Source organism: Xylocopa sonorina, chromosome 16 (assembly GCF_050948175.1).
Source record: "Xylocopa sonorina isolate GNS202 chromosome 16, iyXylSono1_principal, whole genome shotgun sequence".
NCBI lineage: Eukaryota > Metazoa > Arthropoda > Insecta > Hymenoptera > Apidae > Xylocopa > Xylocopa sonorina.
This window is the reverse complement of record NC_135208.1, coordinates 3,171,905-3,289,485: the sequence shown is the minus strand read 5'-3', so window position 1 is coordinate 3,289,485 and position 117,581 is coordinate 3,171,905. Positions and strand designations below refer to the sequence as shown.

The 117,581-nt window shown below is 39.6% G+C and overlaps 3 protein-coding genes across 3 annotated transcripts; 1 reads left to right on the top strand and 2 right to left on the bottom strand.

Annotated features, from left to right (window-relative positions):
- Positions 1–5,528: 5,528 nt before the first annotated feature.
- Positions 5,529–9,162, top strand: LOC143431025 (alkaline phosphatase, tissue-nonspecific isozyme). The gene is made up of 9 exons (XM_076907510.1): positions 5,529–5,619; positions 5,851–6,053; positions 6,175–6,367; positions 6,864–7,027; positions 7,129–7,476; positions 7,552–7,750; positions 8,431–8,646; positions 8,892–9,038; positions 9,128–9,162. Exons 1-9 carry the CDS (start codon positions 5,544–5,546, stop codon positions 9,160–9,162), a joined length of 1,581 nt encoding a protein of 526 aa, XP_076763625.1. The 5' UTR covers positions 5,529–5,543.
- Positions 9,163–10,229: 1,067 nt separating this feature from the next.
- Positions 10,230–12,282, bottom strand: LOC143430974 (uncharacterized). Its single transcript, XM_076907456.1, has 3 exons — positions 12,106–12,282; positions 11,567–11,674; positions 10,230–11,488 (listed from the first exon to the last, which is right to left on the bottom strand). The coding sequence occupies exons 2-3, from the start codon at positions 11,643–11,645 to the stop codon at positions 10,977–10,979; spliced, it is 591 nt and encodes a 196-aa protein (XP_076763571.1). The 5' UTR covers positions 11,646–11,674; positions 12,106–12,282; the 3' UTR covers positions 10,230–10,976.
- Positions 12,283–32,241: 19,959 nt separating this feature from the next.
- Positions 32,242–115,608, bottom strand: LOC143431069 (zinc finger protein castor homolog 1). The gene is made up of 10 exons (XM_076907575.1): positions 115,578–115,608; positions 114,945–115,366; positions 113,200–113,482; positions 77,224–77,660; positions 67,135–67,198; positions 36,244–36,822; positions 34,479–36,122; positions 33,950–34,048; positions 32,904–33,816; positions 32,242–32,827 (listed from the first exon to the last, which is right to left on the bottom strand). The coding sequence occupies exons 1-10, from the start codon at positions 115,606–115,608 to the stop codon at positions 32,323–32,325; spliced, it is 4,977 nt and encodes a 1,658-aa protein (XP_076763690.1). The 3' UTR covers positions 32,242–32,322.
- Between the last annotated feature and the right edge of the window lie 1,973 nt (positions 115,609–117,581).

Below are 117,581 nucleotides of genomic sequence, written 5' to 3'. Positions count from 1 at the left end.
ACCGGACAATTAGTGTTTTAACGTTTTATACGAGGGATGGAGGCGATCGTTGGTCGCGTGGCGCAGATCGAAACGATTGGCGGTTCCCGAGGGAACGCGAGCACCGTCTAGCGGTCGACGTAGGCGACGTATTATCTCCCCAAGAGGGGGACAAAGTAACTAGAAGCGGCCAAAACTTAGTAAAAACCTGTCATATCGAGTTTTACGCGGACTAATGATAATTAATAATCGACTTAGGAAGACTCGAGAGAAGCGTAGCGCTGACGTTATGCTCTTTAGTTGATCCACGAGTTTCATCCTCGACGCTCCTGCCTGTGGACGTCGAGCTTTTCTAGGGGAATTTAATCAGTGGACGTGTTCTGTTGGTTCTTTTTTTTTTTTTTTTTTTTTGTATAGAGTCATCGAGAGATTCAGAGGACCTCTGCTTTGGAGACAATACTTTTGAGAGGGTGGTTTTCGACTCGTACAGGACCAGTTGGGGTGGTTTTGTTGGTGGTTGCTGGGAAGCTCGCGACGTGGTTGGTTTTGGGCTCATTTCGTGGCGGAGGATTTAATAATTGTTGGTTGAACTTGAGGAGAGGAGAGATGGTGGTTGATTTGGTCCTTTGCGCTTTTGTTGAGAGGTTTCAGCTTCTGAGCTTTGAATTTTAGAGCTCAGAGTTTTGGAGCTCAGAGAATTAAGTCTCAAAGATTCAAGATTGAGAGGTTTTGATCTCAGAGCTTCAGAAGTTAAAGTTCCAAAGCTCAGAGCTTCAGAGCTTAGAATTTTAGATCTCAGAGTTTTGGAGCTCAGAGAATTAAGTCTCAAAGATTCAAGGTTGAGAGTTTTTGATCTCAGAGCTTCAGAAGTTAAAGTTTCAAGGCTCAGAGCTTCAGAACTCAGAATTTTAGATCCCACAGCTCTAATTCTTAGAGATTCAGAGCTCAGAGGTTTAATTCTCTAAGATTTAAGAGGCTGAAAACTTCAGATTTTAGAATTTCAGGTTTCAGAGCTTCAGATGTTAAAGCTTCAAGGCTCAGAGCTCATAATTTCAGATATCAGAGCTTCAATTCTCAAAGTATCAAGGCTCAGAGCTTCAGAGCTCAGAATTTCAGATCTCAGAGCTTCAACTCTCAAAACTTCAAAGTTTAGAGCTCCAATTTTCAAAGTTTCCAAGCTCAGAACTTCATATCTCAAACCTTGCTACCTCTGAGCTTGAACTCTCAAAGTTTCATGTCTCTGAGCTTCAACTTTCAAAGCTTCATATCTCTGAGATTCAACCCTCAAAGCTTCACATCTCAGAGCTTGAAATCTCAAGGCTTCACATCTCTGAGCTTCAACTCTCAACACTTCAAAGTTCACAGCTTCAACTTTCAAAGCTTCCAAGCTCAGAGCTTCAAATCTCGGAGCTTCATATCTCTGAGATTGAAGTCTCAAAGCTTCATATCTCTGAGCTTGAAATCTCGAAGCTTCAACTCTCAAACCTTCAAAGTTTAGAGTGTCATCTTTCAAAGCTTCAACTCTCAAAAGTTAAAATTGAAACTTTAAAAATTCTATTGCTCAAAAATTTCCACATCCAACAGCAATCCACGGCTCCACTATTCCACCTGCAAAAAACCCCACAACCCCAAAACGAACAGCTCTCGTCTCAAAAAGAAGCGCAAAGGATGAAAACCTCGAACGAATAAGAAAAAAGCTCGAACCAAAACAGGTCGCGAGTATACGAATTAAAGTCACGACTGCTAAAACATCCTGAGAACTGTCTCGAAACCGTCGTTACCCTCTGACCCTGCTCTGCACACCTTTCCAACCCCTCGGCTAGCGAGCGACGCTGGCGTGAAACGGCACTCGAGGGTAGAATTAATACCGTTTGATCGATATTTTGTATTATTATTAGAGAAACACGACTGTACCGCTTCGTACTTGCGCCCAGCGATTAATTGCTGGCACCCAGGGCTCGGTTGGGTGCCTCAGAGGAGCCTCAGAGGAGCCAGCGTCGCTCAGTGGCCAGCTCAACGCAGCCAAAAATCAAAAAGCAATTTTTTATCTGCGCGCGACAATGATTTAATTGTGGTCGAGGCGTCGAATTAATGCGAGGGGTGGCGCTCGAAGGGATGACTCGCGGGAATAGCGATGTTTGGGGATGGTTGGTGATCTTGCGAAGAAGCAAAGTGTTTTTGACGACGAGTTTCTTTTTTCTTTTTTTTTTTCTTGTGATATTGAGTTTTTTGAATTTGTTAATTGAGTTTTTTTTAGTTGAGATTTTGTTGGTATTTGTAATTGTTACTTTTGTGGATGATTTAATGAGAGAAAGTGAGGATTTGTATTTTTATTTTGTGTGGATTTGTAAGAGGAATTCATTGGAGTTGGGTGTCTTTAATTGTTAAAGGAATTGATTTTAGGTTTTATTATAATTGAAAGCTTTTAGAAATGGATTTTAATATGTTTCGAAGCTTAGAGCTTCAATTTTCAGAGCTTCAAAGCTCAGAGTTTCAATTTTCAAAGCTTCCAAGATCATTTCTTTAGATTTCAGGGCTTCAGATGTTAAAGCTTTGAAGTTCAGAGCTTCAGAGATCAGAATCTCAGATCTGAGAGCTTCAAATGTTAAAGGTACAAAGCTCAGAGCTTCAAAGATCAGAATTTCAGATCTCAGAGCTTCAACTCTCAAAGCTTCAAAGTTCAGAGCTTCAACTCTCAAAGCTTCTAAGTTCAGAGCTTAAGATCTCAGAGTTTCAGCTCTCAGAGCTGCAGAGCTCAGAATTTCAGATCTGAGAGCTTCAATTCTCAAAGTTTCAGCTCTCAGAATTTCAGATCTTAGAGTTTCCACTCTCAGAGCTTCAGATCTCTAAACTTCAACTCTCAAAACTTAAGAATAAATTAAAATGCATAATTGCACTCATCTAAAATCAAAATTCATTAATTGAGAGTTGAAAGAAACCAATGAATTTCTCTTCTACTCTTTTATAATTTCAATTTTTAATTCTATGTATATTTTTTTAAGTATTTTTAATTCAACAAAGCGTCTCGACAAAGTCTGAAGGCAAACACGCTCGCTGGAATTCCCGCGCGTAGCGAGCGGAAGTGGAGGACTCGTCTCGACGACAGGACGCAGGTCGAGAGCAACATCGCGCACATATCAGTAGTGATTAATGCGAATTTTACTTGGCGCGATTGCTTGAACTTCATCGCGCAACGTGGCTGAGAGCTTTCGAAAGCTCTGGACGTTTGTCCAGCGATGAAGTTGACCCAAACGACGCCGCCAATTAGCGTGTAACGTAGATTGTCAATTATTACCTGTTACATCCGTGGCGAGACGAAAAGGATCTCGCGTGGACGAGCGCATCGTAGCTTCGAGGAACAACCACAGAGGCGCCACTCTCGCGGAACACCAAAAACCACGCCTCGATGGAGAACACCACTTCCGTTTGGCCCTCGAGGCATTCTCGAATCGACGAACAGAAGAGACACGCGCGAAAACCCAGCAGGAAGCTAGAAAATCGCAAAGAAACGAAGGACGAAGCCTCTTCTGCCATCGCAAAGAGTAAATCGAACCACGCGGCTACCAAAATGGACGCTGAACCTTTCTGAGACCTCAGAGTCGCGCAAAATGCCCGCCAGATGGCAGATTCGACCAAGTTTCAACGATACCAAGTGCGATTTCTCTTATTACTGTGATCATAGCGAGCTGAGCCTCGATTGCGAGCGTTTGGAGGCGGAAATCGAGGGGTTTGAAGGCACGATGGCTCGTCACGCGGGTACAAACGATTTCTGCGAGGGTATTCGCGAGCTGGGATACCAAAACACACTCGCACACAAACTGTTGGCAATAATAATCGTCTGAGGAGTGCGGAGGGGCGGTTGAAACGGTTTGCTGCGGCGTCTGCGATCGATACAGCGTGCAGAGGACGACTTTACTCTAGTTTATCGTGTAAGGGAGATTTGTAGAGAGTTTTTAGGCCAATTGTCGCAGCGATAGCGATTTTTCTTTTCTCTCTCGCCTCGACGAGGTCGTGGCCAGCTGTTGGAGCCTTTTCGAGGGCGATCGAGCAAGAAAAATGGCGAAACAGTTGGCCATGGCTGTCGACACGAGATCGTGTCGCGTACTGGCGTAATACTCGCGTAATTGGTTACTTTTTCTGAGAGAGAGAGAGAGAGACGAAGCGAATTTGTGGATTCAGAAGCCAGTTCCGTGTTGGAGAATCAAAATTTGTTCAGCTTGCGAGACGGGACTTTGCTTCTTCGTGGATCCCACGATGGATTGTTTTTTCGATCGTTCTGCGTAGAAGTTGTAGTACGCGATGTGTTACGACCTGTACGAGCGGACGAACACGAACAAGAATCAAATAAAACGTTACAATGAATGTTAGCTAATCCTGGTCGAGTCTTTCTGCTTCAACGATCATTTCATGAATGAAAAGGTGGGAGAAGACTTCGAAAAACATACTTATTTAATAGACGAACCTTAGTTCTTAATATTTGACAGAGTTCACCTGCAAGAAAGTTAACAGTTTTAACAAAAAAATTACTTAAAACTTCAATTACCTGGTATTAAAGTTGGAGGAACTTTGAAGAGGCATATCTCCGAAGATAAACACTATAATTCAACGAAACTCAGCTCAATAGAAGCTACAAACCTTCCCCTTTAAAATGATCCCTGAATCATTCGAATCCCACTTCCGGTTCCCGAGATATCATCGTCTAAAGAAACACTGAATTTTTAATGTTTACTATCTCTGTCCTTCTCTAATCGACTCGGATCTCTCACTCGCACTCACGCGCGCCCTATTCAATCTCGCATCGAGCCCCTATTAAAATTAGAAAAACTTTGGAGCGCTGTATCTTTTTCAAAAAAAATCGCAGCTCGACGGATGTGGGCTCGTTGGAAGCTGCGAACCCTCCTCTAAAATATGAGTCGCGAATCGTTTAGATTGCACTTCCGGTCCCGGAGGTATCGTCGTGCGAAGAGCAAGGTAATTTTTTAAACAGCTACTATCGCTGTCCCTCTCGAAGGGCTCGGACCTCTCACTCGCTCTCGCGCAGCTGAGCGATCAGCTGATCGCCAGACAGTCGCCAGACGTTTTACTATTTTACTATCGCGCGTACGCACTTCCTGGAAAAAATGTGGGTCAAGTTCATTCATAAACGCGGCGGCCATCTTGGCTGGGGCGCGTGAATGGCGAAACTTTGATCGCTCGTATCTCAGCAACCGATTAAGCTATCGAAGTGAAACAAAAACAGATATTTTTCTAATATTTTTCTCTATTTTCTGAGTAAGTTTCTGTGGGTGATTTATTGGAATTCCGTTGAAATTGTACTCCAAAAATGTGAAGTAACTAGTGTTGTATTTATTAGTCTTGATGAACTACTGTCTCTACGCTTTGTTATCATCGAAGTGCTGCAGATATCTTCTTTATCAGCTTGATAAGTCTCGTCAATAGAGGGCGTTGTTGATGGAAAGCAAACGTGAGTCTCGTGATAGCAGCTCAGTCTTATCCAAGACGAGCAACTATCTGCGTCCACTACGTGGCATGACACGCGTGAATCGTCGACGCGTTCTGTCAATATGTTAGAAATGAAGCTAGCCACGTTGCAAATTTTTCTTCTGCTCTCTGGGACTGCTCGCACTGCTGTCAAGGAAGGTACAAAATCAAATTTCATCGTGCCTGGCACGTCTATTTTCTTATCATCGTCAACGAAACCGTCGATAACGTGCTCAACGATCATTCCAATCGATTATTTCGATCACATCGTACATCTCGTCATAGAAATCGTTATCATTGTACGCTGTTATCAGCGTTTAAAAGTAAACACGTGCTCACAAGTAAACACACACGAATTAACAGACTCAAAGTCGTGTTGTGATTGCACAGACCGCGAGTACTGGCGGGAATTAGCTAACGACGAGCTGAAGGAGGCCTTGTCTTACAAATGGAACACAGGAGCAGCCAAGAACGTGATCGTTTTCGTGGGCGATGGTATGAGCCCAGACACCATAACTGCGAGCAGAATATTCCGCGATGGCGAGGCCAGTCGCCTCGCATGGGAACGTTTTCCTCATCTGGGCATCCTCAAGGTTTCCATTCCTCTAATTCCACTGTTCAAACTCTTCGTGCTCGTATTTTACACTTAAAACCAAGAAATATACTCAGTATTAGTGTAAAATGAGGATTAATGATTGGTATCGTGAAAACCAGACGTACAACACCAACAAGCAAGTGCCAGACTCTGCCTCGACAGCGACTGCCCTCTTTGGAGGGGTGAAAACGAATTACGAGGTCGTTGGGGTGGACGCGAACGTGCCATTGGGTAACTGCACCGCCAGTTTGGACACCAACCATCACGTGGACTCGATTATCTCCTGGGCGCAGGCTGTTGGTAAAGACACAGGTCTGTAATTCATTTTTACCAAAAATCTATAACACACAATCGTCATTTCTCTTCTTTTCTCTGACACAAACAGCAGACACGTGTCGCTTGATTAATTTAAGCAGTATTGCATCAAAGCTTGGTCTTCTGATCAAGGAGGTTAATTGCAAAGTGAACCAAAATGGCGCTGACTTAGCGTACACCACTCAAGAGTGACGTAATCGACCAATCAGAAGCCTTGTTCAAGCAATGAACTCGAAAATTCAATTTGTGGAGGCAAAACTTGGCTCTCAACGCGTCACTGATGCAAATTTTGATTAAATGATGTGGTTTTAGTAATCGTAATTAATTTTTAGCGTGCACCACTTCAAAATAACCTAATCGACCAATCAGAAGCCTTGTTCGAGCAATAAACTCGAAAATTAAATTTGTCAAGGCAAAACTTGGCTCTCAACGCGTCACTGATGCAAATTTTGATGAAATGACGTGGTTTTAATTAATGGTAATTAATTTTTAGGGTTCGTCACGACTACCAGAGTGACTCACGCCACTCCAGCACCTTTGTACGCGCACACAGCTGACAGACGATGGGAATGCGAGTCGAAAATGCCCAAAACAGCTGATCGATGCAAGGACATCGCCAGACAGCTCGTCGAGGACCTGCCAGGAAGAAATATCAAGGCAAAATGATATAATATCGTTTCTAACGAACTCTGGAGAACACTTCCGGTTCAGAGCAAGCATTTTAGCGACTGATGGTAACACAAATGCGTCTTTTGCAGGTGATCATGGGTGGAGGCAGACAAATGATGAAATCCAACGCGACAGCCACGGAATTCGACCCAATCGACACTTGGGCTGGCCACAGAGAAGATGGCAGGGACTTGATAGAGCAATGGAGACAAGACAAACGCTCTAGAAAATTGTCATTCGATGTGGTTCAGAATAACGAGCAGTTGTCTAAAGTGGATGTCGATAAAACAGATTTCTTGCTAGGGATTTTCGCGAATGGTCACATCAGCATGGATTGGAACAGAGAAAAGGGACCCAAAGGGCAACCCAGTTTGGAAGAAATGACTGTCACTGCTTTGAGGATCTTGCAGAAGTGCAAAAATGGATTTCTTCTTGTGGTACCATTTTTTTTATGAATCAATGCTTCTTAGCTTTCTTTTTTATAAATTAATGCTCTGAATTAATTAATTTAGGTCGAAGGAGGGCTGATCGACTTTGCTCATCATCGTGGCCACGCTGCTCAAGCGTTGTTGGAGACTGTCAGATTTTCTGATGCCATTAATGCTACTTTGAAAATGATTGATGTTAAAGACACCCTTGTGATTGTGACTAGCGATCATACTCATTCGATGAGCTTTAATGGGTATAGTGAACGAGGCTCGAATATTTTAGGTATACTGTTTCTTTTTTATTAGTTGTAATTAGTTGAAAGTTTGTTGTATGTGAATGAAAATAATTTTAAAAATAGTAAGCTTCTGCTTTGGATGTGAGAAATCAGTTTTCTTTAACAAGTTTATTAAAATAATTATTTAGTAATTATTTGAGTGCTGGAAGTCTTTAAAAATTGAGAGTTGCAATAACACTAATTTTGGAGCTTTGAGAATTAGAAATTAAGCAATTTCTTTGCTTTAATTTTGGAGTTTTGAGACTTAGAAAATTAAGAAATTCCTTCACGTTAATTTTGGAGCTTTGAAACTTAAAAATTTGGAAGAACCTTTGCATTACTTTTGGAGCTTTGAAACGTAGAAAATTAAGAAATTCCTTCACGTTAATTTTGGAGCTTTGAAACTTAGAAATTTGAAAGAACCTTTGCATTACTTTTGGAGCTTTGAAACTTAGAAATTTGAAAGAACCTTTGCATTACTTTTAGAGCTTTGAAACTTGGAAAATTAAGAGAACTTTCGCACTAATTTTGAGCTTTGAGACTTAAAAAATTAACAACTACCTTCACACTAATTCTGAACCCTGAAAACTTAAAAATTGACAGAACCTTGGCAATACTTTTAAAGCTTCGAAATCCAAAAATAAAAAAACTCCATCTCACTCAAATCTCCTCAAATTATTCTTCACAGGCATAGCCCAAAAATCGAAAGATGGAATCCCCTACACGACACTGACTTACAGCACAGGTGGACCAAACAATAAGGCGTACACAGTCGAAAACAACGAACCAATCAGAAAAGATCCCTCAAAGGAAAATACGACATCATTCACGTATAGTCAGCAGGCTAATATCATAACTGATGAAGCTTATCATGGTGGTGGTGACGTAGCAATCTATGCGATAGGTAAATAAAAATACCAATCAATTAACCAGGCCTATAAATCTGAATTTAATTAATTTAGAAGCGACTGAAGATGTTTAAAAAATTCTCCATAAATTTATTTAAATTTCTTGCCTCTTTGCATATTTTTTTTATCACATAAGAGCTCTTGAAATTCTCAAAGAATTTATTAATTAGAAAATGGAGCACATAGTTGTGAGAAAATTTGTTTTTATCATATTTTTGTGAGAAAAATATTCATTTTTCAGGCCCATTCGCTCATCTCTTCCACACAGTTCACGAGCAGAGTTACGTGGCTCGTGTGATAGCCCACGTAATGAACATGGAACCGAAATCGCACAAAAATAACGCTGACACCCAGTACAGCAATTTAATAAGTATTTTTTTATACTTGTGTTTGTCGTTTCTAGCTTTTTTTCTATGATAGTCCAAGTAGATTTAATATTCCTGTACAGTATTAATATATTTTGAGCTGCAAATACAGCTGAGTGGGCTGTTCTGAAGAATTTAGGGATTTAAAAATGGAAAATTGAATGTGGTTTATTTTTTGTTATCGAGAGAAAATTTTTTTTTTTTCGTTGCTGGTGAAGATGTGAAGGTTTGAGAATTGAGAAATGTTTTTGAGCTATTTTTATGGGGTTTGAGATATGAAAATTGAGAAGGAATATTGTGTAGATTGGAATTTTGAGGCGTGGAAATTGAGAAATGATTTTGGGCTATTTTTAAGAGTTTGAGATGGAAAATTGAGGAAAGTCTTCGCGCTATTTTTAAGAGTTTGAGATGGAAAAATTGAGAAATTTCTTTGCGCTATTTTTAAGAGTTTGAGATAGAAAAATTGAGAAATGCCTCCACACTATTTCTGAAGCTTTCAGATATAAAAAAAATTGAGAAATTCCATCGCAAAGCTTACAACTTTGACGCGTAAAAATTGAGAAGCACCAACGCACGAATTTTGGAGCTTTCTGAAGAAGATTCTTCGCCTTAATTTTGCAGCTTTGAGATTTGGAAATTGAGAAGCTCCTTCGCGTTAATTTTGGAGCTTTGAGATTTGGAAATTTAGAGGTAGCTTCGCGTTAATTTTGGAGCTCTCAAACTTGGAAATTGGGAGAACCTTAGCATTACTTTTGGAGCTTTGAAACTTAGAAAATTAAGAGGTACCTTCGCCTCAATTTTAAAGCTTTCAAACTTAGAAATTTTAGAATTACTTTCGCGTTAATTTTGGAGCTTTGAGATTTGGAAATTGGGAGAACCTTAGCATTACTTTTGGAGCTTTGAAACTTAGAAAATTAAGAGATACCTTCGCGTTAATTTTGGAGTTTTCCAACTTAGAAATTGAGTAGTACCTTCGCCTCAATTTTAAAGCTTCCAAACTTAGAAATTTTAGAATTACTTTCGCGTTCATTTCAGAGCATCGAGACTTAAAAATCGAGAACTTCCATGGCACATCTCAGAACTTCGACACATAAACCTTAAAAAACCCCCATCACCCAATTCTTAACCCTCTCAACGACACACCTCCTCGATAAAATCCCACCACCCTCAAAAGCACCAAAAAAAAAAGAAAAAAAATCACATCACATCGTTTATGTAAGCAACGTGTATTTAAAAAAAAAAGAAGATCAAAGTTACATGTTTCCTTATCGTACTTAAGTAAGTGGGACGGCAAACGGCCGTGAGGAAAAATACACTTGGCTCCACTTCATCACAGATTAGCCTAAAACTCATTTTTTTTCAGTGGCCGTGGCAAGTCCATTCGAATAGAGCGACGATTAAACAGTATAATCTACGATATAGAATAAATAATTTCCTTCTCACACGTACATATATATATATCTATATATCTATATACGTATATACTCTTTTTTCTTATCATAACTCTCGTTCAACCATTTTACTTTGTTTTCTCTCTATAATATATACAAGTTAAAAAGATTCTCAGTCTTCTGCTGTAGAGGATAAAGTGATTCGCAACGCACGCTGTCCAGGTAACTCGTAAATCGCATTCGATGCACTTCGTTTTACAAGAAAAAGGGTGGGGCAGATAAAGAGATAAATTGGAAGAGTTAATTAATCGACGTTAATATTGACACGTCTTAAAAAAAGAATTCTGCGAAACTCTCGTCTATATGTACAGGTTCTATCCTCTAAGGTTGCGACAATCAACGCGACACAGATCCAAGAAGATGCCAATCTTTCAACGGCAGACCCTCTTCTTGTTCGTGCATTAATTAATCCACGAAGAAGAAGCAGCTGGAGTTGCGTCGAAGGATCGACAGGCTCTCAGAAAGAAAACAGAAAAGAGTACGCGATTATCTGAGGCAACAGTGGGACTGTCAGTGCGACTTGGTCCTCTCACATCTGCTCGTCTCGCTTTCGTGAAACAGGATCTTCAGAGAGATGCATCCGAGGAACAGAAGGACCGAGATGAGAAAGATGAACCCTGGCGTGTACTTGCCGAGCACCACCACACTGAACAGTCCGATTAACTGCAGCATCAGCAGCAACGGTGCGAAGTAGACAGCCATGATCAAGAACAGCGACCTGTTCTGTCTGCGTTTCGGTGAACTGGTCCTGAACGGCGATTTGACAGTCACCGTTGGCCTCGGTTGCAGGGTTTCACGTGTCAGGGAGAGGCGCAGGCTCTTGCAGATGAAGAACAGCCTCGCAGCGATCCCCTGCAGGAACTGGTCGACGTAGAGGTGCATCTTGCGAGCTATCAGATGCGACTTGGAGTTGTCGAACGAGTAGAGCAGATATGGGAAGAGATTCAGGTTCTGGCAGCAGTGGCGGATCTTCTGCATGGACGCGTGGCGGAATAACGTTGGTGGTCTGTTGTTAAGCCCATCTGTGGAGGATTTAACGAATCGTTAATTGTCTGATTGGTTAGAATGTGAGATTAAATTTATTCAGAGGGTTTTGTTACCTTTCAGAGTTAAAGTTGTCTTTGCAGCGACTTCTTCTGGTTCCGTCGACAGGTTCTCCGTGACCACAGTGGAGACCATCGTGTAAAATAGCAGTGTACCGTCTGTAGCTGAAAGATAATGAAAGTTTCGTCAGAAGTGGTCGCGAGATGGTGTGTATCGACTGGAGAGACTAAAAAAAACAGAAGAGCAGCGTGCTCGATAGCCTTGGCGACCCCAGATTAACGCGAGAATCGAATTCGAACGCGTACGTCGGACCAATCAGCAGCCTCGATTAGCATTTACGCGACTCTGTCGTCATTTCCTCCTGATCTACCTCAACTAGCCTCATCGAATCATCTTTTTAAGTCCCTGGAGCGCATTTTAACGAGCTGGAATTGACTGAACAGCGTTCCATTTCGAAGTTTCTCGACGCTGAAGGTAAACAGAGGGTACCAGCGACGCGAGAGCCTCTCTGAACGGCAAACGGAAGTGGCTTCGAGGTCGACAGACCTTCCTCGAGGGAGGCCACTGAAAAGAGACGTTGTTGCAGTTTACTTACTCGATTCTCGTGGCTTCTTCTTCGTTGCGCAGCCTCGTTTCTCGTCTCTCTCGTTCGATCAGAAGTGCTCTGAGACCGGAAGTGGACCGTTGGCGCCCATGTCCCTCGTCGAGGATGCTCGAAAACGATCGATTCGACACTCGAGTCAGTCTGAGACTATCGCGAACGCGTAACCAGATCCATGCTCGTGTCGCAGGCGAGTGGAAACGAGGACTGATCTGGCTGCGCTGCGCGAGACGCGCCAGGAACTCGATCGAGAGTGGCGACCTCAAGTTTGATGCTCTGGCGACCACTCTCATTGGTTGATCATGCGTAAGCGAAGGGCCAGCCGACCAATTGCGTGGGTTTCTGCGCGCGGACGAGAAAAGGGACGACTGACGGAAACGCGAGAGCAGTCACGTACGTTCGTCGAGGCTTCGAAATACCTGCCAGCCCTTTCGAAGACCTTCACGATTAGTTTTGGCTGGGTAGAGATCGAGAGACCAGGTTTCTTCACGCGTTTTTGAGATTTTTTGGTTGAAATTCGGTTGAGAATTGTAGAGGAACTCGTGGAGGGTTTAAAGTTGGTTTGAAAAAGGGTATTTTGTGATTAAGTAATTTCTAAGGCTGAAGAAGTAGAGATTAATTAGGTTTTAAAGCTCTGCGCAAACCTTTCTGTCGAGTTTCTGCGATTTTTTTGTTAATGGGTGCTTTAAATTTGGTTGAGAACTGTGGAGGAACTCGTGGAGGGTTTTAAATTGGATCGAGGAAGGGTATTTTGTGATTAAGTCATTTTTAAGGCTGAAGAAGTAGAGATTCATTGGTTTTTAAAGCTCTGCGCAAACCTTTCTGTCGAGTTTCTGCGATTTTTTGTTAACGGGTGCTTTAAATTTGGTTGAGAACTGTGGAGGAACTCGTGGAGGGTTTATATTTGGTTCTAATTAGGGTATTTCGTGCTGAAGTAATTTCTGAGGCTGAAGAAGTAAAGATTAGCGTTTCTGCGATTTTTTTTTATTAATGGTTTTGTTTGTAATTCGTTTGAGAACTGTGGAGGAACTCGTGGAGGGTTTATATTTGGTTGTAATTAGGGTATTTCGTGCTGAAATAATTTCTGAGGCTGAAGAAGTAGATGTATTGGTTTTTAAACCTTTGTGCAAACCTTTTAGTCGAGTTTCTGCTATTTTTCTATTAATAGTTGCTTGAAATTTTTTCGAGAACTGTGGAGGAACTCGTAGAGGGTTTGTTTGTGGCTTCAGTTAGGGTAATTTGTGATGGAATAATTTCTGAGGCTGAAGAAGTAGAGATTAATTGGGTTTTAAACCTTTCTGTCGAGTTTCTGCGATTTTCAATCGTCTCGTTCGATCGTAATTTTTTCTAATCCTTCTGAGACCATTGGAGGACCACGTGGAAGGTTTATATTTGGTTTTAGTTAGAATATTTCGTGCTGAAATAATTTCTGAGGCTGAAGAAAAATAAAGATCAGCATTTCTGCGATTTTTAGTCAATAGTTTTTTGAAATTTTTTATTAGACCAATGGAGGACCACGTGGAAGGTTTATAATTGGAATGTTTCGTGCTAAAATAATTTCTGAGGCTGAAGAAGTGAACATTAATTGGTCTATACAAGAAAGAAGATTTATTTTCCTAATTGAGATGTTTGAAGTAAAATATTTGCACTGCCTTCTTGTTTTGCCTAAGAAAAAGAGTCTCTATTAGCAGAACTTATTAAGAACCGCCTAGAAAATGGTTGCTGGAGGGGGGATGCAGCGTAGAACTGCGATATAATGGCGTCAATCAATCATTTCTTGCTGGATAGAAAGAAATATTGAATAATTAGTGTTTTATTACCAAAATGGGCCAATTAACTACAATCAGTGATGATACACTGTTTAAATAAATGAACCTTCTCTAAGCAAAATTGAATAATAAAAGTTGAACATAAATGTTACAAAATAACAATATTTCAAGTTCCAAAGTGGTCAAAGAGAGGCAAAAAGTGGCCAAAATATTGAAAATTAGACTTGAAAATGGAGTTACTAATAAAAAAAAATGATTCCTTTTCAAGATAACAATATTTTAAGTCCCAAAATGATGAAAAAGTGAGCAAAATACTAAAGTTTAGACTTGAAATTGGAATTGCTGATTAAAAAAAAATGATTTCTTTTCAAAATAACAATATTTTAAGTTCCAAAGTGACCAAAAAGGTACCAAAACACTAAAGTTTAGGCTTGAAACTGGAATTGGGCACAGAATAGAAGTAGAATACCGGCTGAAACGCAGGCAGAAGGAAAAATCCAGCGGCCAGAGGCGAGCACGTAAACAGAAACACGACTTCTGTCGTCGACACGTGATCGTGACGAGTGGTTAGCTGAAACGAGGTGGCCTAGCACGTGTCCTCGTGGGTGAAAGTGACGGCCAAACCCGCTGCTATTGGAATCCCTAATTATAATAGCGTATCAGTCTGGTCTCTGGGCGAGTGCGAAGTCCACGGGGGACTCTGTTTATGGAAATACCGAATTTCATGCGCTCGCGTCATTTCTGTTCCCAATTAAATCACTTCTGAGAAGACCACGTGGGTCGTCAGACTTCAGAAGACCTTTTAATTGATTTTCAAAATTAATTCTGGGCAAACTATGTGGGTTATTAACTTCAAAAGGCTTTTAAATTGACTCTGGAAATATCTAGTTAATTTTAAAAATTAATTATATGAAAATTATGTGGGTTGCCAGACTTTAAAAGACCTTTTAATTAATTTTCAAAATTAATTCTAGGCAAACTATGTGGGTTATTAACTTCAAGAGGCTTTTAAATCGACTCTGAAACAATCTAATTAATTTTAAAAATTAGTTCTGTGCAAACCACGTGGGTTGTCAGCTTCAAAAGACTTTTAAATCGATTCTGAAGAAGTTTAATTAATTTTAAAAATAAATTCTGTGCAAACCACGTGGATCGTCAGCTTCAAAAGGCTTTTAATTCAATTCTGAAGCAATTTAATTAATTCTATGCAAACCATTTGGGTTATCAGCTTCAGAAGACTTTTAAATCGACACAGAACATGTCTAATTAATTTTAAAATTTGATTCTAAGAAAACCACGTGGGTCATCAGCTTCAAAAGGCTTTTAAATCGATCCTGAAAAATGCCACTGAGTAATTTAATAAATATAAAAGTCCAGTACTTGATCTTACTTTTTTAATTAAATATTTAAGTTTAGAAAATTAGTATCTTGCAGCAATTTCTGTTCTTAATTAATAAAATATCGCTTCTAAAGAAACCACGTGGCTTCAGAAGGCTTTTAAATCAATTTTGAAAAATCGTCACTGAAAAATTTGACGAATAAGAATTAGTTTCATTAGTTAAATTACAAATTTATGAAAAGTTAGAAGGAAAATTACTATGTTTCGCTTCACTACTGAGAACACAGTTAATTATAACTGAAAAAATACTGACGTTGATACTCATAGCTGTATATACCCGATAATCGACTGTTTTGATAATAAATCCAACAGATATACTCTTTTTGCACGCCAAAAGAACGATATAAAGTAGCGAGATGGCGAATCTGTCTGACAAAAACCCACGATTAGTAAACAGTATTTAATATCGCGTCGCAATTACCATTTTAATGCACCACTTTAATGCGATGAGTCGCGAGCTGCGTTTAATTGAATCGTTTAAAGGGACGCTGAGTATTTGCACTTTAAATATCGACCCAAATTCAAACATTTAAAAATCAGAGACACTTTCTGCCTCTTCAAAGCCACTTTCTATTTTTTTTCAAAGCAGAGAAAAACAGCAGAGCCTACGAATTTTCCCAAATTCATTCGTTTAAAAATAATAATCAAAATCAGAGAGACTTACTGCCTCCTCAGAGCCACTTTTTATTTTTTTTCAAAGCAGAGAAAAACAGCAGAGCCTACGAATTTTCCCAAATTCATTCGTTTAAAAATAATAATCAAAATCAGAGAGACTTTCTGCCTCCTCGGAGCCACTTTCTATTTTTTTTCAAAGCAAAGGAAAATAGCAGAGCCTACGAATTTTTTTTAGAACGTCTGGTGAGACGAAAAAAATTTGTTTCAAAGCAAAGAAAAATAGCAGAGCCTACGAATTTTCTTCAGAACGTCTCGTGAGACGAAAAAGACGGTTCTCAGGTCATCAAGGTCGCGTATCAGCGCGAGTTATCGGCTCGCAAAAATTCGAGCGACGCGACGACCCAAAAAAGAGACTTATCTTCATTCTAGACGCGATTATTCGTCGAGCTTACGCAACGATTCGTTGATCCCAAAGGCTGACGTAACGCAAGCACGAAAGCTGGCTTGGGACGCGAAAAATCGCCAGGATCGTGGCTGGCGTCGGTTCGCACGCGGTTATCACGTGATTCGAGGCTCGAGAGACATCTCGCGGAGGTCCTCTCGAGAAATGGCGTCTGGACTTTGGTCCAGACGGTGATTAGAGGTTCCTGTGGGCTGTTGCAGGCGATTTATCTGCGACTGCTTCCCTCGTGAACCGCTATCGAGGGATGTGGGCGAGGAAACGCGATGTGGACTCACCCTGTCGAGCTCGTTCACCTCAAACTGTCGATAAAATGCCAGAATGCACTGCTTTTGACTGCCATGAGACACTGTATTGCAATATTTCTTTATTGAGGGCAGTTGCAAGCTTTTAGAAATTATTAGATAATTTTTAGCATTGAAATATTCGTTTAAAGGGTCTGAGAATATTTTAAAATACTGAAACTTTAATTATTGGCATAATATACTATTTTAGACAGCCATGAGACACTGTATTGTATATATTTGTTAACTGAGGGCAATTGCAAGATTTTAAAAATTATTAGAAATTTTTCTTTCCATTCAGATATTAGTTTAAGGCTCTAAGGATATTTTAAAATATAGAAACTGTAATTATTGGTATAACACATTGTATTGATGGATATTTATTGATTGAGGGTAGTTGCAAGATTTTAGAAATTATTAGATCATTTTTTTGCCAGTGAAATATTAGTTTAAAGTGTCTAAGAATATTTTAAAATACTGAAACTCTAATTATTGGCATAATATATTATAATTAGACAGCCATAAGGCACTGTACTGTAGGATATTTATTACACAATTCATTATACAAGATTCTAGAAATTATTAGATGATTTTTTAGCATTGAAATATTAGTTTAAAGGCTCTAAGAATATTTTACACACATAACATTTGAAACTTTAATTATTGGTTAACTTTGGATGAAAATTATTTAATTATTCTTCAGTATTCTAGTGTGATTGGCTCTGTAGAGTTAGTTAAAGGCTAGAAATGGAATTGTTGGTATTTATATTTATTTTTTGGTAGAGGAATATTATTAAAAGAGCACTGTATTGAAACTAGTGCATCAAAGACTAATTGTTAGTCGAGAAATAATTTTTTTTTTGGACTTAGCAAAGTATCCTTTGGCTTCACTTATATTTTCAAAGGATACTAGGTATTTCTATTTAAATACTGACAATTCTGATGGAATTAATTTTCTATTTAATCTGAAGCTTCTACAATATTTTATTGGTCACTATAATTTTAATAAAAATGAAAATAAATTAATTGTAGCCTCTCCAGTAACTTCCTTTGGCTTTGAGTATATTTTCAAAGGATACTGGGTCCTTCTATTTAAATACTGACCATCTAAATTCAATTCAAAGCTTCTACAATATTTTTCTGGCCACTATAATTGTTTTAAAAATAAGAATAAATTATTTGTAGCTTTTCCAGTAGCTTCCTTTGGCTTTGAATATATTTTCAAAGGATACTGGGTCCTTCTATTTAAATACTGACGATCTAAATTCAATTCAAAGCTTCTACAATATTTTTCTGGCCACTATAATTGTTTTAAAAATAAGAATAAATTATTTGTAGCTTTTCCAGTAGCTTCCTTTGGCTTTGAATATATTTTCAAAGGATACTGGGCCCTTCCATTTAAATACTGACGATCCAAATTTATAATAAAATAATATAATAATAAAATTTACAATTCAAAGCTTCCACAATACTTTACTAGTCACACTAACCTTATTAAAAATAAAAGAATATTAGTTATAGCTTCTCTAATATCAATTTGCGATAGATTGTCTCATTGTTAAATAGCTTTTCAACAATACCAAGCGATTTTACAAAGAAATTTCGCGAGTATGCAATATTTAAGAGTGCTCAGCTACTTTTTCTGTCTCAAAAGAGGAACATTGGGACCAAAATGGAGGAGATGAAGACTATTAGGGTTGAATATTCGTCCACAAGTGGACATTGCGGTCGAAATTCTTTTTCTACGTGCATTTAAGGTGCTTGAATATTAATATAAATTAAATATAAATAAATATTAATGAAAAATATTAATAAAGGGTTCACGTGTGCATTGGACATCCATGGCTGAACAGAACAGCTGTAAAATCGCATGCACTTTCGTCTGCGGTTAGCTGATAAAGCGACACTGATTGCCAGCGCCAAATTTAACCAAATTCTTAACAGTTTCTTACACATTAAACTAATTATAACTCTGATTAATATTGCATATTGTACCTGCACCATTGTATCAAACGCGAAAACCATTTTATAACCATATTTTGTAAGTAAAACACTTGTCGATCATCGTAGAATGTAGTTTAATTATAATTTATTGCATTCTTTATTAGTTCATAGCGTTTAGTTCATGGTTAATTGTACAGTGAACGTGAAAACGATTGTATTATACCTTTTAATCACTGAAAAAAATATATTTTAATTGTAATTAATATTTAAGTGTAACACAATCGTTCTCACGTTCACTATATAAGTGCATCGCGTTCATAAAATTGTAAAACACACTTCAATTGTATTTTTCACTGGTTTATAGCGTTCAGAATGTAATTAGTTGTACAACGAATGCAAATACCACATAAAATGTAACTTATTGTAACATTATATTAATTACAATGAATAAATGAATTATTTAAACGTAATCCAATGGTGTTATCACTGTATCCTAAGTCTAACAGTCCTAGAACAGTCAGTTCCAATCCTTAGGCGAGATAAAACTCGCAAAAAACAGCCCTGAACCAAATTAAACTAGTTCTAAGTTCTAAGTTTTCGCTTCTGAAATCGAGGAATCTTGAAAAAATGACGTCACTGGGGGTAACGCGGGAATTCCAGGAATCCTCGATGACGTCACTTCCTGGAAGTGGCACTTGGGATACCTCCTGTGACGTCATGTTCTCCTGATACTTCGCCAATTTCGCGACCAACAATCTGAGAATTCGACTCTGATGACGTCACTGGAGACATCGACGATTCCAGGAATTCTCGATGACGTCATTTCCTGGAAATGGCACGTTCGGATACCTCCTGTGACGTCATGTTCTCCTGATACTTTGTCGATTTTTCGACCAAGAATCTGAAAAATCGACAAAGTATCAGGAGAACATGACGTCACAGGAGGTATGCGAGCCACTTCCAGGAAAATGACGTCACTTCCAGGAATCGACGAAATTCCAGGAATTCTCGATGACGTCATTTCCAAGAAATGGCACTATTCGGATACCTCCTGTGACGTCATGTTCTCCTGATACAAAGTCGAATTTTCAAGATTTTGGTCGAAAAATCGGCAATGTATCAGGAGAACATGACGTCATAGGAGGTATCCGAATAGTGCCACTTCTTGGAAATGACGTCATCGAGAATTCCTGGAATTTCGTCGATTCCTGGAAGTGACGTCATTTTCCTGGAAGTGGCACGCATACCTCCTCGCCACTTATGTTCTCCTGTTACAAAGTCGATTTTTCGGATTCTTGGTCGAAAAATCGCCAATGTATCAGGAGAACATGACGTCACAGGAGGTATCCTAAAGTGCCACTTCTTGGAAATGACGTCATCAAGAATTCCTGGAATTGTCGTCATCTTCTGTGACGTCATCAAAGTCGAATTTTCAGATTCTTGGTCGAAAAATTGGCAAAGTATCAGGAGAACATGACGTCACAGGAGGTATTCGAAACGTGCCATTTCGTGGAAATGACGTCATCGAGGATTCCAGGAATTCTGTCGATTCTTGGAAGTGACGTCACTTTCCAGGAACTCGCGAGGAAATTCGAATTTAGAGACAGTTTCGAGCTTGGAATTGATTTAGTTTGGTTCAGGACTTTTTTTTGCGAGGTTTTTCTCGATCAAGGATCGGGATTGGTCGTTCTAGGAGCTCTGAATAGGTTCTTAAATGATTAAACACTTGTTCAATAACAATTAAACTATTTATTGTAACTTTCTTTAATAATTTACAGATGTACAATTGTTATTACAAGCTAATTATTAGTTTTAAGTAATATAAAAGGTAGAAGTTATTACTTTGCAGCCTTAAAACTATTCTTATAAACTAATTTCTTAGTGTATTTTATAAACTAAGACTTATTGTCTAATTGTTACAATATACAATATATTTTTTACAGCCTTAAAACTATTCTTACAAGCTAATTTTTAAGTAATTTATAAGCTAGAACTTATTATCTAATTGTTACAATATAGAATACAATTTTTACAGCCTTAAAACTATTCTTATAAGCTAATTTTTTAGTAATTTATAAGGTTTGACTTATTATCTAATTGTTAGAATATATAATATATTTTTAATTACTAAAATATGTACAAATTTATAAGTAGCAGATTTGTCTTCTAAGTTCTTGTTTATTCTTGATGGAAGGGATGATGCAGCGGCCATTTTGGGCGGGATTACTCCACCATTTCATCGTGCCAAGAAGAGGAACCCTGGAAACAAGATTAATTAGCTTTAAGTAATGAAAATGAGGGAGATGCATAGCTTTAAATAATAAAAATGAAGATTGCAGGACTTTAAATAATAAAAATTAAAGGTACATAGCTTTAAATAATAAAAATGAAGGAAATACATCACTTTAAGTAATGGAAATGAAGTGTGGATGACTTTAAATAATAAGAATGAGGGGTACGTGGCTTTAAATAATAAAAATTAATGTTTGCATGGCTTTAAATAATAAAAATGAAGGAGATACATCACTTTAGATAATAAAAATGAAAATTGCAGGACTTTAAATAATAAAAATTAAGGACAAAGTGCTTTAAATAATAAATATTAATGTTTGCATGGCTTTAAACAATACGAATCGAAGACACATTGCTTTAAATAATAAAAATTAATATTTTCATCCTTTTAAATAATAAAAATAAAGGCTGCATCGCTTCTAATAATCCACCAACACTTTAGAAAATTAAACTTACTACAAACTTAGTCCTCAGGATCAAGTATAATTTCTAACGCATCATTCGACTCAAAAATGACATAACTCAAGCTCTTCGAAGCTCCAGAATCGCACATCCAAGCGAAACGAGCGACTCCAGATAATTCGCAGCATTGAATAAGCCTTATCGCACCTTCGACCCAATTTTATATCTCCTCGTATCAATTTATCACTCGAAAAATTACGTCTACGATTATTTCAATCGCTCTGCTATTTTTAGAATCGATGCTGGATGCAGTGAAACTTAAAAATTACTCTTAATTAAAATCACAATGGCCACAGAAAATTAGTGCCATTAAATGACACAAAATTTCACAGAAAAGAATGAAACAAACTTCAGAAGTTGGATGCAATAAAACTTGCAAATTTTTCGAAATTAAAGCCAGAATGGCCACAGAAAATTAGTGGCATTAAACGACACGATATTTAATAGAAAAAAATATGCCAAGCTTTAAAATGTTGATCACCAAAGTCGTATTTTGATTGCGAGGAAATAAAATTCTCGATGACTCAATTAAATCCACTATCTTATTAGTTACGTAACACGTCTGAGCCCTGCTTCGAAGCTGATCGTAATTAACGTAACGTCTGCCAAAGAGATTACCATAATTAGTTCTACTAAATTTTTCTTTAGTTCAGTTTATTTAATTTCTATTTAATTTTAATAAGTTCAGTTTATTTAAAGTTTACTTAATTTCTATTTAATTTAATAAGTTCAACTTAATTATGAACGCAGTGCTCTTCAAATAAAATATTTTATTGCGGAATTTCCATTCAAATTTTAGCAATAAAAATAGAGAATACATGCAATAAACTATTTAAATATTTACATAATAAATAGAGCACATTGTATTGAATAAAAAGGTCTGAGTAAACGTAAGCGAAAAGGTCAGTCGTTTGAGAGTTACAAACGTTTTTACTTGTCCAACGAAAATAGAAATATATACAGAGTGTTCGATATTTATGTGCTGTACAGAGCAGACTGTGCTGAGTGAGAAAGCCTCAGTAAACACAGGTCGTAGGAGCAACTGTCTCTCTGATAAAAAAACATTTTGTTTGCTGGCATTATGATTAAGCTAATTGCTTTCGTCGTACGCGATGTATACTTTCGGTTTTTATGTTTGTTAAATTAGAATTTTGTATTGACTGCGATTCTTGCGCAGTAATTAATTAGAAATGCTCCTCAAAATATTCTGAAAGTACCTTAATTAAAATTAAATTGATATGTTTCAAAATAGCCCTTCAAATCCTGAGAAATAATTTTTCAAATTACTCTGGAAAGTAGCTCAATTAAAATTGAGAAAAGTGTCTGTGAAAATTGCTCTTTAAATATTGTAAAATAATTTTTTTAAATACTCTGAAAGTACCTTAATTAAAATTAACAAGATAGCTTTGAAAATAGCCCTTCAAATTCTGAGAAATAATTTTTTAAAATACTCTGAAAGTACCTTAATTAAAATTAGAAAGATTTCTCTGAAAATTGCTCTTTAAATACTGTAAAATAATTTTTAAAATACTGTAAAAGTAGCTTAATTAATATTGAAAGGAAACCTCCAAGAATAACTTAAATAAAATTACCAAAAAAGCTATTTAAATGTCTTTGAAAATTAAGCAGACCAGAAACTAAAAAAAGAAATACTGAAACTTCCTTAATTTTCAATTTATAAATTTGTACAAAATTATTCTTTTATTATCACAAGTTCCAACTTAAAATTTAATTAATTTAGGACCAAATGGCTTCAGAAAAAATTGGGAAAGCAATTGTAAATTGATTCTAAATTTGAAATAAAAATTCTAAAGCCAAATTAGAGAATTTTGATCGAAAATGTTGCTTAATTTCTGCAACAGAAGTGATTCAAGCTTTTCTATGAGAGAAATTCGTTAGCAGGCAATTTCTCCAAGCAAATTCACGATAAACTATCGCGTCAATCGTTCTATTTTCGTAATTCACGAGCAGACGTGCGCGCAGATCGCAACTGACCAAAGTGAGCCGCTTCGATAACGCTGTTATCAGCTTTGTACGCAGTATTTTCAGTTGGTCATTCAGCAACGAGATTCCACGAATTTTCCACGGCCTCGACGCGGTTTTAAATCATCCTCGACAGCCGTTTCGATCGCATTCGTTCCGTTTCGCGCGCGATTCCGCGCGCAGCCGCCTCGAAGGACGCGGAAATCGTGCAAATGGCGGGCGGTTAGCCGCGGTTGGTCCCGCGCGACGCTCGAAATCGAACTCGAGCTGGGCTCCCTTTTTTAAATAGGAAAATTCGCGAATGTTGCGTCACTGCTTTTTCTTTTTCTGGCACGCGTTTCAAGGAGAGACGTTTCTGCTCGCTGCTCTCGTTATCGACTCGATTAATTAATCGCGACGGATATTTCTGTGAGATTTGTTGCTCTGCGACAATTATAAATGGTGCAAAAGGGAGAATGTTCAATGGAATGCGATTTTTCAGAGAATTTTTGGGCTACTATTTGGATGAATTCGTTTCAGAAGATTGTTTTTAATTGTTGGTTTGTAGAGTTGAATAGAGAGTGTAGAAATAATTTTAGTTTAAGCTTATTTTTATATTTCAGGGTTGCTTAATTGTCTCTGTATAGTAATTAATTTATATAAGAAGCAATTGTTGTATCTGTACTCTTCTGAATGAAACTTTTGATTTAGAATAGAATAAAGATGGATTTAAAATACACCAATTTAAAAAAAAAATGGTGACCATAAAATAAATTTAAGAAAGCTGAAGGCATCTGAGAAAGAGTTACAAAGACCCTCCAAGTAATTAATTAACAAGACGATCAAGTAGCTACAAAAATCACATAAAATATTTAAACTTAATTTTGCAAACGATGAGTCCAATCTAAAGAAAAATGGTGACCATAAAATAAATTTAAGAAAGCTGAAGGCATCTGAGAAAGAGTCACAAAGACCCAGCAAGTGATTAATTAACAAGATGATCAAGTAGCTATTAAAGGAGATTGATTTCAAAGATCAAATAAAATATATTATATATAAAAAAAGAAAATGGGTGGACTTAAAATAAATTTAAGAACGATTGAAAAATTTTAAAAAGTGCTACGAAGATCCAGCAAGCGATTAATTAACAAGTCGATCAAGTTGTCACCCTTTTAGAAATCGAATAAAATACATTTAAGCTTGATTTGCGAAACGATGACTTCACTTTGAAGAAAAGAAAATGGGTGACCAGAAAATAAATGTAAGAAAGCTCGAGACGCATCAAAAAGAGTTACAAAGACCCATCAACTGATTAATTAACAAGTCGATCAAGTTGTCACCCTTTTAGAAATCGAATAAAATACATTTAAGCTTGATTTGCGAAACGATGACTTCACTTTGAAGAAAAGAAAATGGGTGACCATAAAATAAATATAAGAAAGCTCGAGACACATCAAAAAGAGTTACAAAGGCCCATCAACTGATTAATTAACGAGTCGACCAAGCATCTACAGAAGAAGAAGGTAAAACGAGCTGGTTCTCCAGGAACCAGCTCGATTTGCTCGTTCTCGAACGGTGTCGCGTCGCGAGAGAGCAATGGCGAGGCGGATTCCTGTGACCGCTCGCGGTAAACCGAGTCCTCTGGTGAAAAACCATCGTCTGCGGGTCGCCTCGTCTCGATCTGCCGTTCGTCGACCCAGCAGGGGACGAAAAAGCGCAGCTGAACAGTGGAAAATCCTGGCAACGAGAATAGACGAGTTTCTGCGGCCGCGAGCGGGCACGACCGCATCGAGCGGACAATTTCAAGCGACGTGGTATTCTTAGTACGCGTCCTTTCTTTGGCGAACGCGGTACCCAGAGCTCTTTTCGGTTCTACTCGCGCGATTTTAAGTCATCCTCTTGCTAGAGGGACGTTCTTTAGCTTTGAGAGGAGGTTTCGCGACTTTCACGCTTCTGCTGGGTCCAAGGAATTTTTTTCAAAATGCCTTACGTTAAAAAAGAGAGAAACAGTTGGAGAGATTTTCATTTCACACTTTTGCTGGGTCCAAGGAATTTTTTTTAAAATGTTTCGTTGAGAAAGAAAGAAGAAATAGAAGAGATTTTAATTTCACTCTTCTGCTGGGTCTAAGTAATTAAAAAAATATATTTTACTAAGAAAGAGAGATGAAAGTAGAGGAGATTTTAATTTCAGCCTTTTGCTGGGTCCAAGGAATTTTTTAAAAAATGTTTCGTTGAGAAAGAAAGAAGAAATAGAAGAGACTTTAATTTCACTCTTCTGCTGGGTCTAAGTAATTAAAACAATATATTTTACTAAGAAAGAGAGAAGAAAGTAGAGGAGATTTTAATTTCAGCCTTCAGTCAAGTGCTGAGTTCAAATAATTTTTTAAAAAATATTTAATATTAAGAAAGAGAGAAACAGCTGAAGAGATTTTAATTTCACCCCTTTGCTGAGTCCAAATAATTTTTTTTAAAGTATTTAATATTAAGAAAGAGAGAAACAGTTGGAGAGATCTTCATTTTACACTTTTGCTAGGTCTAAGTAATTCCTATCTAAATATTTTCTTAAGAAAGAAAGAAGATTATAATTTCACCCTTTGGTTAAACAAATTCTTCTTTAAGCAAAGATAATTTATTCTTATTTATTATATAGCTTCTACTTCAATATTTAATTAAAGAAGAACAGCAAATGGAAATTGGAAATGTAAAGTTTCATTCAGAAAAGTAAAGATACAAAATTGTTCACTGTCTAAATTAAATACCCTCAAGCAACCCTCAAATTCAAAGACAAAACTCTTTTCGATCCTGCTTTTGCTGGTCCAATTAATTTCTGTTTAAATATTTTATTCAGAAAGACAGAAAAATTAGAAATATTTTTAATTTCACCCTATCTACTTGAAGATTTTATCTGATTTTTAAAAGGGTGAATTTGACTTGCGAAAGGAAGAATTTGCTTGACAAAATAATTTTCTTTTTCTAAATATAAGTTTGCAATTTCTATTTTTTTTTTTTTTATTTCTGTTATCGAGAATGAGTTTACTTGCGTTTAAAAATAATAATGCAAAACTCGACGCATTTTACTGGAAAATACAGCACGTTGAATAGATTCGCACTTATGCTTCTGCGCTACTCGCGTTGCTATCGCGGATGAATAATTAAGCTCGCTTAAAGATAGCGCAGGTCTTCTACGTCGATCGATTCGTTGCCACTGCACTTTCGCATTGCGCTTTTCACAAATTTCTATCGCTAATTCATTCAATTTCTCGCCCAAAAATAAAGAAAATAATTTCAAAATGCAATTTTGCTCACAGTTTAAACAATTTTCTATTTTCAACAACCACAGAATTTATTCAGAATGCAGAGAAATGAATTTTAAAGTTTCAAGAAGCAATTTTGTTCACAATTTAAACAATTTTCTATTTCCAATAATTGTAGAATTTATTTTTAATGCAGAGAAATGAATTTTAAGTTTCAAAAAGCAATTTTGTTCACAATTTAAACAATTTTATATTTTTAAATCATTGAATTTATTTGTAATGCAGAGAAATGAATTTGAAGTACATTAATTAGTAAATTCTTTCTTATAGCTCTTTAATAAATATGTGACGCCCATCAGAAGCTGTTACGCGAGAACTAATTAATGGCCAAGCACTGCAATAGCGAGTGCAATAACCTATTCTTTTTTATTCCAGGTCGTCGACTCATGCATATGAGAAATAACGTAATGCAATTACTCAATTATTTCACAATTTATATTGCAATAATATTTCTTTAAATCCACTATTTTCTTAAATCAAATTCACTCTTTCAAAAAATAAAATAAGAATTCTCTTGGAAAAAGGGTGAAATTAAAATTTTATTAAATTCCAAAAGTATCCAATTTTCTATCAAAAATAAAGTCTATGTTTCTGAACAAATTTTTAAGTTCAAAAATCGAGCCAAAATCCGTTCTTTTACAGTTGAATATAATAAATAAATACGTAAAAGAATTATCATTGAAAGCTACGTTTCTTTAAGGTTATCAATCATCGACTGACAAGCGTTGGTCATCACATTTTGCAGCTCTTTTGTTGGTACCAATGAAAACCACTGAATGGAGAACCATAGAACGACCCAATACCTTGAACCAGTGCCAATTACGCGTTTCTTCCTTTAAACATTATCACAAAAACCTCAAACGCTATTAAAAATATGTTAACAACCATCTAAGAATAATCTAAGACGAGAAAAACTGTGTTCAATATTCTTTAGAAATTTATTCTGCTTTGAAATTGCCTTTAAAAAAACTGTCGATGATTGAATATGCAATTAATATTATTTTTGTTTGAGAAAAATGTCGCATAATTTATCATAATAATTTTAATATTTATATAAACGTAAATTGAGGTAAAGAGAATTTAATTTGTCATTAAAAGACATTTTAATAATTATTAATTGTAAGATTTTAGTAATAATTTTATATATTCTTCTGTGTTTAGTTTGCAATTATTATTGTTGAACAATTTCGCAATCTGTGAAAAATGGCGAGGCTAGAAGGACGCAGTCATAATATTTTGCATCGACTCTTCGCAGAATTGTTGGCGGGTCAAACTAATTTTTACCAGCGTTATCTTCAGGCGAAGAAATTTAATTCGTATCTCACTCAGCTTCGTTCTCTTTTTTTAAATATTACGCGATTAACAGAGTCGTAGAATATTCCGTTCGATTCAGTCGCAAAAGAATTTTTTTTACACTGCAAAATATACTTAAAATCAATTTAAATCGTGATTGAAGATCACTTTGTATCGCAGAAATTTTCTATCCATGAATTTAGTCGAGAATTTCAACATCGATCGCGACGTTACCTACATTATCGACAGTCCTTTATTAAGTCCAAATACTTGCTTATTAAATGCTTAAGAAAATATTTCTCGTCTTTTTTCGTTGATAAACTGCTTAATTAAAAATTAATAATGCAGAAAAGAAGCCTTTGCTTCGCGAAACTTTGCAATAATGTGCTGCACTAATTGAGAAGCATTTACAGAAATTAGTAACACTATTATTAACTGTGAATATGTAATAATAATAAATAGAATTGTAAGAGAAGATAACGCAATTTTAACTTACTTTTCTCTAAATTTTGGAATATTTAAAATTATCAAAAATTTATGCAAAGTATTCTCTTTAATTCTGACTCAAAAATTAATTTTCTACGACCTCAATTTGAAGTATAGAAAATTCTATAAATTATAGTAAACGATGGCGATTGATTTGTGCAAGAATTGCAGGCTAATTAATCGCTAACTGCAAACCAGCCAACGTCATCACTTTCTGCTAATCGCAGCTACTTTTAAGTCCCACGACTTCGCATCTTTTCGACAACCGTCGAAGCAGAATCGAAAAAAGACGCTTTCACGGTCGCGACGAGACAAAACAAGACACCCTGTATCGTGTCTACGTGAAAACGGTTACGTGCCACGTTTTTTTTTCTGTTTTACGCGCACCAGATCGTGTTTTGTTTCCTTCTGGTTGCGGTGCGACAACCGCAAAAGGCGAGACATGCTGTCCTTTAAAGGTGTTGGCAAAAAGTGCGGAAAATGGCGTCAGTCGCGTCAAACAGCGAATATGTCGCTTCGTCTCGATTATTCAAGCAACAACTACTGATAAATAAATAAAATTGTGTCATTTGACAGTGGACTTACGCAGTGGCCTCGAGCAGTGCAGCAACAAGTTGCCTCTTCGTGTCAGCGTCGCCACAACTCAGCAATTACTTCGTTCTAATCGCTGTCCGGCACTGCAATCCTCAAATTTCCACAGAATTCGATGACTTTCGCGAATCGAGGCAGCGAGAAAGCTCGCGTGCACTTGTCGCACTGATTGAAACGACTGAACTGCGGTTAATTTGCATTTCCAACGAGACGCGTCGCTAGTGACCAGCCTGTCGACGACAGTCGATAAATGCGTGGCCTGTTTATCGACACTCGTGGTAATAAGAACCGATACGAACGATTTTACCATGAAAATCGACGAGAGAACGCGTACGCGTGGCTCTCTCGACGAGTGCTCCTCGCAGACTGCTCGAACGAGAGTAAACAAACGCTCGATCACGACAGAGACACGCAGTAATTCTCTAATTAAAATGGTACACCCGTCGTTGCTATAAATATTTTTAATCTTTACTTGTTCGAAAGCAAAATCACAGCTACATAAGATGTGTGGTGTTTCCGATACTCGTTTATAATATAATAATAATAATAATATAATAATAATAATAATAATAATAGAGAATATTAATTAATAATAATAGATAAAATTATATAATACCTTTCTTCTCTCTTTTTTACGTCCATACAGCAGGTATTTTAATACTAATGACCGTACAATAGAATTAATTTCTCTCTCTCTTTCTCTCTCTCTCTCTCTCTCTCTCTCTAACTTCTCTCAAATAATAGTACGTTTCTCTTTCGACTGGTATACATAGTTTTTTATCCTCCTCTTCTTCGTCATTCGTCCATCTCTCTCTCTCTCTCTCTTGCTCTCTGAAACATGCACACTCGCACACGTACTCTTCAGTTAATTAATATTCTTTTTTTGATCGTTGTCGACGATCTTCACGATAATATATATATATATGTATACTCGATAGTTATAAGGCAACCTCAGTTCATCGTCTCTGCTCTGAACGCTCTTTCTCTCTCTCTCTCTCTTCGACACCCTCGCGATGATCCATCGAGGTCGTTCGAACCCTCTCGCGAGTTTATCCCTCTCGTCCAGCTCGAATAAATATTTTACAGCTCTCTCTCTCTCGATCTCGTCGCGAATGGAGGGTGTGTGGCTCGAGAGAGACTCTCTTCAGCATCGTTTATGGCACTCGTTTTTTAAATGGCTCGCCTCTCGAGCTCGCTCTGTCCACCATTTACTCGCGACCTTTCGACAAAAGGTTCAGAGATCGACTCTATGGATACCCAGGATCGAAGGATCTAACAAATTCGAGGGCACTGCTGCCCCGCTGACGCGTCCTCACGCGTGTAACTCATTAATCCTCTAATTACTCGCTTAAAACCAACTCTAAAATCCCAATTGTAAGCACAATTGAAAAATACACTATTACAGGACATTTAAACAGTTCCACAAAGATTAATTTTGATAATTAGTGAGAAATTTCGAGTTCTACAGAAGCTTCTTCGAGATACGCGACTGAGGATGACAAGAGCGTTTCTAGAGGCTCTCATGGCGACCATAAAAGGCCTCAATTATGCCGTTACACTCGTCTGGACGCGTCTGGACTAATGTCTCGTCAGTTTGTGCCCAAAACTGGGCGATTCGACTCGAAAAAGGATACTCATTCACCGCCTACGATATAAATACAATAAAATCTCGTCACGTCTGAGGTATTTCCGGGTAGAACCGAAGCAACGCACGAATACGCTTGTTATCCAGTGATCTACGAGCCTGCGAACTGTTCAGGCCACTTTGGGCACCCAAAATGGGGCCCAATCTGGGTTCGTTCGCTTGCTCTTAGCCACGAGAGGACGGGGATCAGTGGTTGGACTAATCGACTTCGTTGACACGCGTAACCTTGCTAATGGAATGATACACTAACAGTGATGGGTCAAGGTTGAGTTTCGCTGCTGCCTCGTCCGCCATTCGCGGCCCAATTCCGTCCAATTTTCGAACTTTTGCTGTGAAATCGAGTCGAGAGACTTTCGTCCACGCAATGGCGGACCAGGCAACGTCCACTTCGCTTCAGTGGTCTGAAAAGAGACGAAGGACTCCGCGTGAGTCGTGTGCGGTTCTAGTTAGTAACTATTCTTCCTGATACTGTCGCGAAACTACTCGCGCTTCTCGTCAATAAGGCACTAATTCTCCCTACAATCGTACGCTCTGTCTTTTCTCTTACCATTTCTGCTCGCATCAAGCGAATACGTGTGTAAACGATCGAGTCGTCGTTGCTAAGGCACGGTCCTACAAGTCCTGGGGAAACTCTAAAGGCACCCTAAGCGCGTCACACGCGCGCATGCTCTCTAAAAAACAGCTTCGAACAGAGGTTGTGTGTCTTTTTTTTTTTTTTAAGTTCGTCGATCGTCTGGGCTCGTCTGCGGTTGGTCAGCGTCAGGACACCCTCGTGTCGTCTTCGAGCACCCGGTTGGAGCGGTAACTCCGCTATTGGGTTCGCGACGCAGCCTCGCCTCGCCTCGACAGGCAGTCTTTTCTCTTCCTGCTCGCTCTCAGTTGCTCTTTGTCCGCGTTTCCATCAATACTGTTCGTAAAATACGGCCAACGAGTCGCGTGTACCCTCCCAGTAGCGTTGCTGCTCGTTTGCAGCGGCTGGAGTAGACTAGACGCAGTGTAAACGCGACTCTTTGCCCCCTGGACCTTGACTCTCGTGGTGAAACAGGTTCGATCTTCCTTCTCCGCTATATATTAAACTATCTACATGCTAAGAGTCTGTCCTCGTCCGTTCTGCGCCACTCGAGTGACTCCAGGAACGAGGGGAACGAGCGTGAAACCCGTGTTTGTGGAGGAGAAACGAAAAGAAAAATGGGGGAACGATAAATGTACAGGGCGGTTGGTTCTTAAATATTACAGTTTTGTCTTTTATCCTCGCGATCTAAAGCTACACGATAGACCCGTGGTCGGTGTTATTGTCGAGCCTTCGACGCGAAAGCTGCGATTCTGGGCCCACGCGAGAGTCCTCCAACAGTTCTCGTAAGTACGAGTCGATCGAGCTGATCTGCGCCAGCTTCTAATTGTACATCGAGATCCGCACTCTGCGAGAGGCTGCGTCGAGAGGCACGGCTGATGGTCAATGACTAGGCCGCGGATTGAGATTGTGCCTCTGATCGGTCGCGAAAAAGGCGAGACGCGTCTCTCGCGAGCGAACTCTGCAAGGGAATGTCTACAAGGTAGGCTTGGGATTGTCTTTCGATCCGCCTGGACCCGCTGTCGACCAGGTCTGGCCCCGATTTCGTCAAGGAATGTCTACTGGGACCTGTGGACTGTCTTTCTCGAGTCCCCTGCGACGAGTGACCGCTGCAGCTCGCATCGTTATGTGTCTATGTGGCGGTACTTGTGAGCAGACATCTGTGCCAGGCCCAGAACAGCGTACTGGCACTGCAGACAGTGGTAGTGCGTCTGTTTCCCTGAGTACTGGCACTGGACACCGCCACAGGGCTGGCTGGGAGTGAATTTCTGGAAGCCTGCTGCAGCTATGCTGTCCAGCTTCGCGTGTTGTCGCCTGTGAGCCACGACTTTGTTCGTATCCGTGCAGACGAAGTCGCATTTTAGACAGTGGAAGTGCGAGGCCTTGTTCTGCATCGAGCCCAAAGACGAAGTGTACGCGCACTGGGCTCTTCCACAGGGCACGTTCGCCCTGTACTGCTGGAAATCGCCGCCCATGAGAGTGTCCAGTCGCTCGTGTCTCGCTGTGTGCTGCACGAATCTTGTTTTGTCGCAGAACGAGTAGCCACAGTCCTGACGCATGCAGTGGAAGTGGGTCTGATGCTCTCTGTAGCCGCAGTGTGGGTACCTGCAGTCCTCGTTGAATCTGAACCTGCAATACCAAATGTAAATTGTCAAACAGGGTCTGTAAAGCAGGTTAAAGGACTGATTAAGGTCGCAGAAGGTACCTGACGTATCCTTCCGGCACTGGTTCGTCCTTAAGCATCCGCATGGAGTGATGCAGCCTCTGTTTCTTGGCTTCAGGGGAGTTGCTGTCTGGCGGCGACAGCGAGCGTTTGTTCAGGTTTAAATTAGCCGCCAAGGAGGCCAGAGGGTTCTCGTCCCTGGCTGGAGGTAGAAAGTTAGTTGGTGGCAGGCCAGGCGCGAACATCAGCCCTGGCCCGCCTGTGTACATGCCGCCATGTTGGAGGAAAGGTGGCAGGGCCTGGTTCATCAGCGCTATCTGTTGGTTCATCGCAGCCATCACTGCTGGACTGGGAAAATGGAATCCATGGCTGAGATCTAATTCGAAACTAGTTGGAACTGGCGACTGTTGCACGCTTGGAGCCATGCTCTGCGACAGTTGACCATTCTCGTTGTTGTCCATCACTGAATTGTTCCCCTCGTCCCTGGAGACCTCACTGGGCTCCCTTTTCACGTTCGCCACGCTCTGCACGCCCACGTCAGCGCCACATCTCCCTGGTTCCAGCTTCATCTCCTTCACTTGAGTCTGCTGACCCATCTGACCCAGCGTCTGCTGCATCTGACGCTGCATCTGGTTCTGGAAGTTCTGAATGTTCTGTGCCATCTGAGCATTCTGCGCCATGAAGTCGTGCTTCTGCGACAATTGAGCCAGATAGTCGTGTTGCAGCTGACTGGGTTGGTTCGCAAGATCATGCTGCTGTTGACTGAGAATGGCGCCAGTCGAGTGCTTGGCTATGTGCGCCACAAGTCTGTCCAGCTCAGAGAACGCCTGGTTGCAAGCGTTGCAGTGGTAGTGGTTCTTCCTCTTCAGCTTGCAGAACGGCCTGCTGCAGCTCTGCTCGGGTCCGTACAGGGTGTGTGGCGATGCTGAGCTGGTCGAGGGAAGTGCTGGCGACTCTGCAATCGAAAATTGCCGTTTTAATGCGGGCACAAGTTGAGCAAGGCCAGCGTGGCAAATGGCGACGACTCGCAACTAAGAAGAACACAGTTCAAGGCAAAGAAAAATCTGGTCGTCGATAGAGACACGAACCTTGGTGCACGGAAGTTCGCATGGATAGCACGACGCCCGGAAGTGCGGGTTCACTCGGCGGTCCACTGACCGGATAATAGGTGCCTGCCGCCCTCACCACTAGCAACAATCAACCAAACAACCAACACTTCAAATATACCTCCCACTATGATTACAACCACCTTTTACAATAGTTACATCGACGCAAAAAGAAAAAAAAAACAGAGACATATTAGGTTGTGCCACGAGCAATGTCGTTCCTTGCTTGAAAAAACACCTCAATTGGGGTCGATAATATGGAGAAACAGTGGGCAACGACATTACTGATGAGAGAATCTAATATCTGAACCGGAAGTCGAGTAAAATCCGCAGGATCAAAGGGTGCCAATGTGATCGCGTTGTACAATCGAGGTGCGTGTACGTGCAGAAGGGCATGCATCGACCGTTTAACTCGTCTCGCGAGACAATTCAAGTAGCTACCAAACAGAAACACTCTGCTAAAATAAAACTATGCTGGTGCACTGGTTCGTGTCCACAAGATCGCACTTACCAGTGGTCTTATTGGCGTCAGGGCTGTGAATCTCAGCGTCCTTCTCGTCCATCATCCCTCTGTTCTCCAACTCTGCAGTGAGACTCTCCTCAGGCTTCTCGATCAGCTCTGCGGGGTTCTTCACCTGGATCCTAGGCTTTGTCTCCTGCACCAACTGCTGTGCCTGCGTCTGGCACTCCTGGCTGGTCGTGAACTCCTGTCTGTCCTCGCAATGACCAGTGTGCTGCTTCTCGTGCATGGCCATAGTCGAGTATCTGACGAAGGAGTAACCGCAGTTGGGTCTGGTGCAGTGAAAATGACGATTGACGCGGTTACTGTGGCAACCAGCCAGCCTGCAGTCCACCATTTTGTCGAAGAACGCGAAGCCAGGCGGTATGTCCACGTTGTCGTGGAAGTCCTTGCTGTGCATCAGCAGTTGGTCAGGTCTGTCAGTGGAGAAATGACACCTTGGTTGCGAGCAATGATGGTGTCTCGTCGATCTCAGCACGCAAGCAGGATCAGGACAGCCGTCTGGGTTGTAAGTGGAGAACCCTTCAGGTTCTCCAAGGCTGTTCGAAGGCGAAACACTTCCTTCGCGATCCTCTGCCATTGGATTGGGCATCAGGCTAGGCGTCTGAGGTTTAGGAAGCTTGAAACTAGTGAAGATCGCTTGAGGGGAGTCGTGGGTGTGCGTGGCAGGGTCTCCACCAGACCAGATCTCGATGACCCTGTTCTTAGGCGGTCTGCCTCGTTTCCGCCTGAACATGGCGTCGATGTTGGTCAGGTGGGTCAGCGTTACGTCAGAGGACAGCGCGTGCGAGCTGCAGGAGAGGTTCAACTGTCGACTGTACTCGTGGATCTTGTAATGCTGAAGCCTGCGAAAGGGTTTGTCGGTCGAGAGTATCACTTCGCGACAGTTCTCCCAGTTGCAGTGGTAGTGCTTCTCCTTGTCAGCGTATGGACAGCCATCGTCGCATCCACCCTCTTCGAAGAACGCGTCAGTGATGCGTTCTTGGGTCTCGTGTTCCCTGAGATGCTCCCTGACTTCTCTGGGATCCTTCAAAGCAGCTCCACAGCGATCCAATCCGCAGTGATGATGCTCTCTGCCAATGTGACAAGGGCAGTCAGCGGTGCCAGGCACCAAATACGCCAGTTCAGTGGCAGTCAGCTGTTGACTCTGTTGCTGCTGCTGCTGTTGCTGGTCCACAGTGACAGTGGAGCTGCCACTGGCAGTGACAGTGGTCGTTGGAGCAGTGAGATCCATGGCTAAGTCACTGGCACTCTGAAAGGAGTCGTCCAGAGAGTAATAAGATGGCGAGCCTCTGTCCTCGTTCGAGCTCTCTCCATTCAAGCTAAGAGACAGACTCTGGGTACTGAGATCGTCAGGTGGCCAAGAGCCAGGAGGTCGAATGCCACCGATACTGCTGATCTGCTTGTACTTCCTGTAAGCCAGTTCAGTCTCGTGGCGCTCGTGCTTCCGTTTGTGCGAGAACAGCTGACTGGACGAGTGCAGGACGTAGCTGCAGTGGGGCCTGATGCAGTGTATATGATTGCAGACTCGTGAAAACCGACACTGCTCGAAGGGACAGGCCTCGGACTTCATGAATTTCTTGAAACCGTCACGCGACAGCTGCTCGTCCTTGATGTGGTACGACTTGTGCTTGTCTGCAAGGAGAAAAGGAGGACGCGTATGGTCAGTTGGTCTCCTATTGGGTTCAGATTATTGGCAAGTAATCAGAGGGAACTGTGGAATTATGGCAGAAGTTGATTGCAAATGGTTTGTTACCCATGTCAGCCTTGTTTTTGAAGGTGAAGCGGCAGTCAGCGCGGCGGCAATGGAAATGAGTGGTCCTCTGGCCAACGAAGGGGCAGTGCTCAGTGGCGCAGCTCTCGGTAGCTCGAAATCGCTGGAAGCCCTCCTGAATGATCGCAGAGTCCTTGCGATGGTAGTTCGCGTGCATCTGCACGTCCGACGTCGATATGTAAACCTTATCGCAATTCTCGTGGATACAGTGGTAGTGGGTCTGTTTTCTATTGTGAGGGCAGACACGGCCCGGATGCCTCTCCGAGCAGTCATCCGTCGGCGAGTACCGCATGAAGCCGTGCTGCAAAGATTCGTCCCTCTTTTTGTGCCATTTGAAATGCCTGATCATCTCCTCCTTCTTCACAAACACCCTACCACTGCAGTCGAGACAGTGAAAATGCTCACGGCAGCCGAGCTCCTTGCAATACGAGCTGCCGCACTCCTGCCCTGACGTGTATCGCCTCACGTAGCGGGAGTAATCGATTATCGGCTGCGAGACGGCGCCTTTCGAGCTACCGATCAGGGTGTCCGCCACTGGAGACATGCTCTGTCTCAACAATGCTGAAATCAGAAAGCAAACGCAAGGTTGTGAGCAACAATCGCCCAAAAACAGCATTTACAGTAGCAGAATACTCTGCTTTGCTTTGCATACAACGATTTGCAACTGTGTCAGCAGTGGTTACGTGGAATTAAGGTAGATATGATGGAATTCTGTGGTTTGCGAGAAGGTTTTGAGTATTTGCAGACCTTGCAGAGCAACTGCTGCATCGAATCTGCCAAGAAAGAGCATTTACAATAGCAGAATCCTCTGCTTTGATTTGCATTAAGCGATTTGCAACTGTGTCAGCAGTGGTTACATGGATACTGACTGTGGATTATGCAGAATTAAGGTCGATACGATAGAATTCTGTGGTTTGCGAGAAGGTTTTGGGTATTTGCAGAGCTTGCAGAGCAATTGCTGCATCGATTCCGCCAAAAAGCAGCATTGCAATAGCAGAATCCTCTGCTTTGCTTTGCATAAAACGATTTGCAACTGTGCCAGCAGTGGTTACATGGATACTGACTGTGGATTATGCAGAATTAAGGTCGATAAGATAGAATTCTGTGGTTTCTCGTTATCCGCAGAGGTCGCAACGCGGTTCAACGACACAAGAAGCATTATCGATGCGGCAAATAGAGAAGAACGGGATTCCACGGAAGAGCAAGCGGATGTTGGAGGGAAAGGGATGATCGAAACCGCAGATACGATCGAGCTCTCAGCCCAGAGATCCTCTGATTTGTCGAGCAATCTTTATCGCGGCTGTTTCTGGCCCGCTTTTTTACTCAGCACTCGACACACACGGTCGTGTTTATCGCGTCGCAGGCACTCGCGAGGCGACAATAACACGGCCCATTCAGGAATTTCGCGGATAGCCGCGAAATATATAAGCGGCTGGATAATATATGACGGTGGGCCCCACCTCCGACAACCGGAAACCACGTTCCACCGCGTGCCCCGGCCGTGGGCCTCGGTTGATTCCAAGAAATTCCTACTTGTCGACTGTGCGCGTTTGAATGCGTTCAGAAACGAGTTTAAAAATTGTCGAATATTTCTCTGAGAGGGGTCCACCTCCCCTCCAAGCCTTCTGCAGGGGCCACACGAGTTTTATGCGCATGTGTGCACCGCGAACGAGAAGAAGGGTCGCCCCCTCAGGCTGTGGGACTCGACAAAAACGAGCAATGCGGCGAAAGACGAAACGGTAAAGGTTGCGAGTGAGGATGTTACGTTTTCTGAACGCGAAATCAACATCTGAGCGTAGAAATTGGGCACTGGTTCGACGATCCACGCGAGTGTCGATAAATTATCGATGCGCCAACGCGTCGTCTGCTCCAGTTACGAAACCCAACAGCGTCCTGCCTGCTTCTCGCGCTTGTTCAAATTAATTATCCAGTTCTGCTTAGACAGAAACACTGTTGAGCAACGTTTGGTTACGGCTATCAATCTGTCCGCTGTTGCAGTAATTATGTAACGCAGCTGCGCTGTTTCGTGGCTCGTTAGAGCACCTCCAGCAGTTGCTGCTGCGAATTTAGCAGGTCTGATTGGAGTCCAAACGTGGGTCAAGGCTGCTGCTGCTGCCATCGAGCGCGTTAATTAAGAACCAACGCGTCGATACTCTCGATCGATGCTTCTTTTTTCGTATCCGGGAATGTCAGACATTTTGTTGACGACTAATTACGCGGGCGTGCGTCGCAGGAAGCGTGCCAAGACGGACTCTGCTGGCCTTGGGACGCGTTTGATGATGCGTTTCGCGTATTCTGCCCTCTGCTGCTCTTTAATTGTCGATTATTCCACTAATAATTGAATTTGCAGCTTCAAAGCCTTCAGTTTGCGCTAGTCCTTGGTATTACATTTGTGAACCCCTTTTTTTAGAGCCCCTGCGAGGCTCGTTCTTTGAAACGCGCAACCCTTTCAGTCGAGGCTCCCGCGTTGGGCTCGATTTTTTCGAAACGCTCGAAAGGATTTTTATCATTTAATCCAGGTTCGAATGAAATCTTCTTTTGTGCATCTGAGACGACTTTTTGGAGAGCGTAGGGTTTTTTTCGCACGGATAATTAATCGCGCACGAGGGTTCGAAGCACGAAATTACGTGTTTGGATAATGCTTCGAGTGCCTGCTGCGTCGCAAGGGTCCATTCAACCTCATTCTTCGCTTTCTTCTTTCGAGAGGGCCTAAACGATCCCTGTCAACTGCCAACCCTCTCTCTTTCTCTCTTTTTCACTCTCTTTATTTCTCTTTTTCGCTCTCTCGCTTACCCCGTTCCTCGACTGCCCTCGTCACAACATTGTTTCCGGAAAAACGGCTCCGTTTAAAGGAGTTACAGGCCAGATGCGATTTAACGAGCTGGAATAGAAACCCTGCCACACATTTCAGGGCTCTCTGCGGATCTTACGCGCCATTGGTGGGAATGTTTTGACGGTCGAGAAAGATCGCTTCTTGGATACGAGAAAATCGCATTATCGTCGGATGACGGTCCATTGGGATTGAAAATGATGGGTAATTTTGTTTCGCGTGTTTGAGATGAGGAACTGAGCCATCGAGATTGGTTTTGGATACGAAAAAATTGGATTTATGTCAACTTTTCATTCATGTTTTGTTGTTTGATTGTTGCTGATTTTTAGATGAGATGGTGGACAATTTTTTAAGAAAGATTATGGTAGAATAAATGTGAGGTTTTCAAGAGTTTATCGTGAACTTTTCATTCATGTTTTACTCTTTGATTGTTGCTGATTTTTGAATGAAGTGGTGGATAATTTTTGAAGAGAGATTGCAGTATAATAAACGTAATTTTTCAAGGGTTTATGGCGTAAAAGGTAGAGTTTGAGGGCTTGGGAATTTTAAGTGCAGAATTTCTTAAGTGAAAGGTTTCTTAGTGCCTTTAAATAATCAAAGTGACAATAATGCAAGTCTTCTAAGTGTTTACAGTACTCTAAGTGCAAGGTTTTCCAAGCACAAGCTTCAAAAATGCAAACTTTCTAAGTGCAAACTTTGAAACACCTAAAGCATTAACAAGTGGAATTTTTTTCAAATATTTTCTGGCACTAAGAACACTAGCTTGAAAGAGGGAAACAGTGCAAGCAATTTCTGATGGTACTGAAGAAAATTTCAGTTGGAGAATTCACATAAACCAAAATGGTTCCATGGTTATGCAAAGTAGAATAATTAATCCAGTCGCAATCATAAAGATTAGAAACTTAACTTTCGTGTAGCCACTATTGTCTAAGACTATGCAGAATTAATTTTGAAACCTTTAATGGCGTCACTAATTTCTAGGACCACGCAACTATAATCCAAAAAATTAAGTTCTGAAGATTTCAATAGAATTAAGTTTTGAAGATTCTCCTAAAAATCCACAGAAAATAAAACAGCAGAGTCAATAAACAACCTTTCACGAATATTTCTAAAAAACAGAAATACCCAAATACGGTGGAACAACGAGCCAAGAGACGCATGGCTCAATTTCACAGTCCAAAGAACTTATTAAGTTCTAAAGATTCTACTAAAAATCCAAGCGAAATAAAATAGCAGAGTCCATCAATAACCTTTCATGAAGATTCTAATGGAAATCCACGCCAATTAATACATGAAAATCCACAATAAAACCTTTTGTAGCGTCACTACTTTCTAAGACCACGCGATCATGATCCAAAGAACTTATTAAGTTCCAAAGATTCTACTGGAAATCCACGCGAAATAAAACAGCAAAATCAACCAATAACCTTCCAGAACGTCTCTATTTTCCAATTTACCACAATTAAAACCCTGAAATCACCCAAACAACAGGCAATAATTCCACAAAACAAGCAAATACGGTGGAACAACGAGCCAAAGCATGGACGCATGGCGCCAAGAAGGCGCTCGCGAGCGCGTGGCATCGAAACTCCGCTCGCGAGGACCAAGAAGAAGAGAAATAAGGTACGCGACTATTCTAAGAGCGACCGCGAGAGAGCGTCGCGGACTTATTGTCCCTGGCCATCGCTGGGCGGCGTTATTTCTGTCAAAATTACGTTATGGTCGCCATTCTCCTGTCCCGTTTCTCTCTGTGCCACCCGTTTAGCACCTTCTTTCGGCCCTCCGCGTCGTCTTCCGTCCCCTCGCACCCGACACGCTCAGAATAAACGTCCGGTTACGCGCTCTGCAATATAATTAACGCGATTCCCGCTTTTCGGAACCGTCCACGACGTTCTCCAGTCGAGTGGCGAGCCTCGACCATCGTCGATTTACGAGCAACCCCGCTCGAGCACTGTCGATGGAATTACCCAACCCTTCGTCCACTCGTTCTCTGATAATTACTAGCCCTCTGACACCTAAGCTCTGATTTATTAGTCCAGTCGTATTTATAGAGACACTGCGTAGATCTAATGTTTGCGAATTTTCTGTGAAATGAGTTTAATTGGGGTCTTATCTCTGAGTTTGGGGAATTTCTGGTGATTTTTGGGATTTATTGAGGCGATGGTTCGTCTGTTTGGCGACAAAATGTCCAGGATTTTGTGTGAAATGAGTTTAATTGGAGGTTTTTGGTGAGTTTGAGGGAATTTTTGGTGATTTTTGGGATTTTTAGAGGCGATGGTTGATCTTTGGCGACTCAATGTCGAGGATTTTGTGTGAAATGAGTTTAATTGGGGATGTTTTGTGAGTGGCTCTGAGATTTGGGAATTTTTGGTGCTTTCAACGCCCTTCAACGCCACCAAATTCTCAACAACAGCAATTTATATGAAACCTATTATATACATTTGATTAAATCTGACAAATAGTGCAAAATAATTGTTATTAGTTATTGAAAATTCATATGAATATTCTTGAGGGATTATTTGAACCATCTTTCGACAATTTCACCCCCTATCGTTACCAATGGAAGCTCAGATCCTCAACAACACCAATCTATTAGATACATTTTATTAAATTTGATGAACTGTGCAGAATAATTGTTATTAACTATTGAAAATGCCTATGAATATTCTTCAGGGATTATTTGAACCATCTTTCGACAATTTCACCCTCTAACCCTACCAATGGAAGCTCAGATCCTCAGCAATAGCAACTTATACGAAACCCATTACATGTATTTGATTAAGTCTAGCATATTGTGCAGACTAATTTTTATTAATTATTGAAAATTCATATGAATATACTTCAGACATTATTTGAACCATCTTTCAACAATTCCACCCCCTAACCCTACCAATGGAAGCTCAAATCCTCCACAACAACAATCTATACAAAACCCATTACAGTATTTGATTAAACCTGACAAACCACGCAAACAAATCATTATTAATTAATGAAAATTCACATGAATATTCTTCAGACATTATTTGAACCATCCTTCAACAATTCCACCCTCCAACGCCATCAAATTCTCAACAATAGCAATTTATAGAAAACCTATTGTATACATTTGATTAAATCTGACATATCGTCCGAACTAATAATTATTAATTATTAAAAATGCACATGAACATTCTTCAGAAATTATTCGAACCATCCTCCACCGATTCCACCCTGCAACCCCATCAAAAGAACCACAAAATTCCAACTAACAACAAGACCCATTAAACAGGCCAACGAATTTCTCTCAACAGTCTCCACTGTTGAAAATAAAAAAGGAAATCAAGATTACGAAGGGACTGGCTGCGCCTGCGTACAAACGATCGTTAAACCAATCGAGCCACGTGCACTCTCCTCTCTCTCTCTCTCTCTCTCTGCACGTTTGCATGCCGGTTTCTAAAGGCACATTCATTAATGTCGCGCGTAGCTGGTATCGTTTCACCCCTACAGCGAGATCCTCTCTCTCTCTCTCTCTCTCTCTCTCTCTCTCTCTCTCTCTCTCTCTCTCTGAAGAGAGAATTCAGCTGGCCATTGGACGAATGGATTTTTGGGGCCACTGTTACGAACGTACTACTTAGTGTCAACCAAAAGCGACCCTCTGATTCTTTCCATCGCGCACCCCCTTCTTTCTTTCAACCCCTTCTCTCTCTCTCTCTCTCTCTCTTTTGCTCCATTCTTCCTGCTTTATTTCTTTCTGCCATAGCAGTTACTTACCCTGGCGAGGCTGGTAAATTTAACGAGGGGAAACCTCAGCGTGGAACAATCATTTCGATAAAATTATCGACCGCCTCACGAACCGGTTTCTTCTTTCTTTCTTTTTTTTTTGGGGGGGCGATTCGCGTGCAGTGGACTGTGTCTCGAATTGTGAGACGTTATTGAGATTTATTTGGTTCATCTGTTTGGTTCTGAATGGTCGAGAATTGTGATATTGAGAATTGTTTGGCGGGCAGTTGGAAAGGTGGAAATTGAAGGGGTTCAGAGGCTTTTTTGGGGGTGGATGATTGAAAATTGGGATTTTTGGAATTGTGAGGCGTTATTTAAGTTTCCTTGGTTCATAAGTTCGATTTTAGACAGCTGAGAACGTAAAACTGTCGAAAAATTGAGAATTATTTGTTTTAAAGTCGAAAGGGTTGGAAATGAAAGGGGTTGATCGCTTATTTCGATGATGGACGTTTAGAAATTGTAATTTTCTTCAATTATAAACTGCCCAGATTATTACAAAGCCATTTTACATATCTCTATAAATAATTTCACAATTTTTAATACACTTTTCTCTTAGAAACGCAACTCACCCCCTTCTGGCTTTATAAAAATTAATTATTGCAGAAGATTTGACAAAAAGAAGAGGAACTAAACTGTCAAGATTGTTATAAAGCCTTTTCACTAATCTCCACAAATAATTTCGCAATTTTTAATACACTTTTCACTTAGAAACTCAACTCACCCCTTTCTAGCTTCGTAAAAAAATGAAATTAATTTGTTTTATCTATAAAATGAATAATTTCAGAATACTAGACAGAAAGAGGACAGACTGTTCGAGCTTCTATTAACTTATCAAGCTTATCCCATCGCGCAGAATTTTCCAAAGGGGTGGTCTCGCGTGTGGCCCCCAGCGATTAAAAATCCCCAGCTGGGGCCAAAGATTTTGCAGTTTCAAAGGAAAAAAAAGTCCACCCCTACACGGTAAGCCGGGGTTGAATCGAGTCGGAGCGAAAACACGCGTTCTACTTATATCGAATTCACCCCAGCTCGAAACCACCCCAATTCGAGCGCCTCCTCCGCGTAAACTTTTACGAGGAGGGTCGAAACGAGGTTGCTGGGCCCTTGTTCCAGAAAATAAACAGGATCGAACCCTTTTCTCGCGCACGAGGAGACAGAGAACCCTCTCGCACCCTTTAAAATCGTTCGAAACCTGCAGGATCGAAGAGAAACGGCCACGGATCGACGATCCGCTGTCAAAACATCGAAATTCGATGCTGCGATTTTTTATTCGACGAATTTCTCGCGATATGGGGCAGAGAATAAAATGGGGGATGGAAATGCGATATTATTTTTGATGAGATCATTTTTCTGAAGGGTTGTTTGACGTTTATGTTGGTTTAATGTGTCAATGATGAGTGTTGTTGGTTTTTTAATTATTGTTGCTTGTTTGTTTATTGTTCTTTAAGTCCTCTGTAGTGAGAATGGACCAGAAAGAATATTCACCCCTTGATGAATGCAATCTCAGTGGCCTTAGAGAGAGTAAATTAATTTTTAAGGGGTTGTTGGTACCAATGTTGGTTTAAATGAGTGTTATAATTTTTTAAATTATTGTTAATCACTTGTTTATTATTTTTTAGGTCCTCAGTAGTGAGAATGGACAAGAATGAATATTCATCCCTTGATAAATGCAATCTCTGCGGCTCCAGGGAGAATAAAATTAATTTTTGAGGGGTTGTTTGTCTTCAATATTGATTTAACACGTCAATAACAAGCGTTATTGTTTTTTTAATTATTGTAATATCTTTTTTAAGTCCTCTGTTGCAAAAATGAACAAGAACACAGCCCCACCCCTTGATAAATACAATCTTAGTGGTCTCAAAGGTAATAAAATTAATTTTTGAGGGGTTACTGCTACCAATATTAGTTCAACACGTCAATAATAAGTATTACTATTTTTTAAATTATTGTAATTTGTTTTTCAAGTCCTCAGTAGCGAGAATATACATCCTACCCTTAATAAATGCAATCTCAGTGGCCCCAGAGGTATTAAAATTAATTTCTGAAGCGTTGTTTGACATCAATATCGATTTAACCCGTCACTAACGAGCGTTATTATTTTCTAAATTACTGTAATTTCTTTTTTAAGTCATCTGTAGCGAGAATATACAAAAACACGCAGCCACCCCTGGATAAATGCAATCTCAGTGGCCCCAGAGGTAATAAAATTAACTTCTGAAGCGTTGTTTGACGTTAATATCGATTTAACACGTCGCTAACGAGCGTTACTATTTTTCTGATTATTGTTATTCATTTGTTTATCGTTTTCCAAGTCTTCTTTGGTAAGAAAGCACCCCCGCGCGTTGATAAAAGCAATCTGAGAGTCGCCAAAGAGAATCAGTGGCGCGGGAACGGTCGCGTTAATGGAATTACTCGAGATAATTGGCAGAACGAGCGGAAAGCAGTGCAGAAGAGGCCTCAGACCGAGTCGAGAACGGTTCGAGACCGATCAGAATGGCCGCTGTCTGTCGTTCCTCTCGCCCGTGGAGTTCCGCAAAACCGCCTTCTAACGCTCGCTGATTTACGAGATCGCGTGTCGCCGATAACTTTCGAATATTCCCTTCTGAGCGAGCCGTGCTGTTAGCCTTTAACAAGGCTGTTCGACGAGTGCGTAACGAGCGAGGACTATTATTAAGCGGCCCGCCACGGTTCTATCGATGCCCAGTGGCGGTTTCTGACGGTCGACCGGATCCATCCCTGGGCGCACGGGCTGTCGTCTTCCGGAAGGGACGAGAGACGCGTATTTTTAACCCCTCGAACCAGAATGGATCGCTTGAAATGCTCCTTTTTCTTTTTTTTTATATCTTTTTCATCGATTTCAGATTGTATTGTCCATGGCAATTATTAATTTCATTATTTGGGGTTGGATGAGGGGGTTGAATGATGTTTTTTTGGATTTAATATTGTTGGTATCTTCAAGATGTATTTTTAACCCTTCGAACCAGAATGGATCTCTTGAAATGCTCCTTTTTCTTTTTTTTTTTAGTTTTTTCATCGATTTGAGATTGTATTGTGGACGCAGTTTAATTATTTGGGGTTGGATGAGGGGGTTGAATAATGTTTTTTTGGAGTTAAAATTGTTGTTAATATCAAGATGAATTTTTAACCCTTCGAACAAGAGTGCTACATTTTTTTCTTATTTTTATATCCATTTGAGATTGTATTGTGCACACAGATTTAATTATTTGGGGTTGTATAAGGGTTGAATGATGTTTTTTTGGATTTGAAATTGTTGTTGAGATCAAGATGTATTTTTTATGCTTTGAGAATGGATCTCTCTATTTTTTTCTTATTTTTATATTGGTTTGAGAAAGTTGTAAGATGCAAATTTAATTATTTGGGGTTGCATGACTTTCTTTTGGATTTAAAATTATTGTATGAGTAACAGTCGAGGAATATTATTATAGAAATTGATAATTGTTCTATTTGAAGACCAAGACTGCCTTTTTCTACATGAATCCTCGAAATTTTCAATTGAAAACAATTTTATTTTGCAAATAAACTTGAATGTACTGAACTATTGACTTTTATTTTTTTTCAAGAACCATTTCATCACAAATTCTAATTAAATATTCCTAAACAGTCATTTATCAGTTCTATTAGACCAGAAAAATATAAAATTCCTTATAATTCCACAACTAATTCAAACAATGACTCTCATTTCCAACAGTAAAATAAACTTTGCTCCTCTCAAATTTTTAAAATAAATTATAAATAAAATATGCAACCAACCACTATAAATAATTAAAATCTGATGTTTCATCTATGATATAAAAAAATCTTGAGACTCTATCGCAATAAATAAACCAGCAATAATTTTTTAAAATTGCTTCCACATTCCTCTGGCCACTGCACTCGAGGTCGTATTTAAATGAGCACAGTTCAAAGTGTCAATGCTTCCTAATTACGCTTGCAACGGACTACTTAAATCGCGGTGCAACAGTCGATAATGACTTTCAAAAGCAACACTCGTTTACAATTCTCTGAGTGAATAAATAAATATTTGATAAACGAATTCAGCGAATTTGTTCAAAGCGCTCGCCACTCGACAAATGGCCACTTTGTGCACTGCGTTTCTACACCACGTCTAACACGATCTTGCCAATTGTCTAAACGACTGTGGTAACTTTCCGTTGTCTTCGACGGACGCGCTGAACGGTGTTGCAACAATTTATTTTCGCGCGTCTAAGTCATGCGAAAGTTTTTCTTTACTGCAGACGTTGTTCTGCGATGCACTCAGACATGGCTGTCGATTTTTGAATAGCAGAGAATTTTAAGTGCCTCGAGAAATAGTCACAGATTGCTCTGAACATTTTAGAAAAAATTTAACTAGCGAACAGAATTAATTAAAAATTATTTTTATGTGCCAGATGATGAATATATGGTTGCTGACTTCTGTAACAAGATTTTGAAGTTGAATGTTGTGTCTAACTGGTAAAAAAAAAAATGAAAAACGATGTGAAATGGGTAGAAGGTAATTTGTCTTAGGATTAAGTAGTTTCGAAGCAAATTCTGCGATTTTTCATAAAATTGAACAGCTTAGAACTTAATTTTCTTATTCTTCTTAAGATCAAGCAGCTTCGAAGCTAGTTCCTCCATTTTTCCTAAAATCGAGTAGCTGGCAGACGAATAAAGTTCAGGACGAGAGCAGATTGAGAGACGTGAGTCCCTTAATTCGATTTCATTGTATCTACAATGTTTATTGGGAACGAAAGAGAAAGAGGAGCGGGTCGAGCAATCAAGGGGTCAACGAGAGGCCCAATTTCAATTCCACGTTCCCACGGTCCACCGACTGGCGAGTTCTGTCGTCGAATTGGACGCCTCGTCAAACCCAACGACGCGTCCTCCTCGTTGCCTCGTGAGAAAGCACAAATTTTCCATTTTAAAATTCATTTCTTCGCGATTAACACTTCGAAACAAATTATTTTGCTCTTTGAACATCTTCTGGTCGTTTGTACCTTCGAATTCAGAGGCTAATTAATTTTTTCACGCTTTCAAAGCTCACTCTTGAGGACTCTCATCAACCCTCTCCATTTATTTATCCTTGGAGCGTCGTTGTTGGGTTTCTCCACTTCTCTATTAATTCTCTCATCACTTTTGTAGATGAAAATGATAAGTGGGGGATTATTAGCTTCGCAGCTGATTAATTTCAAGGAAAACGAGAGAGTTAGGTTCTAAGGTGCTATTTAATTTTGGGAAAAATGGAGAAGTTGACTTCGAAGCTGATTAATCTTAAGAAAAATAAGAGAAGTGGGTTCTAAGCTGGTTGATTTTAGTGAGAACTCGGAAAATTAGATTCTGAGTTATTTAATTTCATCAAGGATAAGAGGTTTAACTCTGAAGCTATTCAATTTTAGAAAAAAAAGAAGTAATTAACTTCAAAGTCTCTTAAATCCATGACAAATAAGAAAATTAAGTTCTAAGCTACTTAATCTTAGGAAAATTGAGAGAATTAACTTTGAAGCTATTGAAATAAATGGAAAATAAGAAGATCAGTTTCAAAGCTACTTCATTTCAGAAAATGGCTAAACCAATTAGCTCCAAACCCTCTGAAATCTCCAAAAACTAAAAAAATCACATCCCAACTTACTAAATCCCACCAAAAACCTCCAAAATAATCCTCAAAAATCCCTCGAAACCCACGAAAACCCAAACCCAACAACGAATCACTCGCCAGCGACGGAAGGGGTTGAAAATGCTCCTCCTCGCATTAGTTCCTTCGCAGTACGCGACAAACGAAGGTGTCAAGCTACTCGATTTCAGAAAACGGCTAAACCAATTAGCTCCAAACCCTCTGAAATCTGGAAAAACTAAAAAAATCACATCTCAACCTTCTCAATCCTTCTCAAACCCAACAACGAACCGCTACGAAGGGGTTGAAAATGCTCCTCCTCGCATTAGTTCCTTCGCAGTGCGCGACGAACGAAGAGCAAGCTACTCAAGCTACTCAATTTCAGAAAACGGCTAAACCAATTAGCTCCAAACCCTCTGAAATCTGGAAAAACTAAAAAAATCATATCTCAACCTTCTCAATCCTTCTCAAACCCAACAACGAACCGCTACGAAGGGGTTGAAAATGCTCCTCCTCGCATTAGTTCCTTCGCAGTACGCGACAAACGAAGGTGTCGAGCTACTCGATTTCAGAAAACGGCTAAACCAATTAGCTCCAAACCCTCTGAAATCTCGAAAAACTAAAAAAATCACATCTCAACCTTCTCAATCCTTGTCAAACCCAACAATGAACCGCTACGAAGGGGTTGAAAACTGCTCAATCTCGCATTGGTCCTCGACAATCCGCGAGAGTACGCGACGAACGAAGGGGTCAAGAGCTGGTCTGCTCGTCACCTCCTCTTCGTCTTCGTCCTCCTCTTCTTCCTCCTCGCTCGAGATGCCACCACACCCCGCCCAAGCCGAACCGATCGGCTATTTTTCAACCGGCCATTGGCAGCCCGCGCGATTTCGAAAGACCGCGGCAACGGCCGGGGGCTAATTAAATTTAGAATATTTTTTAAATTTCTCCGATTCCACTCGCGTGATTTGGCACGCGGATCGGCTCCGTCGAAGGGGCGAGCCGCTTGCAAAACCGAAGAAGACACGCAGCGCGGCAGCGGCCAGGAATTTTCCTTAAAAGAAACAGCGCGGCCGATTTGCGCAATATACACGATCGATGGTTAATTATAAAGCCTGGGGAAGCTGTCGATTCTTCGTGGACACCTACGCGAGATGTTCTGCGTTTTTAGAGACGATTGAAGGCGATCTTCTTTGGTTTTTTGCGGAAATTTTTGGCTTTTAAGGGCTATTGGAGAAGCTGTGGATTTTTCGTGGTAATTTTTTGATTGAGAATGAAGGCGAAGACATCTTTTTGAGAACCAACCCTCTTGTTATCTATTGGAAGAGTATTTTCTAATTTTTTGACTGAATAAATGATTTATAAAGTCTCTAGTGTTGATTGAAGACGATCTTCTTTGGATTTTTTAGAAATCTAGGCTTTTAATGGCAATTGGAGAAGCTATGGGATTTTTGTTGGTAATTTGTTGATTGAGAATGAAGGTGAAGATATCTCTTTACGAACCAACCCCCTTGTCGTCGACTGGAAGAGTATTTAATAATTTTTTGACTGAATAATTGATTTGTGAGCCTTCGAGCCTCTTCAACTTCTTTGGAAGCCAACCATTCAATAATAATCTCTGACAATTTTACCAACACAGAAACGCACCCCAAAGAATATTAAAACATCCAATAATCTCTAACAATGTTTACTAATTAGCCTAATAATTTTTGACAGTTTTACAAAGACAGAAACACACCCTAAAGAATTTTAAAATCTTCTCAAATCCCTCAAAAAAAAAAAAAAAAAAATATCCAATATCCTAGAATACCCAAATCTAATCTAAAACATCAAAACAACTCATAATAATCCAAAAATCCAAATTCCTTTAAACAGAATATGCTTTAATTCTATTCGACACAATTCAAAACTGCAAATATCTCTAATAAACCCTAAAAAAAAAAAAATAAGAAAAATTCCCAATATCCCAGAATATATCCAAATCTCATCTAAAATATCAAAACAATTCGTCACAATCCCTTTAGACAGAATATGCTTTAATTCCATTCGACGTGAAACAAAAATTCGAATCTCTAATAAACTCTTTCCCTCTCTCTCTCTCTCTCAAAAAAAAAAGAAAATCGAGTAGATGGACGGAGAGAAAAGCAAGGTGTACGAGCTCCCCACCGCGACGGCCCTGACCCTCTCGAGTTCTCCGTTTTAATTTGGCCTAGGGCTAAAACAATCGGCGCTTCTTGGTCTCGGTCCTCTCTCGCGCGCGCCTCGTCCTTTTTCTCGCTTTTCGCCAAGCGCGAAATAACAGAGGAGCACCGTGGCCAGCACAAGAGAGAGAAAGAAAGACAGAAAAAGGGAAAAAGACAGAGAGAGAGAGAGAGAGAAAGGGAGTCTCGAACGGCTAACTCGAATTACCAAAGCGGCGAAGAGCAACGGCTTTAAGCGACTTATGGCGAACCGGTGAACGGACGCTTGGATAAAGCTCGATTTATTAGCGACAAGTCGCTGCCTGTGATTTCCTCTGCCCGCGAGGGAAATTGATTTACGCGGTTGGTTCGTCGAAAACGACGCTGCTGCACTCGCGGACCGGAAACTAGGGGAGGCGTCGCGACTGCGGCGCGAGATTCTCTTTGAGCCATTTTTTCGAGCAGAAATTCGAGGCTGCTGAGCGATGCGATCGTTCAGAAATGTTTTTTAATGCTCGTCAGTCGCGAAACATCCAATCAGAAATTTTTTTCGCTGTCACGAAACGTCCAATAATTATTTCTGATTTTAAGAAGACAGAAACACACCCCAAGGAAGATTAAAATATTTAATAATCTCTGACAATGCTCATTAATCAGTCCAATAGTTTCTGGAAATTTTATTAAGACAGAAACACACCCCAAAGTATATGAAAATAATCTCTGAGAATTTTCACTACTCAGTCCTATAATCTCTGACAATTTTGCAAAGACAGAAACACACCCCAAAGAATATTAAAATATTCAATAATCTCTGAGAATTTTAATTAATCAGTCCAATAACTTCTGACAATTTTACCAAGACAGAAACACACCCCAAAGAATTTTAAAACACCTAATAATAATGTCTGACAATTTTACAAAGACAGAAACGCACCCCAAAGAATATTAAAATATTCAATAATCTCTGAGAATTTTAATTAATCAGTTTAATAATTTCTGACAATTTTGCAAAGACAGAAACACACTCTAGAAAAATTAAAACATCATTTTCAAGTCCCATATGTCTCAAAATATCTGAAAAGAAAAATATTGAAATAGGAATTGAACGATTGAAAATAATTTTCGAGTCACGAGACGTTCAGAGTCGAAGTGGCGAATGATTATTGTAAATTTTAATGGGTTGTTACCCGAGAAATTTGCGAAATGGACGCCAGTTAGCTCCTTCGCGGACAATCGCAGGAATCGAGGCTAAGCACGCGGCGCGGATCGAAGCGGATCCGCTCGCAGGGGGCGATTTGTCAAACGCTTTAACAGCTGCCCCACGCGGACAGCATTATGGAGAGGAGTGTATTATCGATTTTCACGAAAGTAATTCAGACGCCAGCCACGCGGAAACCGCTTAATCCGAAACCCTTCGAACTGCTCTGCGCCACGTTAAACCGCATAAAACACGAGTACGCCTACGGGTTCTTCGATCTCAATTTCCAATTCCGCGCGAGAACAACCCGCACGCGTTTCAAACTTCGAACTTTGAATATTAGAATTGATTGGCTGTGAGAAATTTTTTTTTTTCTATTCTTCGTTTGCTTAATTTTATCAGAGACATTTTAGCCGATCTCGAAGAAGAATTAAATTCATTTCAACCCCTTCTTTCAATTTCGAACTTCAAACTTCTTACTTTGAATTTTAAACGAATTTTTTTTTAATATCTTCGTCTGTTCTATTTTATCAGAGATATTGGTGATTTTTCAAGCAGAGATTTTGGTCGATTTTTAAGAAGAATCGAATCCGTTTCAACCCCTTCTTTCAACTTCGAACTTCAAACTTCTTACTTCGAATTTTAAACGAGTTTTCTTTTTAATACCTTTGTTTATTTAATTTTATCAGAGACACTAATAATTTTTTAAGAAGCAATTTTAGTTGATTTTGAAGAAGAATTAAATCTGTCAAGAGGTTTCTTTTTTCTCTGATTTTTTTTCTAATATCTTCGCCTATTTAATTTTATCAGAGAGACTAATAATTTTTCAAGAAGCAATTTTAGTTGATTTCGAAGAAGAGTAATCATTCTTTTTTTCTAATTTAGAAGGAGCGTTGAGGTTGTTAAAGAAAATGAAATTCCAGCTGGGTTTTCATCTCGCGGATGCGAGACTGTTCTCTGAGATCGACCTGCGCCGCTTTCTTCGTTTTCGTCGGAAAAAGGGTCGCCAGAAATATACGGAATATCCGCGAGCACACAGCCCGGCATCCGGTTGACTATTTCGAGAATATAATCGCGAAAGGAGAGGAAAAGAGGCTCGCGAATGCTAAGGGTTAAAGGCGAGCATTTTAAGAAAACGCGCGACTGTTCTTCTCGTCTGCTTCGTCCCTCTCAAAGGGCCGCCAATTTCGTTTGCGGCGCTCGATGGACTTCTTCGTCACTCGAAAATAATTTTTAATCGTTCGATTCGTATTGAAATATTTTTTTAAAGATATTTTCAGTTTCATGGGACTTGAAAATGATTTTTAAAATATTTTTAAGGTGCGTTTCTGTCTTTGTAAAATTGCCAGAAATACTTTCTGTACTTTGTGTAATTTATAAAATAATTTAACTTGAGTTTTGGTTTGCGATTAAGGAAGTGGAGAATCACTGAAATTAATTTTGTGTGTGCTTTCTGCAAGGGTCGATACGTCAATTTTAGGGGTGGTATATATTCTGTGAGGGTTCATACATTTTTCAGAGGATATTTGGCAATCTCAGAGTAATTTTGAATAACATATTTTAATTTTAGGGGTGATATGTAAATACTCTCTCACTTTCTACACTTTTAGTAATTTATAAAATAATGCTAGCTGTGGCAAATAATTTTTAAAACTATTTGAAATTAATAAAAGAAGGTGTCAGTCCACAGAAAGGGTTAGAACACATTAAATTAACCCTGGTATCTCTCTAAAATACCAAAAGTGACTCCAGAATCTCCAAAACAATTCTACTACCTCGTCACCCATCAGTGGCACCCTAGAGTGCACCCTCGACTCCCAAGTCTCATTGGTTACGAATCAAAAGAAGACATTAGTTCACAGAAAAAGAAGAAAGAGTTAGAACGCATCGAACTAACCCTCATATCCCTTTAAAATATCAGAACTGACTTTACAATCTTCAAACTCACCTCTAAAAACAATACTACTACTGTGTCACCCATCAATGGCACCCTAGAGTGCACCCTCGACTCCCAAGTCTCACTGATTACTAATCAAAAGAAGACGTTAGTCTATAGAAAGAGTTAGAACACCTCACATTTCTCTAAAATCCCAAAACTGACTCTAGAATCCCCAAAACAATTCTACTACCTCGTCACCCATCAGTGGCACCCTAGAGTGCACCCTCGACTCCCAACTCTCTCTGTTTACGAACCAAAAGAATACATTAGTCCCCAGAAAGAATTAGAACACATCAAACTAACCCTCATATCTCTCTAAAATCCCAAAAACTGACTCTAGAATTTTCAAACCCACCCTGAAAACAATTCTACTACCACGTCACCCATCAGTGGCACCCAAGAGCGCACCCTCGACACCCAACTGTCTCACAGGTTACGAAATCGCGAGCACAACGACCTATTCCACGTCTCTCAAGCGAAATCCCAGCAGAAAACGGTGCCACATACACAAAACGAGATAATTCGAGGGGCCCACGGTTTAGCAACGCCATCCAAAGGACATCTCCTCTCCCTTTCCGGTGATTCTGGAATCCGAGGAGGACGCGCTTTTTCGCAACGGGGCTCGCTCGACCGCGTCCGCGGGACCAACGTGGCTAAAAAAGGGCCCTGGCTAATTAATAGAGCCGGATTGAGACGGGGCCCCCCCTCGAAAAGTAACGAAAAATAAAATAAAATGCGCCCGCTCGAGAGAGCGAATTAACAGAGTGGAGGAGAGCGCAGCTCTGCTAATTAATAGAGCAGCCAAATGCGAGTTAGAAAGGGAGGGAGAGAGGGTGGATCGAAGAATGGGCCCGCGTCTGAGTCCCACTCCTCCCGCTCTGCGCTGTTTTTTGCGAGGCGCGCTCCTTCGAACGACCGTCCTGTTTCCCTGAACTGACTCTCGCCTTTTATGAATCGATCTCAGCTTGAATTCCATCGCGAGCGAATGCTTGCTGCGCATAATTAACTGGTTTCGACATTTCGTTGTCGATTATTACTGAACCAGGGGATGATGTTTAATTAGCGAAGTGTTTAACAGTGAAATTTTGGCATCTACTTTTTAATTTTGCTGACTGAAGCAAGGTTTATTGGAATATTTATGGTAGAAAGAGGGTAGTAATGGAAAAAGAATTAGTAGCGCATAATTAACCCTGTTAAAAATTTGTTTGTCGATTATTACTGAACCAGAAGATGTTATTTAATTAAAGAAGTGTTTAACAGTGAAATTATGTCATCCACTTTTTAAGTTTTCTAACTGGGATGAGATTTATTGGAATAAATATAGTAGGAAGAAGTTAGAAATAGAAAAATAAAATTTCTGAGTGTGTATTTGTGTTTATAGAGAGCCAAGGGGTTGCAAAATGGCTGCTGAGGACGCTGCAAGAGGAAAGACTTTGATATTTTCTCTAATTGTAATTATTTTTCAAGAATAATAGAATTTAAATTCCACAGAGGTGAATTTTTATTAGTTTGAAGTCTAAAATGGCGGATGAGGGTTTTTATATGGGCTCTTGGGCACCAAAGGGTTGCAAGATGGCTGTTGAGAAGGTTGCAAAAGGAAGAACTTTGATATTCTCTCCACTTACAACTATTTTTCAAGAATAATGGCATTTAATTTAAATAGAGGCGAATTTTTATTAATTAAGAGTCTAATATGGCGGAAAATGCGTTCATAGACACTAAGGGGTTGCAAGATGGTTGCTGAGGACGCTGCAACAGCAATGAATCTTAATATTCCCTCTACTTACAATTATTCTTCAAGAATAATAGCATTTAATTTAAATAGAAGCAAATTTTTACTAATTTGAAGCTTGAAGATTGCGAGAAATGTGTTCATAGACAGCCAAGGGGTTGCAAAATGGCTGCTGAGGACTCTGCAACAGGAAGAACCTCGATATTCCCTCTACTCCCAATTATTTCTCGAAACCAACAGCATTTAACTTCAACAAAGTCAAATTTTTATTAATTCGAAGCTCCAAAATGGCGTATAAAGCTTTTTACATGTGCTCACGAACACCAAAGGGTTACAAAATGTCCACTGAAGGAACCACGACAGAAAGAACCCTAACAAACCTGAATCTTCCCTCTACTCTCAATTATTTCTCACCAGACTGAAATCTCCCTAAACTCGAACACCCAAAATGGCGCATAAGGGTCCAAAAAAGTCTCAAGCACCAAAACACTCATAAGAGACTCGACAGCAGACGCAAACAACCCGCGGACCAGCGAGAAGCATCGTTTTTACCCCGTCACGAGCTTTTTCCCGGTCACTGTCCCCCTTCGACGGCTATAATTAAACGCGAATTAGCAGGCCAGAGGAGGGGGGAGGGGCGCGCGAGACGGAATATCTGGCAATAAAAGCTCGCGACGATTCGAAAAAGGTAATTGCGAAACAACCCAACGTCTGTTGGCCCCGATCGGCTTTGTATCGGGAAACAGGCGATTGGCAATCCGCGTGCCGTCCTCGAAACCGTCGGAATCCGTCGTTCTCCCACCGAGCCAACCCCCGTCGTCCCCGATTTCGCGGTGCCATTTTTTTTCTCGCCGTCAGGTCGCCAAGAATATACGCGCGGAGGACTTTTATTTGAGGCGCCGCTGTCGATTAACTAATCCTTCTAATTTCGAGCCGGCTGTGAACCTTGAAAACAGGCCTAGAAAGAGAGAGAGAGAGAGAGAGAGGGAGAGGTGAGGTTCGACCTGATTGAACGACTGCTTGCGAAGGCGTGATTGACTGTTGGGTTTGGTTTTATTGGGGTTGAGAGGTTTGGTGCGAGAGAGTGGAGGGTGAGAGGACGGTGGTTGCATCTTTGGGTGCTGGTGTACACCCTATATATCGGTGAGAATGTGATTTTTATTTTCGAGAGTTGAAAAATTATGTGAGAAGTGTATAATTGCATTTTGGGTTCGATTTTATTGGGGTTGAGAGGTTTGCTGTGAGAGAGTGGAGGGTGAGAAGGTGAAACGTGCACCCAGGGTGCTGCTGTGGATTCTGTATATTGTTGAGAATGTGATTTTTATTTCTCAGAGTTGAAAAACTACGTGAGAAGCGTAAAATTGCATTTTACGTTGACAGTATTGGGGTTGAGAGGGTGATAGTTGCGTCTATGGGTGCTGGTAATATATTATTAAGTACACTTTTGATATTTGAAACTTATAAAAAGAAATGAAGCATGAACTCCCTAAATGAAACATAAGAAGCGAAAAATTGCACTTCTTGCAATCTTAAAAAATTGCTGACTAAAATTTCACTCAAGACCTTAATCACTAGCACCCATGGGTGCTACTATGGACCCTACATATTCTCAACAACACATTCTTCATACTTAAGGCTCCCAAAGCTCTCTAAACAAAATAAGAAATGCAATCTTAAAAGATACCTCCCTTAAACCCTCAAATTCACATCCCACCCCCAAAAACCCCACCTAGAAAACCTAGAAAACCCAAACAAACCACAAGTCTTTCAATCTCAAAGGTCTCTAAATGAAACAAGAAATGCAATCTCAAAAAATATCTTCCTAAAACCTCCCTCAATCCCTGAAACCCACATATCCACCCCTAAACTCCCAGCTAGAAACCCTAGAAAACCAAATCAACCCTGCACGATGCAATCACCACGAATCCTTCAATTGCAAAGCTCTCTAAATGAACCAAGAAATACAATCTTAAAAAATCCCTCCCTTAAACCCTCAAATTCACATCCCACCCCCAAAACCCCACCTAGAAAACCTAGAAAACCAAACAAACCACAAGTCTTTCAATCTCAAAGGTCTCTAAATGAAGCAAGAAATGCAATCTTAAAAAATATCTTGCTAAAACCTCGCTCAAACCCAAAACACCCCATCTAGGAAACCTAGAAAACCAAATCAACCCTGCACGATGCAATCACCACGAATCCTTCAATTGCAAAGCTCTCTAAATGAACCAAGAAATACAATCTTAAAAAATCCCTCCCTTAAACCCTCAAATTCACATCCCACCCCCAAAACCCCACCTAGAAAACCTAGAAAACCAAACCAACCACAAGTCTTTCAATCTCAAAGCTCTCTGAATGAAACAAGAAATGCAATCTTAAAAAATATCTTGCTAAAACCTCGCTCAAACCCAAAACACCCTATCTAGAAAACCAAATCAACCCTGCGCGATGCAATCACCACGAATCCTTCAATTGCTCGAAGAGGATCACGTCGAAAGCCATCCCAATTACTCGAGGTATCCTCTCTCTCTCTCTCTCGAAGGTATCCTTTGTGATCCATGATCCGGAATTCGCAGCCAGTTCCTTTTTTACCCCGCTGTGGACGAAGGGGGTGGGTCTCGAGAGCGCCACCAGCGCGGCGGTTTGCGGAAAAATGCGTTTCTTCTGGCCTGTGTGTGCCGATAGCATCGATGGGGCCCGCGGTGGGGCGCCGCGCGTTAAAAGAACGGGGCCCGCTCGCGGCGACCGCTCGAGGGGCGAGCGAAAAATTAGGGACGGCATTCCGTTTGTGCATCGACGGTGCATTTCGCGGTGGCCATTCGCCCGTCCGTCGACCGTTCCTTTTAATGCGATCGCGATTCCGCGAGCGGTAAGAAATTAATAAAAAGTTGAGGAACGATAAATTAGGCCCGGCGACGAGATGGCGCGAGAAGCGGATGGGCGAGGAGCGGAGGGCCGCGAGAGAGCCGCGGACGAGGTGCTCTGGGACCGACGGGCCCTTTGCAAACATCGTTTCACATTCGAAATACAAATATCTGAGTAGTGTCTATTTCGAATGTCAAACGATCTTTCCTCTGATTTTGATTACCTTTAACTGAATTCTTGCACCGAGGTTGTAAAAGATACTCTTGCGAACGAGTGAGGCCCAGAAAATTTCAATTGAAGTGCTACCATTTTGGAGAAAATGGGTTGAAATTGCTAGTAGAGTAAAGCTTGTTAATGTTAAGATATAAAATGATCTAATTTCTGATCTACATGAATTTTGACTGAATTCTTGCACTGAGGTTGTGAATGACACTCTTGTAGACAGGTGAGGCCCAAAAAATTTCAATTGAAGTGCTAGCATTTTGAAGAAAATGGGCTGAGATTGCTGGTAGGGTACAGTTTACTAATGTTAAGATATAAGATGATCTAATTTCTGATCTACATGAATTTTGACTGAATTCTCGCGCTGAGGTTGTGAATGACACTCTTGTAGATAGGTGAGGCCCAAAAAATTTCAATCGAAGTGCTACCATTTTGGAGAAAATGGGTTGAAATTGCTAGTGGAGTAAAGCTTGCTAATGTTAAGATATAAAATGATCTAATTTCTGATCTACATGAATTTTGACTGAATTCTTGCGCTGAGGTTGTGAATGACACTCTTGTAGACAGGTGAGGCCCAAAAAATTTCAATCGAAGTGCTAGCATTTTGGAGAAAATGGGTTGAAATTGCTAGTACAGTAAAGCTTGCTAATGTTAAGATATAGAGTGATTTAATTTCTGATCTAGATGAATTTTGACTGAATTCTTGCGCTGAGGTTGTGAATGACACTCTTGTAGATAGGTGAGGCCCAGAAAATTTCAATTGAAGTGCTATCATTTTGGAGAAAATGGGTTGAAATTGCTAGTAGAGTAAAGCTTGCTAATATTAAGATATAAAATGATCTAATTTCTGATCTAGATGAATTTTGACTGAATTCTTGCACTGAGGTTGTGAATGACACTCTTGTAGATAGGTGAGGCCCAAAAAATTTCAATCGAATTGCTACCATTTTGAAGAAAATTGAAAAGCAAAGTTGAAGAGTAATTCAGATTGCAAAGGGTTCAACATTGATTCTGTGAAAGACACCCTTGCAAAGGACGAATCCAAGAAAAATTAGAATTACAGTAAAAGTTAAGAGCTACCATCTTGAAAGAAAATTTTAAACACAAAGCTTCAAATTGCTGACCAGAAAATTAAAGAATAATTCGTATAGCAAATAGTTGAAATTGAGCTTGTGAAAGACACTCCTGCAGTTGATTACTCCTGCAGAATTACAGTAAAATTTGAGAGCTACTGTCTCGAAAGAAAATTTAAACCCAACGCTTCAAACTATTGGCAAAAAAATTGTGAAACAATTAAGCTTGCGAAGGGCTGACATATCTGATAAAACAAATCTCAATTGCAACCAACATCTCGTTTCACAGAAAGCAGTAAAAAAAAAAAAAACCCTTATCAACGAGTTCTGAGGCTTTCATCGAGTTTCCCTGGACAAATGGCGGTCGTAGTCGGCATCGAACCCAGGCGAACGCGAGACGCATTCAAATTTATGATCGCCGGACGGGATCAGAGGGGCCTTTAATTATTTTTTACCGCGCTGGCGTCGAAGCTCGAGGGCACGTACTCGGAAATCTCGACCACGGTCCTGCTCAAACAATCGCAGGAATTTCAATCAGTCCCGGACGGTTCACGAGTGTTAGCGAAATTAGAAACACAATCGTTCCGTGGGCCCCTGGCGGCTGGAAGGGGGGGGGGGCCCGCTCGAGAGGCCCCCAGGAAAAGAAACGAGAGACGCGACTCGCAAGAGGGGAGGCAACGACGCCCATGTCGTAAGGATTTAATGTTTATGCATGGGCTGCGAAACGAGCCGGGTAATAATGCATCTGTAACCAATTACGAGAGGCGAGAAGGGAATGGTGACAGCGAATCGACGCTCTCTATCTGTCAAATATTTATTTAGCCGCTCAGTCGAGGAATTCCAATCGTTCGCGTTGATTAACCGCGAAACGTCTGATTAAAAGGAATTGGAAAAGTCTTCATTCTTCTCTGGAAATTTAATTATACATTAAGGCACACCTCCTTCACCAACTGACAATTCTACAGTATTTTTCTAAGTCTAAGTTCGAAATGGCACAATTGCAAAAATATGTCACCAGCTTTTAATCAATCGTGAAACATTTAATAGAAAAAATTAGAAATGTCTCCTTTCTTCTCTGCAAATTTAATTTAATTATTACTAAGGCAAATCATCTCACAAATTCTCCAATATTTTTCTAAGTTCGAATGGCACAGAAAATTCATCTTCTTTCTCTGCAAATTTAATTATCACTAAGACCAACATTCTTCACTCACTAACTCATAAATTCTCCAACATTTTTTAAAGATAAGGTACAATTGCAAAAATATATCCTCAGCTTCCAATCAACCACGAAATATCCAATAAAAATAATCAGAAAACTCTTCATTCTCTTCTGCAAATTTAATTACTACCTTCACTGACCATCTCACAATTCTCTAATATTTTTCTAAGCCCACAGAGTACAATTATGATTAAACACAGCAAAAATATATCTTCTTTAGCTTTAAGATTGCTTAAAAAAAAAAACAAAGCTTCAAACTGTTGACAAGAAAATTAAAGAATAATTCAGATTGCAGAGACTTCAACATTGAGTCTGTGAAAGACACTCTTGCAAAGGGTGAGTCCCAAAAAATCAGAATTGAAGTAAAACTTCAGAGCTACCATCTTGAAAGAAAATTGAAAAGCAAAGCTTCAAATTATTGGCAAGAAAATTGAGAAGTATGGTACCAATATTTTTCTAAGCTCACAGAGTACAATTGCAACCAACCACACCAAAAATAAATCTTCTTTACCTTCAAGATTCCTCAAAAAAAAAAAAAAATAATAATAAATTCGTACCATCTAAAGAAAGCGTGGTACCAATATTTTTCTACGCCCCCAAATTACAATTACTATCGACCACATCCAAAATAAATCTCCAACAGCTTTAAGATTCCAAAAAAAAAAAAAAAAAAATCATTGGTACAATGCAAAGAAAGCATAGAATAAGAATAATCGCCATAAACGTTCCTGTGCCGTGTACACTCGCGTACGCTTCGCGAACAGCTCTTGGTGGGGGCGTAGGAACGCGGTGCGGCCCTCGAGTCCGCTGTGCAGGGGCAGAGGAGGGCCTGAAGGGTCCCCAGGCAGGAGTATATGGAGAGACCTGGCGGTGCACCAGTTATTTATTGTAGCTCCCGTTTATGCTTTATTTGTTATTTGGCTGGTAGGCTGGCTGCGGCTGCCCACGTACCATCGAGGATACCTTATCTACCTTCGAGAGACATGGCTCTTACACTGGCTCCAGATCAGTCGAGATTCGCATAATTGGCCGCTTAATACGCGGCACTCGCGTCCCTCGACTAGAATCCCATCCACCATTGCGATTAACCTCGCCTGCTGATTTGTTAATCACCGTCACGGCTGGTTAATGAGAGTTTCTCGGAACTAGAAGAGATTTACTGGATCGATCGAGCAGTGATCGTGATTCGAGCCTGTTCGGACGCCATTTTTGTACCAACTCGAGGAGAACAGTCGAGTTTTGAGTTTCTTTCACGGGATATTCGAAATTCAGCAGTGTGACAGGTTTAATTGAAGAAGCAGAGTAGAAAAAAAACGTGTCGTTTGGCAATTCCGCGAGTTGGAACGCGCTTGTCGCCCGCCATTTTGGTCCAAACTCGAGAAGAACAGTCGAGATTTCAGTTTCTTTCGTGAGATATTCGACATTGAGCACTGCGTGGAATTTAATTGAAGAAAGAGAGTAGAAAAAAGCGTGTCGTTTGGCAATTCTGCGAGTTTGAACTGCGAGCCAGTTGGGACGCGCTAATCGCCCGCCATTTTGGTCCAACTCGAGCAGAACAGTCGAGTTTTAGGTTTCTTCGATGAGATATTCGAAATTGAGCAATGTGACGGGTTTAATTGAAGAAGCAAAGTGGAAAAAAGCGTGTCGTTTGGCGATTCTGCGTAAGGAATGGAACGAGCTCGTAAAGGGTTCAGAAAGTCGCTCAATTAACGCTTATCGCGGGTTAATCGAACGCGTGCGGTTACATTTTCGGCGCGCGAGGCGCACAGATGCGAGTCGCTGTTAATTAAATTGTATTTACGGGGAATTAATGGCCAGACGCGGTATCAGCCTGCTTGTTCTCTGTGTGCGAGTCGTTTAAATGAACAGGTGCGAGCGTAAGCGCGATTGTCGGCTCGTAAATCGCTTCGAATTGTTCGTGGCTTGTACCTTTGCAAGTTTTCTGCTCAGCTGTGTGTGTGTGTTTGGGCGCGATCGAGGATCGAAAGGCGAAGGCCAAGGGCTGGGGTGGGTCGATAATCGATTTTGCTGAGTTTGCGCGACTGTGGAATGGTTGAAAGTGTTTCGTCTTTGTGGTGAGCGATGTTATTCGAGTATTGGGTATTTGACGCCATTTTGGTGCTGATTTGAATGTTTTGGAAGAGCAATAAGTTCGATTTGTAAGCTTAGAAACGCAGAGAAAGGAAAAATGGTAAAAATAGGAGCTGGTTATTTCAATATTGAGAGTGCAAAGTGGTCCACTGCAATTTTTTAGTATTTGACGCCATTTTGGTACTGATTTGAATGTTGTAGAAGAGCAATAAGTTCAATTTGTGAGCTTAGAAACATAGAAAAAGGAAAAATGGCAAAAACAGAAGCTGTTTATTTCAATATTGAAGGTGCAACCAGGGTGCAAGGGGGTTCATTGCAATTTTTTAGTATTTGACGCCATTTTGGTACTGATTTTAATGTTTTGGAAGAGCAATAAGTTCGATTTGTGAGCTCAGAAACATAGAAAAATATAAAATAGCAAAACTACCCCTTGGCTGGAAGCTTAAGTTGCAAGAGGGCACCCAGGGTGCAATATTGTCCACAGTAATTCGTATTTCATGGAATTTTCGAGGAAAATGTTTGGAAAATAGTTGAAGCCTTCAATTAGTGAGCTCAGAAATACAGAAAAATAAAAGATGGCGTAGCAATGCTTGAATTAGAGAAGATTAAATCCCAAGAGGGCACCCAAGAGAGCACCCAAGGTGCAAAATGGTCCACAGCAACTCTATTCCTTGAATCTTTCAAAGCAGATGCTTGAAATATAATCAAAGCATACAATTAGCAATTTCAGAAGCGTAGAAAAATAAAAGATGGCGTAGCAATGCTTAAATTACGGAAGCTTAAATCCCAAGAGAGCACCTAAGGTGCAAAATGGTCCGCAGCAACTCTATTCCTTGAATCTTTCAAAGCAGATGCTTGAAATATAATCAAAGCATACAATTACCAATCTTAAAAGCATAAAAAGACAAAAGATGGCGCAGTCACAGTCCAATCAAAGAGCCTCAAACCACAAGAATGCAAGTTGCTCCAATCAGCATCGAATTCAACGCGATTCGACTTCGAAAACGGAGGATTTCGATGGACCAAAGAAGACCAAGCGTACATTTGGGGCGTGAGAAGAAGAAGAGGGGGGTGAGAGAGAAGGGTGGGGTGCGGGGGTTGGGACGGTCGGGCGAAGACACCGCGAGAAAGAGCGAATAATGCGTTAAAGCAGCAAGCAGCAACTACTCTAATTGGCCACTTTGTCCATTTATTCGATTTATTTAAATTATGGGACAATTGACAGTAGGCATTCTATTTTTTAAATCTCCCCGGCCAACCGGCTGATTGGGCGAGATTGGCGTGAGACACTGGCCCCACAGATTCCCCAGTTGTGGGCTTAATCAGCTTTGATTGCTGCCCTCTCCCCCTCTGCCCCGTCGTCCTCAGTTTAACACTGACGAGAGCAAGCAAACACACACACACACACGAAAACACGCACACGCGAGCACTGCGAGCATCGTCTCTTCAGCTCCCTTTTTTTTTTTTTTTTCTTTTAATTTCATTCGATTTGGGCAGCCAGAGTTTCGAGACGCGACTCGAGTTCGTCGAATATCGACTGAGCAGTGGCGAACGATCTGCTTCTTTTGTCCAACGATCGCCCCAATTTCCGGTCCCCAACCCCCCACCCCCTCGACTGCGAGGCGCGAGCGTTCGTTTGCTCGTTTTTCGCGAGAGCCAGGGCGAAACGCTGCGAGGCTGCGACGAGAAATCGACAACTCGATCGTCGTGAGATACCTCTGGCTTATTTATAAGACGAGTATTGCGCAACCATCCGATCGAAACGATGTACTATAATTAATGGAATTCTGCGCGAGTCAGTGACTTGTCTATTCTGCGGCCGATCGATCGGCTAAAATTAAGCCTGCACGTCGGTTTGAGAGCGAGGGGCCGCTCGGGGACTTTTTTGCCTCGTTGCGGGCTTTTGGAATCCCTTTGCGAGGAAATGTAACCTTTGCGAGCGTCAGAACTTCGACGAGCCTATCACAACGCCTCGTGCAACGTGGATGCAGTCGATTGTCGCTATTGTGTTTCGATAAGTTGCAATTTTAAAGCGAAAAATGCTGTTTTTAGGTACGAAATTGGTGGGATATGAGATTGAGAATCCCTTTGCTAGCAAACGTAATCTTTACGAGCGTCAGAACTTCGACGAGCCAATCACAACGCCTTATACAACGTAATGCAATCAATTCTTGCTATTGTGCTTCGAAAAATCGCAATTGTAGAGCGAAAAATGCTGTTTTTAGTTACGAAATTGATGTAATACGAGCAGTGGAGTGATTGGGAATCCCTTTGCGAGCAAACGTAACCTTTACACTCATTAAAACATCGACGAACCAATTACAACGCCTCATACAACGCACTGCAACCAATTCTTGCTATTGTGCTTCGAAAAATCGCAATTTTAGAGCGAAAAATGCTGTTTTTAGTTACGAAATTGACGTAATACGAATAGTGAAGCGTGATTGGCGGTTACTAAACATGGCGCACGATCTCACTCGCGCCACCAACGGAAGCAGCGATCCCTTATCGACCGCTGGGGTGGTCGCATTGGGGTACCAGCATTCTCTGTTTCCACCTCGCGTTCTTCCTCTTTTTCTGACCCGCTCCGCTTCTGCTCGTCCCATTTCCTTGATAATTCCCATAATGCTGTGGGCGGATATTCCAATAAAGGGGGAAGGTGGCCCCTCTGGCCACGAAACGCTGAAAGCCATGGGACACACGGACTCGTTTCGTCAGGTTCCGATGATTTACGAGGCCTGGCCCGATTCCAGTCAGCCGGATCGGATGAAGAACTGATTCACGGATGCCGCACGTGGCCGTGGGAACTCGTAATCGACGCGATTAATGCGGGACCATTGTGCACAGCGGCTTTACGAACTGTTCAGAAAAGGTACGCGACGTTCTGAAGCGTCTCGCGGCCATTTTGGTCCCACTTGATGCAACACTCTCGCCAGGGGACTTAAAAATCATTCAGTAGTCAATAAACTTTTTAATTCGCGAGGTACAATCATTGTTTAGTCGATAAATTTTTTAATTCGCCAGGTTCTGAAGCTTTCAGAGGCCATTTTGGTCCTACAATCATTCATTAGTCAATAAATTTTTTAATTCGCCAGATTCTGAAGCTTTCAGAGGCCATTTTGGTCCTACAATCATTCATTAGTCAATAAATTTTTTAATTCGCCAGATTCTGAAGCTTTCAGAGGCCATTTTGGTCCTACAATCATTCATTAGTCAATAGATTTTTTAATTCGCGAGGTTCTGAAGATTTCAGAGGCCATTTTGCTCCTACAATCATTCATTAGTCAATAGATTTTTTAATTCGCGAGGTTCTTGAGGTTTCTGGGGCCATTTTGGTCCCACTTGATGCAACACTCTCGTGAGAGGACTTACAAATCGTTCATTAGTCAATACATTTTTTAATTCGCGAGGTATAATCATTCATTAGTCAATAGGTTTTTTTAATTCGCGAGGTACAATCATTCTTTACTCGATAAATTTTTAATTCGCGAGGTTCTGAAGCTTTCAGAGGCCATTTTGGTCCACCTTGATGGAACACTCTCTCGAAGAGGAGACTTGTAAAATATTTATGTGGCAATAAGTTTTTTAATTTGAGAGGTTTTGGTGTTGTGTGGCGATAATTGATTCATTTTGGGAATGATGAAGTTATTTGTGGGTTTATTCAGCCCTTTTGAGTTTAGTGAAACTTAAAGTAGCACGTTGACTAGTCTTTTGCTTCGTCTCACTACTTCTATCTTAATTTAAAAACAGTTAATTATGTATCAACTCCATACAAATCACGTCAATGGATCTCTACGTCCATTATAACGAAGCAATTGACCAAATAAACGAAGAATTACAGAGTAAATTTGGTTTTTGTGCAACCCAATAAGACCGAACAGAGGCATCTTCGTCTCAAAGTATGCGCGCGAGTATCGATTAATCGAAGCCCAGATCGTCGATTTCGACGAGCGCAGTAAGCCTCGCGACCCTCGCCCCCATCGTGTCATCTGCTCTCTCTTTCTGTATTTTTATTTTCCATTCGTTAACCCCTCCCCCCCTCCCCCTCTTCCTGTCTGCGCGGCGGTCGAGCGCAGGGTCGTCGAACGGCGGAAGACTCGATTTGAATCTAATTACGATCCCGATAATTCCGTAAGGAGGCGGAAATAGTAACTCACCGGAAACCTTCGGGTCAGCTGTCTCCACCTTCATCGCCGCCAGGCTCGCTATTGTCGGCGATACCTGAAAAGAAAATACATTCACGATGTACAATGCACCAGCAGCGCGCGACAAACAGAGAAAAAGAGGGTACGAGAGTACGAGAGTGAGTGAGTGAGAGAGTGAGAAAGAGAGTACAAGAGTACGAGAGTGAGTGAGTGAGAGAGTGAGAAAGAGAGTACAAGAGTACGAGAGTGAGTGAGTGAGAGAGTGAGTGAGTGAGTGAGTGAGTGAGTGAGTGAGTGAGAGAGTGAGAGAGAGAGAAAGAGAGTACGAGAGTGAGTGAGTGAGAGAGTGAGAGAGTGAGTGAGTAAGAGAGTGAGAGAGTGAGAGAGAGAGAAAGAGAGTACGAGAGTGAGTGAGTGAGAGAGTGAGAGAGAGAGAAAGAGAGTACAAGAGTACGAGAGTGTGTGAGAGAGAGAAAGAGAGTGTGTAAGAGAGAGAAAGAGAGTGTGAGAGAGTGTGAGAGAGAGGAAAAGAGAGAGAAAGAGAAAGAAAAGGGGCGACGAGGCGCACGCAGGGGGCGCCCACGCGAAACTGAGCGCGGGACGACGACACGAGAAGCGAGCTGCGCGCGCAACCTGCGCGCCAATACGCGCGCGACGCACTGTTTGTTTTGAAAAATTCGAACACTCGACCGGCTACGAATCGCCCCGCGGCTACGCGAAATTGCTTCGTGGAAACGTCGCCGCGATTTTATTTATGCTGCGAGACGGTTTTTCGGCTCGATTGCTTTCATTTTACGTTTAGGCAGAGTTCGCGATGATTTTATTTATTGTTGAGAGACTGATTTTTGGTTCGATTGCTTGGACTGCTTTGATTTTATCTTTTGAGAGAGTTTGCGGCGATTTTATTTTTGTTGAGAGACTGAAAGGGATTTCTCTTAGATTACTTCAATAATATTACAGATTAAGGGTGGTTTAATAAGTTTTGAGAATTGAATGACAAATTAAGATACTTTCACTGGTTTTCTCTTTTAATTTAACCAATAATGCTTCTTAGACTAGTTTCTTTGAGTTAGATAAGGATTTTTCTTTAATTACTTCTTATATTTCTAATTTAATATCGCAAGTCGACTGTGATTTCACAATTTTCAGAATCAAATTACAAATTGCAATAACAATGCTTCTCAATCTCGTTTCTTTTGAATTTCTCAAAGGAAATTGACTCTTATTTTGTAATAACCAACCCAATTTTACAGAAATTCTAAGCCTCTAAAATCTTTAATTTCTAAAATCTAATCTAAAATGCTTTAATTTTTTCACAAAATTAATTCTAACAGCAGAGTATCAGCAGTTTTTAATTTTAAGAAAGATAAACTGAAGTTTTCAGTAAGAAAACTCATCAAAACGAATGTTCATTGCATTCACAACAGCTCTGCAAACACAATTCCATACTTGGCAGCCATTTCGAGAGCTGCATCGTCACACCTGCTAAGCACATTGCAAAATCCATTTACGAGAGACACAGAAGAACTTACAGTAATAAATACAACCACAAGATTTAAAAAAAGACCTCTTCGTTTTCTTTCAAAAAATTCTTAAAGAAAAACCTCTTCATCTACCTTAAAAAAAATTCTCTGAACCAAATGAGCCAATAAAATCTCTAAATTAAATGAACCAATTAAAAATCTATTTAGTAGAGACACAAAAGAGAACTTACAGCAATAAATACAACTATAAAATTTAAGAAAAACCTCTTCGTTTTCTTTTGAAAAATTCTTAAAGGAGAAACCTCTTCATCTTTCTTAGAAAAAAAAATTCTCTGAACCAAATGAACCAATTAGAAATCTATTTATTAGAAACACAGAAGAGAACTTGCAGCAATAAAATAACCACAGAATTTTTAGAAAAACCTGTTCGTTTTCTTTAGAAAAATTCTTAAAGGAAAACCTGTTCAACTTCCATAAAAAAAATTCTTTAAACTGAACGAGAGAAGTTTCAGCAATGCAACGATTAAGAATCGCGAATATTAAATTGTAAGAACAGCTGTTTAAATATCCGCATCATTTGTTCTCCATTAATTGGCTCGATTCTTAGTCGTGCATTGTCCTTCGATGGAAAGGCGACAAAAGCTTCGCGTAATCACCGCGTTTGTTGCGAGCCCCTCCTTCGAAGCGCGTCGATGCCTCGTGAAACACGAAATATCGAACAATCGAGATGCAGAAACATTTTTCAACGGCTCGCGGGGTTAAGTGACGCTGCAAACTCGCTCGACGTTCGAACAGAAGGATTTCGTAATTAACAGACGCGAGTTCGAAGTCTGTAATCGAGAAATTTGCACGTCGACCAGGTCGACGACCCGCGAGAAGGATAATTCTTCGACGTTTTCGGAGAACCGGAAGCGGTTTCCGGCTTCGAGCGACGCGATGGTAGCAGAAGTATGTCGTAACGATAAATGCTTGACAAGTCTTAATTAAAAGTCCAATTTTCGAGGCAATAATCTTCATTAAAGATGGAAAAGTTCTAATTAAAAATTGGAGTTTGGTTCTGAAGTATTTTGTAATAATAAACGCTTGAAAAATTGTAATTAAAAGTCCAATTTTCGAGGCAATAATCTTCATTAAAGATGGAAAAGTTTTAATTAAAAATTGGATTTTTGTTCTGAAGTATTTTGTAATAATAAACGCTTGAAAAGTTTTAATTAAAAATGGAATAATAGAACATAAGAGACTCACAATAAATTTGCAATAAATACTCAAAAAATTCCTAATTAAAAGTCGAATCTTGGCTCCAATAATCGAACAGGAGAGACTTGCAATAAACTTGCAGTAAGTTCTCGAAAAGTTCTAATTAAAAGTGGAATTTTTGCTCCAACAATCAAACACAAGAAACTTGTGCTGAAAATGCTTGAAAAGTGCTGATTAAAAATCGAATAATCAAACCCAAGGGACTCACAATAAACCTTCGAAGAATCCAAATTAAAAGTCGAATCTTGTGTTCAACAATAAAAAAAAAAGAGACTTCAAACAAAGTTGAATTTGAAAAGTGCCAATTTTCAAGCTGAACGAGGATCCTCGAGGAGATAGAAAAGCAGAAGAAGATCGACGTCAGAGCGGAAGCCACACATGGCTGGAAATAATTCGAATCCTGTACGATTTCCGAAGCCATATCCGTGGTCTTGCGATTGCCACAGCGTGTTAATTCCTGCTGAATCGACGCACATATTCTCTCTTTTGCTTGCAACGAAACGGCTGGTCCCATCTATATTCCTCGTTCATAATTATTGGCGACCTTCGATGCCCAATATTAACAGGTCGCCTCGCGACTCGCATGTCGATGGCGTCGCTGCGGTCGTTTCCGCGGGAAATCGATTGCCAATTCCTCGCACAGCCCGCCGACAACTCGATTTTACGAACATACAACCATTTTCAGACTCAATCGATTAAATACCAACGACTTCGCAGCCTTGACTGACTCATCATTCGAAAATTACTAATAAAATTCTGTTCCACGAATTTATAAAAATCGCAGAAGAACTTCTGTCGCGTACAATGGCGTCTACGAACGACTTTGCAGCTTTGACTGACTCAGCATTTTAAAATCAATGGTAAAATTCGATTTTGTAGGATTGTAGGAATAGCAGAAGAATTTCTGTCGTGACAAATAGCGTCTACGATCATATAAAAATGTAAAAATTAAATATGGACGATTCTGCACCCTCAACTGACTTGCCATTCATCAATTGCTAATAAAATTCGATTTTACAAAATTTTAAGAATAGCAGAAGAATTTCTGTCGCGCCCATAACAGTGTCTACGACCATAAAAAAATTAAATATGAACGATTCTGCATTCTCAACTGTCTCAGCACTCAGAAATCCCTAATAAAATTCTACTCTACAAATTTATAAAAATCCCAGAAGAATTTCTGTCGCACCCAAAAGTGTCTACAATCATATAAAAATGAAATGCGAACAACTTTGCATCCTCGACAATCTGACTATCGAAAAGTCCCTAACAAAATTCGATGTTAAAAAATGAAAAAGATAATAAATATCAGTCTCGCGCAGCGAAACAGCGTCGCCCAGCATCCCACGGCAGCAAGATTGGCAAGTCAATGCGGTGTCCTCAGAGTTTCGAGGCGGTCCACGCGGAGAGTGCGCGACTCGATGGAAGTCGAGGACGCTCGAGAGCAAGAAAAAGGAGTACATCCGCGATACGCGAGGTCCTAGAAGCGAATAGAGGACACGTGGCGGATGCTCGAGGGGGCGAAGAAGATCGAGCACGAATAGGAAGAGCGTTTCAAAGCCGGAGAGAACAGTAACGCAGAAGAGAAAGAATATCAGCTACGAACGAACGAACGAGGGAGGGGAAGGCCAGCTCTGCGAGAGAGGAGGAGAGAGAGAAGAGAGAAGAACGAGGGGCCACTCGTACACATGAGAGTATAGAGGCATATGAGAAAACAATAGAGCTGATTTGCAAACAATAGAATAACGTTAAGAGCCGAGTATTATACGCCGTTGTTACTTCTTGTGCCATAACGCCGGAGAGCATATGCCCATTAATATTCAAAGGCGAAAATAATGTAAACGACACGACAAAAATCGGGGGAATAATTTCAATTCTCCCCGTATGGGATTCCAGCATGGCGGTGCGGAGCCGCTTTCGTGCCGCGCTCCTCTCTTTGGGTATGCGATGCACAGCCAAGCGTTATGGGCTCTCATGGCTGGGTTTGGGGCGATGGGGTCGAGACCATTCCGTTTTCTGTACCTGAGTTCGCTTATTTTTGCTTTAGCTGGAGCAAAGCATTTTTTTAATGGCTCATGGACGCGTTTGAGTCGATGGAGTTGAGGTACCATTCCGTTTTCTGTACCTGAGTTCGCTTATTTTTGCTTTAGCTGGAGCAAAGCATTTTTTTAATGGCTCATGGATACGTTTGAGTCGATGGAGTTGAGGTACCATTCCGTTTTCTGTGCCTGAGTTCGCTTATTTTTGCTTTAGTTGGAGCAAAGCATTTTTTTAATGGCTCATGGATGCGTTTGAGTCGATGGAGTTGAGGTACCATTCCGTTTTCTGTACCTGAGTTCGCTTATTTTTGCTTTAGTTGGAGCAAAGCATTTTTTTAATGGCTCATGGATGCGTTTGAGTCGATGGAGTCGAGACCATTCCGTTTTCTGTACCTGAGTTCGCTTATTTTTGCTTTAGCTGGAGCAAAGCATTTTTTTAATGGCTCATGGATGCGTTTGAGTCGATGGAGTTGAGGTACCATTCCGTTTTCTGTACTTGAGTTCGCTTATTTTTGCTTTAGCTGGAGCAAAGCATTTTTTTAATGGCTCATGGACGCGTTTGAGTCGATGGAGTTGAGACCATTCCGTTTTCTGTAGCTGAGTTCGCTTATTTTTGGTTTAGTTAGAAGAAAGGGTTTTTTTAGTTATTATTTAGAGACTGAGTGAGAGGTGGAAAGTTTGAGATGTTGAGGACATTTGGGAATTGGTGAAGGATTGGTTGAGAGAGGTGGCGAGTGGAGAAGTTGAGGATGATTGGAGAGTATGGTTCTGTGGAGAAATCTGGGAATTTGAGATTTGAAATGTTGAGATTTGGGAATTTGAGGTTTGAACAGTTGTGATTGGGAAAGTTGGGCTTTGAACACTTTGTGATAGGAAAATTTGGGCTTAGAACACTTTGTGGTAGGACAATTTGGAGTTACAACACTTTGTGGTAAGAAAATTTGGGTCTAGAACACTCTGTGATAGGAAAATTTGAACTTAGATAAGTTTGCACTAAGAAAATTTGGACTTAAAGAACTTTGCACTAAGAAAACTTTGCGCTAAGGAAATTAGGGCTTAGGAAACTTACGCTAAGAGAACTTTACATTAGAAAAATTTGAGCTTAGAAAACTTTGCGCTAGGGAAACTTTACGCTAGGGAAATTGAGGCTTAGAAAACTTACGCTAAGAAAATTTGGGCTTAGATAACTTTGCGCTAAGAAAACTTATGCTAAGAAAACTTTGCGCTAAGAAAATTTGGGCTTAGATAACTTGGCACTGAAGAAACTTTGCGCTAGGGAAATTGGAGCTTGGAAAACTTACGCTATGAAAATTTGGGTTTTGGTAACTTTGCGCTAAAAAAACCTTGCACTAAAGAAATTGGGACTTAGAAAACTTACGTTAAGTTTGCGTTTAGAAATCTTGCGTTAGGAAAACTTGGACTTAGAAAACTTAGCAGTAAGAAAATTTGGGCCTGCAAAACTTTGAGCTAAGAAAACTTAAGCTTAGAAAATTTTGCATTAAGAAAATTTGAGCTTAGAAAACTTTGCACTAACAAAATTAAGCTTCAAAAATCTTCAAGCTCAGAAAACCTTGCCCTAATTTAACACCACTAACATCTGATACCACAAACTTGTAGAACTTCTCGTCTTGCAAAATGATGCATAAAGGCGAGGCGCGACTTGCTACGATCTTCATTCACTCATGGGCGAGAAGATTCCTCAAGTTACTGGAATAACCTGAGTTCGAGGCGTTTATCGGATGCAGGGTGTGTCGAACGATGGCGTAGAATGTTAATTGTTCCTTTAGAAAGTTAATATCCCCTCGTATTCTCTGATATTCTGCACCTCTTACGTCTCAGAAGCATTTCTGTGTCACTTTCAAAATGACCAAATTTATCACTGGCAATGAAAATAGAAAATTGAAAAAAATATGCGAGTATAGACAGCATATTGTTCCTTAAATATCCAAGGCTAGCTTCAAAATAATTTAGAGCTGAATTGGAGGAAAAATAAAATAGTTTAATATAAGAAAACAATTTTAGATTATTGGATCATTAATGCTCCATTCTTGAATTAAAATTTTGCTTTCGTGCATAAAATATGTTTTCTATATTTTAATTAATATATTCTTTATAATTGCAAACAGAAATCTGGTTAAATTTCTGGCAATTTTCAGCAGAAGAAAAGGAAGCAGCCACCCTCTTCCATTTATGAAATCAATTTTAAATTAAAGGATCATTAATGCTTGATTCTTGAATGAAAATTTTGCTTTCATGTATAAAATATCTTTTCTATATTTTAATTAATGTATTCTCTATAATTGCAAACAGAAATCTCGTCAAGTTTGTGTCAATTTTCAGCAGAAAAAAAAGAAACAAGCCACCCTCCTCCATTTGCGAAAACAATTTTAAGTTAGTCGATCATTAATGCTCCATTCTTAAATTAAAATGTTGCTTTTATATATAAAATATCTTTTCTAGATTTTAATTAATATATTCTTTACAATTGCAAGCAGAAATCTGGTTAAATTTCTGGCAAATTTTCAGCAGAAAAAGAAGAAACGATCCACCCTCCTCGATTGAAGTCCCTTTTTCCTGGTGCCATTCAGCTCGCGCGTGCTCTCGAGGGGAAAGGGATCATTGTTCTCGATTATTTTATGGGAACACGTCTGAACGAATTAAGGTCAAGAATCAGGGACTCCAGAGATCGCGACAAATCATCGCTGGTGGGTTCCAGGAACCCTTCTCAAATATTCCAACTTCCGTGAGGACCTCTGCGAGCCATCAACCAGTTCCACGATGATTCTATAGCCCCAAATAATTCCCAGAGTGACTTATCGCGTCAGAAATCGACGAAGAACGAGAGCAGAACTTAACGTTTGGTTGTTGGACGGCAGAAATTGGAATTGGGTAACGACAGAGACGATCTAGCGAGGCGTCAACGCCTGTGCATCATCGAGCCATCAATGCGAGCAGACGGTGCTCTTGGATCCGGTCCAATCTCGCGGAACAACGAACCACGGTGTTCTCCATTTATATTCTCAAGTAGACACGATGAGATATTCAGAAACCAGAGGGACATTCGTTATTTCAAGTCGAGGGCTACTCGAAATAGATAAATATACCAGCTTTCTTCATTTTATTCTGTTTCTTAGTAAATTGGAACCAATTAGTTTTTCAAAATATTTTTTAAACCTTCCATATATGTCCCTCGATAAATTAAAAATAAGAAAATTTCAATCAAAGTAAAAACTTTGATATAAATAAAAAAAGATTGAAAGCAATAACTTTCCTCTGCCACTGTAGAATAATTTTTTTTTTTTTTTAATGAACAGAAATTTGTGAAACCAAATATTTTTCTAAGCTTCCATATATGTCTCTCAATAAATCAGAAATAAGAAAATTTTAATTTAAGAAGACACTGTGGCATAAATAAAAAAGAGATTGAAACCAATAACTTTTCTCTGCCACTGCAAATTCTTTTTTTTTTCTTTTGAGAATGAACAGAAATTTGCGAACTAAAATATTTTTCAAAGCTTCAATATATGTCCCTCAATAAATTAAAAACAATAAATCTTCTATTCAAGAAGAATCTACAACATAAATAAAAAAAAGATTGAAACCAATAACTTCTCTCTTCCACTGCACACTCTTTTTTTTTTCTTTTCAAAATGAACAGAAATTTGCAAACCCAAATATTTTTAAAATCTTCCACATATATCTGTCAACAAATAAAAACCAACAAACCACCAATTTCAGAAGACACAACCGTGCAATAAATAAAAAATCAACTTTCCTCTGCGACCACAAAATCTTCTTTTCTTTCAGTTTAAATGGACATGAATTTGTGAAATCTCGAAGGAGAGTTAATTAACGTGGTTCAACTAGAAGCGAGGATCAAAGTGTCCGGGTATAATTAAAGGAAAGCTTTTAAAGAGCCGAGGGAGAGATTTCACGGCGAATTAGTGGCTGCTCGGTGGTTGGTGTGTCATGTCGCCGATAAATTGAGATAATTATTTTCATATAATTGGCAGCGGTGATCCTCTGCTGGCGTTGATCGTTAAAGTGGAAACAAGTTGAGCGAAATCCAAACGGCTGTAGCAGATGATCGCGGCATGTTGACAATCCGGTGTCACGTCATCATCAACTGGCCCCAGCGCGTGTCCCACTCGGATAATCGATCTACGTCCTCGTGGCCGTCGCTTAAGCCCAGTTCACACTTAAGATTGCTTTATTATCCAACGAACAGCTAAACTTTCGAGTGAAATGAAAGATAGTGCAGGTTTCGAGGTTTAAAAATAATGAGAAAAAGCACTGCTTTCGAGCTTTAAATTATCTTAAAATATAGAAGAAAGGGTCCATTTCATGAGATATTTTTCTCTTCGAAGAGAAGTGAAAGAAAGTAATTTTTAAAAAATTGCAAAGACTGTTCTGAGATCCTGAACCTTGAGTTCTTGAAAGAAACGAGATTTCTGCTAGCATTAAAATGAAGAATATACTAATGAAACTGAAGAATAAAGTATTTTAAGTTTACTTCTCAGGACAAAATTGCACCCCCCATAATTAAAATTCTTTGCAGCCAATTAAAGAACCCTTCGACCACAACCACCACTCACAATTTACCATTTTATATTTTTCTCTACAATTTTATATTTCATATATTTTAAATTGCAATTTAATCGACTACTATTTTATATTTTCTATTTTTCTTTACTATTTTATATTCGACATTTCAAACACGTTGACGCACATTTTCGACTTTAACATCGCCCTCGGGAACACTTTCCTTTTCTCTCAAACATTCACGACTGCCAGATGAAATCTGCAGTATAATAAGTAGTACGTTGCTCTCTGGCATGTTATCAATTTTTCTCTGGACGCGTCTCTCAACAATTAACAAGTACACATAGTAGCACACTTCGTACTAACACAGTATATATTTTTGTATTAATTAAAATATGCAATCGCGACGTCTATAGCCGTCATTTGCCTACAAATATCTAAGGACGTCTATAGCCGTCATTTGCCTACACATAGCTCAGGACGTTTATAGCCGTCATTTGCTCTACAAATCGCCAAATATCGGACGGCTATAACCGTCATTTGTCTACACATAGCCAAGGACGTCTATAGTCGTCATTTGTCTCACAGATCGCCAAATATCGGACGTCTATAGCAGTCATTTGCTTTACAAATCGCCAAATATCGAACGTCTATAGCCGTCATTTGTCTACGCATAGCTATATGACGTCTATAGCCGTCATTTGCTTCTAAACATCGCCAACAATCGGACGGCTATAGACGTCAATCGCGTAAAAAATCGCGATTCTCAATCGACTCACCCACGGCTCCTCAGGCTCGTCCCTCCTCACGTTCTGGAACAGCACGCTGCCCATCTGCACCTGAAGATTCTGCTGCAACAGTTGCGCCAACTGCGGGTTCTGCGTGAGTATCGCCGGATTTTGCTGCAACAGCTGAGCGAGCGCCGGGTTCTGCACGAGGATCTGACTCAGCGGCGAGTTTGGCATCGCGTGCAGGGGTTGCTGCTGTTGCTGCTGGCCCTGCTGATGCTGCTGACCCGCGTCCTGCTGCTGCTGCTGTTGCTGCTGCTGTTGCTGTTGCAGGCTCGGAGAATTCGCGTTCGACGTCTGACACGACTGAGACAGATTGCTGGGCGGTGGATTGTGCCGTGGAGGGCTCTGAGGGGTGTGCGGCGGCGTTGGTGGGCTACCAGGCGCCATCGACGACGCATCCTTCTCCTCTTTCACTTTCACTTTGCCTGAAACACACCATTTCCCCATTTTATCAGCACAATTTCGAGAAAACCACTTTGCAACGCTTGTCAATTATTTTAGCGAATTTCGAGCGAGAATTGGAGAATTTTTTGAGGGGGTTTGGGGGTGAGAAAGGGTCCTCGAGATCGTCCAAAGGGTCTTCTGTCACCACAATTTCGATAAAACCACCTTGCAACGCTTGTCAATTATTTTAGCGAATTTCGAGCGAGAATTGGAGAATTTTGAGGGGGTTTGGGGGTGAGAAAGGGTCCTCCAGATCGTCCAAAGGGTCTTCTGTCACCTATCAGAGCCACAGCCTCGACTCGTCGCCACTGACACCCTCCAAGAGACTGACAAGGGGTGCTCTGGAGTTTTTCGCGATTTTGGAAACTGTGGTGGGGTGAGCGGAAGTCGATTGGTCGTGGATTGGCGAATGGGAACCAGTCGACTTCGAGGTGCTGAAAAAGTGACCGAGGGGATGGTTTTTTGTGAAATTGAGACGTCTTCAGCGCGATCGAGCAGGTACATCTGCTCTGTGCCAAGCATTGATCCTTAATCCCTCGATTTCAACCCCTCGAAGCTGCTTCTAAATTACGTTTAAACGATAGTCAACCTTCTTCCACAAAAATAATTAAAAAAAATTACTTTTCTAAGCTTCTATCGCTGAATATTCAACCCTTAAGTGAAATAATAACTAAAAATAAATTTTGAGAGGATATATTGTTTTAATTATTAGACTCTAACTGACGAAAAATCATCCCTTAAGAATAAAAATAATTAAAAAGAGACTCTGACAGCTGTTTAATCGCAAATCTCTTCAATAAAATCCCCAAAAGGGTTTTTAACTCGTGGAAATTCATCCCTTAACAGTCAAAGCATCCCAAAAAGGGTTTTAAACCCGCGTAAGACATTGAAGGGTGCAAGTTTCGATCCCAGGTAGATCCAGCGTGTTTTATTCGCATGGATCTCTCGCCATGAGAACGTCGAGCGTTTCTACCTGCGTCCTTCGACCTGGCCAGCGAATTTGCCACCCTTCGAGTCGCGTCTGAGGAATCACGTAACCCCTTGGACCCGCTCTCCTCCTTTTTTCTGGCCACAAGTCTACCTTTTTCCTCTCGCAGACGAGTCTAACGAGACGGCACCGTCGCGCGTCGTCGACGTCGATGAAAAATGACTGTCCTGCCGTGGTAATTTTGGAGGAGAACGACAGAGCTTGTGGGAAAATGCTTTGGGATTATTTTTAGGGTCTCGAGATGGGATTTCGTTTAAAAACGAGCGAATTCTGTGGTATTCTTTCATGAGAAGATTGTTTTAGATGGCTTAATTGGGTAATCGGTGATTATTTGTGGCTTCAATTGTTGCTTTGATGACTTAGGGGGTGGTAGTTACGCTGTTCTTCTTTGTAATGTGGGTTTTTGTGTTTTAAGGCAGTTTTTTGGCATTGAAATCTGATAATTGGTGAGTTGAAATGGAAATTGAAGATTGAGGGATGGAGAATTATGGTTCTGGGAATTTTTGGGGCTTCAACCCTTGAATTATTGCTTCAGAGGAGAGAAATGGAGTTATTCTTCTCTCAAAGTGAATATTTATATTTTAAAATACTTTTTTAGAATTAAAATTAGATAATTAGCGATTTAAAATGAAAGACAGAGATCTATGAGTGAAAAATCAATATTTTGAGAATATTAACATCTTAAACCCTTGATTTATTGCTTCAGAGAAGAAGAAATTAAATTAATCTTCTTTCTAAGTGGATTTTTGTATTTTAACAGACTAAAATTAAATAATTGCCAATTTGAAATGGAAAATAGAGATCGATGAATGAAAAATTAAGATTTTAAGAATTCTAGGGCCTTCAACCCTTGATTTAATGCTTCGCAGAAGAAGAAATAAAATTATTTCTCTTTCAAACTAAATTCTTATATTTTAGAACACTTTTCTTGGTCCAAAATCAAATAATTGGCAATTTGAAATGGAAAACGAATAAATAATCGATATTTTGAGAATATTAACACCTTCAACCTTTAATGTACTGCTTCAAAGCAGAACAAATTAATTAATTCCTCTCTCCAAGTAAATTATTACAATTACAAAAATTACTTTCAGAAAAAATCAACGAGAACATTAATAAATATTATAAACTCTTCTAAAACAATCCTACTTCAAATTTTCAAGCGTGAGTACAGAACAACAGCTTCTAGAAAGTAATAGCAAATCAGCAATGGTTCCTCAGCATTCCAATATCGATTCACGATACGCCTATTCAGGTTTCTATGTCATGTATCGCAGGAATTCGCGTTGGACATTGTCCAGTTACAGTATCTGCCAAACTCTGATGCCATGCACTGTCAAATACCATCGCACAACCATCGACAATAATAAAAAAACGACAACTGATACAGTTTTTGCCTTTTGCAATCATTCAATACTGAATAGTGCCATTTTTTCTTGTGATATAAATTGTTTATCGAAAGCTGTCGTCATTTTAAGTGATTCTGCCTGCAATTTGTATCGATAGTGCCATTTCTTCTTGTCGTATAAATTCTCTGGACGATTGGCCGTCGATTTTACCGTTTTATGATTCTCTCAAAGAATCAGAAAGTCATCGTCGTGGGCCAAGTAGGACAGTTCTTGCAAAAGAAGACGCACAGGCATTCCAGTGTCAATTGTGGTGTCAATCTAATGCTGAAGATTAATTCTAAAAATGGTAACAATGTTTTTATATCCAACTCTTACCATTTCACGAATTATTTTAATTATTTATCATCAATTTAGAATTTTTATTTCGAGCAGAAATGACTTAAAACTGCCACTAAATTGTTCTACCCCTTCAAAACAATTTTTATTTCAATCACAAATGGGATAAAAATGTTCTCACGCCTTTTCAAGAGTCTTCAAAGTTATTTCATCAATTTAGAATTTTTATTTGCAGCAGAAATGGATTAGAAATGTCCTCACGTCTTTCTAAGAGTTTTCAAAGTTACTTCATCAATTTACAATTTTTATTTGAAGCAAAAATGGCTTAAAACTCTCACTAAATCGTTCTACCTCTTCCAAATAATTTTTATTTCGCTCACAAATGTTTTCACTCCTTTTCGAGAACCTTCAAAGCCACTTCCTCAGCTTGCAATTTTTATTTACCACAGAAATGGCTGAAAAAAAACTGTCTAAGCACTCGAATGGGAATCTCGAGAGAAACAGTTAACTCATAAAGCCCTGTGGCGTTCGGTTAACAGCGTCGATTACTTTCTCCGACGTTTTGGGCACCGCCGCCACCCCCAACGTCCGCGTGGCCATTTTTTCGCCGCGTCCACCTCCTCGCACGGTTGATTTTTATCAATCGAGCCGATGTGGAGCAAAAGATGAAAGGCAGGAACACGGGATCCCCGCGGAGAACGAAAGGCTCGCCACGAGCTGGCTCTGGCCTTAAAAATCGAGGCAATTTAAGGATCCCAACTCGGTATACGATCTCTCGCACGCTTATCCGCACCGTGGAATCCATTTACCGCTCGAAACGTGTACGAAATCATTTTCAAGACCGTTTCTTCTTTTCTCTACGTCGCTCTGCTCTCTTTTCGAACACCAGCGTCGGTGTTTCTCGTTCGTACGGCTCTCAGACAATTTTTTTTTGTCACAATTGCTTCAGTTTCGAGACAGAGAAACACTGATAGTTCGTTGAGAGCGAGTGAATAATTGTTTTGCCAGAAAAAATGGCACTATTCAGTATTAAATTCCTTTAAAAATCTGAAAACAATATAAATTGCATTCAGAATTGAATTAAAATCGCCAGAAATGGCAACGACGTGAAAAAATGGCAGCACTCAATATTAAATGCCTTAAAAATCTAAAAGCAATATAAATTGCATTCAGAATTGAATTAAAATCGCCAGAAATGGCAACGACGTGAAAAAATGGCAGCACTCAATATTAAATGCCTTAAAAATCTGAAAACAATATAAATTGCATTCAGAATTGAATTAAAATCGCCAGAAATGGCAACGACGTGAAAAAATGGCAGCACTCAATATTAAATGCCTTAAAAATCTGAAAACAATATAAATTGCATTCAGAATTGAATTAAAATCGCCAGAAATGGCAACGACGTGAAAAAATGGCAGCACTCAATATTAAATGCCTTAAATATCTAAAAGCAATATAAATTGCATTCACAATTGAATTAAAAGCATCTAAAATGGCAACGACGTTAAAAAAAACGTTTTTTGTGGCAGTTGCTTGAGTTTTAAAAGAGAGAAACACTGAAAGTTCGACGAGAGTGAGTGAATAATTATTTTGCCAGGAAAAATGACGAGGACGTTCGAAGAACAATTTGCAGCCCAAGAAAAAATGGCACCATTCAATATAAAATTATTTCAAAGCTAAAACCAATATAAATTGCATTCAGAATTAAACTAAGAATAATCTAAAACGTCAACTACGTGAAAAAAATCGTTTCTCTAATTTCCACGAGGCCACTTAAGCCTTTAAACGGTCCCAGGATCCAGGCAGGGTCTCGAGTTTCATCGAAATCGGTTAACGCGCGATCTTCCGCTGTTTCTCAGGGGTTAAATCGACCGTGGCCACCCTTGGAGCCAGGCGTTCCATTTTTTCTGCCCTTTTTTCACCCCATTTCTCGCAGGTAGCCGTGGCTACCTGCACGCGCGCTGCCAACCCGGAAAAGCAGTCCCCACCGTTGGAAAAAAATAAAAAAACAGTGGAAAAGAGTGCGAGGGACTCGTGAAAGGGGCGAGAGTCGAGAGAAAGGAAAGATTACGCAAGAAACCTCTGAACAGGGCGGTGGTTCGCCTGTCGAAGGTCCCAGGGGACCCTCGACTGGGCCCTCGCCAGTGCTGAGGGCGCGGAAACAGGGTAAAAGTGAGTTAATAGTCGGTAAAACGGTATTCAAACCGTGACCCGTCGGGGTTGCCAGCTTCTTTAAGCGTCGAGACCTTTTTTTCTTTCTCGTCTTCCTCGTTTCTCACTGCCGCGATCCTCTTCCGGAAGGGGTCGAGGGACACTCTGAGGGGTGGAAACGGATCATCGTGCACCCTGTGCGAGGAGATGGCGATGGAAAACCGAGACACGAGGCACTCCTTTCGCTGAGAAATCCGAGTAATCGTTCTTTGCCTGCCTCGAGCAGATTTCGTGGTGAATTTTTTTTAGGGGTTGCGGGTTGAATTTGGTCTCAGATAGCAGCGTGAGAGAAATACATCGGTTATATCGAGTTAGGATTGTTATTTTAATTGAAAAGTTATTTGAAAGTGAAATTAACCGAGAAATTTGTGTAATTGTTCTTTGGGTGCTTTGAGTAGCTTTCGTGATGGATTTTTTTAAGGGTTGGGGGTTAAATTTGGTCTCAGACAGCAGCGTGAGAGAAATACATTGGATATTTGGAGTTGCGATTGTTATTTTATTTTTAATATTATTTGAAAGTGAAATTAGCTGAGAAATCTTTCAGTCAGTGTATCAACCCTCATTTTTTCAAGTTTCAAGCTTCAAATTTTTGTGAAATTAAATTTAAAAAATCAAGATTGATGGTGAACTTTGAAACGTTGAGTTTCTTTGAAACTTTTGTTGCTTTATTTTATTATTTTATTTTTAGAACGATTTGAAAGTGAAATTAGCTGAGAAATCTTCCAGTTAGTGTATCAACCCTTGATTTATTGCTTCACAGAAGAAGAAATTAAATTATTCCCCTCTCAAAGTGAACTATTATATTTCTAAACACTCTTCGTGGTCCAAAATCAGATAATTGGCAATTTCAAATGGAAAACGAAGATCGACCAATGAAAAATCAAGATCTTGAGGATGATAACACGTCTTCAACCCTTAATTTATTGCTTCAGAGAAGAAGAAACAAAATTATTTCTCTCTCAAATAGCATTATTATATTTCAAAACACATTTCTTGGTCCAAGATCAAATAAATCACAATTTGAAATGAAAAACGAAGATCAATAAATGAAGAATCAAGATTTCATGAATTTTAGTGCCCTCAACCCTTATTTTACTGCTCCACAGAAGAAGAAACAAACTTATATCTCTCTCAACTTAAATTTCAATATTTTAAAACACTTTTCTCAACTTTTTTTTTATTTATAGTATCTCCAAAAATTTCTCTTCTCTGTTTCTCTGAACTAAGTGCAAACACACCCTCGAAAGGCAGTTTAAGAAGTCTCTTTCCTCTGTCTTTCTGAATTTCAATTGAGAAACCCTTGAAAGACAGTTTAAAAACTCTCTTTCCTCTGTTTTTTCGAATTTCAATCGAGAAACCTTCGAAAGACAGTTTAAATAGTTTCATTTCTCTATTTTTGCGAATTTCAATTGAGAAACCTTCGAAACGCAATTTAAGAAGTCTCTTGCCTCCATTTTTCCGAATTTCAATCGAGAAACCTTCGAAAGACAGTTTAAATAGTTTCATTTCTCTATTTTTGCGAATTTCAATTGAGAAACCTTCGAAAAGCAATTTAAGAAGTTTCTTGCCTCCATTTTTCCGAATTTCAATCGAGAAACCTTCGAAAAGCAATTTAAGAAGTCTCTTTTCTCTGTTTTCCTAAATTTCAATCGAGAAACCTTCGAAAAGCAATTTAAGAAGTCTCTTTTCTCTGTTTTCCTGAATTTCAATCGAGAAACCTTCGAAAAGCAATTTAAGAAGTCTCTTGCCTCCATTCTTCCGAATTTCAATCGAGAAACCTTCGAAACGCAATTCAAAAACCCTCTTTCCTCCATTTTTCCAAATTCTTTCTTTCCCCAATTCTCGATTCCTTCAAATTTAAATCGAGAAACCTTCGAAACGCAATTTAAGAAGTCTCTTCTCTGTTCTTCCAAATTTCAATCGAAAAACCTTCGAAACGCAATTTAAGAAGTCTCTTGCCTCCATTCTTCCGAATTTCAATCGTGAAACCTTCGAAACGCAATTAAAAAACCCTCTTTCCTCCATTTTTCCAAATTCTTTCTTTCCCCAATTCTCGATTCCTTCAAATTTCAATCGAGAAACCTTCGAAAAGCAGTTGATTCGCCTCCGAAAAAACGTCTCAATCGCCCGCGCGACATTGGGACTTATTAGATGGCCAAGATACGCGCGTCGGTTCGACTGGTCCCTCGCGAGGGCCCAGGCGCATGCGTGCGTGCGTGCGTGCTGTTACGCTCGAGCAGAAACAGGGCCGTGGAATTTTATACGTCGCATTCCGGGAACGCGTGAAATCCTTCCGCGAGATTTCGATGGCTCGCGCGAAAAACGACCCGCTGTAATATCGCAATTAGCGATAAGTCCCAGAGTCAGGCTGGCTGGCTGGCTGGGCCCACAGAGTCGTCTCGTTCGAACCGTTTCACGCTGGTGGCGTCGCGATTTAGGTATTCGAAACACGCTCGATGGGAGACGTCGGATTACGAGGCGGCCAGGGCGGTCTCCGCTTTCTTGTTTCCCATTAGAATCGAATTTCGCGCGCGTATCGCACGCCTGGTAATGAAACACGCGGCCCGTTTACACCACTTGGCTCTCTGTGTGTTCCTCGCGTTACGCATGCCTGACCCGCGTACGTGGAAACTGTGGCCTGGGTTTCGCGTATTCGAACAGCTCGATTCGATACGCCACGCTTTTGTTTCTTATTCTTGAGAATTTCCACTGTTTTCTGGGGTAATTACAATTTTTATGGGGATTTGAAGGTATTGGAGAACACTGTGGAGGCCATTTTTCGAGGCTCTGTTGGACTTAATTGGTTTCCAGAGGAATTTGGTAGCTCATTTTTCTTATTTTCTGTGGTAATTTTAGGTTTTATGGAGCTTTGGAGCTCTATTGGAGAACCGTGGAGGCCATTTTTGGAGGTTCAGTTGGACTTAATTGGTTTGCAGAGGAATTTGGTAGCTCATTTTCCTTGTTTTCTGTGGTAATTTTAAGTTTTATTGTGAGACAGAGTAGCTTATTATGTGTGTCGTGGTTTTGTTTGTTATTTTTAAGAATTCTGTCGTTTTCTGTGGTAATCTCAAGTTTTATGGGGGTTTATGGAGCTTTGGAGCTATTGGAGAACCGTGGAGGCCATCTTTGGAGGCTCAGTTGGACTTAATTCCTTTGCAGAGGAACTTGGAAATTCTAACTTTAGTATGCAATTTCTTTTCACCCCATATTCACTCTTAAGTTTCTTTCTGGCTTTAAAGTAAGAGGTTTCTATGATTTGGAGTCATTGGAGAACTATAGAAGCCATCTTTGGAGGCTCAGTTTTATTTAATTGCTTTGCAAAGGAATTTGGTAGCTCATTTTCCTTGTTTTCTGTGGTAATTTTAAGTTTTATGGGGCTTTGAAGCTATTGGAGAACTATGGAAGCCATCTTTGGAGGTTCAGTTGGACTTAATTGCTTTGCAGAGGAATTTTACAGCAGAAACTTTAATATGCAACGTCTTTCCACCCCATATTCACCCTTAAATTATTCCACCTTTAAAGTAAAGGGGTTCTATGCTTCGAAAGTTGTTATAAATTAAATTTTTCTTTTGGAAAAATTATCTAATTTAGTGGATGCAACGTGGAAAGTAAAAAGGAAGTATTGAAGACCAATGGAAGCCATCTTTGAACCTTTAATTAAATTTCCACCCTCAAACTTTCAATACTCCCTCAAATCAGCTGTTTCTCTCAAACAAAAATTAAAATTCTGTGCATCAAGCATAGAAACTTAAAAAAGACACTCCACTAAGAACCAAGAGAGCTTTGAAGACCAATGGAAGCCCTCTTTAAACCTTCAATTAAATTTCCACCCTCAAACCTTCAATACTCCCTCAAATCAGCTGTTTCTACCAGAAAAAAAATCCAAATCCAATGCACCAAGCATAAAAATAAAAGAAGAGACTCTACCAAGACCCAAGAAAGTCTCTAAAGACCAATAGAATCCATTTCTTAACCTTCAATCAAATTTCCACCCTTAAACCCTCAAACTACTGATCACAAACCAGCTGTTTCCTCTAGAAAAAATCCAAATCCAGTGCAGCAAGCATAAAACTTAAAAAAAGCTCCACTAAGACCAAAGAGAGTCTCTCTAATAGCTCTAAAGACCAATGGAATCCATTTTTTCACCTTCAATTAAATTTCCACCCCCAAACCCTCAAACTACTGATCACAAACCAGCTGTTTCCTCCAGAAAAAATCCAAATCCAGTGCAGCAAGCATAAAACTCAAAAGAAAGGCACTCCACCAAGACTCAAGAGAGTCTCTCTAATAGCTCGATATCTCACAACGACGTGTTACAATCGCCTAATTCCTCAAGCTGAGAAAAATGCAAACCTATACTCCCTCAAATCAGCTGTTTCTCCCAAAAACAAAAAATTCAAATCCAGTGCAGCAAGCATGAAAAGTAAAAAAAAGGCACTCCACTAAGATCCAAGAGAGTCTCTCTAATAGCTCTAAGGACCAATGAAAGTCCTCTTTGAACCTTCAATTAAATTTCCACCCTCAAACCTTCAATACTCCCTCAAATCAGCTGTTTTTCCCAAACAAAAATTAAAATCCATAGTGCACCAAGCATAGAAACTTAAAAAAGAGACTCTACTAAGACCCGATAGAGTCTCTGAAGACCAATGGAAGCAATGTTTAAACCTTAAATTAAATTTCCACCCCCAAACCCTCAAACTACTGATCACAAACCAGCTGTTTCCTCGAGAAAAAATCCAAATTCAGTGCAGCAAGCATAAAACTTAAAAAAAGCTCCACTAAGACCAAAGAGAGTCTCTCTAATAGCTCTAAAGACCAATGCAATCCATTTTTTCACCTTCAATTAAATTTCCACCCCCAAACCTTCAATACTCCCTCAAATCAGCTGTTTCTCCCATTAAAAAATACAAAATCCAGTGCACTAAGCATAAAACTTAAATAAAAAAAGCTTCCACCAAGACCAAAGAGAGTCTCTCTAATAGCTCTAAAGACCAATGGAATCCATTTTTTCACCTTCAATCAAATTTCCACCCTTAAACCCTCAAACTACTGATCACAAACCAGCTGTTTCCTCCAGAAAAAATCCAAATCCAGTGCACCAAGCATAAAACTCAAAAGAAAGGCACTCCACCAAGACCAAAGAGAGTCTCTCTAATAGCTCGATATCTCACAACGACGTGTTAAAATCGCCTAATTCCTCAGGCTGAGAAAAATGCGAGCCCCCTCGCAACGGCAGACACCTGTCGAGCGAGGTTCAAGGTCGCGGCGATAAAAGAGCAGATCCATCAAAGAGCAGCGTAGGTACGCGAAGAGGAGGATCACGATAGACGGATCTCGACCATAAATCCTCGATTCTCCATCGGCTCGTCATCGCGTACAACGATATATCGACCGAGACGAATCGACTCGCGTCATTAGAGCCTCTTCTCGCTGCTGGGTCTCCTCCGCTGCAAGACGAACCGACCCACCTGGGGGAGGAGGGCGCAGCCACGAAAAAACCAGCCACCATTCGGAAAAATTGCTCCAGCTATCACGAGAACGTTTATCCGAGCCAAGAACCAGAGCTCTTCGACGATGACACTCGTTTTTCAACGCAAAGTTCAGAAATATAAATGTTGGAAGTCGTGTTTCGCATTGCGTTTGACGATGACACTCATTTCTCAGCACAAAGTTGGAGAAATGAAAATGTTGGACGCGATGCTTCGCAATTTTGTAAGTGCGAAATGGAGAATTCTCTGCAGAAGGATCTCGAGGACTTAGAAATTATTATTAGTCAACGATGACACTCATTTCTCAGCACAAAGTTAAGAAAGAAAAGGGTTGGAAGTCATGTTTTGCATTGTTCGACGATGACACTCATTTTTCAGCAGAAAATTGAGAAAAGAAAGGGTTGAAAGTGAAGATTTGCTATTTTGTTAGTCAGAAATGGAGAATTCTTTTTGCACAACTATTTTGAGGACTTAGAAACTATAATTGATATTATTGGTCAATTATAATACTTATTTCTCATCGTAGAATTAAAATAAAAATTTTAAAAGTCACGTTTTTTAATTTTCTAAGTACCAAATGGAGAATTCTTTGTAGAACAATTTTCTGGACTTAGAAACTATTATTGGTCAACTATGACACTCATTTTTCTTCACAAAATTGAGACATAGAAATGTTAGAAGTGAGGATTTGCTATTTTGTTAGTCAGAAATGGAAAATTGTTTTTATGAAAGGATCTTGAGGACTTAGAAACTATTATTGATCGACTATGACACTCATTTTTCATTCTAAAACTCAAATAAAAATTTCAGAAGCAATATTTGTCAATTCTCTAAGTTCCAAATGGAAAATTCTCTGTAGAACGATTTTGAGAAGCATATGAGAGGTATAAGGCTTGTTCTCATGGCTGGATTAAAAAATGGCACTCATTTTTCACCACAAAATTAAAAAAAAAAAATTTCAAGGGTCACATTTCTCAATTTTCTAAGTATAAAATGGAAAATTCTCTGCAGAACAATTTTAACGACCTACAACTCATAATTGTCCACCAACGTCGCTAATTACTGATTACAAAATGCCTAGAAAAATTTTCTAAAAGCCGCAACTCCCAAATTTTCAACGTCCAAATGGAAAATCCTCTGCAAACCAACATCGACGAGCGCACGAGTACCAAAGCTGGTTCTCATCGCCGTTAAAGAACAGAGCGAAAGAGAGAGAGAAAGAGAGAAACAGAAAGAGAGAGCCGCCTGCCTTTGTCCGTAGCCGTTCCATTTTTCGAGTACGCCGGATAATTAATCTCTGGGTGGGCATAAAAGGGTTTTCGGGTTCGCTCGCGAGAAAAAATGAGCGCGGCTTGGGCTTCGACCGCGGCCAGTTGTTCGCTGGCCCTTTTTATAACCCTCTTTCCGTCTTTATACCCCTCCACAGACCCTGTTCCCCCTCCCAGAGCCCCTGAGAACCTTCTCTCTCGCTCCAGGGACCCTCAACCCCCTCCAAACCCCTCTGAGAAGCTTCTTTCTCGCTCTATGGAGTCTCAACCCCCTCCAAACCCCTCTGAGAAGCTTCTCTGTCGCTCTGTGGGGCCTTAACCCCCTCCAAACCCCTCTGAGAATCGTCTTCCTCGGTTTATGGACCGTCAAACCCCTCTGAGAATCTTCTTTCTCGCTTCAGGGACTCTCAACCCCCTCCAAATCTCTTTGAGAACCTTCTCTCTCGCTCTATGGGGCCTTAACTCCCTCCAAACCCCTCCAAACCCTTCTTAGGACCCTCTTTCTTGCTCTAAGGAGTCTCAACCCCCTCCAAATCCATCTAACGACCCTCTCTCTCACTCTGAAGGGCCTCAACCCCCTCCAAATCACTCGCAGGACCCTCTCACTCGATCCAAAGGACTTTAACCCCCTCCAGATCACTCGCAGGGGCCTCTCGCTCGCTCTATCCTCGCAGTCGATCCTCGGAAACGTCGCCTCCCACACCGTGGCGGTCCTCGCCGCGGGATTCGAGGCCCACTGGGCCCAAGCGCGGCGGTTTTTTTCAGAATTTGAGTCAATAAAAAATCGCCTGGAACAAAGGGACGAACGGCCGCCAATTTCTCAGCGGATAACGTCCCTGGCCCTCGCCTAATCACGCGCGAGCATCTTGACTTCTGTTAGGTGTTAAAAATGGGCCCCGCGGGGACCTGCGCCGCTTTATCTGCCCCGCTCGACCACTCTTTTTCAACGTGTCGCGGTTTTCATAGTCTTTTTACAGAGTTTTCTATGTTTTTCTTTTTTTGGGCTGCGAGGGAATATTAAAATTTGGAAACGTTATACGAGAGGGTATTTTAGAAGGTTTCTTATAGCCAGCTACGAGAAATTACGCGGATGGGTCGTTAATAAGGCCCAGCGTGCTCCCTGTGGTGAGCTTTCGAGCAGTATCGCCGGATCGAGATCACGCGAATACGAGAACCATCGTTTCTCTTCATTTCTGGGACTTCGAGCGTGGTTTCTGGCGGTTTCGAGGAGGATAGTTGGTGGATTGATCTGAATATGGGGTGATTTAGGAGTGAACAAGTTTTTCAGTTGTGAGATGTGGGTTTTGGGGTCGAGAAATTGGTATTTTGATGGGTTTTGTGGTGAATTGTAGGTTTCGAAGATTTTCAGGTGGAGTATTGGGATTTTGAAGGGTTTTGTGTTGGAAAATTGGTATTTAGAAGGGTTTGGTGTTGAAAGGTAGATTTTGAAGAGTTTAAGGTGATAAATTGTATTTTGGAAGGTTTGAGTTTGGAAAATTTATGGTTTGGGGATTTGCAGTTGGAAAATACTTAATTCAAAGCTTTGAAGTTAGAAAATTCTTATTTTTAAGGTTTGTAATCAGAAAATTGCTAATTCAAAGCATTGCATTTAGAAAATTCCTATTTCAAAGCTTTGAAGTTAAAAAATTTCAATCTCAAGGCTTTGAGTTAAGAAAATTTCTATTTCTAAGCTTTGCATTTAGAAAACTTCCAACTTCAAAGCTTTAAAACTAGAAAATGTCCAACCTCAAAGCTTTGTATTTGGAAAATTCCAACTTCAAGGCTTAGAATTTAGAAAACTTCAAACTCCATAGCTTTGCAGCTGAAAAATTCCTATTTCAAAGCTTTGAAATTAAAAAATTCCTATTTTTATGTATTGCATTTAGAAAATTCCAACTCTAAAGCTTTGAATTTAAGAAATTCCAACTTCAAAGCTTTGTAATAGGAATTTTCTAAATACAAAGCTTTGAAGTTGGAATTTCTTAAATTCAAAGCTTTGGAATTGGAAATTTTCTGAATGCAAAGGTTCAAGGTAGAAATTTTCTTATTGCAAAGGTTAAAAATAGAAATGTTCTAAATACAAAGCTTTGAAATTGGAATTTCTGAAATCCAAAGCTTTGAAACTGGCAATTTTCTAAGTGCAAAGTTTTAGAGTTGAAATTTCTTAAATTCAAAGCTTTGAAATTGAAATTTTCTAACTGCAAATGTTTGAACAGGAACGAGAGAAAAAGAGAGAGAGAACGAGTCTGTCCATAATTTATGAAAACGTTTCGCGATGGAATTTCCGTGGCGAACATATCGTGGCGGGCATTAAAAGCTGGTCTAATCTTAATATTCAAATTCAGCGGCGAAACCGCGCCGGCTCGACGACGGGGGTGGGACGCGGCTGCAGTTCCCTCGAGTCGAGGGGTTGCCACAAGTGGGACGAAGGGGACGCGCGCATAACCGATTCTCGAACTCATAAATTTTAAATTATGTCAAGCAAAAAGAAAGGACGCGGATGGGATCCGACCTCGGATGAAATAAGACGAGAACGAGCGCGCTGGGCCCAACGACGGGCCCCACCCCGTTGCTCCAGAAAAAGGACTGGCCCCCTCGACTGGAATCGCTCGATATTTCCCTGCGGTTTCGTTCGAATCCGCCAAAATCACTTTAATTGATCGACCATTAAGAGTTTCAATCGCAGCAAATTTTCTCAATTATTTCAATAATTTTTCTGTTCGCCATTAAACAATTTTCTAAGCCTCTTAAAAACGTTCTGACGATTTTGAAAAAAAAAAGTTCGCACTCGTTCGTAGAAAAAATTCGCTAAAATCGCAGCAAATTTCATAAACTATTTGAATAATTTCTCAGTTCGCCATTAAACGATTTCTAAGCTTTCTAAAAGTGCTCTGACACTTTGTAAATGTACTCCTTACAATTTCAAAAAATTCTCCTTCGTTCATAGAAAAATTTGCTGAAATCACAGAAAATTTCACAGATCATTAGAATAATTTTTAATTCGTCGCTAAATAATTTTCAAGCTTTCTAAAAATGCTCTGACGCTTTGTAAATGTACTCTCTTCAATTTTAAGTGCTCTCGCTCGTTCACACTTTAGTTCAACCACTAAGAATATGTTTAAAATCCCAGTAAATTTCACAAATTATTAAAATAATTGTTCAACTCGCGATTAAATAATTTTTAAACATCCTGAAAATACTCTGACACTATTTAAGTGTATACCTTTCAGTTTTAAAGGCTCTCACTGGTTCGTGTTTCTTTATTACGCCGTTCAGAGCCAGTCAGAGTTCTGCGAAAGGTGACAAGCGATGGAGTAAAAAGGATAAGAAAAAAAAAAAAAGAAGGGGAAGAGGAGAGCTGGAGGGACGCACACGTTTTCCATACGCGAAACGGTTTTACGGTTTTACCAGGCGAAATTTGGGGGCCTCCCATTACCGCGAAGGGCCCAAGCGAGTCGAATTTCCGGCATTAATTCGACATTATGCGATATTCAAATCGGGCCCCGTCCTGGGTCTAACGAGCTCCTACCCTCTTTTCCTCGCCAGCCCCTTCTACTATGCACGCCCTCGAGGCTGTCGGCGTTTTTGTCCTCGAACGCTGAGGATCTCCCTTCAGGATCGTTGCTGGGCTGAGAGCTCGCTTTGTTTCGGGGATGCAACCCCCTTTGTCATCTTTTCCTTTCTTTATTTCGTTCTTTCTCTATTTTTTTATTTCTTTCTCTCTCTCTCTATCGCTTTCGAGTGAGAATTTTTTAAGCAGAAGGCTTTGGATTTCGAATTTTATGGATACTAAGCTTTGCAGTTGGAATTTTGTAAATACAAAGCTTACAAATGGAAATTTCCTAAATGCAAAGCTTTGAGATAGAAATTTTCTTAATACAAATCTTCAAAGTTGGAATTTTCTAATTCCAAAGCTTTGAAGTAGGAATTTTCCTAAATTCAAAGCCTTGGAATAGAAATCTTCTAAATAAAAAGCTTTGGATTTGGAATTTTCTGGATACTAAGCTTTGCAATTGGAATTTTGTAAATACAAAGCTTAGAAATGGAAATTTCCTAAATGCAAAGCTTTGAAATAGAAATGTTACAAATACAAAGCTTCGAAATAGAAATTTTCTTAACACAAATCTTCAAAGTTGGAATTTTCTAATTCCAAAGCTTTGAAGTAGGAATTTTCCTAAATTCAAAGCCTTGGAATAGAAATCTTCTAAATAAAAAGCTTTGGATTTGGAATTTTATGGATACTAAGCTTTGCAGTTGGAATTTTGTAAATACAAAGCTTAGAAATGGAAATTTCCTAAATGCAAAGCTTTGAAATAGAAATTTTCTTAATACAAATCTTCAAAGTTGGAATTTTCTAATTCCAAAGCTTTGAAGTAGGAATTTTCCTAAATTCAAAGCCTTGGAATAGAAATCTTCTAAATAAAAAGCTTTGGATTTGGAATTTTATGGATACTAAGCTTTGCAGTTGGAATTTTGTAAATACAAAGCTTAGAAATGGAAATTTCCTAAATGCAAAGCTTTGAAATAGAAATTTTCTTAATACAAATCTTCAAAGTTGGAATTTTCTAATTCCAAAGCTTTGAAGTAGGAATTTTCCTAAATTCAAAGCCTTGGAATAGAAATCTTCTAAATAAAAAGCTTTGGATTTGGAATTTTCTGGATACTAAGCTTTGCAATTGAAATTTTGTAAATACAAAGCTTAGAAATGGAAATTTCCTAAATGCAAAGCTTTGAAATAGAAACTTTCTTAATGCAAATCTTCAAAGTTGGAATTTTCTAATTCCAAAGCTTTGAAGTAGGAATTTTCCTAAATTCAAAGCCTTCGAATAGAAATCTTCTAAATAAAAAGCTTTGGATCTGGAATTTTATGGATACTAAGCTTTGCAATTGGAATTTTGTAAATACAAAGCTTAGAAATGGAAATTTCCTAAATGCAAAGCTTTGAAATAGAAATTTTCTTAATACAAATCTTCAAAGTTGGAATTTTCTAATTCCAAAGCTTTGAAGTAGGAATTTTCCTAAATTCAAAGCCTTGGAATAGAAATCTTCTAAATAAAAAGCTTTGGATTTGGAATTTTCTGGATACTAAGCTTTGCAATTGGAATTTTGTAAATACAAAGCTTAGAAATGGAAATTTCCTAAATGCAATGCTTTGAAATAGAAATGTGACAAATACAAAGCTTCGAAATAGAAATTTTCTTAACACAAATCTTCAAAGTTGGAATTTTCTAATTCCAAAGCTTTGAAGTAGGAATTTTCCTAAATGCAAAGCTTTGGAATAGAAAGTTTCTGAATATAAAGCTTTGAAGTCTAACTGCAAAGCTTAGAAACAGGAAATTTCCTAAATGCAAAGCTTTAAAATAGAAATTTTCCAAATACAAAGCGTTGGAATAGAAATTTTCTAAATACAAAGCTTTGAAGTTCGAATTTTCTAATTCCAAAGCCTAGAAGTAGGAATTTTCTAACTGCAATGCTTTGAAGTAGATGCTAAGCTTAGAATTGGAAATTTTCTTACTGCAAACCTTAGAAATGGAAATTTTCTAAATACAAAGCTTTGAAATAGGAATTTTCTAAATGCGAACCTTAGAAATGGAAATTTTCTAAACAGAAAGTCTTGAATTTGTAATTTTCCAAACCCAAACCTCCAAGTTGCAAATTTTCCAAATAAAAAACTTCAACATAGAAATATTCTTTCTCAAGACCCTCCAACAACCCCTTTTCTCTCGCGATTTCATCTGCCAATTACTTCATATTCGCATAAAAACAAATCCTCAAGATATTAAAGTCAAAATGGTGGTTCACATCTTCACAACCTTTACAACTTTACAAATCACAAACACACACACACACAGCATTAAAACCCTCTCAATCTAAAATTGAGAAATTCTTACTCAAATTTCCAACAAGCTATCCAACAGAATTCTACAAAAGTGAACTAAATCTAAATTAACCCTTTACTCTCGATGAGACGACATTTTCGATTTGGTGGCGCTGCAACTCGACACAATCTCGCGTCTAAACGAGTTCATATTAATTATTCAATTAACATACTTAATAACATATTACATATCGATATATCATCTGTATTTACACTTCGAAAAAAATATAATAATCGAAATTGAAGTTTTGCAGCGATATTTCTCGTGAAATTACACAAAACACTTACCAAGACATTCTGAATTGCCAGCATCTCGTTGGTTATGGCTGCCACTTCCGGTTTCACTGTCTGCCACACAAATTTTTCCATTTCTCACACACAACACGTCATATTTCCGTTTACACTTGCTCTCGCACTTGCCACAAATTGTCATCGCTGCTACTATTCACACTTGCTCTACCACAAATTCAATTACGATCAATTGAAAATGAAACTCGCGTTAAAATTTCGCGACGAATGTGCTCGCTACGACCGTCGAGGCTGCACTGACGCTCCAAACACGTCGCATTAAATTTCAGGACCAAAGTCGTCGAGGAATTTTACGTCACAAAGTCACTTCGCAACTGAAGAAAACGTAAACAGCCTGAGAGACCTATTCGCGAACCAATACTTCGCATCTGTCGACTGGAGATAACGAAATTTCAAGAAGTTCAGCGTAAATACAGCTGCTCGAGTTGCCAGCGAAATATTGTGCACAGGGTTAAAATTCTGATTCACATTTCTAGCTAAATTATTCTGAAATACTGATTCAAATTTCTAGCAGAATTATTCTGAAATACTGATTCAAATTTGTAGCAAAATTATTGTAAAACTCTGATCCAAATTTCTAGCAAAATTGGTTAAAAATTCTGATTCAAATTTCTAGCAAAATTATTCTAAAATTCTGATTCAAATTTCTACCAAAATTATTGTAAAACTCTGATTCACATTTCTAGCTAAATTATTCTGAAATACTGATCCAAATTTCTAGCAAAATTGGTCTAAAATTCTGATTCAAATTTCTAGCAAAATTAGTCTAAAATTCTGATCCAAATTTCTAGCAAAATTGGTTTAAAATTCTGATTCAAATTTCTAGCAAAATTATTGTAAAACTCTGATTCAAATTTCTAGAAAAATTATTGTAAAACTCTGATTCAAATTTCTAGCAAAATTATTCTAAAATTCTGATTGAAATTTCTAGCAAAATATTCAAGCAAGATCAATCTTTGCAATTTTAAATACCTAATAACAGTAAAATATCATCCAAATCTATATTAAAACCCTACAAATCCAAAATTCTGAAATTCTGATTCAAATTTCCAGCAAAATACCACCCAAATCGACATTAAAACCCTCCAAATCCAAAATTCTGAAATTCTAATTAAAATTCCTAGCAAACTATCCAATAAAATTCCACAGAACTGAACAAAATCGATATTAAAACCCTCCAAATCCAAAATTCAGAAATTCTAATTAAAATTCCTAGCAAAATACCATCCAAATCGATATTACAACCCTCCAAATTCAAAATTCTGAAATTCTGATTAAAATTTCCAACAAAATACCATCCAAATCGATATTAAAACCCTCCAAATCTAAAATTCTGAAATTCTAATTAAAATTCCTAGCAAAATACCATCCAAATCAACATTAAAACCCTCCAAATCCAAAATTCTAAAATTCTAATTAAAATTCCTAGCAAAATACCATCCAAATCGATATTAAAACCCTCCAAATCCAAAATTCTGAGATTCTAATTAAAATTCCTAGCAAAATACCAGGCAAATCGATATTAAAACCCTCCAAATCCAAAATTCTGAGATTCTAATTAAAATTCCTAGCAAAATACCATCCAAATCGACATTAAAACCCTCCAAATCCAAAATTCTGCAATTCTGATTGAAATTTCTAAGAAAATAAGTTGATTCAAACATTCGACATCCACACTGAAGGAAATGAGTAATTAAGAGGAAACCCTGGGATCTGTTCCGTTGTAAACGCGCGAAGCCTCGCTCCAGATCGCTGTAATTGGCCGCAGCCATCGATTCGTAGAAAAGGGTGGACGGTTCTCAAAGAGAGAAGATTAGCGCGAGGAGGACTCGGAAAGAGAGAAGTTCATTAAGATCGTCGAAGAGCACGGTTGCACCGTATTAGGTTTGGACAAACTGGTTTTCGCGGCTATTTTCCCTTCCCATCGTGCCTCGCGACTCTCTACCATCGCCCTTAACCCTTTATTTGGCCAACGTGCCATTCTCAGATCTCATATTTTACCATCCAGAACGGAATTTCCATTGTACGATCGATTATTTTAGCTTTTTCTCGTTTCTTAAGTTCTCGAGTTTCATTCTATTCCTCGAAAAATAAATTTTCATCGAAATTTCCATCGCACGATCGACTATTTTCGCTTTTTTTTAACTTCTTAAGCTCTTAGTTCTCATATTCTATCATCGAGAAAGAAATTTCCATCGTACGATCGAGAATTTTTTTTTTTTTCATTTCTTAATTCCTCGAGTTTGACTCTACTCATCGAAAAAAAAATTCTGATCGAAATTTCCATCGCACGATCGACAATTTTATTTTTTTTTTTGACTTATTAAGTTCTTAGTTCTCAGATTCTACCATTGAGAAAGAAATTTCCATCGCACGATCGAGAATTTTATTTTTTTTTTTTGACTCCACTCATTGAGAAATAAATTCTGAGTGAAATTTGCATCGCACAATCAACAAATTTAATTTTATTTAATTTCTTAATAAAGGTTTGATCCTTCAAATTTTAATTTCTGATCGAAATTTCCATCCTACAATCACCAAATTTAATTTCTTAATAAACTCTTAGTTCTTCAATTTTTTTTTTAATTTTAGGGAGTTTAAGTCTACTACTCATCAAGAAATAAATTGTGATCGAAATTTTCATCGTACAATCACCAAATTTAATTTCTTAAGTTCTTAATAAACTCTTGGTCCTTCAATTTTTTTTAATTTTAGAGAGCTGAACTCTACTCATCGAGAAATAAATTCTGATTGAAATTTCCATCATACAATCACCATATTTAATTTCTTAATAAAGTCTTGGTTCTTCAATTTTCTTTTCTAAATTTCTAATCAGAAATTTCCATCATACAATCACCAAATTTAATTTCTCGATTTCTTAATTTTTTAATAAACGCTTTTTTTTAATTCTAGAGAGCTTGAGACTTCGACTTCCGTTCTGTTTATTAATAAGACGAGCGTGTAACGTGCATCAAGCGAACAATTCGAGGCTCTATAATTGGTGTTCCGCTCAGTTGCCAGAAAGAAGGTGGAGCGGGTAAATTAGAGACGAACGATTGACACGATATAATTAGCTCTCGAGAGCGTGGAATCGATTAAACGCGCCCTCTGCGCGATTCGAGCCCCTTTCGCGTGATTTCGCGAGCATTTTCGAATCTCGCACGCGCGAAAACGCGCGCGTAAAAAAAGAGGGGCACGCGATCACGCGAACCGACTATTCTTGCGCTGCGAACGCGCGGAATACCCGGAAGTGGCGGTCGCGAACGGAAGAATCGAAACGCCGCGACGCGTTCTATTTTTGATCTGGAAAAATCTGCCCAATTAATTGGCTGTCGATGTCAGAATAGATCGGTGAACGCATCAGTCGCGAGCTATTTCGAAAATAAATCGCGAGCCTAAAAAAAGAGGGTCGAGGGTCTTGCGCGATCGAACGCTATTTTTTAAATTAATTCAATCAAGCAATTTTTACGGTAATTAAGAGGAGATTGTCTGATAGAAATACTCTCGAAAACTACCCTGCAATGTTAGAAAAAAAAAATTTTAATAAGAGTTGCAAACTTAGTTGTTAGTTGCACATTTTTAATTGTATTTCTATTTCTTCTGACTGAATTAATTTTTTTACAGACTCAAGAAGGTCTCAATTGTGTTCTAAATTAATTTCTAACACTTACCACTATTTATTCTGACCTAATGAATTTTTTTACATACTCAAGAAGGTCTCAATTGTGTTCTAAATTAATTTCTAACTCTTACCCCTATTTATTCTGACCCAATGAATTTAATTTTAGACTTAAAAAGCTCCCAATTCTGTTCTGATTTAATTTCTAATTTTTAGACTTACTTATTCTGACCCAATTAATTTTTTACAGACTCAAGAAGGTCTCAATTGTGTTCTAAATTAATTTCTAACTCTGAAACTTATTTATTCTGACCCAATAAATTTTTAAAAACCTCGAAAAGGTCCCAATTCTGTTCTGACTTAATTTTCAACCCTTAGACTTATTTACTCTGAGCCAATTAATTTTTTACAAACTCAAGAAAGTCCCTTCTGCGTTCTAAATTAATTTCTAACTCTCAAACTTATTTATTCTGACTCAATAAATTTTTCTACAGCCTCGAAAAGGTCCCAATTGAGTTTCTACGTGAATGAATGAACGCCAGATTAATTTTCGAGCGACAGTGGAAAATGAAAACGAACGAACCCCATCAAGAATTACTTTTCCTGGGAAATCTCACGAACTGACGAGAGGAAAAACAAAAAGTGATCATTCGCGTGGGAGAAGCGTCTTGGTCGAGTCGAAAACACATGGTCGTCGTTTCGTACAGTCCCCGTTGAAAGCTGTGGACCCATCAGACTCGCGATTCTCTAAAGGGTGCCACGCAATCGTCGTGAGATCGTTTTTCTTTCGTTTTTCTTTTACTTGGCGATTGCACAAAATCTCCTCGAGACATTTGCCAACTATTCATCACTGGCAATTGGCAAATTACCGCGTCACGCGTCTCAGAATCGAACGGAAACAATGGGATCACCGATTATATTTAAATCGCCGCGACGAGTGCCATTTTCTGTCTTCTGATTATTCTTTCGTACTTCGTTCGCTGAGTAAATACGAGGGCAGAGGGTTTAGGTTACTCCTTTTCGATATTACAATTTGTTTTCTACCCTTTCTACCCTCTATTAATCATTTTTTACTAATTTTTGTATTATTCAGAATCAAGACAATCATTTTTAACTTCATCAGTGAAGTTTCTATAAAATTCTTCATTAATTTGCTAGTGAATTTCTAAATTACAATTTGTTTTCTATACTTCTACCCTTTATTAGTCTTTTATCTCACATTAATTATTTTCTAGTAATTTTTATATTATTCAAAATTTTAAAAATTGCTTTTAATTTGATCAATAGAAGATTTACAAAATTGTTCACTAGCTTACTAGTGAATTCTTAAATTAAAATTTATTTTCTACCCTCTTAGAACCTTCTATTAGTCTTCTACTTCATATTTATTATTTTCTACTAATTTTTACATTACTCAAAATTTGAAAAATGGCTTTTAATTTGATTAATGAAGTCTCTACAAAATTATCCACTAGTTTACTATGTTCTTTTCACCTCCAGAGTGATTTTCTAAATTAAAATTTGTTTTCTACTCTCTATTTGTCTTCTACCTCACATTTCTAATTTTCTACTAATTTCTATATTACTCAAAATTTAAAAAATTGCTTTTAACTTCATCAATAAAGTCTCTAGAAAATTCTCCACTAATTTACTATATTTAATTCTCCATTAATTTACTATAATTAATTCTCCATTAATTTACTATATTTCTTCCACCCCCAAAGTGAATTTCTAAATTAAAATTCACTTTCTACCCTTTATTGGTCTTTTACCTCAGATTTATAATTTTCTATTAATTTCTATATTACTCAAAATTTACAAAATGACTTTTAAATTGATCAATAAAGCCTCTAAAAAATTCTCCACTAATTTACTCTACATTTTCTACCCCAAAAGTGACTCAATCAGCCCTCAAACAAATTAAATCCCTTCAATTCCCACTGCGTCTCCCCGAATCACGAGCCTTTCACGAAAAATTCCAAATTCCCTCACAGAGGAACCAACTCTGTCCGCGTCCAGGGCATAAGGCCCCATCAGAACGTTAACCATCGCTCATCCAGAAGCATCTCTCAGCCAGCATAAAACATTATCTATCAAAAGGACTCTGTGGAAGGCGAAAACCGGAGAAAAAAGAGCTTCGAAAGTGGGTGGAGGAAGGCTGCGAGGCCCTCGCGAGGGTGAAAGAGGGGGAGGGGGCAGAAGAGAGAGATCCTGGCCGCTGTCGTTGTCCTCCAGGCCCAAGCGAGCGGATCCTCTTCGGCTAGGAATGCCCGCTGATGGATTGGTCATCCGTGATTAATTTGACAAGCTGACTTTCTGGTTTTCGGAGACTGACAAGGGCCAGCAGGGGCCTCCGCGCCGCGGGGCCTAATGGGCCCTCTGCCTCCACCTTTCTCGACTACGCTATCTCTGGCCACGAATCGATGGGCCCCTCTACGCGCTCGGATTGTTTGAAAAATTAATCGACCCTCCGTGGAAACGCTAATGGACGCGGGGCAAAGGCTTCTCTATGACGTTACCAGGGCGCGTTGACCCGAAATATCGCCTCAGGGATAACGAGGACCCCTTCTCGATACTGGCGCACTGGACAGGGAACCGTCGAACGTGCTCGTTTCTTCTTTGGTACTCAGAAATATTACTCAATTCCTTGTATACGTTCTGCAAATTTTTTTATCTGTTTTATACTCAGAAAATTGAAGATCTTTCTTAAGAATGAGAGTAACGAAGCCTCCATTAATTAGAGAGATGATTTTTCCATTAAATATGAAAATAAAATTCCTTCTATGGAACTTGAAAATATTATTCAATCTTCTGTTTCCATTCTACAAATTTTATTTTTAATTTTGTGCTCAGAAAATTGAGGATTATTCTTTTTAGAATGAGAGTACTGAAGCCTCCATTAATTAGAGAGAGACAGAGTTTCTCCATTAAATATGAAAATGAAATTCCTTCTATGGAACTTAAAAATGTTATTCAATTTTCTATCTCCATTCTACAAATTTCATTGTTAATTTTGCGGCCAGAAAATTGAAAATTCCTTTTTCAAAATTAGAGTAACGAAGCCTTCATTAATTAGAAATAAGGTTTTTCCATTGAATATAGAAATAAAATTCCTTTTATGGAACTTAAAAATATTATCCAATTTTCTATTTCCATTTTACAAATTTTATTCTTAATTTTGTGCTCAAAAAATTGAAGATTGTTCTTAGAACGAAAGCAATGAGGCCTCCACTAATTACAGAGAATGTTCTTCCATCAAATATGGAAATAAAAAAGGTACATTCTCTGTTTGGGCGTCGATAAGCAGAGACGAGATCGACAGCACAGTTTTGCTTCCTCTGGCTTTCGTTGAAACCTTTGATAACGTAATCAAGAACGTGCGATCGTCGATAAGAATCGCGAGCTGTCCGTGGAGAACGATGGAGGAACGTGGTTCACGCGGAAACCTGGTAAGAGTCGTATCTCGAGTCGATCGATGGCGGATCTGGAGAACGCTGTCTCGTTGATTTACTGCGAGCGTTCAGAACGGACGTGGAAAAGCGGGGGAGAAGGATCGATACGATCTACAATCGAAAACTCTAGCTTCTCAGTGTGCTCAGCTGTTCGATACTCTCGCAATTAATTTGCAATTTCGTTCGACATTCATCTGATATTAATTTTGATTCGTAATTGTGTTCTACAATTTCTGAGAGGCATTGAAGAGTGAAAGAAGCACAGAAGACCAGTTGAGAGTAGATATTTTACAGCTTTGAGCATTCCTTGAGCAGATGACTCTATAAGCACTCAGCTGTTTGAAATGTTCTTAATTAATTTTCAATTTTATTTGATATTTATCAGCTGAACTAAAACTTAATTTGCAATTGGGTTTCTTTGCTCCAAATGGAACACTTTGAGTTCTAAAATTTGCAAAATAGATTCTACAATAAAGGAAACATAGAAAAATAGTTGAGAGTAATTATATTAAAGTATAGTTTGAGATCTCTGTGAGAAGACGGTTCTCCAAGTAATCAGCTGATCTCTGGTGAACAGGAACCTTAATTTCAAATTGTGTTTCTTTGCTTCAAATAGAACACTTTGCATTCTAGAATTTGCAAAAGAGATTGAACAATAAAAAAAAGAGCACAGAAGACAAGTAAATATGTTAAAGTATAGTTTGAGGCTTCCAAACGTTCTGAATTAATTTCCAGTTTCATCTAAAATTGATCAGCTGATCTCTGATAAACCATAACTCAATTCAGAATCCTGTTTCTTTGCATTCTAAAATTTTCAAAAAAAGATAAACCAGCAAAAGAGCCACAAAAGCTCCAAAGAACCAAATTAAAATACATTTCACAGCCTCCACGATTACTATAAAAAATCTTGCCACCATTCTGTACAAAAAAAATCGAATATCAAGAGAAAAAATAAATCACTGATGGAAATGAAGATATTTCTAAAATTTACAAAAAAAGATTGATCAATAAAAGAGCCACAAAAGCCTCGAAAGCCTAAATTAAAATACATTTCACGGCTTCTACGATTAAAATAAAAAATCGTGCCAGCATTCTGTACAAAAAAAATCGAATATCAAGAGAAAAAATAAATCACTGATGGAAATAAAAATATTTCTAAAATTTTCAAAAAAAGATTGATCAATAAAAGAGCCACAAAAGCCTCGAAAGCCCAAATTAAAATACATTTCATGGCTTCTATGATTAAAATAAAAAATCGTGCCAGCGTTCAATACGAAAAAAAAAATGTAATGGAGCGAGAAAAAGTGAATCACAGAAGGAAATAAAAATATTTAGAACGTCTCGCGAGGGCGACACCCGCGTAGGAGAGTTCGACGCGCCGGAATTGAACAAATAAATCCGCTCTGGGTTCCGTTATGGCAGCAAAGTGCGCCCCGTTAAAAGAATCCCATTGAATTCTAAATTTAAAACGACTGTCCGAGTGTCAGCCACCGCTGACGGGCAAAATAAACAAGATGCGTGCGCGAGGGAGCCGAAGAAAAACTGGGGACTGGCGTGGATGAACGTGGGGAGCGAAAAACAGGGCCACACGTTTCCATCTTTCGCTACGAAACGCTCGTTCGCGGCACTGATGGTGTTAATTTCGTCGAAAAAACGATGCACGCCTCTGTTTTTCTGCGTACTCAGCGATTTTGGTACTTTTCAGCCTTTGCACGTTGCCTATGAGTGCTGATAATTGCTTGTTTTTATTCTATTCTGTCGTTCATTGAAGATTTTTTAATGTTTCTTCTGGTTCATTAAGAGAATTTGAGCTAAAACTAAAGTAAAGTTGATAGAATTATTTTTTTGTAAGTTTTTCTGGAAGATATATTGGCAATTTTTAATATTGTTTGCTATTTTTTAGTCTGAATTTTTGTTCATTCAAGAATCACAATTTTTCAGATTCAATTCAGAAGAAATTAAATCCATCAGAATCTAACTAATTACTTTCAATATTGCTCACAGCTATTAGCATCCACAGAATACTAAAAATAAAAATAATAGTTTGCTATCTTAGAAATTTTCTTCATTCAAGAATCACAAATCTTCAGATTGAATTTAGAAGAAAATAAATTCATCAGAGTTTAACTAATTACTTTACAATATTGCTCACAGCTATTAGCATCCACAAAATACTAAAAATAAAATAAAACTAGTTTGCTATCTTTTAATTCTTCTTCATTCAAGGATCACAATTTTTCAAATTAAATTCAGAAGAAACTAAGTCCATCAGAGTCCAACTAATTACTCTCACTCTTACTTACAACTCTCATAATACTAAAATTAAAAAAAGATAATTAACTATCTTTTAGTATTATGAGGGAGACTATTTAGTTTTTTCTGAAGAATTAAATTTTTATAAAAAAGATAGCTAACTGTAGTTTAGTAAAACTATTTTTTATACTTAGTATTCTGTGGACTCTGAAAATTATAAGCAAAATTCAGAGCAATTAATTACACTCTTTTTATTTCTCCTATAATTTCATTTAATTTCTTCTGAAAAATTCTGATTTATCAAAATTATTAACTACAGTTAGCTATCTTTTATATAAAAATTTAATTTTTCAGAAGAAACTAAACACTCTGAAATAGAAAAAAAAGAACTGAACTACCATGTAGCCATTAAAACTCGTTTTTTAATAAAAATTTAATTTTTCAGAAGAAACTGTGAAATAGAAAAAAAAGAACTGAAAGACCACAGAGCCATTAAAACTCGTTTTTTAATAAAACTTTAATTTTTCAGAAGAAACAAAACACTCTCTCTCGCAACACAAAAACCAAATATCAACGTCGACAGAAAAATTCGTCTCCAAAATAGAAAAAAGAGAGCTGAACGACGACGTGGCCATTAAACCACGTCGATAATTTCCTGGAACGTGAAAAATAATTCTCGAGACACGTGTAAATAAGCCATTCGACGAGGGCCGTACGAACGTCAATAATCCTCGGATGTGCCGTGGTCTGACTCAGAGCTTAATTGACGACCAGAAAGAGAGACAGAGAGAAAGAGAGAAAGAGAAAAAAAGGAGATCCAATTGACCCGGAAGCGGACATCAGCGACAGTCGCGAGCGAATCCTCCTGCGACGGGTTACTGAATTCGTTTCGATCTTTCCATTAGCGTACGAACGAAGTCGAGAGAGAGACGAGAGAGAGAGAGAGAGAGAGAAGGAGGCCTCACGTGTTCAACAGAAGCAGCCCTAGTTCCTCGCAGTCGCTCGTAACGGCTTTCATAAAAGCTTCCATAAAACGTAGCCGCGATTCCAGTCGACGTGGATCCCTTCGTTTTTCACCCAACTGCTGTTAGATCCCACTTATCGCGATATTCCAACCAGACCAGCGGCCATTTAATCCTGCTCGACGAATTCAATGGTTCTGGAAACATTTTTCGAGAGTTTCGCGTGGCTATTGTCGCCAAACTTGAGCACCCAACGCTACAGCACCCAAGTTCAGAAATATTGTCTTTTCTGGCGTTTTTAAGATTTTAGGAGATTTCTTTTTAGATTTCATGACGATTGAACGGTTTTCGAAACATTTTTCGAGAGTTTCGCGTGGTTATTGTCGTCAGAAATGAGCACCCAACGCTGCAGCACCCAAGTATAGAAATATTCTCTTTTCTGGCGTTTTTAAGTCACAATAGTAAAAATTGTCAGCGTTAAAATTCGAGAAACGATTTTTCGAAGGTTTCTAATGGTAATTATCGTCAGAGAAGTGCAGCCAACGCTACAGCACCCAAGTATAGAAATACTCTCTTCTTTAGAAAATTTTTGTGAAAATTGCCAGCGTTAAAATTCGAATTATTGTCTGCTAAATCAAAGATGACGCTCAGAGAGATTTTGTGACGATTTTTCGAGAGTTTCTAATGGTAATTATCGTCAGACAAGTGCAGCCAACGCTACGAAAATCCACAAATGAAATCGTCCTCGTTTCAGTCCCCTCAGTTTCATAGTTGAACCAGAAAAAAGGTATCGCGCAAATATAATTAAAATTGCCACGAAACCAAAGAACAGACTCCACTGAACGCACAAAAAAAAAAATTGCAAAAATCTATCGATTAACAATGGCGTAAAAAATCCGCGAGTAGAGCTCCAAGCTTTCACAGTCTCGTTACTGAACTTCCGCATTAAAAAAATTCTTACACTATTAAAACTACATCAATACAATTAAAATTGCCACAAAATCAAAGAACAGACTCCAGCTAACATATAAAAAAAAAATTGTAAAAATCAGTCGATTAACAATGGCGCAAAAAATTCTCTAGTACTCCATAGTCTTCTTCTCGACCTCGCGCATTGAAAAAATTATTACACTAATAAAACTAGACCGATACAATTAAAATTGCTACGAAACCGAAGAACAGACTCCACCCAACGTATAAAAAAAAAACAGCGAAAATCTGTCGATGAACAATGGCGTGAAAAATCCACAAATGAAATCGTCCTCGCCTCGATCCCTCAGTTTCGTAGTTGGTCGAGAAAAGGGGTATCGCACGGGGTTTCGACGCTTTTATGTCCCTCGTGTAGGCCACTCGAGCACGTTAGAGGTATTGAGCATGGTCTGTACGAAGGTAGAGAGAGAGTAAGGTCTGTCGCAAGATCGAAATCGGAGCTGCTCCGTTGGGAGACAAAAGGGCCCGGGTCCGGATGACAGGAGGTGTCGGGAGCCCTTTGGGATCGGCGACCTGTTGAATCTCCGCCGCGCGTTTATTGTGAGAGGCCAGAGGAAGAAAAAAAACCCAGCAGCAGAGGCTGAAATACGTTAACCCTTATCTGAGCAGCGTTTGACAAAGAAAAATCGTGGAACGCCGCTGCCAGCATTATTAAAACTGGGCCCCCCTCGCGAACTCGAGACGATTCCTCTCAAATAAAATCTCTGCGACCACCATCTTTGATTTAACAGACAGTAATTCGATTTTTAACGCTGCCAATTCTCACAACAAATATTAGTTTTAGTAGTGGGATCATTTTTTTAATGCGTAAGGTCAAGAAGAAGAGTATGGAACACTGGAGAATTTTTTGCGCCCATTGTTAATCGACAGATTTTCATTATTCTTTTTTTATGCATTGGTTGGAGTCCGTACTATGAACTTTCAGCGATTTCAATTGTCTCGCTTCAGTTTTGTTAGTGCTATAATTTTTTTAATGCGTGAGTGCAAGAAGAAGACTAGAAAAGCTTCGAATTCTACTAATGAATTTTCCACGCCATTGTTAATGAGCAGATCTCCATGATTTTTTTTCTATGCATTGATTAGAGTTTGTACTATGATTATTTGGCAATTTTAATTATCTTGCTTCAGTTTTGTTAATGCTACAATTTTTTTAAAGCGTCAATTCAGGAAAAAGACTACTTAATCTTCGAACCCTACATCCACGCCATTTTGAATAAACAGACTTCCATTATTTATTTTTCATGCATTGATTAGAGTCTGTACTATGATCTTTCAGCAATTTTAATTAACTAGCTTTAGTATTGTTAACGCTATAATTTTTGTAATGCATAAGATCAAGAAGAAGACTACAAAAGCTTTGAATCCTTATTTCCACGCCATTTTGAATAAGCAAATTTCCATTATATTTTTTTATGCATTGATTAGAGTCCATACTATGATCTTTTAGCGATTTCAATAATCTCGCGTCAGTTTTATTAGCGCTAGAATTTCTTAAATGCAAGAGTGCAACAAAACGACAGAACAACTGTTATTAATTGCGTTGCTCGGTGAGTTGCATCCGCGTGACGATGGAAGAATTAAATGGCGACGTGCCAGGGATCCTAAACTCGACTTAAGAGCGGAGAAGAAGCAATAAAACGAGAGTGAGAGTAAAAAAATGCGAAGAAAAGGCGGAATTCTCAGTGAATTCTGCTGTTAAATTCAGAAACCAATTAAAAGGACGAGTGTTTTCATTAATAGTCGACAGAAATCGAGGGAATCCTCAACGCGAAGCGTCTCTTCGGTCCCCGCCAGCGTCGCCACCCACGCGAGCCTCGCAGAGGAACAAAAGCCGACTCTTGCTCGCCGCGTTGTATCTCTCGGATTGATACTTGCGAAAAGATCGCGCATAATTTATCATGTAAAAGCGGCGCTCGCAGAAAACCGCGTGTCGCCGCTGAATCGCCTTGAGAACGAGGCTGTCTCTTCAGCCTCTTCACAGAGGCGTCCAGCCTTTTCTATGAACCCTGACGTCGCCTCTGTCCAAGCGATGGAATGCGCCAACCATTCTTGCTTCACCTTAAAAACCGTCCAACGACCAATCGAAACCGATCTCACAGTGACGAACGAAAATAAAATATAGAAAACACTTTTTGAAGCCAATTTGGGGGAATAAAGAAGACAGTGGAGCACAATATTCGAGGGTGAATCGAGTCAGAGTGTCTCCAGAGAGACTAACAAACAATCGAGACGAATCTCACAGTGAAAAATAAGAATTTCTTCTGAAAAAAAATGCGAAATACATTTCAGAGTCAATTTAGAGGAATACTGAAAACAGTGGAGCAATATTCGAGGGTGAATCGCGTTAGAGTAAAAGAAGAGAGACTAATAACTAATCGAGACCAATCTCACATTAAAAAATAAGAATTTCTTCTGAAAAAAAATATAAAATACGTTTTGAAGTTAATTTGGAGGAATGCAGAAGACAGTGGAGCAATAATCGAGGGTGAATCGAGTTACAGTGTCTCGAGAGTGAAAAAAAGAGAGACTAACAAATAATCGAGACAAACTTCACATTAAAAAATAAGAATTTCCTCTGAAAAAAAATAGAAAATATATTTCAGAGCCAATTTGGAGGAATAAAGAAGGCAGTAAAGCAATATTCACATTAAAAAATAAGAATTTGCTCTGAAGAAAAATACAAAATTCATTTCAGAGTCAATTTAGGGGAATGCAGAGAACAGTGGAGCAATATTCGAGGGTGAGTCGCGTTAGAGTGAGAGAAGAGAGACAAATCTCACGTTAAAAAATAAGAATTTCCTCAGAAAGAATATAAAAAATATATTTCGAAGTTAATTTGAGGGAATGCAGAAGACAGTGGAGCAATATCGGAGGGTGTCTCGAGTTCGAGAGTGTCTCAAGAAGAGAGAGAGGGGGTGGTAATCCTGGAGGATGGAAAGCAGAAAAGCCGAGAGAGGCGGTGGTGGACCAACGATGCCTCCACGTGAACCCATTAATCATCCCAGCCGGATAAAAGGCGGGAAGGATGAAAAGAGAGGGCTGGACAAGCTCGAGGCATCCGTTTGGAATGAGAGAGACGAGTGCGCAGGCTGCTCGTCCGAGAGGATCATTTTTTATTTCGCCTCTTTTCAAAATTCATCGGTCCCCGCTATTGTCGAGGGCCACGAGGGGCGATGGAGGGGGCAGGCTGGCTCTTTTCGACGGGGTGGAGAAGAGATTCATTAACTGATAACGCGATTCTTTCTTCGGACGTTCTACTCGGCTGAAAATGATATCCGCCACGGGTGGGGGCCATTTTGGACACCTGTTGAGACTGACTTGAATAAAAATCGTTCGTTCGCGCTGGCCAGTCCTCTTATTCCACCTTTTAATATCATTAAAATCGCCAATTCTCTTTCTACAATCAAAAATTTCAAAACTTCGAAGCTTCGCGTTGGCCAGTCTTCTTTTAATTTCATTAAAATCGCCAATTCTCTTTCTACAATCAAAAATTTCAAAACTGAAGCTTCGCGTTGGCCAGTCTACTTTTAATTCCATTAAAATCGCCAATTCTCTTTCTACAATTCAAAAATTTCAAAACTGAAGCTTCGCGTTGGCCAGTCTTCTTTTAATTTCATTAAAATCGCCAATTCTCTTTCGACAATCAAAAATTTCGAAACTAAAGCTTCTCGAAGGATTAATCTTTAGTTCGAAGTTAAAACCATTTAACACATTACAGAAGCAAGATTTCTGATTTCTGAGACGAAACAAGTCACAGTTTAATATTTCTTGCTTCACAATTTACTTTTTATTACTCAAGATTCGAGAATTAAACATTTTCTTGCTTTAATTCAAGGTTGAAACCATGTGACACATTATGGAGGCAAGACTTCCGGTTTTCGAGACGACACAAGTCGCATTTTAATATTTCTAACATCAAAATTTACTTTCTGTAATTTAAGATTCGAAAATTAAACAACTTCTGGCTTTAATTCGAGATTAGAACCAAATGACACACAGTGGAGGCAAGATTTCCGGTTCCTGACATACTGTGGAGTCACAATTTCCGGTTCCTGAGACGAAACACATCGCATATTGATATTTCTAGCATCACAAATTATTTTTTATAACTCAAGATTAGAAAATTGAATCTTCTCGCTTTAATTCGAGATTAGAACCAAGTGACACATTACAGAAGCATGATTTCCGGTTCCTAACATTCTGTGGACGTACAATTTCCGGTTTCTGAGACAAATCACATCGCATATTAATATTTCTAGCATCAAAAATTACTTTTTATAATCTAAAATTCGAAAATTGAATCTTCTCGCTTTAATTCGAGATTAAAACCATGTGACACACAGTGGAGGCAAGATTTCCGGTTCCTGACATACTGCGAAGTCACAATTTCCGGTTCCTGAGACGAAACACATCGCATATTAATATTTCTAGCATCAAAAATTACTTTTTATAATCTAAAATTCGAAAATTGAATCTTCTCGCTTTAATTCGAGATTAGAACCAAGTGACACACAGTGGAGGCAAGATTTCCGGTTCCTGACATACTGTGGAGTCACAATTTCCGGTTCCTGAGACGAAACACATCGCATATTAATATTTCTAGCATCACAAGTTACTTTTTATAACTCAAGATTAGAAAATTGAATCTTCTCGCTTTAATTCGAGATTAGAACCAAGTGACACATTACAGAAGCATGACTTCCGGTTCCAAAGACGAGACGAGCCACATCGCATCCGATTTCACGCGGTCAGTTCCCCAGCAATAGCCAGAACGACTTAAATCGCGTCGAAACCAAGATCGTTCCCAGCCTTAATCGAGCGACAATAGCCAAGAAGAGGGTCCTTTTACATCGACGTAAGGTCAGCTTACATAATCGAGGGGGGGTCGAGGAGGAACTTAGAACGATGAGTCACTCTCTCTCGAGAAATTCATAGAATTCCACGCACCATTTTCCATTTCTCCTCAACAAAACCACAAACCAAAGATTCGACGTCGAACAATTTGAAAAAAAACGAAAAAGTAGGTTTAAAGAGAATTGCGTAACTTTTTTAAGGAAGTGGAGAGTCGTGGCTGGCGATGGACCAATCAGTAACGACGGAAGGCAAGCAAGATTGCCACTCGCAGAGAAAGATTCATGGAATTTCACGAAACCAAGATTCGACGTCGAACAATTTGAAAAAAAAAACGAAAAGGTAGGTTTAAAGAGAATTGCGTAACTTTTTTAAGGAAGTGGAGAGTCGTGGCTGGCGATGGACCAATCAGTGACGACGGAAGGCAACCAAGATTGCCACTCGCAGAGAAAGATTCATGGAATTTCACGAAACCAAGATTCGACGTCGAACAATTTGAAAAAAAAACGAAAAGGTAAGTTTAAAGAGAATTGCGTAACTTTTTTAAGGAAGTGGAGAGTCGTGGCTGGCGATGGACCAATCAGTGACGACGGAAGGCAAGCAAGATTGCCACTCGCAGAGAAAGATTCATAGAATTTCACGAAACCAAGATTCGACGTCGAACAATTTGAAAAAAAAAAACGAAAAGGTAAGTTTAAAGAGAATTGCGTAACTTTTTTAAGGAAGTGGAGAGTCGTGGCTGGCGATGGACCAATCAGTGACGACGGAAGGCAAGCAAGATTGCCACTCGCAGAGAAAGATTCATAGAATTTCACGAAACCAAGATTCGACGTCGAACAATTTGAAAAAAAAACGAAAAGGTAAGTTTAAAGAGAATTGCGTAACTTTTTTAAGGAAGTGGAGAGTCGTGGCTGGCGATGGACCAATCAGTGAGGACGGAAGGCGAGGAAGATTGACTCGTCAGCGAGCGGAATTCGCAGGGACCGTCGACCCACGCGCTCGCTGGAAACGACGGTTCCTTGCGATCTCAAAGGCATCCATCGATCGCCAGCCGACTTTATGAGTTATAAGTCGGCCATCTTGAGCCATCGCATATTCACGTGCGCGCATACGCGATGCGCTGGCAATATGTAAGTGCCACACATTCTGTTCTGGTTGCAGGCTGGGTACAGTCGGCTCTAAAACTCTGTTTACCAAAGTCAGAACCAACGAGTGGCTCTCAGCCTCGAATTCGAACCGCGAGGATCGATTGATTTCGCGCCAAGCGTCGACTGTGCCAGCCACTAGCAGTTGTCAATCGTTCGTCCCGTAGGCCAGCCCCAAATTTCGCGGCAGCCAATCGTCCACAGCTGTTCCTCGATGCCCGTTTCCAACGATTTCTCCTCGAGACGCTGTGCGTCGCGAATAACAAAGACGCGGCTGCCATTCGTGGCCTCCAGTCGACGCTTGTTTCGTCGCACGCGAGCGTGTCGAGGCATTGCAGAAGGTAACGCCCACGTAGCGAGCCTTTAAATCGATCTGTCTACGCGATTTTAGATCGAGAGCAGGATAAAAAGACTCACCGTGAGGCTGATGGCCAGTGGCTGGGTTTAAGAAGGTCGCTGGGAGCTGCTTGCTGACCGCCAGCTCGCCACTGGCCAATCCGTAGATCGCCAGTAACTCCTGCATCGTCGACTCAGCGTACTCCCTCATCCCCTCGAAGGGTTTCTTCTCCTCGCAGTCGATGTCTCCGTCCACGTCCTGAACTCTGTCGTCCTCGAACGGCGTGTCGTCCAGGCGACCTGAGTCTGCGTCCAGAACTACGCTGCCGCTTTTCTCTGAGGACTCTGAGTTTGGACTCCGCGCCTGGTCGATCAGAAGGACAATAATATGATTCGTTTAAGTGTGCAGAAGGTTTTATCAAAACTTAGTTCAATTTAGAATAAAGACTCTTCAATACCTTGTTTTCTACTTTATGAGTTTCTAAGGTTTCATGTAGGGGCAATATGAAGTTTGGCATCAAGGTTTCCATGGTTGGACAATTAAAGCAAGAAATATGGTCCATTTAAACTATGTACAAGGTTTTATGGAAATCTAGTGCACTTCACATTAAAGAGACACCAAAGAAACAATTTTACTTTATAAGTTCTGAGGCTTCCACCATGTGGTTTGATACAGTGGCAATATGAATAAAGGTAGATGGAAGGTTGATATTAAGGTTTTCTTGTTTGGTCAATTAAAATAAATAATATGGTCCATTTAAGCTATATACAAGGTTTTATGGAAACCAAATGCACTTTAGAATAAAGATACTCCAATATCTTCTTGTCTACTTTATAAGTTTCTAAGGCTTGATCTAATGGCAATATAAATAAAAGTAGAAGGAAGATTAGCAACAAGGTTTCTTTACTTGGACAATCAGAACATAAAATATGGTGCATTTAAACTATATACAAGGTTTTATGGAAATCAAGTGCATTTCAAACTAAAGAAACCCCAAAGGAACAATTTTACTTTATAAGTCTCTAACTCTTCCACCATGTGATTTGATTCAATTACAACGCGAATAAAAATAGAAAAAAGCTCTGCATTAAAGTTTCTATGCTCTAATCTCAAATTAGAAAGTTTTAATAAACGAAGAAAGTCTTCTCTACTTTACAATTGGTCTCTAAAGCCTCCCCCATGCGATTTGATATAGCAGCACCCCAAATAAATCCAGAAACAAGCTCAGCATCAAACTTTCTATGCTCCAATTGTACATTAAAAAGGTTTACTAAATAAACCAATGCTCCAACAACAAATCACAATATTTAAAATTGCGAAAAGGGGCTCCAAAGTCGGTTCTACCTTCCTTCACACGACTAGCCATAGTAACACCTCAAATAAACCCAGCAACAACCCCAAAATCAAACTTTCCACCCTCAAACCATACACCACAAACATTAAACCCCAAAGAAGATTTAACACCCCAAATAAACCTAGAAACAACCTGAAAAATTAAACTTTCCACCTTCAAACTATACACCACAAACACTAAACCCCAAAGAAGCCTTAAAACCTCAAATAAACCTAGAAACAGCCCCAAAAATCAAAGTATTCACCCTCCAACCACACATTAGAAAGGTTTACTGAATAAACCAACGCTCCAACTGCAGATCACAAAATTTAAAATTGCAAAAAGTGACTCCAAAATCAGTTCTACCTTCTCTCACACGACTATCTATAATAACACCCCAAATAAACTCCGAAACAAGCCCAAAAATCCCAAAATCAACGTTTCCACCCTCCAAGCACACACAAAAATCAAAAAACCCTGAGAAAAACTTACTTCAGTGCCAGGCGAGTAAAGTTTCTGCGCCCTAAGTTGCTCGAGCATGTACTTATGCCTCAACGAGTCTCCACTGTCGTCATCAGCCTCAGAGGACGGCGGTCTGGTGGCGACAGAGAGGTCCATAGGGATGACCTCGTTGTTGTTGAGCCTCTGTTTGGCCCTCTCGTCAGCAGGCAGCAGCATGGTCTTCCGTTCGTACTCGAGAACCTCGCTGGAGCTCTCCTCGATGGCCTCGAGCTCCTCGTCGTCCCTCTCGGACTCGTCAGAGACCTCGACCATCCTGCTGCTGATCGGCTTGAAGTTCTTCCGTTTGTTGCGCGGCTTCTGGGCCTGACTGTCGTACTGCGAGCCGCTGTCCTGCTCGACGGTCCCACGACGGGTCGTCGCGTAGTTGTAGACAGAGTCAGAAAGCATCTCCGCTGGTGGCAAACGAATCGAGGCGTGAATGAAGCGAATTTGGGACCGCGGACCCGGACGAGTGGCTCTGCAGGCGATCCAGGCCCACGGTCAAGGGAAACAGTGCCTCTGACGCTTCTAACTGACCCACTGACTCGATTTCTCAACCACGACACGCGATTATTCAACATTTACTCGAACTTCAACGTTACTCGCGACGATACTGGGACTTACTGGGGCCGTACGGGCTGGTCACGGCTGACATCTCGGTTCGTAGCTCGCCAGCTCCTCAATGCATCCTGCAACAGAGAGAAAACGCTGGTCAATTTCGATTTGATACCAAGAATGAGTTATTGTTTTTGTGAAACTGTGTTTAATAGATCGTTGCTTCCAGGAAGCAGACGGCTACGTCGAAGAATGCGCAGAATGGCTGGGTCAGCCTTCTCACTGGCCCAACGAGACCACTGATGGAACAAAGCAGTGATATTCGAGGCGCTGCGAGGCCAGCCTGCGATAACAGTTCTTGCTATGACTTCAAGGTCTTTGACCATTTTTTATATGTTAGGTGGAGTCTGTTCTTCGATTTCGTGGCGATTTTAATTAGATTGGTTCAGTTTTGGTTGTGGGAGAATTTTTTTAACGCACCAGTTCGAGAAGAAGAGTTGATACTAGTGGGGAATTTTTTGCGCCATTGTTAACGAGCAGATTTCCATGATTTTTTTTTTAAGCATTGACTGGAGCCTGTACTATAATCTTTCAGCGATTTTAATTATCCAGCTTTAATATTGTTAATGCTATAATTTTTGTAATGCGCGAGTACAAGAATAGGACTAGAAAAGCTTCGAATCCTACTAATGAATTTTTTGCGCCATTGTTAATGAGCAGATTTCCATAATTTTTTTTTTTAAGCATTGATTGGAGCCTGTACTATAATCTTTCATCGATTTTAATTATCCAGCTTTAATATTGTTAATGCTATAATTTTTGTAATGCGTGAGTACAAGAAGAAGACTGTAGACTGCTAGCGAATTTTCCACGCCATTGTTAATGAGCAGATTTCTACAATTTTTTTTTCAAGCATTGATTGGAGTCTGTACTACGATCTTTTTCATTTTTCATTACTCTATTTGCTTAGAATTAATTTTTTTTTTTAATTTTACATGAGAAACGAGATTGCAAATTAGTTGAGTAATGTGTACGACAGTAATATCTAAATGTTCGTCAGGTTTAATTAATGTTTACACGCAGATACGCGTGGATTACCAAGGATCGTGTCGCGAGCTGTAATTATCGTCACGCAGGATTGATTTATAAACGCGGCTGTCAGGCACGCACGGTTTCTGAGAAACCGTGGAACAATGCGAGCAGCATCGACGCTCATTAATTATTTAATTCCGTAAGTTTCGTCGTTCGATGGCCACTGTGCCGGGAGACGCGACCAGTTTCTCTTAATTCGGCAGTGAAAAATCGTTAGCTACGTTTTTGCCAGGTTCATTATCGGTTATTTATTTCCGCTGTTTAAGTCTTGGGTCATTAAGGCCGACGGACGAATATGGCGGCGCGTTGGTGCGTGAGCTGAAGTATTTTTCTGCGACGGCTGAGAGAGAATTCTGTTCCGTTCGGTTTGGGGGCTTGTTAGATGGGTTAGGTTGATTCTTGATCTATTCTTTGTTGTTTTCATTATTCTTCGAGCTTAATTTCATGTATTTTTGCTTTTTGTTTGCTAAGAAATTGATACTTTTGGTTTGTATAAGTTCAGCTTCAAGATTAATCCAATTTATTTTGCTATTTTTCTTATTTATTTATTAAGAAATTGCTGTTTTTGTTTAGCACAAGATGGTGAATAAAAAAGTTGAGTAGAGAGTAAGTTGCAATTTATTTTGCTTTTTTTTTGGTAAGAAAGTGGTGTGTTTGGTTAGTACAAGATGGTGAATGGAAAAGTTGAGTGAAGAGTAAGATTGATTTAGTTATTGGTCCTCTGAATTTGTTTTCTAGTTTCTCGTTAACAAGTTGAAGTTGTGGATTAAGTTATTGGTTCAAGAGTTGAGGTTGTAATACTTTGCAGATGCTTGGAAAATTTAAGCTTGCAATGCTTGGAAAATTTAAGTTTGTAACTTCGTATGCACTTAGAAAATTTCAGCTCTGAAAGGTTGTGCTTTGAAAACTGATAAAACTCCAAGACATGAAATTCATATTTCAACTCTTTAAACTCTTCAGTCCTACATTTATTAAAGACAA

Coding starts and splice junctions, on each gene's coding strand:
- LOC143431069 (XM_076907575.1), bottom strand. CDS start 115,608: ATGTCAGCCGTGACCAGCCCGTACGGCCCCA. Junction 36,823..67,134: donor AGCTGACCCGAAGGTTTCCG/GTGAGTTACTAT, acceptor TTCTGATTTCAG/CATTGTTGAGACAGAGCATG. Junction 33,817..33,949: donor GCGAACTTCCGTGCACCAAG/GTTCGTGTCTCT, acceptor TTTCGATTGCAG/AGTCGCCAGCACTTCCCTCG.
- LOC143430974 (XM_076907456.1), bottom strand. CDS start 11,645: ATGGTCTCCACTGTGGTCACGGAGAACCTGTCGACGGAACCAGAAGAA. Junction 11,489..11,566: donor GACAACTTTAACTCTGAAAG/GTAACAAAACCC, acceptor AATCCTCCACAG/ATGGGCTTAACAACAGACCA.
- LOC143431025 (XM_076907510.1), top strand. CDS start 5,544: ATGTTAGAAATGAAGCTAGCCACGTTGCAAATTTTTCTTCTGCTCTCT. Junction 8,647..8,891: donor CGTAGCAATCTATGCGATAG/GTAAATAAAAAT, acceptor TTCATTTTTCAG/GCCCATTCGCTCATCTCTTC. Junction 9,039..9,127: donor AAGTATTTTTTTATACTTGT/GTTTGTCGTTTC, acceptor CTGCAAATACAG/CTGAGTGGGCTGTTCTGAAG.